Consider the following 144,179-nt stretch of genomic DNA (forward strand, 5'->3'; position numbering starts at 1 on the left):
CACAATCTCACCGGCATTGGTTGCGAGCTATACAAGGTGTCCACGCTAACTTTAGCCAAGGGTTAAATATATAAGGTATTTAGGTAGGCCAGGGAAATTACATACACCTACCAACCGGCTTGCACATCATAGGCAATATTTTGTTTTGCAATTAATTAATCAGCAACTAAGATAATTTTTCTAAATGCGTAAATATTGACTTTAGACAGAAAATATGATTAGCAAAGTTGGAGAGCACTTTCAGAAACCCCCATTCCATTTATTTGCGATAAAGAAAGCCTCACGTGTATCTTTTTTTCCGAGCGCCAAAGAAAGCCAGCGAAATACAAAAAAGTCACATGACTAGCGCATTCGCGCGCCACGATTGTGCTGCTCTCAATCCTGGCTTAAGTGAATGAAATCAGCTGCAGGCGTGGCGCGACGATCCCATTGCTCCGGCAGGCCGATATGTCGACGGTGGTTGCATCGTCACGCTTGCAGCCTGGCTCGCGCGGGCGTCACAACCACCGTCGACATATGGAACGAAACGCCAGCCTTCTTGTTTCGCTGACTGGACATGCAAAACGTAACGCAACAGTACTGCATTTTCGCTCGCTACTCCCTCCAGCAACTGCTGTCATCGACGCGTCACTTGTCATACGGTAACACTAAACACACCACACAAATAATTTAAGAAACAGCGCACCAGAAGGCATACTTTTTGCTTCAACGGCAGTCACAAGAAAATTCTGTGTTGCACGTGTGTCGTCTGCTAGAGGGTCATCTGACAGCGCCGCCATACGGCGGACGCGCGCTCTACGGCGGGCAGAATAACCTCTGACGCTTCAGGCAAGTTCTTCAGGAGGGATTGCTTATTACAGGCGGGCGTCCGCAACACGCGATTCGTCACATTCAGCGCATGCGCGTTTTTTACCCGCAGTGTCTTTGCGTGCGCAAGATCAGCGCGCATTTCCAGTGGAGTGTCTAATGGCGACTTATCCTTCGATGGATCGGTATTCTTCTTGTCCCACAGCAATGTTCGTCGGCACAGCACCTACAGAAAATGTGAGTCTTTCACGTCATTTTCGTCTGTTCGACTGCACTGAGAGTCGCCCTCCAGCAGGGATCATAATAGTTTGGTTTGGTTTATGGGGGTTAACGCCCAAAGCGACTCAGGCCATGAGAGACGCAGTAGTGCAGGGCTCCGGAAATTTCGACCACCTGGGGTTCATTAACTGGCACGGGATCAAAATGATTCATTACAGCGATGTTCCGTTTCATGTGGCTTGCTCATCTGCATTGTTCTTTTTGATGGAGTTTTTATTTTTATTTTTTCAAGTTTTAAAGGTTGCCTTCGTAAGCACCGTTCGTTGTCGGTGGTAACCACGGTGCGAAGGCATCACTTCGAAATCCATGAACATCGGGAAGCAGATCCTGATTACAGCATAGATCGATTAATCTACTGAGTGTATAGAAAGCCTACACTGTCTAGCTGCAAGTATTTTCAATGGAAACCCCGAAATTAATGTTGAGTTCTTCGTCTCAATAGCTGGCGTCCGTGGGCACGTTTTCTTCACAGCGCACAATATGGCGTCTCATTAGAACGGGCATGCGAGACCCCAGTTCTACAATCCATTCGCATCGACAGAAAAAAACAGCCAAGCGGCCTTAATCCAAGGCGTAATAGAGGGACAAGTAGAAGGACAGGGCCAAGTACATAGTAGTTTTGTGGGGAACCAAAAAAAAATCTTTTGTAACATGAATCGCAAGTGTACGACGGCGGCGTCCACTTCCCCGACACGTGGGAATAGCGCAAGGCGGCAGCGGTCAGACGCGAGGCCTAACGGAGCCGAGAGAGTTACACGCTGCGTAGTAGACATGGAAGGTCACCATTCATAAAAAAAAACAGTGACTTTCAATTTTCTTTTTTTCTTCGAGGAAGATTCCAGTTTTCTAGAAATGCCTCAGTACGCGGTTATAACGAAATTGAACATGCAGCCTCCACCGGCGTTCATACTGAAGCCGGGCCGGCCTTGGGTCCCGGTTTCTCTTTAGATGGTACCAAAGGTCGCTGTAAGAAGGGTCGCGACTGCCAGCAGAGCACAAAGGTGCACTCCTGATTTATCCCCTCGATGATTAGGATTATGGTGTCAATTATTATGCACTAAAAGCTACTCAGCCACCTGTAACGACGACGAACGCAACTGGCTAGGACGCCCCAGACGAAGAGCTACATTCTGAAGCAGATATGTTCCCTATCGTCACATGTCATCATCGAGCGCCACCGTTTTCAACGCAGATGGCAAGATCAGGGGGGGGGGGGGGGACAATTTCCGAGTATGTTACAGCGCTCTGCGGGACTTGGTGAACGCGTGCTACTATAGCGCGTCTGAAGAGAGGCCTTGCGACCAGTTCATAATGGGACGGGCGTCTGAGAGAGTCTGTGAAAGACTATTGGTACTGGGATGATCACTGATATTATAGACGGGTGTCCGCATTGCAACGCTGTGTAAACAAATAGTGGCAGACGATAGGGGGTTTGACGCAGTAGTGCAACTTGAGAGGACATATGCCGCACCGTCCGCATCAGAAGTGCGTCTGGCGACGAGGCAACGGACATAGTCAAGCCAAAAGAACAACTGCAACCAAATTAGTATGTGCGGTTTAGATGTTTTCATTCTTGATTCAGTTGAGTGGATTGTTTTGTCTTTTTAGGTGTGCACTTTGTAATTCGCTTATATAGGTTTCATGCGACTAAATGGTATAAATATGGGTGTCTTCGCCTAATAAGCGTTCTTTCGTCTAACACTCGACCAGTCAGCTTTGTCTCCCTCCCTTGTAGGGCTTAGGCCCCCACCACACTTTTTTCTTCGATAAAAGTTATTCGCTCTCTGCGTCTACAAAGAGGAGACAAACGAGGGAGCCGGAGCATGGGTGAGCAAGCGAAAAGATAGTATTGGAACACGGCAGCGTTTCGATGGAGGCCAAACGCTAAGGCGTGTTTGTGCTGTGCAATGTCAGTGCATGTTTGGGATCCCCAGCTGGTCGAAATTACTCCGGAGGCCACCTCTTTCTTCTTTCACTCCCTGCTTTATTCCTTCCCTTACGGCGCGGTTCATGTGTCCGCCGATATATGAGACAGATACTGCGCCATTTCCTTTCCACAAAAAAAAAACAATTTTTCAAAAATCGATTTTCCTTCCTTTCCCTGCGACCCGCCGCGGTGGCTCAGTGGTTGGGGCGCTCGACTACTGATCCGGCGTTCCCGGGTTCGAACCCGACCGCGGCGGCTGCGTTTTTATGGAGGAAAAACGCTAAAGCGCCCGTTTGCTGTGCGATGTCAGTGCACGTTAAAGATCCCCAGGTGGCTGAAATTATTCCGGAGCCCTCCACTACGGCACCTATTCTTCCTTTCTTTCACTCCCTCCTTTATCCCTTCCCTTACGGCGCGGTTCAGGTGTCCAAAGATATATGAGACAGATACTGCGCCATTTCCTTTCCTCCAAAACCTATTATTATTATTATTATTATTATTATTATTATTATTATTATTATTATTATTATTATTATTATTATTATTATCCAAAGCGCGTTAACCACGAAGCTTGCGGCTTGCTGCCCGTTCATTCGGCGCGGAGGCTATGCTGGCGTTCGTGGCATCGGGTTTGTCGAGAACGATGTGCCGACGAACTACGACTACGACTTGAGTCCGGCGCGTTTCGGCAGGGCGCCTGGCAGCGCTTCTACGTGGTTTGCCGCTCCGCGCGTCCGTTTCACGGGGTGGTTAGCAGAGCGATTTGTCTAACGTGCAAGGCGTCGCGCCGAACGGGCGATGGCGTTCCTTGGACTCCCCTGGCAGTGCTGCAACACGCTGTCGCGTTCCACTCTTAAAGGCGAAGCTTAAACGTCCTCCGTTTTTTTTCATCCATTTCTGCCATCACCCGGACGTAGTAAGCTTCCAAAAGCCGCCCGTCCAGCGAATGCCATGACAGCGGTACAAATGCGAACCCGCAGCGGTGGCCCTGTGGTTAGAGCGTTCAGCTACTGATCCGGAGTATCAGGGTTCGAATACGACCGCGGCGACTGCGTTTTTATGGAGGAAAAACGCTAAAGGCGGAGCCCTCCATAACGGCACCACTTTCTTCCTTTCTTCTTTCACTTCCTCCTTTATCCCTTCTCTTACGGCACGGTTCAGGTGTAGGCCGATATGTGAGACAGATACTGCGCGATTTCCTTTCCCCAAAAACCCAATTATTATTATATATTATTATTATTATTATTATTATTATTATTATTATTATTATTATTATTATTATTATTATTATTAATATTATTCTGTTTTTCCCAAGGTAGGGAAAACCGGGAAAAAATCAGGCACTGTCTGGTGCCAATCAATTGAAATCTTAGGAAAATTCATGTGCTGAACAATACAACCCTACTAAATGGTTGCGTCAAAAGTATCACAAATATTCAGAGCTAGGAAAAACGCTAAGGCGCCCGTGTGCTGTGCGATGTCAGTGCACGTTAAAGATCCCCAGGTGGTCGAAGTTATTCCGGAGCCCTCCACTACGGCACCTCTTCCTTCACTCCCTCCTTTATCCCTTCCCTCACGGCGCGTTTCAGGTGTCCAACGATATAGGAGACAGATACTGCGCCATTTCCTTTCCTCAAAACCAATTATTATTATTTATTTCCTTACGCTGCCGTCGCGCGCTATCAGTTGGGGCAGTGGCGTACATTGCGAGGAGGAGTAGTAATAATAATTGTTTTTTGGGGGGAAAGAAAACGGCGCAGTATCTGTCAGTGCACGTTTAAAGATCCCCAGGTGGTCGAAATTATTCCGGAGCCCTCCACTACGGACTTATTTGTTCCTCTCTTCTTTCACTCCCTCCTTTATCCCTTCCCTTACGGCGTGGTTCAGGTGTCCAACGATATACGAGACAGATACTGCGCCATTTCCTTTCCACCAAAAACCAATTATTATTATTTTTTTTATTATCTGTCTCGTATATCGTTGGACACCATAATCGCGCCGCTAGGGAAGAGATCGAGGGAGTGAAAGAAAAGAGAAAGAGAGAGGTGGCGTAGTGGAGGGCTCCGGAATAATTTCGACCACCTGGGGATCTTTAACGTGCACTGACATCGCACAGCACACGGGCGCCTTAGAGGATTTTTCGTTCACGGGGAGGAGGAGGGATTTTAACGCGATAGCGTTAAGGAGCGCGTGTCGCAGAAAAGCCGGTGTCGTTGGCCGTGAGCGAAAAGAATTACTGTGGATTAGCTCAGCTAATCCAGGATATACAAAGCGAAAGATATCGGTGTTCACCATGTTCATTTATTATCGCGCGACCAACGACCGCGCGGCATGTCAGCGTCTTATATACGGGCGACAAGCAGGGAAGTCTGCGAGATTTCGTGCAAGTGCACAAATTACTCTCATGGGAGCATCATGTGCTACGCTGTTTCTTTCGTGAGGATACATGCTGTGCCGCCTGCCTCTTAGTCGCAAAATAAAAAAACAGGTTTTCAACGGGTTCCACATGAATTCAAATTGAATGCAATTGGTTCCTATTGGATAATCAAAATGGACTACAGTAGTCCATTAGTTCCACGTATATGCTTGTTCAGGAAAAAAATCTAACCATTTGGAACCAGTCGCATCGGTCCCAACTGGGAACCTAATAAAGCAGCGTCAGAATGCAGTTCTTGCAGGTACTTGCGCTTCTTTCACGGCACATGCAGTATGCACCGGTGAAAGGTCATACTGAAGATAGAAGCGTCAGACGGAGAAAGGACCATCCAGAAGATGCACAAGTTCCTCAATAATGATTTTCACCTATTGTATATATGTACCCCCCAAAAATTATATATATATATATATATATATATATATATATATATATATATATATTACAGCGACAGCTCTCACTATTCCCCGCGTCTGCGCGTTCGTGGTGCTCTGGTGCTCAAACAGCTTTCTTCAAAAGGGGATCGGTAGCAAAGAAAAAAATACAGGATTGCACTTAAAGGGCCGCAGAAAGGGGTGTTTGAGCTTGGCTTTAAAATGCTTGCACAGCGTAGAGTACAGGCCACCGAGCGTCCATGCCGCGTACGAGACCTCAAAAGCGAGCGGGAAATTTACAATACATTTTTAAAAATGACCGCTTTCGCACCTCGCGGCGACGCGCGGTGCCGGGCTTTCACGCGAAAATCTGGCAGACAACGTCACGTCGTGCAAATGACGTCAGCAGTCGGGGGTTATCATTGGTTCACAGCGCCAAATTCTTGCAGACGTCACGCGCTACCGCGGTCGCGGCCACTCCGCGCGCGCCGCAGCCGGCGGAGGTAGGGGAGGGGCCGCGTGCATGCTTTCACATTCACGGCACGCAAGTAGTCCTAAGTGCCCTCCGTAATTTTTCTTGCACTTTTGGCGCATCTTAAAACATAATTTTCCTATAGTATACTTAATCTCCAGCCGAGTCTGCAGCAAGGATATGGTCCACCTACCAGAATTGTAAGAAAAAAAAACAAGTGCTCTCTGCTGTCCCAACTTTACTGCTTTGCTTTTATGGTCGGTTTATTCGGGCAGAGCCGCATAGTTCTGTGTTAAAGAAAAACACATCGGGCAACATGAGATTGTTTCCTATTTCAAGCAGTAGTATTCTGCATGTTTAATTGCAAATATGCGAAGAAAATTTCCTGTCACCTTTGTATAGAACATGTACTTTTCGATGAAGCACAAAGTGCTTTTCAAGCGGACATGGTGAATTCGAGCAGCACAGTAACGGTCATAACAATACGGAGCATGCTTCGGCAATAAAACTTTGAGGTTCGTAATACATATGCGACTAAATCCAAAGCACATCTCGGGTGTGCATAGGCACTCCGGGCCAGCAGCAGCAGCACATGTTAAGAGCTGGTGCAGTTAAGAGAGCCATGCTCTTTCAGCAGTCCGAACCTTCGGAGATCGGATCTCAAATTAATTGCGTGCATAGCTGGATAACTACACCATATGACATCACAAAAAAGCGCACAAAACATCAGTGAAAATGAAACTTAACCGCCAAAAAATCCAATCCATAGCACACACAATCTACCAGATGTCAATCTGAGGCAATCTTTCCGGCATGCCTCGGGCGGCCATGGTAGATGAAGTGCAGGGCAGCCAGCTTTCGTTCTAGTCGATAGTAAGAAACTATGGCTGGCAGCGAGGGGTAGGCAGTAACGTGCACTGTGTTACGCTTAATTAAACATGACAATTCCATTCATGCCAAGATGTAGCAAAAATAAAGTGTACTAGAAGAGCACAGTTGGCTTACTCCCTAGTCAAGCTTCTGCTAAGCACTATACTAACTATACCCCTGCTAACAATATACTGGGCAAATCGCCGAACGTTTCGAGACGAGGTATGTTACAATCGAGTTTTTCAGTGTAGTGAATTTGCACAACATAATATTGCGACTGTTGCACCAGTAGCCATGAGTTGAAATGGCACAAAGAAAACGAGTTAATTCTTATGCATCGTAACTTGCGGCCTAAGAACACCACCGGTTATGCCATAGGCATGGCTCGCAGCCAACCAAGTTATATCCAGTGGATATTCACCAATCCACAAGATATCAATGTCCACATGATGTTCACAAAAGCACATACTACGTCCATATAGAGGGGAATGGTGCTGTGCGGCCGCATGACGACGTCCGGCGTGCAGGACGGGGGACATGTTGGCCGGGAGGGGAAGGATACGAAGATTGGGAGCGGGGGTGGGAATAGGAGAGGTAAACGGGGAGATTGGAATGGGCGAGATACCCGCTTGAGTCAATAACCACTGACCCTGACGGGTAAGGGAAAGCCGGGCAAGTTGTGAGTCACGATGGAGACTGATAAGAGAACGAAGAGGATGGAAGAGGCCTGTGGCAAAGAGCTTAGTGGTAGAGGTAGTGATAGGGAGGTTGAGGGCTGCCTTGTAGAGGCCCACAAGGGCAGTCTCGAGAGCGTTAAGTTGAGTCTGATTGAAGGAAGCGTAGGGTGCAAAGTACAAGACTTTGTTGAGGGCCAGCGCGTGGGCAACGCGGCACGCGTGAGCCTCGTGGAGACCTGAGCGTCGAGTGACCACGCGCCGCAGGAGGTGAGTTACAGAGTGGCAGGTGGTGACAGCGCGGTGGAGGGCTTGCACATTCTTAGCCGCATGCAAAGGGAAGCCAAGAACTTTGCACTGTGTGACGACAGGAATGGGAGAGCCAGAAAGGTGGAGAGAGACGAAGTGGTTGTGTGAGCGCTGGTAGGAGGAATGGTTGAGAAGGAGAAGCTCGGATTTCTCAGGAGCAGGAGAGAGGCCAGCGGTGGTGAGAAAGGAGTCGATGAGATCTAGGCCACGTTGCAGGGTGTCCTGTACGTGACCGGGAGAGCCAGATGAACACCAGAGAGTGATGTCATCGGCGTAAAATATATGATGCAGGTCGGGAATTTCAGCTAGCTGGGAGGCGAGAGGGGCCATAGCGAGATTGAAAAGGGTAGGAGAGAGAACAGCACCTTGAGGAGTGCCACGGGTGAGGTGGTGTGGGTTAGACAAGTGGGTATCTACTCGAAAGCGAGCCACACGTTTAGAGAGGAATGAGCGGATATAGGAGTACATGCGGGAGCCACAATCCAAAGAGGCGAGTTGAGAAAGGATGTGATCGTGGCAAACACCGTCAAAGGCCTTGCGAACATCGACAGTCACAAGTGCGTAAATTTGAGTGGGTGTAGGGGACAGAAACGTTTGCTGGAGAATCAGAAACATGTCCTGTGCACAGACGCGGCGTCGGAAGCCAATGAGAGAATGGGGGAAGAACTCCCGTGCCTCAAGAAAATCAGAGAGGCGAGTCAGAGCCATTCGCTCAAGGGTCTTACCAACGCACGACGTCAGGGAGATTGGGCGGAGGTTAGAGAGAGAGGGAGGTTTGCCCGGCTTTGGAATCATAGAAATAAGGGAGGATGTCCAGGAGCTCGGCAAGCAGCCGCTCTCCCAGGCCTCATTGTAGGTTTGAAGGAGGAATTCTTTGGCGCAGTCAGGAAGGTTACGAAGTGTGGTGTATGTAATGGCATCCTCACCGGGAGCCGAGCGTGTAGAATTAGCAGCCAGAGCAGATTCGAGCTCCCGGAGAGTGAAGCATTGGTCCATATCGGGGTTAGGTCCACCTGAATACACCGGGTAGGAGGGTGCCAGAGGGGGCGGGAGGTAGAGAGAGGCGAGTTGATCAAAAACTTCGGAGGGAGTCCCCTGAGTGAGGGCTTTAGCTAGAGTGGGAGCAAGGGCAGGCTTACTGCCAAGGAGGGATTTAAAGAGAGACCATGCGGATCGCGAGTGCAATGCAGCATCAAGGCCATCACAAAGAGCACTCCAACGAGAATGCTCGAGGGAGGCGCAGTGGGCGACGATTTCAGCCCGCAGAGCAGTGATCTGGGAGGAAAGTTGGGCATTCCCCTCTCTTTGATACCCAGGGTGTAGCTTACACGGATGCCTCCTTCGTGGCTCCTCGAGGTTCCTGCGGCTACGCCCTGTACCATCCACACCTCCCTTCTCCTGAAACCCACACCAGCGGGCCGTATCTACACCCTCCAGACGCATTGTCCCTCGAGGTCCTCGCCATTGCGCATGCCCTCCAGTCATTTGCCCTCCTTCCCTCTCTCCAAGAGTACACAGTCTATTCAGACTCACAAGCCGCTATACAACACATACAGAAACGCACCCTGACCCCTTCTCTCCAACAGGAGGTCGAGCGAGCGGTCTCCGCACTGCAGCCTTCCATCGTTTTCCTCCGCTGGGTCCCTGGGCATTCAGGGATTGACGGCAATGAGCTGGCCCATCAGCTCGCCCGCGACACACTTTTCCGGGCACCGTTGATCCCCTGGCCCAAGCCCTCGGAGGACGGTGGGAGGCTCACCCTTCGCCGCACCATAAAAGAGGTCTACCTTGAGCTCCGCCTCGACAAACGCCTTTACCCTCCTCCTCATCCATCACTCACGGTGCCGGAGTCTCGCCTTCTTCGGCACATTCAGATGAATGCAGTTATCACCCCGTCCCGCCTCTTCCTCTATCGCTATCGATCGGACCCTTCCTGTCCCAACTGCCCCTGCCTCTATGCGGACCTGGCCCATTGCCTCTTCTATTGCCCGGCTGCTCAGCAGTCGGGTTCCTTCCCCCCACCCTTTCTATCTATCACCACCTGGCTCGACTGGCTTGGCGCTGAAGGGGAAGAAGAACAGCGGCTTCTGGTCGCCCAGGCGGTCGACATGCTCGGCCTATAAATTATGGTCGAATAAAAGTCTTTACTACTACTACGTCCATATATCTTCAGGCTGACCATAGTGGACGTCCATATAGCATTCATATCATGCCTATATATGGGATTCCTAGACATTCAGAGGATGTTCACCAGATATTCAGCCAGTCTATTTTCAGGTGGGGGGTGGGCTGCTGTCCCATTTATTTTATGCACTGTACAGCTCACAACAAACAAATATGATGCAAAATATGACAAAGAGAGACTGAGCAAAAACCAACAATTGCTCATTACCCAGGACAGGAAACTTCCATCTTTTGTACATAATCTGGGAATCACATTTCAAAGAATGCATGCATAGCAAGAAAAGTACACAATTGTCCCTGATAAATGCGATTTCATAAACATGTCACAAAGTATCATTTTCCTGGTATGCACGTTACCTGAAATGTCATTTCCAGCTCGTGCAAGACAGAATGAACATACATGTGTAATGAAGTTGTTAGTTGGCACCCTATATGATCTTGCATCATACTCATTCTGTTCTAGTAAGCCGTACAATGCTTAAAATAAACAAGTATAATCGAACAGCAGCAGTTCTCGTTTATTCAGAATATTCCACCACATGGGATTACATGGGCAAGGAATATGCATAGGCACAGGCTTCAAGTATGGAAGAACATCAAGGAATACAGTCACTTGTGTTTTGCCCACAGCCATATTTATTGCCCAGTAGCCATAATGATCAGCATCTGTTGCCACCTATTCTTTTACTCCAGGTCCTAGGAGGCCTGTGAATATAACAGTACACCGTGTTGAACAGTAGTGATGAAGCAGCAGGCAATATGGACAAAAAAAAAATGGGCGCACAAGAATATGCTAAAGTTAATGTTTTGCCCACATGACTTGGGTATCTTTACTGAAAAGTAACAAGAGCAAAAAGCATGCGATAAAAGCCAAGTACACAATTGTGCATTCACCACCTTACTGAGTTAAGACTGAAGTAGCTGTAATGCAACAGTAGCACAAGTTTATTAGTTTACCCTCTAAGTCAGCTAGAAGCATCAAGGAAAAAAGTGGCACTAGTGAAAAAATAGATATGGCACAAGAGGAAAGAAAACAGAGACCGTTAGTGAAAAACACAAATATTTCGTTAGGTTTGGAGCAGTTCAAATAAAAGGGAATCCTTAGATAAAAGCAGACCAAAATCCCAACAAAGGTGTTAGTGTACAAAGATCAAATGCGACAGTCTGAATGCTCAACATGAAAAAGAAGACCAAGCCACAGCAAACTGAAACACAAGGACAATAACCAAGAATTTCAAGTACATATATGCAACGGCACTTTTGTAGAGATTAAAAGAAGTTAGCATGTGCAGTGCAATAATGAATAATGTCGGTTGGCGACTACAGTCGGATGAAACTCAAGAATGAAGCGGCAAATGCCGCTCAAAGCAGGCCCTCCATACACTGGCATCAACAGGTTCTCATCACATGCTGGTCAATCCACTTGCACCAGCTAGCGTGACATCGCAGATGAAAAGGGATTAACCACTGCGTCATGAAAATCGATCCACGCCATTGGCGCCAGATGTACAGTTCACCTCACCCCTATTTTTCGTTTTTTTTCCTTCTCTCCCTGTACATAACCCATTCCACATTGAGACTATGTTTGCTTTCGCGGGGGGAATAATGCCACGTGTCTAGCACGCCGCGTGGCCTCCACACTTAGTCGAAAACAGCGACAAAGCGGTGGTTGGCTCTCGAAGTGCTCTGGCTCTGTGACCTGGACCCTGGCTCTCTAGTTAAAAGCTCTCAGTCTTAGGTTCTCCCCGATGCCTACCTGCACGGCTCCTCAGGTCGTGACTCATATATCACCAAATTTGGTGAGGTATGTTGACTTCGTGAGGGTGGTTAACTGATGCACACAGATATGAAGTGGCAGGTGTGACAAAAGTGCAAAAAGAGCCAGTTGTGGTCTTATGAAAATGACAAGAGGACACCTTATGGCAAAGAGTAAGGGGGGGATATTAGGGTTTTTTCATGTCCATGGTACTTGCAGTATGCTAAGCAAGCAGGATGACATGCACTGAGCAAGTGTGCACATTCTTGAGGGCATTTATTAGCAGACCAGCCAGAGCCCACATAGAATGAGGATATTGTAGATTAAGTCAGACATAGGTAGGGTACAAATGCTTTTTAGGTTCCATTACAAAAAAATGTGTTCTATATGCATCAGCATGCAGCTATATTTTGATGTTATGTAGTCAATATTAGTTGGACTTATATGAATTTTTTTAAGGTTGTAAAGAAAGAAGTCAAGGCAACTATTCTTAAAATATAATAGAGACAGGGTGAATGGTTATTAGATATGGTCATAAATTTGTAACAAAAATTAAAGATTATAGAGATATCATTACAGAGTGTTACTGAATTCAGTACAAAGTGATGCAATGTCAGAACTATCAGTTATTTTGCAGTAAATGACACAATAAGCAGCAAAAATAGAACTATAAACAAAACTGAATGAACTGCTAATACAGGTCAGAAAGAATAAACATGCTAAGGAACATCCTTGAGGCATGGCCGAAAGTATGGGAACACCATGAGTTGGTTGCATTAGCAGTCACATGACGCGTTGTTAGAAAGGAAATCAGTGATTCTGCAGAAAACCAAGTAGTCAATGTTGAGGTGCCTTAGTTTTATTGTATAAACCTGGAGCTAACCTGGATTGTACAAACATGGAGAAATGCCTTGGAGACATCTAAAAACAAACCTTTTTCCAACCCAGAAGCTATAAATTAAAACATTAGAAATTGTGTCTCATGAAAGTAGCTAAACATAGAGCAGGAACAAAATGACGACGAGACAGGACAAGCGTTTGTCCTGTCTCGCCGTCGTCTTTGTACTCCTGCACTATGGTTCTTTAGTTACAATGTATCAGAACACACCCTAGCCTATTCTCTTCTGATTCACTTCTTTCATGAAAGCATTTGTGGAATCAAAGCTGGGACGAGTGGGAAAACAGGTTTTTCATTGCATTTATTTTTCCCTTAATGGCCTGAAGACATTACATAAGAAGGGAGCAAAATGAACATTTTTTAACAAGAACACATCAAAATAGAGAAAGAATAATTGGATAAAGGAAAACAAAGAAACAATAACAATATGCAGCAGTTAAATGATCTTGTGAGCATTGGCGTAAATCCACGCAAATTTCAGGGAGGTACATGGCTGTCCAGCCTCCCCCCACTCTACCTAACAAGTCCTAGATGTGGTTATAGACAGAGCCGCCGCCGTCAGCAGAAGCCCATCTGACCGGAGCCCTATGCAGAGGTGTTGACGAAAGAAGGCTCCAAAATTTCCCGTAGTGAAAGGCCATCACCGTCCAGCTACAAACCCTGCATAGTGCCCCATGCGCACAGTTAAATGCAGCACAGTGTGCCGTAATGTTTAAAGGTGGATGCTTTCCATTTGAGTAAAATGGTATCCTCGCTTGTGTTCCTGACTTATGGAAAGCTGACTAATGGAAGACGCTTTGCATTTTTGGACAACCTTTGTGTAACCCATGTGGATGCGGTCCTTAGGGTTGCAGATCCCTCTCTTGGGATCTGGAGAGTGTTCGGACTTTGTAAAGCTGCTAGCCGTGCTCGAAGGGGAACTCTCTCCTTATCTGAAAATGTTATGATTCTATATTCTTCACTGCTACATGAAGTCTCCTCACTATGTAAGTAAAGCTAAGTCCATAACAATGCGCTCACAGTGCGTTAGGACGGAGTGCGCTTACGAGGGGAACAGGTAACACTTGCACTATATAGCCGTTGTGTTTAGAAATTTCACTCCTAAAGAGTTGCCTTATGAGCCACTGAAAAGGATGGCATGCAGTGCACTTTTAGTAACACAATATTTTTTGGTTGTGCCCAGCTTGGGTAGGCACTCATCGGTGGTATGAACACGATGTAGCGCTTCTTGCTTTCTGCAACTTTTTCACCTGCTGCACAGATGTCTGTTTACTGCTCGTTAATGTATTTCTCTTTTTTTAAGAGTGAAGTTTCATCATGCAAAAGCAAACGGGCCTGCACGGGCAAGACTGAATGAGCGCAGGGCCGGACAGGTCATTGAGATTGATAGCGGTCCGCGGTCGGGTTCGGAATCGGGACCAAAGTAGTGACGAGTAGGTCCAGGCCTGGTCTAGATACTGGCCCATGCAGACCTCTAGCGCCGAGCATAAAGTTATATTCTGTAGCTTCCCTCGCATCTAAAGCCTGCGTTGTGCTATTTAAGCATTCGAGTTCAACAGGTGTGCTATTTCTACATCATTTAACCAGCATCGCTTTCTCGCGCTACAATCACAGCCTCCATGTTCCTCTATTTTTGGCGCATAGGACGCGTGGGCACGAGATAATGGAAGGAAAATTTGCAATTTTCTAATTGGAAGGGAAGTTTTAAAAAACTGCAAGTGACGGCGATAGACATTGCTTAATTTGTTTTACTTATTTTCTGTTTTAAATAAAGATTGCCAGCCGATATGAAGCAGTTTTATGCATGCCGCCAAGGCAAGAATCGTGTCTATCAGCGCTTGTCTCGCGCACTTTTAAAACACATACCGAGTCCGAACAAAAGAAAGACCCCAAAGAAAGCTTCGAGGGGTTGCGCTGTGCTAACCCTCGAACGCACAGGACTACCCTTTAACATCTCTCAATCACAGACTGACCCCCCCCCCCCCCCCCTTCGAGCTTTATGCCACTGCTTGTGAGGGGTATACAATGCCAAGTGGAATGCACGGGATCGGAACAAAAACAAAATTTATACATGGAACACTCGAGCAATAAAAGAGCAAGACAGTGCAAAATGCATGACATCAAAAAGAAAACTAGTAACAATAAGCTCTGTAAAGTGCCGAGATGAATATGGCGGAAAAGACTGTCCTCATGAAAAATGGTCGTTTAGTTTTTCATGGAATGATTTACGGTCAGTGCATGATGTGATGGTATTTGGTAGGCCATTCCATAGTGCTATCGCGTTCGGAAAAATGATGACTTCAGTGCTAAGGAGTGACAGTTGATGCGTGCAATGCTATGGTCATGGCTTAGGCGGCTAGACGTCCTGTGCGGGGGTTGTAACTTAAGCGAGTTAATGAGGCCAGTGAAACGAGATTGCTTGAATATTTTATGTATTAAGTGAGGAAGAAAGATGTGGCAGTAGTTGGTGATTAGCATGTTGTTAATGAAGAAGTTGAAAATATTTGGTGAAAACTATTTGCTTTCCTTAGTTCATGACTATAAGTACCTGAAAATGAAGTATGAAAAACAGGTTCATACTAGCTGTTTGTCTTGATGCAGCAGAATGCAGCTGGTGAGTGACAAGATGCATGAGACTGTCGCTTCTCGGAACATGTTCTTCAAAGTACCTGTGAAGGAACAGGAGAGAAGAACGGTCACGCCCAGCTGCATTATACGAGGTTTACAACCAGCAACGCATTTTATACACCATGTAAACCCCTGCTGGGGAACAAAAACAGTAGCAAGGATTTTCACAGCACAACTTTAAGTGTACACACTGCAATAAAATAGAAAATTTCAGCAAAAGTTATAAAAACAATAAGCTGAAAGAAAAATATTCAAGGACCAAATATCGTGAAATGTGCAACAACTGAAATAATAGGAAATTACATGAAATGATAATGGACCAAGTTCACAAAGAGCTTTAAAAGCACAAAGATGGAAAAAACAATGCCGGCTCCCAAAAAGGCAAATTTAAACACAAGAGTATGACTAAGGCAGCCCACTTATTGTTTCAGAGAAGGGCAGCAACGAATGGGGAACTGTTAACAAATTTTACACCAACACAAGATCTGCCAAAACTGTCTTCTCGAGCCACCAGAGACTGGAAAATGCCCACCTTTGTAGTAAGGGTCATAGCATGCCAGGCGGCCGGAATGTGCTACGGAATGTATTCCATCAAACTGCAGGCTATTACAACAGTTGTTAGAAAGCACAGCTAACTGGCACCGACACTTGGCCTTACAACTCGGCACTGAAGTCCCATGCGTGCAGGTCGCTATGTAGAGTCCGAGAAGTGGCCATTCCCGCGCCACTACTGTAACGTGTCTACGCTTCGGGGACAAATCGAGCTAACTGAACACCAAAGCCAGTCGTGCTAAACACCATGTAGTCCGTGAACCGATAAACCGGCTGGTGAAATCGCCAGCACCAAAATTGCACAATGCCACAAACGATTACCAACCCCTTGTTTGACAGAATAGTGTCGTAAAAACTCGCCACTACCGCTGTTCTCCACGTAGTCCCCCAGTACTTCGCGCAATGCGGGCTCAGGACTTTATGCAACATGCACAAGCTTGCCGCCACAACGAAGAAAATGCGAACACGCGATACGAAGACGTATACGAAGCGCTGAAGTAGTGAGCCACTGCACCCACGGCCGGTTTCGAGGGGGAGCGCGCTTTTCTTCGGAAGAGCGCGCGCGCGCTGCAGTTGAAAGGAATCACGGAAACAGCGCTGCCGTGGTGGCGATAGCGGCGAGTTGACGATGCCCGGGGCTGTTAGGCTGCCCAATGTGAAGAGAGTTCTAACTATGGTTCTGGTTTTGAAATCGCGGCTTTTGTGGCGGCCGGTCTAACTTGAGGAGTTTCTTCAAAATTAGTACTGTACGTGCATTGCATGCATAAAATAAAATGAAACGTGTAATAGCAGACTGCTTAAAATAATTCGTTCCTGAAACCTTAAGACTGCGAAAGCAGGAATCATTAAAATATGTATGCCTTCAAAATAAAAATTCTGGTTCTAGTACGTCCGCACATTTCTAAAACATCTAATCTGCAGAAAAACACATCCATGTATGAATATCCTTTACATATCATTTGCATATATTATATCCTTTGCACGAAATCAGCTGCTGGCAAGGCCCGACGACTCCATTGCTCCGGCAGGCCATATGTCGACGGTGGTTGCACAGTCACGATTGCAGACTGGACTGCGTGGACGTCACAACCATCGTCGAGATATCGGCCTGCCGGAGCGATGGGGTCGTCGCGCCTTGCCAGCAGCTGATTTCGTTCACTCAAGCCAGAGTTGAGAGCAGCACAATCGTGGCGCGCGAATGCGCTAGTCACGTGATTTTTTTTTATTTCGCGGGCATTCTTTGGAGCTCGGAAAAAAGATACGCGTGAGGCTTTCTTTATCGCAAATAAATGGAATGGGGGTTTCGGAAGGTGCTTTCCAACTTTGCTATTCACTTTTGCTGTCTAAAGTCAATATTTACGCATTTATAAAAATTATCTTAATTGGTAATTAACTAATTGCCTTGCAAAACAAAATATTGCCTACGATGCGCAAGCCGGTTGGTAGGTGTATGTAAGTGGTTTCTCTCGCCTACCTCAAATATCTTTTTTTTAACCCTTGGCTAAAGTTATCCTGGACACCCTGCATATCAAACACCGCACTCTGCGAGACAGGCTATAAAATGCGATCTATGAATGCGGCAACAAGGTTCGCTCAGTGCTACATTGGCCACACTGAGTCGGATTATAACGCAGACCAAACAGAAAGGTCCAATGTCAGTACCTGAAGAAAACGTTGGAGGACTCCTACGCTGCGCATGAGTTGACGCGATAGCGTATACGTACGCCGTTTGGTGCGTCATCTGATGCGATTCTTTAGGTTTTTTTTGCATGATTCTTTCATTAGGACGACGACATACACCGATACTTAGAACAGCAAACATTGGCTTTCCATTCTGAACAGTTTGGCACCTTTTACCGCATGCATTTTTTCAATTGTTAAATTAACTAGTTGATCAATTACACACTAATTTTTGTAATTAACATCATCAAGCATTGTCTTTTCATTATGAGCATTTGACACCTTTGAATCTCTCTTTTTCCATTTTTCATTCCTATAATTAACCAATTAGAATGATATCGTTAACTTGTCATCGCCTACCACACACCAATCAGTCACTGGAACCACAAATTACCGTGGTACGATTTTTTTTACGCAGCCCGCGATTATTTCCGACACGCAGTGCCGACTACTACTACGTACGGCTTTTAGACCGAACGAGCTGTACACGCTATCGCGTAAAAAGGGCACGAAAAAGTGGTGTGCGCCGTGCCGATTTCGAACGGCGGCGGCGTGGCGGCCGTTTCTAGTCGGCGGCGGCGTCGTTGGCGCGGCGCCTGGTAATCATCGGCGGCGTGGAAAGCTAAACCACAAATTTAAAAGGCTATTTTGCTACAGATTTCCTTGCTAAAATGGTTGAAAATTTACGGCTTTTCGTACTAAGGGCTCAGAACACAGAATACAGATGGGTTGAAGGGTGAGAGAAATGCAAAATGCTCTGTAAATCTTTTGTTTTTTAGGCGCCCTATAAAAATATTAGGCACATGTCACAAGCGCGTATGTTGATTGTGTTTATATATTTCTTGCTCCCGAATGTGCAGAAACTTATTGTTTTCTGCGTCGTAGTCGCAGTTAATTGTTTTCTTTTTTGCTATCCTTCGGTTATACAGGTGTTTTTCCATTGAGAAGAGTCAGTGAATTCGTCTAGAAATGTTAAGCCGACACCGACGCACGGGACAGTAGATATGTTAGTCGTACTTCCACTTGTTCTAAATGAGATTGCGTTCTTATTCTTTACATTATTTTTTACGTAAAAAGAAACAGACCTCCTGTAAGACCAACTTTTGCTTGGTTCGGCCCTTTACCTGACAAGCAATCAGTAGATGTTATAACACATACATTTCCGACTGGACAGTTAGTGAAATAACTTGTTCTGAATATTAATCACCATTTTTTAAAGTAACTGTTCTTATAAGGGCCTTTTCCCGGAATCAAAAGAAATAAAATATTTCTGTTTTTGCAGCAGGTGACCATTTTTGTAGCTGAGATATGTTACGATGCGTTGATGCCGTTTTGGGATATATCGCTGAGTCCACCCGCACCCAGAGTGCCCGCGACCCTCAAGTCGTGATTCCGACGTTCCGAAACAGTTGTTCCTTCTTGTTGGTCCATGTTGCGCTTTTGAACAAGTTTCGGAATGCCACGTTGCGTTGTCTGGTGACGATGCGCATGCGTAGACGAGCGGAGAGCAGGGTTGCTTTTGTTTGTTTTGTGTTGATTCATTGCAACACACTTGACATCGTATGATCACTCCTAGACATGATTGCTTAAATCGATGATGTTTACAAGCATGCAATTAACTTCACTGTTCATAACACCTCTGCTTCTTGTTTCTGAATGGCCAACTAGGTTGTACTCCTATACTTTTGTATATTAGTTGCAAGTTTCTGCTCAAAATTAATGTCCTATATTTGTGAAGTACGAGCTCAGGTGGTGCAAATATCAAGGTGTGCGATTGTGTTTGTGTAAATAGTTTGCTGAAGTGTTTTATATTTGAAGCATGCAAGTTGAGAGGTGTGTGTGCTAATGTGCCTAGTAACTGTTCAAAACATGAGCTCAGGTTCTAGTTCCTGAGTAGCCGAATAGGCTGTGTGCTGTTTTGTTGATTTGTTACGTTTCTTTATAAATTAGGGAAATAATATAAATCATGTAAGCCCATGTAGCGCATTTTTCAAGCTGTGCAAATGTGTTTTTGTAAATGTTGAGTATATGATAGGCTGTACTGCTATTTTGTATATTGTTGCAAGTTTCTGCACTGGATAGCTTACTAAAGTGTCTTATATTTGTAAAACATAACTTGAAGGGCATGTGCATTTTGAAGTTATGCTAATATGTTTAGTAACTGTCGACATTATCTGTGCTTCCAGTTCTTGAGCAGATAAATTGGCTGTGTGCTATTTTGTACAATTGTTGCAAGTTTCTGCATAAAATGATTGTCTTCATGTAAATGTGTTTTATTGAGAAAAGAGCTGCATGCCAAGATAACGTGGAGTAATACTGTAGTCTGAAGCTTGCTGTAAGGCTAGTTGATTAAGTTATTGACGAAAATAGTGCTATAGAAACAAATGATGACTATTTGTAATGCGCATGCATGTATATAAATCTTTCTAATTGTCAAAGTAACCACGTGCAGTGGCATCTTCAGGTCATGGCAGCTTGCAGAATCTAAATGATAAGAGCAATGGTGCAGAGCTGATGCATATTACATTTAAGGACTTTGGAGTAAGCGGTCCGAAAAGTATGGAAAAACAATGTGTCGTGCAGTGCAGCCTTGTAAGTATTTCTATTGTACAGCAGAGGAGCAATGCTCGGTTGCTGTATATGTGCAGAGAGGTGCTCGGGGAGAGGCCCCTAGTGGGTCTCGCCCCTTACAATAGAAGGCGGAGTCCCTCATTCCGGGACCCCGTTGGTCCTGACCGCTGTGCAGGTCCGCCGAACCAGGGCCTGTTAGGCCGATGGTTCCTGGCAGCCGAACAGAGCCGCCTCTCAGTCCCCTCGGGTAAGGGGAGGGGTGATGAGGGGGAGAGAAGGATTTTGCCCGCATGCCCAAACCATGTGAAAGGTGTTGGCTACCTCCCCACAGAATGAGCAGCGGCCGTCAAAAGAAGAGTCAAAGTGCTTGAGAACCGCCGGGCACAGCAGGGTGTTTGCAAAGAGCCTAAGGAGAGTTTGTTCGCCAGCTTTACCCAGTCCCTTCATAGGAACTGGGTAGCGCCGGTGTTCGGCACGATAGTGCTCAGTAATCTCTTTAAAAGAAAGGATAGGGCTGTTATCTGGCTTAAGGTCCGCCCAAGAAACGCCTGGTGCCCGGTAAGTGAGTGCGCGGGCTGCCTCATGGGCAGCTTCGTTACCTGGCATGCCTTGGTGGCCGGGGACCCATATGATTGAGAGATGAGTTGGATCACAGACGCGAGTTCTCTGGCGAAGAATTTGGCTAGCAAGTGGAGTGACCCGACCGAACTCAAAGTTGCGACAGACTCCGCGAGAGTCTATGAGGATGAATTTAGAGTCGGGATGTGAGGCTGCGAGGGCGATCGCTACCTCCTCCGCATGAATTGAGTTGGGCGCTCGGAACGAGAGGCCGTCCGCCTGTTTTCCCTCGTGTATGACTGCAGCCGTGTACCATTCCCCCCTGGATTGGTAGGGGCCTCCAATGTCGACGTATAAGACGTGTTTCTTTGAGCCATAGTGGCGGTGCTGGGCATCCGTCCGCGCCTGGCACCGGCCATTATGGTCCTCCTTGTCGGAAGGGGTCGAACGTAGAGGACGCGTCTCCACAGTTCGGGCACTCGAACCCGTTCCATCGTATGGTGGCCATGTCTGATATGTAACCGGTCCAAGAGGCGGCGACCGGACACGGCCTGAGCGAGAGGCGCCTCGCGAAGTTCCCTATAGGTGTTCACCATCGCCAACTGCTCGCGTTGGGGATGACAAGTTGCACGTTGGTGAATACTAAGGAGTCACATTCACTATACGTTCACAGGGGACGCAAACAAGGCCTATAGTAGACTGCGAACCACAGTGGTTGTGCTACAGTGGCTAGAATTCCTATTACAGCCACTGTAGTTGTGTTAGCGCGCGCCATCGCGCCGAGTGAAAACGTCGGCGGCGGAGGCGGCGGCGCGCTGATCAGTTTGCGTCGACGGCGGCGGCACAGCGAGAGCAGTCGGCGGCGCGCCGATGCCTCGGTGTACTCAGTGCACGCGCAGCTAATGTCGATGTTGAGAGCGCGTGCGTGAAAACCAAGAACGTTGGTGAAAACTAGGAGTCACATTCACTCTACGTTCACAGGGGACGCAAACAAGGCCCATAGTCGACTGCGAACCTCAGTGGTTGTGAGACGAGCACATGCGATCATTGCGATGATGCAATACGGAATTAAGATACGAAACGGGAAAACGCACGCGCGCGCGTGGCGCACACGATTCATATCCGCGGCAGTCGAGGCACCACGCAGACCGCGCGTGCGACTACGACACGAGAGCTCCCGCGCTGCAACCTGTTACAACTGGACGCTTACAACATGCCACAGCTATAGATGCTGTTGCCGCCGTTGGAATGATAGACCGCTGTGAGAATGAAGCGGCGAGATTAGAAAACAACAATAGTAAAACGGCGAGGGAGAAGGGTGGGCAAGGAAAAGGGAGAGTGAACTAGCGCCCGCAGCATGGATAAATGCGCAACTAGAGCAACTCTTGCATATTTTTAAAGGCAATTATGACAAGTTTGCAGACGAAATCGAGCGCAAAAAATTCACTTAGCGGAACACCAAAACAACAGCGCTCTAAAAGCGCCGCTGCTTTAAATAACCTGGAGCGTCTGGGCATGCGCAGTAAAATACTCGCAGCCCTCTTCAGTAGGCCTAGCATTTTTTTAACATGGACTCAGAACGAAGCTGTGAGAGATCCTGAAACATTTTATTTATTGCAAAGTTTATTCGTTTAGTGTTGTTGCAAGGTACCTGCAGTCGCGTAGAAGCAAATTTGGGATCCATGGACAGTACGTCCATAATTACTCAAGTTAACAGAGAAGAGGAACAACTAACAAATTTTCCTCCAGATAGAGGTAGGTGCATTGCAATATGGCGCCATCGCGGGCTCGTAGAGAGGGAGGTAGTGTCGCCGCGAAACATCGAACGAGCACAGCGTTCGGACCGCTGCGCCCGGCTGCACACGGGGTCTATGGGCGCGAGCGCATGCGGCCTACGGTACGCGGCCGTGCTTGCGGCGGCGCGTTTCGTTGGGCGGGGTGACTGCCGCCGCCAGCAACTCGGGCCGCTGGGGGGAGCGCTCACGGGGTGGCTGGCGCGTGCCTGCGAAAGGTGGCGCGGTTACGTGCTTCTTGAAGCCGCTCTTGTTAAGAAAAGCGAACAAGCGATGCGTGTCTGGCCGGCCGCTTTGGAGCACCGGGGCGGCCGGCTGCTGTGCTCGCGTAGAGCCATGTGGTCCTAGTGTCGTAATGCGCCCGCTGGCCCAAGGTAAGCGGCGTGCGCTCGTGTCGGCGTCACTCCGAGCAGTGTTGTGTGGGCGCTCAGGGCGGCGCTGAGCTGCACGGCGCGGCCCAGCAAAGGCAGCAAGGGGGGCGGGGTGCCCACCCCGTCGACGGGCGGCTCGACCTACCCCGGCGGCGGCGCCCGGGGCCAGCCGCCCCGCAAGAGCGCGGCCGCCGGCGGTGAGTCCGGGGCCCCAGGCCAGTGGCAGGGGTCCGCGGCTACTGCGCCCTCCTCCCCCCGGGCAGTGCCCTCCAGCAAGAAGCCCCGGCAGCGCGGCTTCCTCAACACGCTGCTGTGCTGCTTCGGGAGCAATAACCAAGGTGCTAGCAATCCCGTGATTGCCGAGGAGAATGGCCAGTACTCGCCCAAGGTGAGCCCCCCCTTGACTGTGCTCCGCTGGGTGAAGGGTTGCGGGTCAAGGCGCGCTCACATTAGCGGGAAAACGCGCAACGCAGGACGTTTTCCGCGTGCCGCGTCCCGCACAAGCCGGTTTTTCTCCCGCGGACAGCCTCCTTTGCCGTCCCGCAGAGCGATGGGTCCGGTACCTATTTTTCCCGTGCCGCTGACGAGCACAGCCAATGGGCGCCGACCGTGAACCGTGACGTCGGTCCCAGTTCAGTGACCCCGTCGGCAGAGGCGGAGGCTGCGCGCGTCTGGCCGGCCGGCCGGCCGGCCGGGCACTCGGCGGCTGCTTTGCCAGCACGGACATGCGACTTGAGACGGTGCAGAAGCGACGGTGCAGAAGCAGCGAACAAGCAAGTATAAGTACGATTACCGTAGCCTACAGCTCATCGTTCGAACCAGCCATCCTCGTGACAAAAAGGGCGACGGGAGGAGAGCTAGCAGACGATCAAGACGACGCCGCGAGAAAAGGGCGCGCTTTGTCACGTGACCATCCCCTTCTCTTTCTGCTCGTTCGGGTCCTCCCTCAGCGCCTCCTCTCTCCACATTCCAAGACAACCGCAGCGAGAAAACGCGCGCAGTGTGAGCGTCATTCCGAGGAGCTGCGAGGCAGCGTCGACGTTGACGCTGTGCCGCTGCGGGAAGCTTCCCGCTATTGTGAGCTCGCCTTTACGCAGGTGCTGCAGTAACGGTGTGCTGCTGCAGGCTGTGCCTATTTACAGCGCCCTTGCCGTTTTGCAGCTGCATGTCACAGTGGCATGAACTGAGGTCTCCCAAAACAATTGTTGGGGCCACGACAATGCTGCAGCTAGTGCTTTGCATCCCTGCCCGTTCTACGAAGACGTTTCTCCCTTCCACAGGCGACAGTGAGGCCTGCGGGGAAAGTGTTATATGGCTGACAGTTCATTCTTTCTGGGATTTGCTCCCCACGGTGGAACCACCTGACAGCTTGCTCACATAGGCATGAGAAGGGTTTGGCTGGCATCTGCGCGTCTGCTTAATATGCATTAAATGTATGCAGTGTTTCACGCAAAGAACTGTTGCTTTTCATTACTGACCAATGGAAAGTGGTCCTCTGTGTGAAACTGCTAATTTGTTTGCTGAGAACCTGGTTTCTGCTGATGCATTTTGCATGTTCACATAGTGTCATGAAAATTGAGCGTGAACACGGCAGCGCGTGCCCGCCAGCCTGGTCTCCTACTTGTGTTGATACGTGGCAGCTGTTTTTCGCAACGTGGTGGAAAGGGTTATGCCACCTTGCCTGCTTCTGGCACGCCGAAGGACACACCTCCCTTTCAACTTTGTTTACAAAAGCGGCCGTGTATTGCCACGAGTATTGTTCGAGACTATTGTGCACGCGCTGCCGTGCACTAATAAATTTCATGACTGTACAATTAATTTCCAGATAAAGTTGGAGGGTAAGATTTAGCTCATTCATTGTGTTGCCTGTTGTCACTCAGCAGCTTGAAATCCCTTTATTTGCTCAACTGTCAACCCTGAGGAGAGGCAGTTGTCTGTGGAGTATGATACCTACCCGAGTTTTTAGGTGACCAGCTTCAAATTGAGAGATGAACTGAGCTGGTTGTGTAGTTTTCTCCAAAAGTTTAGGATATTTGCGTGTAGGGTGATCTGCGTCACTGTTACGTTCCGACATGACTCCTGCTATGAAGTCATCCAAAAGTCAGCTCTGCACCATCTTTTTCCTGGGGTTCGTACAAGGTGGGTGGCGGTATTTGCCACAATGCGCCAAGAAGCTTGTTTGCCTCACAATGTGTGGCACATTCTAGTGCTGCACTGTTTACAGTATTTACACAAACTTTTTTTGGTTAACAGACAACGAGCCACCGCACACTGCAATTGTGACACTTCATGTGCATTGTATGTAACCTTGTGATGATGCAAAGACGTCGTGTGGGCACAATTAGCTAGCATCCTTACAGGCAGGAAAGGAAGGCTGCCAATACAGTTGCAATATCAGAGTTCTGGGGCACAAAGTGCACAGCAGTGCGGGCTAGCTTAGGTACAGGTGCACACAAAAGTTTTCGGAACACGAAAATTACATGAAGGCTTAATTTCTGGCCAGCCCAATCATGCAGCTGCGAACTGATAAACGTGTTCCTACACGACCGGAACAATGCATTTTTCAATGCCTGCCTGTGCCTCTACGTAGCAAGAAAATTCAGCTTTTTCGTGACTTCGGCGCTCCGAAAACTTTTGTAGGCACCTGTATGTGTGGTCAGTAAACTCTTGGAACAAACTGTATATGCACTTGCAGCATACGTCGTTCAATACCTTGCCTAGGTTGCAATGCCTATGCATGGCATTGGTATCCAAACTTAAGTCTTCCAAAGGCATACTCTAATGTTCACTTCATGACCCTGCTGAACAATGTTGTTCCTATTGAAGCTCGCCTGTTCATTTTGCCATGGTGAACCCAAGTATAGGCAAACTGGACGTGTTGTGCAAATGTGAGTTCGTTTGTTAGTTTGTGCTGCAATTGCATTTTTTAGTTGAATTCTTGATTCGCTTGTTAATGTATGGAAGGACTATCAGTGCTTCTTACTCAAAGCTATTTCTGTAGTGGTGAAGCTGCTTTGGAACACATCCTATTGATGCTGGTTCATGTCGGCATAGATTGTGCGGAGGCCATAAGACTTAGGGATTAGAGTGGGGTTAGAGTGGTCATCCAACTTGTGGCTGTGACTATACCTTTACACTTGTTCACTTTCTTTTCCTTGCAACATTTAGTGTTGTGCTGGCACAGGGGAATTTGTCTTGTGCTGTCAGTGAAGCCTTTATACAGTTTTCACTGACTACATAGTGGCTGCCATCTTTTGCTCTTGTGCCAGAAAATGCGTTGAAAGCCTGGTCGTTTTGTTGATCTGCTAATCACTAGCCGGTTCCCGCATACGCTGTGGAACCTAGCCTCATTATCCAAAGATGGCATCCGTGACGTCATGTGAAAACTATCTATAGCACATTGAGGGTTGTGAAATATACTGTGACGAAATGCACCGTGAACTTGCATTTTTATGTGAAGAAGTATGGGCAACAATTTTTTCCTGTGTGCAATGGTGCGATGGGGCTTGGGAATGAAAAAACTCGCAAGATATGGCCTATTATCCTTTAAGTTAATTACTACACTGTTTTTCACTAAGTGTTGGTTTTGGTTCCGGCTAACTAATATTTGGAGAGAATACACAAAACTATCATTAGTCACTAGCAGAACAGCATCTCATTTGCTGCTTCATTGTCTGCTGCAAGCACTTGGGATGCGTGGCTGTTCTGCAATTCATGGTGGATGATGGAGTAGCGAATCCATCTCTGTTCTGTGGGAAACATGACTTGTTGAGGTTCTTTTTATACCCTCTTCTGATGTTGCAGCTCGCGGGAACTGAAAACAAGACCCTGCAAAGGACAGCGCTCTAGTGAACATTTTAAAGCGCAGGGAACATCCTGTGTCCAGTTATGTCATTAAGTTTCATGCACAGTTATCAGCAAAAGCAGAGCCTGAAAACTTGGTATACATACTCTTTTGAGAAGTGGGCATTCAGTAGAAATGTGTGTGCATCGTGGCTTCTAAATTCCATTGACAGAGTTTGGCGTATATAATCTTGACTGGCATTGGGGCTTGAGAGTACAAGCTGCATACCATGCAGCCAGTAGCTTTTGGTATTGTGGTGTTTTGAAAGGAAAAAATTGATATCTTGAAGTGTTCAGATGCTGTTGTTGCTTAAATGTTTGCTTGTATTGTTGGAAACATAGATGATGAATTTAGAAGGAGGTACAGATCGTATGTTTTCTAGTAGCACACTTGTGCTTCTGTTCATATTGGTGTTTTTGTCAGTTTTACATGGCTTTAGTGATGTGATGGTGGTTGGAAAAATTCTTGTCTGACAGGAAGTGGTATTCTGTGTTCTGTTCAGCATAGGTTCCCTGCACTGTTTATCTAACACATAGCAAAAATGTTGCTCCTAGATGCCCATTACAGCTTTTTCACTAGCAGAGTTAATGGAAAGCAGCGTATGGAGGTTGGTCAAATGGAGTGGATGTTGAAAGAACTAAATGTGGCAGTGCGAGGCATGAAGCACCTTCTTCCTTCCATTCAGCCTTTGTACAAGATTGGTTCTCAGGCGTTGCATTGGTTGCCCATTTAGCCACACTGAAGCTTCTTTGCTTTCGCATAGCTATCAATGGTGTTGCTGCATTTTGCCCTGGGTCACAAGTCTATGCAGAAAATTCTCCCTGTGGGCTGCAAAAATTTCGTCTTAACATGTTATTAACTAGAAACTATCTCTGTGGCCATTACCTAGGTGAACATTAACAGGCATGCATCCCCAAATAATTTGTAGTTCCACTCGTTCATTTGTAGATGCTCTGTTTATAACCCGACACTTTGGGACTATCACCTATATTTACCCATTGTTGTAGTGGCATATGACAGGCCAAGGGGCAGCAGGGTGCTCCGAGTGACATGGTAAATCTGGCCATTGACTCTCCTTACCATGATATGATTGTTTTATTATAGGTTTCAGTAGCATTTTTTTCTGTAAAAAGTATTGCATTTAAAATTTAATGCAGTAAGGAAAACAAAGCTAGATAAATGCGCTTTTTAGACATATAAGAAAGAGTAACGAATTGTGCTTTACAACAGGAAATTTTATTTTTCAAAACCAAGTTTTTGGGTAAAGATTGAACAAAACTTGTAAAGACACACTTGTATCTAAAAAAGAAAAAGTGGTGATTTTTTTAGATGTGAAAAATGTTTGGTATTCTATTGGCCACTAACTGTGAAGAAATCACACTTCTATCTTGAATACTATTCTCGCTACAAAACAGTTACTGGAAACCATGTAGTTTGGCACTGGAGAGCCTGTGTTCCAGGCTGATTTCCGTCCTTGCTGGCTGATGTCGGAACTGAATTCTGACGAAAAGTCTGGATCTTCAGACTCTCTGCTGCTCGGGGCGTTGATAAAATCAATTGCTAACAAAGCGGAGTCTGATATTTGTGATATTTTAGAGCGTGTGGAGCGCATGCGGAGGCGGCCAAGCGACTTTTACTCTGCCGTGTCTTCTGAGCGTATTAAAAAAATGCTGCCTTGCGGGAAGAAAAGAATGGCATTGAAAATAGTCTTATTTGTCTAATTACAAGCCAAATGACTCAGCATGCCCGTAAGCAATGCGGAAGGCTCCGAAGTGAAGTGGCAAAGTTGTCAGCGGGGAATGAGCGTGGTACTGCGTCTTCGCAGTTCGTTAAAACAACTGCTGACTCGCGGGAAAAAAAAAAAACATCACATAAACTTCGGTTCTTTTGACTACAGGCTAGATTCGCAGTGTGGCAATAAGGAACACGGAAGGTTCCAAAATCAGAGCGAGAAGTCATCATTAGGAGCTAAGGATGCTTAGTGGGCACGGTAGGGAGAGTTAAGCATTCTGCATGACTGGCAGTGCAGCATCCTCCAACCTGCCTCTCCATTACATTGGCATAGAAAGTATTGCATTGGAGCAACACGTGTGGCAGGCAGTACTCGTTGAAAGGGAGTATTTCCATAGCGTGACCATGAGCTTTTCCAGCATGACTATATGTATGTACACTTTTACTTGTTGGCATGTAATCTGGAAATGTATGCCTGTTATGTTACAGCTGTTGGGATGCGCAAGCAATGCCTGTGCTCTTTGTGATAATCATGACCTGTTCCTCACAAATTTAGAGATGTTTTCGTGCAGTCATGGATACAATTTTGTGGAATGTGGTAGTGCAGAAAAAAATTAAAGCAAGAATTCATTCTCGGCCTCTGCCTTGCATTTTTCGTGATTGTCTGAAATCTAAGCTTGCCCATTGGTTTGTTGATGCTATGGTGCCCTGATGCATATGCGCGTTATGCCAGCTAGGAAATGAAGAAAGCCAACAGTCACCGAAACTGAGGAAAGTGCAAGGGAGTGTTTTTATCCTTTTAATTTGTGTTCATCAATGGTAGATTAAGAGTGTAATTACTTTATCACTTAATTAAAGATAATTTATTAGAAAGCAGCAGAAAAAATAACCACATGGGATCCGAACCGAACCCATCACTTCTGAATTTCAAGTCTGGTGCTCTACCAAATAAGGTATGGCGACAACTGTCCAATCTTCTGCTTTCGGGGGTATCTATGTTGCGCTTAAGCTAACTTTGTGTTCACCGGTGCCGCCCTCGTTCATAGCGGCGAGTGTAGTATGTCCTGCATTATCGCGAGTGTCATGTGTAATGGGACCGAACAGATGGCTGAAGCTGTGCAAGAACCCTCTGATGCTACCTATGACATCAAGACTGCCTGAACCAAGGCCCTCGTTAAGCTGTTAAGAAGACAAGGGTAGGGAATTGAAAGGGCTCATTATGACACACAAATGAAGGGTGCCCAGATTCACCGAAATCAAGGAAGGCATAGGGAAACGCTCGACCGGTTTTTCGGACTCTGTAGGAACCACGAAAACTTCTGAAAAATCGGGCAGTCCGAAAAATCAGATTTAACCAAAAAGAATCACTTTACTATTGCCATTACGCGGGGGGGGGCAGTAGTTTTGTGCACATTTTGAAGACCCTCATGACTAAATCTTTTCGCGCATTGCGTACACAGGCGATAGACGGCGACCGCTTTTACAAGCTTGGAATTTGATGGCTGTACTGCCTTCGGCACGTCGCCAGTGAACACACAGCTTGGGACAAAGTCTGAACGTGAAAGTGAACCCGCTGCTGCAGTCATTGTGCTGTGTCCGCAGTACGAATGGCCCGGAACGAAAAGGCGATGGTGAAACGATAACAGCTGCAGCAAGCGCTCGGTTGGTGTTGGCCTTCGTAATTAGGCATGCCAGCTCAAGCCAAAATCGGTATTGCAACCGGTGGTATGCACTCAGCGGTGGCATGCGTATATTCAGAGGCATCTTGTCTGCCATCAAAACACCAATTGTTGACTGTTATGATATAAAAGTCGAGGCTGCGGTATGCTTTGCTATAGGTACGCTCATTTTCTTCCACGCTCGTCTCTGTGAAGCCGTACGCCTCCCACGCGCATCTTTGCTACCTCTTCCCGCATTCGGGACGAAAAACTTGGCGTAGATGAGTTCTGTGAACTTTGACTACTAATCAAGGTTAGGCGGCAGACGACGTCCAAGAACAGTACGAATTCGAAACCACGCGGAAGCAATGTGCCGACTCACGGAGACCGTCAGCCCCGCCATTTTAGAGGCTCCCTTTTAGTTTAAACTTCGTTTTGTTGGGAACAAGGTTATACTGTACACATTATATGGCAGCTTGGGCTTTGGTGGTGAGTGCGAACGAAGTCCGAAAAATCGAGCATGTGCAGTGTGTCCGAAATTTTAGGTCCTCTTATACATTGGTGCTATGGGCCATGTCGCGGTGCCGCAAAAAAGTCCGAATTATCAAGCATGTCCGAAAAATTTGGTCCGAATTTTCGGCCATTGACCGTACGTCATTTCGCTCCCCAGACAGTTTCATCGGGCGGCGATATTGCTGTAGGTGGCAGCAGCTTTAGCTATTCGCACGAAGATACGGTACCATATTGCTGCCAGGTGTGGAAGTCTTAGTTAAGATAAAATTTCGGAACAGCAGGATCACGGAAGGACATTTCTTTCCGCTTTTCCTCTCTACACTACCAGCTGATATTAGTTCAAGCTAGTGGTGCATGCACGTCCTCTCATGCTTCCACTCTATTAGCAATCTAGCTTGCCTGACTATACGTAAATAAATTGCTTGTAATGAATCCGCTCCCAACAAGTTTTTTGTCCACCACTAAACAGGCGAAATACTTTTGGTTAAAAGGACATATCTATAAGGTTTAACTTTCAGCCGAATGTTGGCGTTGAGGGGGGGGATATAAGATGCAGAGATAAGTGCACACGTTTTTTCATGGCAGTTGCATATTGGTCTGTGCTAGTCTTTGTGGCAAACCTTTGACGAGAATGTTAGCATTTCTTTTCGCATATAAGTCACTGGAGCCCTGTTGTGACATTCTTGTGGTGCCCCTTTGACAGTTACTTCAGTTGCCTCAAAGCACATCGGCTTTGAGCAGTGCATCTTTTGTTTTAAGCCAGTTTAGGTTTAGTTCTAGCTTTTTTTCCATAGGTGAAGTTCTGACCACATGAGTAGCAAGTGACATTGTTTTGTTTGAAAAAATGCTTCCTGATTAACAGTGTGCAGGCATTATCAGCAGTGTGGAAGGTACCAGAACAGAGCACTTCGCATGTGTTAAGTGCAACACATGCAGGATTTCTGGTGGGTGTGGAAGCTTGGTGTGTGCTCTTAGTGGCAGGTATTGCTCCCCAAATGTACATGCAGCTGTAATAAATTGGCGTGTGCTTCAGTGATCAAATTCGTCTTAAAGTTGTGTTAGGAAATGCCACTGGTGTGCTCGCACACAAATAAGAAACTGTTCTTCCTCCCCCTTTCCTCTCCCATGTAACGCGTGAGAAACACTGAAGTGCGCTCTGTATTATTCAGGTCACAACTGTACAGAGTTCATGCATTGTGGATGAGGAGTGGTGCCTTTGTTTTGCATTGGGTGGTGATGCGTGTTGGTGTGCTTTTGGTTTCGAAAAGTGAAGCATACGGGAAGGAAGGCTCATGGGGCACCATGTGCTCTGTATTTGTGTTGTGCACTTAACAGTGTTTCTGATCGTGTGTATCAGGGCTTGGATTGCTGTGCATGAGGCTAGAGGCCTTCAGATAGCGGTGACTTGTCTGGCTGCTGCAGCAGGCGTCCAAGTCTTCACGCCAGTCAGCTCCACCTTGTGGCACATCGACGTCGCCCATCGCCCAGCTGCAGCAAAACCAGGCACCAGCACCCGTGTTGGCTCGAGAGTACGCCGCCCAGGAGTACACCAAGATCAGTAGTAGCAACCTGGTAGCTACCATTGTGCTTGGAAGCCTTCGTTTGAGTCGATAGTCTGCCATTGGTACCGTGTTAAAAGAACCCAGTGTATGCGGCAACATTTTTAAAGGTGTGTCTGCCTGCAACACATTTTAACTAATCTATTGTGTGACGAAGGGAGCATGCATTAGTGGGTTACCTGGCAAGGCTGGTTGTATGAACGCTTGCTTCTGCAGATTCAGTAAAAATATATCTTGAGGCAGGTTTATTGAAGCAAAATGTGGAATGCATTACCTGTCACGAGTATATACAGGCTATATCTGCAGAATGTGTGCACCTGCTGGGTTAGTCCTTTTGCTGCCGGCAGTCTTGTGTGGCAGCGCAGGTAGCTACTGAATGAAATATGCACATAGAAGGCCAGTGTTGCTGGCTCGATTGTTGCCGTTTTACCTTCTTGTGGGCAACTTCCTTCAAGGAAATGCTTTGTGTAGTGTTTCTTTAGCTTTGTTTATTCTGGTCATTTTTTGTGTGCCTTGTGTGTGAACTCAGTGGAATAAGTGGGCTTCATAAGTCATACACAGCTCACATTTGTTGTAATGTGCAGTCTGCATCATCCTTGTGCAGAGCACTCCAGCAGTGTGCATCACAAAGTAAAAACAAATTAGAAAGAAGCCATTTGTTTATAGGCTAACTGCTTACAGCCATCTTGCTTGCAGGTTTGTGTGGCTCTGCTTCCATGCAACCACAGGCTGTAAAATCCAAAAACCACAATGAGCTGTAGGAGTTTGTGCTGGGAAGTGCGGCGCACAGGCACTATACACAAGGGTGATGCAGGCTGTACTGGCTCCAAAACACACACATCGCTTTTATTCTATGTCTCGGATTACTTTCTCACTTGAAGCGCTTTGACTGTGAATGCATCAAGATTTTGCTTGTGTGGTGTTCTTGAAAAGTGCAGTGCCTAAACTTGCTGCTCGTAACCAGTGAAGCAAAATATCTGGATAGCACTTTGATCAATCATGCACTGGTCCTACGGCAGGGATACTTTTGTTTCTTCACTGTACCATGAAGCCCGTGCCTTCTTTAACCTAAAAGATTTTTTTTTGTTTTGCTTTGCTCGCTGAACTTGACCCGTTGCACTTGCATACTGCAGCCTTTGAATATTTGTGGGTGTGCAGTGAAGTAAGCAGATTTAAATCCATTATTTTCGTCCAGTGTTTCCACATTTCGATTAAGCCTATTCATGTGTGAAGGTGTGGCCTGGGTTTGTTGGGCAATGAACACCTAGCCAAATGTTTGAAGAGCTGAGCTAGTATTGGATAGTGGTCACTATCAACAACTTGTACACAGCTTCAAAGTTAGTGTAATGATCGGTTGCACATCCTTTTCTATATTGCTCTTGCTCGTATGTGAAAGAGCTGTCGGGGGGCTGTTGAACCATATTTACTTTTGTTAGGCCAGTGTAGGGGCATTAGTGTTCCCCCCGGATGGAGCAGCCGCTGTCGGTTCAGATTGTCGCCTCCCACCCTCTGTCCACCTTGACACCTGCTGACCGAGGCTTCAGATGGATGGAGGGGCAGAACTTTCCAAAGTGGAGGTTCTTATGCTAACTCATTTAAAGAAATTGCAGTATTCATCTCAGTGCAGCCATATAGCTGAAAGCTGTACAGCTTTCTCAAGTTATATTGAACTTTGCGTGCTAGAGTGAATATAAGCCAGTTGATTTTTTTGTGCGTTGTGGACCGTTACTCCCCTTTGCAATGCCTGATTTCTGGTAGTGTCATTGATTATTAATTGTGAAATGCCACATAAATCTAAACGTCAATGTTATTTAAAGGTCTATTGTTATGAGAGTAAGGAAACAACTGTTATGCCATTTTTATTCAGATGTAGTTGTGTTCTTTTTACAGTGTGGACATTTTTGTTCGTTAATTTGAGAGGCTTCTCTTTTTTGACAGTGTGTTGGAAATTTGAAGCACTGAATATAATGTAAAGGTTGTCAGTTTGTAATTTAGCTTGGCATGCCCAGATTGATCCGAGTGAATGAAATTCATTGTGGCTGTTCATTTAGATAGTGCACACTCTCCAGCTGGAGTCTGTCTGTCTGTAATTTATCCTGGCAATCCCAGATAGATGCTGAGTAGATGGATTTCATTGTGGCTGTTCATTTAGATAGTGTGCACTTGCGAGCTGGATAGTGGCTGGCAGCTCAATCTGACCTTGTGCGAAAGCTGTGTACGGGAAGCCGCCCCGATGGTGCCCTTTCTACCTGGGCCATGCACTGCCATTTTATCTCACTGTGTGTGACGGCTGCACTGTTGAGGCATACTTTTGGCTTCCTTGATTGGGTTTTTGTTTGTACATCATGGTTGACTACAACTTGCTTTATTGTTGCATGCTGTGCGTGTACCACACACCAGTGTTTTGACAAGTAAAGACCAGTAACCAGTCAAATCTACTGAACTGTGCCATGATGGTGTCCCAAATAGTAAAGCTTTGCCTCCATTGTGCACATAGATACACCAGTGCAGCAAGAGGTGCAGCAAAAAAAAGAAGATACTGTACCAAAGTACAGTAAAACCTCGTTGTTCAGACTTAAGGGAATGGAAAAAATGTCCGAAATGTCCCAATGTTGAATTACTGAATGCCCCCCAAAACTGCCAAATGCCATTCGCATGAAAGCGAAATTTATTTGGTGAGAACCAAGGTGATTATTATCACCTTTTAAGATGAAAACTATTTGACAGTGATTTCTCGCAGTTCCGTCAAATGTTTTAGTTCATGCACTCTATCGAGAGTGACGGAAACAGATCAGCTCCACAATAGTAAAGATCTCTGCGCCTTCTCTCAGTGTACAAAACGGTAGCATTGGAACTTCTTCGCATGTGGCGTTGCATGTGAGGGGGCTTTAGCGCACTAACAAACAGCATGTTACGAGTGCAGAGTATTGGTGTGCTGGAAGACGGAAATGCCACGCAGATGAAACTGAGGGAAGCGCGCATTGGTGCTGTCACGGCAAAAAACAAAAAGATCAACAAGGCATCCGTCATACCAGACTGTGTGCGACGTGGCGCTCTCGCAGCCTATAGTCGCCCTTTGCCACGAGCTGGCGGTGAATCTCCAAAAATGAAACTATACTGCCGGACTCTCAGCCTGTTGACGGGAACCTGCTGACCGTCAGCACACCTGCCTTTGCGCGCACGCCAGAAGGGGTGGGTGACAATGTAATATGTAGTTTAGGCACGTGAATGAATATTTGGACGATCGTCTGTCAAGCACGTCATATCTTGACATGACGCCGCTTCGGCAGCAGTCCGAATTAACGAGGTTTTACTGTAGGAAACAGCTTCAGATTGAACAAGGCTGCCTCAGTCACTGTACAGTATATATATATATATATATATATATGTGTGTGTGTGTGTGTGTGTGTGTGTGTGTGTGTGTGTGTGTGTGTGTGTGTGTGTGTGTGTGTGTGTGTGTGTGTGTGTGTGTGTGTGTGTGTGTGTGTGTGTGTGTGTGTGTGTGTGTGTGTGACTGCTGCTTTTCCACAACACCTGGGCGGGGAGTGACAAGCGGGGAGAGTGCATGTGACGTACCTGTAGGCATGGTTGTGTGCTCTACTAAGCTGCTCGGTTTTGGTTTGGCATGTGTACATGGCCAGGACCCATTGCATTGAAGTGCCGACGAGAGTTGCATTTTAAAATATTTACATGAAGCTACAAATCTCAAGTTACAATGAGGTGCCAAACTGTAGGTATTAAAAGTTAATATTTAGATTTTAGTTAACCAACTTGGTAGTTAATATGTTTGAGCTTTTTCTGGTGTCTGCCGTTGGTGGCCGCACTGTGCCAAAGAAAATGTTCTTTTAACTCTGAAAACCTGTTAAATACTATTGTTAATTCTTTGGTGGAACACTCTGTAATATAAAAGCATTGGAAGAACCTTGATGCAATTATTAGTGTCTAGCTCATATAATATATATGTTGTCACATGGATACTCTGATAGCACCAACGTGCATTTCTGACTGTTGCTTCTTTTTTTGTTTATGGAATGCTGCACAGACCTTTCAAGTACTTCCGCATGTAGTCACCATGGCTTGCAGTCCCTGCGAAAGTTCTAGTATAGAGAAATACCTGTGCAAAGCTATTCATATTAGGGGAGGACTGCAATTATGCAATCTTCTGCAAACATGCATTTTTGCGTCCTCATTCTGATTGTCATTTAATTTCATGTAAAACAGGTTCTTGTGCTTATGCACTATTTTATGCAAGCCTTTTGGAGAGAGCGTTTAAAAAATTTTGCTGCACGGAACTTGCTGAAATGCATACCACTGGTTTCTCGACATCAAGAAATGCAGTAAGGGTAACGTTATCTCATTGTGCTTATGTAGTCTTACAGGCCTCAAGAGAAGAATTGTGTAAGGGTTTTAAATAGGAAGTTTGTAAAAGAAAAGTTGAAAATCATAAGCATGATTTCATTTCTGTATGGGATCCGTAGAATTTTGATGAAAGACTGTGTTGCTGCCGCTGCAGGGCAAGTTCTTGTTGCCCCCTGTGCGGTATCAGGACATGCACAAGATCTGCCTCATCATCGACTTAGACGAGACATTGGTCCATAGCTCAATCAAGGTGAGGTCCTCGTGCTTTGTGCTGGCTGTGCCCTGAGTGTGCCCCTTCGCAGCCCATCAGCAATGCCGACTTCGTGGTGCCAGTGGAGACTGGTGGCACAGTACACCAGGTGTATGTCCTGAAGAGGCCTTACGTGGACGAATTTTTGCAGCGAGTCGGCGATGCCTACGAATGTGTCTTATTCACAGCCAGCCTTGCAAAGGTACGGCCTTACACCTATGTTCTAGTTGCTAAATGGAGAAGATATTGCCGAGTCCGTGCAGGCAGTATTGTCTGCATTGACACTTGAAGGTCTTGGTGAATGGGGTAAAGGCTGTGTGCTTTGTTACTTAACTACAAAAGTCTTAGGCATGCAAATTAACTGCACAATTTTAGTGATTTAAACATTGTTGCAGGCGTGTGAATGTGAGGTGCCAATATTGCATGAGGAAGACGTTATTGCAGTTTGACTGCGTCTGGGATATGGCATTGATTCTGGCAAAATGTGCTATCACAGTGATTAGCCCCCTTAGGGCTTAGGGTCCCTTATGACATGGCTTACGGTAAGCTGCCCGCAGTATGTAATGTCCACCGTGATCCAAATGCCTTTACTTAGGTTTTATCTTTGGCAGAAGCAGTGACGCGATGGCTGCGGAAGTCATGGGATCTTTTTGGCTGCATGTGGTTGTCTTTTCCCCTGGTTTGTTAAATTATCTTTCACTTCAAAAAATTATTAGACTAATAACATCCCAATAATTACCAGTACAGTGACAAAACAAGCTTTCTTCAGAGTGTGTGTGTGTGTGTGTGTGTGTGTGTGTGTGTGTGTGTGTGTGTGTGTGTGTGTGTGTGTGTGTGTGTGCGCGCGTGTGTGTGTGTGTGTGTGTGTTTGTGTGTGCGCGTGTGCGTGTGCGTGCGCGTGTGTGTGTGTGTGTGTGTGCGTGTGCGTGTGTGTGTGTGTGTGCACACACGCGCATAGTATTTTCTGGCCTCTAAGTCGCGCATAAGTGACACCATTGTGTAAGCTCTGAGTATTTGTTTGTTGGAGAAGGTGTTGAAATACACGCGTGTTGGCAGCTGCCATATACAGACTGTCCTCGAGCTCTGAGAAGTGTGCCTTCTTCCTGCAGCCTGTCTTTTTTTGTTGTCTTCATCGACTCGAGCGTTCTTACCGCGCACGAGTCCCAGACAAATTTTTTTCTCACATTGAGCTGTCTCCTTGCTATTCTGTTCCCGTTCTCTAGTGCATATTCACCGGTACGCATTTTGAATTTTGCGTTGTAGCTTCTTCCCCTTGCAGGCGGCGTCATGTTGAGCAAAAACAATGCACGATGTGTGTGAAGTGATACAAATGCAATGCTGAAATCAAAACTTTCAAGAATATGAGCGGACTAGATGCAGTGGTGGTGTGCGCTTTTTGCCTTTGCCACATTCAGTCTGGTTGTTTGCAAGATTGTTTTTCTACCTGTAGGATTGAATTTCGAATGCACAGTTTTAGCATAGCACAATCTGTGCAGGTGCGACCGGGCTGTGCAGAAACGGATCACGATGCGCTAAAACACTCTGATAACTTATTATTTTTCTCTATTACACATCTTTTTTCTTCACTAACATAGTTACTGGGAATGACAAAAGGTGGTCCACGGTGGTGCGTCATTTTTTGTCATATATATCTTGCACCGCCAAAAAATCCAGAAAAAGAAAAGTGGCTTATACACCCAGACAGTGGCATGTATCTATGCGACTCCAAAGTGACCTTGGTCAATCGCAGCATGTCATGTGACATCGCAGTGAGAGTGTGAGCCATTAGCTCGAACTACTAAGTCTGGTAGTGTCATGATGAATAAACAGCGCAAAAGGAACACGAGGGACGGAAAGGAAACGACGCAGACAAGCGCTTATTGCCATGTTTTATAAAAAGCCGCATTTTGCTTCTAAAAGTGCACGAAAGCAGGCTATTGTTCAAAAATGCCAGGTGCTGTAGGTAGCGAGCTGTTTTTAATCTTTGTCTAATGCTGGTGCAGACCAGTGGCAGCACCAACCAATGCTTTCTAGATTTCAGTGGCATCCAAAAAAGCCTGCTTCAGCATGTTGTGTACTGTCTTCCTACCCTTTCTTCCAGCCTTCGTGGCTGCTCTGCACATGCTCTCTCTCTGCACATGCTCTGCACATGCACTATGTGGGGAGAGTGCCCCTTAAGTAGCAATGAACAACGGAAAATTAGTGATTAGAGGTTCGTTCTCTTGTCCTTTGCTAGTCAATGCTTCATAGAGGAGCATTTGCCAGCCATGCCAGAAGCGCATGGTGTGATATAAGGCACTGCTTCCCATTAGTGGTGCCATATTGTGCGGAGTAAACAAACAAAGACGTTCAAAGGGTTCCCATTGTGAAGCGAATGATGTGGCTGGCATTGGAATAGAGGTCTTATGCCAACATTCAGATTACATGGGCTTTGCAGGGGTCTTGAGCGGTGTCAGTTTTGCTTTTATGTGTAGTGAAAGATTAATCCAACCTAAATAGAGACTTGCTCAGGTTGGAAAATCGTGCACAGCCAGGTGACCTATCATAATTGCCTTCCCTAGGTGGCGTATCATAGCTATAGCATTCTGCTGCTCAGCATAAGCTTGCAGGTTTGCAGTCTGAGCTTGTCAACTCTGTTTTGTTGCCATTGCCAGTACTATGGTTTGAACTGGGTTGTTGCCAATAGATAGTGTGAATTTCAGCAAACAGGAATGCAATGCAAACAGGAGCCTGCTTGCATTCATTCTGCTTTCCCTTGTGATGCGGTGGCTGAGTGGCTCGGTGACTCGGCTGCTGAGCCGGAAGGCCTGGGTTCAATCCTGGCTGCAGCAGGCACTATTCAATGGAGACGAAAAGCAAAAAGGCGCCTGTGTGCTGTGCAATGTCAGCATGCGTTGAAGAATTCCAGGTGGTCTTAATTAGTCTGGCGTCCTCTACTGCGGTGTCCCTCATAGCTCATGTGTCGCTTCGGGGTGTTAACTTTTTCGCCACCGCGGAAATATGGACGATTTGGAGTGTACTGAAAGAAAATTTTTTTTTCACAAGAAGTGACAAACCCAGCGCATATTGAAACACATGAAATTGTAGCTTATTAGTTATTCTGAATAAAACAAAACAGCAGAGTCGTGCGTGCAAAAGTATGTGAATATTTATTAGTCAAATGTGGCAAAAAAGTATACAGAAAAAACAAAAAATTACCGGCTGCACTAAGCACGAACTTCATTAGAGGAAAACTGGAATATACAAACTGGTTCACCTGTTTATAGCTGTCTTTCCTCCAAGTTTCAGCTCTGAGGAAAAATTATTGCACTTTCCACAGCTGGTCAAGTCAGCGGTCGTGACTGTGGTGCCACTGTGAAAAGCAATACCGTGAATATGTGAATCAGAGGTAGACTTGAGAGGTGCTGCACATAACGTTTCATCTTTGTTCATGTTTTGTTCTTAATAGTAGAGCTTGCAGTTCCTTTATTTTTCCACTTTTTTTGGTTGGTGACGAATGGATTCTATGGGAGGATTGGGGGCGTGGACTATTTATACTTCATCCATACTCTAAGATTTGTTGAATGAGCTGCTTCCTGAAAGCCAGCTGACCAAATTTGGCGTTTTAGGCAAGCTCTGGAACATCGGGATGGATGAACTTTCATTGGTGTCGTTCAAAAGCCAGGACACTTTCCAGGTCTTGCCAATAGATGCAGCCGCCACTGAATCCTCAGTGTCTGTTACGTGCAGAAAAATAACCAAAGCGAAAAACTGATTTTGGAGGAAAAACGCTAAGGCGCCCGTGTGCTGTGCGATGTCAGTGCACGTTAAAGATCCCCAGGTGGTCGAAATTATTCCGGAGCCCTCCGCTACGGCACCTCTCCTTCCTTTCTTCTTTCACTCCCTCCTTTATCCCTTCCCTTACGGCGCGGTCCAGGTGTCCAACGATATATGAGACAGATACTGCGCCATTTCCTTTCCCCCAAAAACCAATTATTATTATTATTATTATTATTATTATTATTAAATGTTATTTGATGGCTGAAGACCAGAATAGATGATTTCTGTATTCCAATAGAGATATAGTCGCGGCAGGTCAACAATTCCCATGTGTGTGATGATTCCAATGAACTTTGCCAACGGATTCACCTCTTTCCATGAGCCGTCACGCCTAGCGTATGTTCGCCTGTCCAAAAACTTCATCCAAGCATACTTATTAGTGTTTTCGTACAGAGTCTTCACCTCCTCCGTGAAGAACATCAAGAAGAAGCCGAGAGGTCGAGCGAATCTCCGAACGCCGCTCCACAGCGATGCGCCGACATAAACACCTGGCCGTCATTTTGCTTGAAAAATGGGACGCGACCTTGAGCATTTGGCAAACTGTCTTGGCCGTATGTTGTGAAGGCCCGGAAACACCAAAAAATAAACCACTCTCATCAGTTACAAACTGCACGCACTGCAGAAAACAGAGCGAACGAAAACAAAACTTGCATGCGAATACACGCTGAAGTTCCAGGCCCCTGAGACGAAGTCTCGCTGTCGGAATCGGAATCGAACATTTGTACATCGTTGTCTGACTTATCACCGCTGCTTTCATCATAAAAACCGGAACCAACAGCAGCCGAAGCGCTCGGTGTCTGATTTCGTTTTCGAGGAGCTGGAGGCGACGCGGACGCCATGTTCGCCGGCTGACGCTGCTGCGGCCGTTCAAAGTTTCTTTTTTCATGGTGCCCCCTCATGTTCCAAACGAAAAACAAAAGCTGCAATTATGAACTTGGTTTCATAGAAACAACCTAGATGGCACAACGTGCCTGCAAGCGGCGAAATGAATTTTTGGAGGCTTTTTTAAATTGTCGATCAAATGTGCTGGTCGCCTATGGCGCGGTAGAGAAAGAGTTAAACTCCACAATTCTGCCCACGAAGACAAACCAAAGGCTATGTGAAATCCCGCACATTGCAAGTCAGAATGCATTCGTGATGGCTGTAGTGTGATTTTTCCTTCTCTCTCTCTGTGTGTGTGTGTGTGTGTGTGTGTGTGTGTGTGGGGGGGGGGGGGGGTGCGTGTGCGTGTGCGTGTGCGTGTGTGTGTGTGTGCGTGTGTGTGCGCGCGTGTGTGCGCGCGTGTGTGTGTGTGTGTGTGTGTGTTGTACTGCACTGTAAGTCCTGAGCCCAGAGCAGCATTCTGAGCTGTGAAGTAGTGTAGCTGCATAGTTTGTCGTGGTGTGGTTATGCTGAATTTGAAGGGGACCGCAGAATAGTTTCATATGTCAATAATCCTATATACAAAAATATGTTGATGTAGCATAAAGAAACCTTAGCAGATTTAATTTCATGCGATCATTACAGGCGATATTGTGAAGTGTAGCAGCCAGACAGACAAAAACTGCACAGACATGTTGAGCACCATGACTGACATCCATGTGAACTGAATGCATGTGTATGTAAAAAAAAGCATGCTGCATCTAAATCAGTTTTGCGTGTCCCATTGTTTCCTCTATTTATTTAGTGCTTGTTTCTTCTTTTTATTTAGGGCTTATTCTGGAAGTGGCCACTAAGTGGACATATCCACTTTGGTCTACGCGTGTTGATTGGAACATGAAACACAGAGGTGATGGCGAGTGAGTCACAGAGATGGGCATCCTCACGAGGGCGAACCCTCATGAGGATTTCACTCGGTGAGGTGAGAGTGAGGGAGGAAGGACGGATGAAAATTCTTGTGGACAAGGGTGAGGAAGGAAAGACATGGTGAGGCTAGGGAAGGCAAAATTCACTATTTGAGGGCGAGGGTGGTGTCCCGAACCGTACTCCGGGCTAACGCTGTTGTCTGTGCTGCCCATTATGAATCCTCATTTAAAAGCGCGACTTCTTAGGGTGAAGATTCCTGGGGAGGGCGTAATTTCTGCACTCTGGAGGTACACCTGGCGAGCATTAATTGCAGGTGCAGCACACCTTCTCCGTCGGCACGATGTACTACACCGCCGAAAAAAGTGCTCTTCTAACTCAAACACCCTATATTTAAAAACTGTGTAAAGTATTCGAAGAAACACCTTGTATAGTGTGCCAGCAAGGGGCCACTGGCCGGGCCGTGCGATTGGCCGCCAGTCCAGCGGGAACCATAGTACCGCAGTCAACATTTTCATTATCAGCCCAGTGTCTGTCGGATGATCAGAGTGTAGAGTAAAACACGTAGAAATTATACCTAGTAAGGCTGTTGAATTTCCGAGTTCTTGGTCTTCTTTGCCGGAATGAAGTCTTTAAAGATTTCACAGAATTGGCTGCAGCGCAATAAATGCTTTTACGAAATTCCACTGTAAAATCAATCCCTGTTGGCAGCTTTGGTGTGCCGTTTTTCATTCACGCTTTGAGTAGTTCAGTAGAGTCATGTCATTTTTCTTTTTTCTATTTTCTCTGGAATTGCGGTGTAGGAAAGCGGTGCTGCAGTGTGGTAGGTAAAGGCGACCACTGTAGTCTTACCATGAAAACAAAGCAGGAGCTTAATCACCTTGGTCTGAATCATCGCTCGCTTGGTCTTGCATTGTACGGCGTGCTAAAAAAGAAAAGTCGTACTGGTTTTTAAATAACAGGATCATCTCTTGGTTTATTTTCTGTTTTTGGTGAGACGTGTGACCACAAAATCGTGCGCCTGATTATATGAACCAAATTTCTAGCAAGCATGGTAGGGAATTGACACTAACCGTTTGGGTAACACGTAGACGTGCAAGCAAAAAAATCACGGGTGGTTTAGCTTGTGGGTTAACCATGAATTATTGTGTGCTAGCACCCTTAGTCCTGCTCTGCATGGTTTATCTTGACTTTCTATGTTGTTGCTTGGCCTGAAGATGCTTACTGTAGTTGATATATCATAAGATGTAAATTTGCGTGTTATTACATCATTTTAGACTTGCACTGCGGTGGAACTGGTCATTCTCTATATTCATAGATACCTGGAAGTTCCGATTCCGCTCCTGGAGCAGAGGTGCAGTGGTTAAGCTACATGACACTGCCCTGTGAAGGCAGGTGCTGCCATCAGTGGGGCTTGTGAGACCTGTGTTGTTCCTGAGTAACCTCTCTCGACTAATCATTTAATTGAACTGCCAGGGTAGGCAGTTTAGTTCCAACCCGTGGGCAGCTTGTGATGACGTCACAATGTCACGTGACCAAAGTGGCCCACGGGCTAGAAGCAGGCTTCAGACAGACAGACAATCACTTTTCGGCGTATTGGAAGTCCTAGAGCACTAAAATGGCAACCACAGGAGTCATTCACTCCAGACTCGGGGAGTTAGTGATTGCTATTATTCAGCCCAAATGCTGCATTTTAGCGAGCCGTTTGATTTTCAAATAGCATCAATAATGTTTTATTTTAAGCGACCGCATTAGAGCCTCACTGCAGCGCAAAGCCGGCACCGCTCCGGGGGAAGAGACTAAAAAAATAAAAAAAATTAAAGCTGCGGGATCGGGATTCGAAGCAGCGACGGCACTAAAAAATCAGTTCTGCTGGCCGCTGCTTCAGACCTGCTTCAGGTAAAAAGGAAATAAGGCACGACCAGTCATATTGAAACTGCTCAACTTCCGTGAAAAAATGTCAATATCACTATCGAGCCAATAATACAAAAACACCAAAATCAGCTCAAAATCTAAGCACCAAAAAGGCTGAAAACCATTAGCTGAGGATTTTTATAAACGAGTTAAGGAAATGCGGAAATAACTGTGGAAAAGCTCTGAACAAGAGAGGGAAGAGGGCTCCAAGCTTTAAAGCTAATCTCTGATAAGTTAAGCGTTGATAGAAAGAAATCAAACTGGCTCCGTACTAAGAGATCTCAGACCCTGACAATACTAAATGCTAATTGCAGAAGTGTCCTAAACAAGTCAACTGAGTTAGAGGCTCTTTTGCTTTTGTATGACACTGAAATAGCGGTTTTGACAAACTTAGCTTAACAATACAGTGTTTGACAGTGAGTTCGTTACCACTGGCTGCAGTTTGTACCGGAAGGATTGTGATGGTAGAAGTGGTGTTAGCATTCGGTTTAAATCATCCCTGCGACTTTTACCGATGCCTGATGTACCCAATGTAGAGTGCATTTTTTGCACAACGTACTGTGGAAACGTTAGATATATTATTGGAGCAATGTACAGACCCCTCAGCTCTACCGTTTCCGTATTAGACGAACTGAAACAATATTTGTGCACAAATGTTAAAACCCGATAATCGTATTATGCTGTCAGGATATTTTAATTTGCCTGAAGTAGACAAATTTTCCAATTAAAAACCATGACCCCCAAGGTGAAGCTATGTTGGATATTGGTTTTTTCCTTCTACTTATTGCAAATTGTAAAAAAATACGATATTTCAGGGCAATTCTCAATCAATGCTCGACCTCCTTTTTTTCTAGCGGATCATTGCTGTCAAAACAAGTTGCCAGATAGCAGATGGAATATCGGACCACAAAGCTGTACTGCTCACTACTGGAGATGCTGCTTTAGATAAGAAACCTAAATATTCACCCTATCGAGTCTTTTCTTGAGCTTATCTCGAGATACATTATAAGTATCTTGGACTCTTGATCACTAATGACCTGTCCGACTGCTCGCACAAGAAACCGTAATTCTGCCGATACTTGACTATGCATGCTTTATTTGGGATCCTTTCACTAGAACTTACTCTAATAAGATAGAAATGGATTTGAACGTACGTCAGTGACAGAACCCGTTACTAAAGCGGGCTTGCCAACATTAACGCAAATAAACCGGGTGCCATGACTAAAATTCCTCTTTCAACCTATTAGCGGCCACTATAAGACAGGTCTCACGAAAGTAATTTCTTTTTCATCTGGTTATGCCACTGAGCAACGGCATAGCTGCACAGTAACGCCATTTACTACGCGTAATAACCGTTTAAAGTATTCTTTCCACGAACAGTAATTGAATGGAATGTCCTAACCAATGACCAAGTTTCAAACTCATGTATGCTGACATTTCTTTCCAGTATTTTTTAAAATGGGTTGTCTATGCTTATTTTCCAAATCTTTCAAGCTAGTTATTCCACTTTGTTCTTGTGTTCATTGCCTGCATTATTACGTTGTTTACTTATCTGTATCCCACCCTGCTAAACTCCCCAGTGGGGATTGCAGTAGATGGAATATATATATATATATATATATATATATATATATATATATATATATATATATATATATATATATATATATATATATATATATATATATATAACAATGTAATGTTAGAAGTGCAGTGCACATGTATGCATGCAGTACGTGCCAGAAGTAAAGGCAGAGTGATATTTTAGGCTCAACTGTTTCGGTTTTGTCTCGCGTATTAGCTCAAACAGCTCAGACACACGCACATGCACACACGCAACAGTATAGGCATCTAGCCTCTCGTCCAATTGTGCCTTCAGGGCTTGTCTTGTATGTATATTACTCAGTAATATCTCTAAGTTGCAGACTAGAAAATAGAACTTGAATTTTAAAATGACTGTTAGTGAGGGTGAGGGAGGGCCGACGATGTGAGGGTGACGGAGGGCTGGATAACTTTTCAAAATGAGGGCGAGGGTGAGGGACAGCTATGAATTCAAAAGTGAGGGTGAGGGAGGAAAAGTAGATATGAAGGCATTTGCCCACCTCTACATGTGACACATTATGACCAGTCTTTCCTGTTGCATCATCTCAGCTGAAGCTGCACTTGCCATTAGATCAATGATTGTAGTTAAAAGTGAATATTAAAAAAAAGTTGCTATAGGTGCAGCAACTGCTTATGATTTATATTAAAGCATTTAAAAGCTGGAACAGGCGGCTATGCTTGATTTAAATTATGTGGGAGCCTCTACGCGATTGATACGTTCTGATGTTTCCTTTTAAAGCCACACCTATTCTTTAGATATGTATGCTTAGTGGACACTTCCAGAATGCAGCTCCTGATGTCAGGCATGCTTTATTAGTGGTTTCTTTCCAAAATAGTGGCAAAATTATATTTTTATAGCTTAAGATTGTAGGCTGTGTCTCTTGGGAAATCTTTTCTTTCCAAAGTTTATTTTCAATTTCCTGTCTCTTGCATCACACATGAACACAGAGCAATCTGCAGAGCAGCTGCTCTTCCTTCAACTACTACAGTCGAGTCTACTTATAACAATATTTAAGTGCCACGAAATTTCCATTGTTATAACCAATAATTGTTTTAAATGGGTTGCACGAACAAAAGCATAACTGCAAACAGGGATCACGGATAGCAATTGACATGCGAGCTCCGCCGAGGCATCGTTTTGATGGCCTCGAAAGGGGCCTTGTAAAAAATACGAGAAGGTTGGCGCGGCCACCTCTCAGCTTGAGAAATCTCGAAGAAACGCTGGGGTGAAATCGCCACGAGCATCTTGCCATGTACTTATCACTGGCTTGCACTAGAAAACCGCATGTACGTAAGCCTTGCTTACCTCACGCGAAGCTTGCAGACATCCTTCTCCATGGCGCTCTCTTTGAAGCGTTGTATCCAGCCGCCACCTGGCTGGAGGTCCACATTGTTAATCAGCAGGGCAAACTGCTTTGCCTTTGTGGCCAGAATCGGCCCGGTGATAGGCAAGTTCTGGGCACAGGCACCAAGAGACCACTCGTAGAGGGCATCCTCCACCGTCTTATAGGCACCTTGTTGAACACGTTTGCGCCCATCGTCAGCCAGCACTTTAACTTCTCAGCGGAGCGGATTACCGTGGGCTGTGATAGTACGTAGTTCTTAACCAAGTCACACACTTTCTTAGTCTTTGTAGCCATTCACGGTACTGCACTTAGTCTCCAAATCGATAGTTGTGCGCTTTCTTTTCACCATAGCATCGTCCGATAATCAGCGGGTGGATCAGCCATCTTCCGTTTCTGTGGCTATTCAAACGAGAGGGAGAAACCACGTGGCCAGGAACGACGAATCAACTAACACTAACTACCAAATCCGTTGGAAAAACTGCGCAGAATGAGGGGTGAGTGAGCAGATCAGCGCTGTTGGCACTTTGGCGAGGTCCATTTGTGTTTCGGAGGCTGGCTCGGCGTAGAGCTATGGGCGCAGCCTATTTGTGTCCGGAGGGGCAGAAGGGCAACGGGAGTGAGGTGCGCGAGGCTGATGATGCGGAGAAAGCAGGAAAACAGGTTCTACTGTGTGAGTGCACGGGGAGGGTGCAGTGGCTGGAATTTTTTTTCTTTTCAAGGATTTCGCATTTCATTACCTTTTGGCACGAGCACTCAGGAGCCAAAGTTCATCGTTATAACCGATAATGCGGCATGGGGGCATTGTAGTAAGCGGGTTATTTTACCATAGAAAACATAAAAATTGGACGGGGCAGCAGCTTTTCATTGTTGTAACCGATATATTGTTAAAACTGGGGTCGTTATAAGTGGGTTCGACTGTACATGAGCATAAATTTCAACTTCCGATACGTGTTTGTGAGTGAAGCTTGTATGTTGCATCTTACTGAGAATCACCGCAATCGCTGTCTGAAATGTCTTTCTTTATCTGTGATCTATTTTCTTTGTCTCATGGGTTCATTTAGAGGTGAGTAATGCACAGTGCTTACAAGTAACATAGAAGACTAAAAATTTGTAGCTTTGCGTTGGAGTCCGATGCAATAAATCGTAGGCAGCATACCTTCCTAGTAGTTGAGCAGCTATAAGTGCCCAATGCTGCTCCTGAGGAACGCCCCGCCCCTTCTTGCTCTTTGGTAACACATTTACAGTGCATTGCTAGGCTATTTATATGCCATTCGCAGGTTCTCTTTTCTGATGTGATTGAAATAAGATGTTTGGAGCCGTGCAGTGACCGGCTTTCATGCTAGCTTGATATCGCTCGCTATGTGCGACGGTTGCTCAACTGACCTCATTCAGCGCATCTTTTGAAGACTGAGGCTGAATTCAGTCTGTGTCTTAGTTGTAGAGTTTAAGTGGCCTTGCCTTACAGTAGATGGCAACAGGTTGGTCAACACAGTTGTAGTGTGCGAGAAAAAAGTGCCTATTTCAGCTGTTGCTTCTGAGTAGCACTGGGCATTATTGGGTTAAGGACTGCATTGAGCAGTTGAAATTGAAACCATGTAAAACTGAAGAACAGAAGGTGAGTAGCGCAAGTTGCAGAACGACCTCAAATCTTGGGTGGTACATGTAATGTGGAAAACAGAGAGGTGATGCCCTGGAAAGTAACTTTGCTAGGAGCTAAGAGGTGGCGGCACTGAAGCTCCCCTTGTGACTAATTCGGGCACCCATCATTGGTCTCCCCACTCCGCGGCACGCGGCAAGCCGCTGAAAATGGCTCCTCGCCCCAATCCTTTGCGCGCCGGGTTTTGCGGCAAGCAGCTTTCCGCCGCCGGCGTGCTGCGCGTGTTTTGCTTGTCAATGTGTCCGTACCTTAAAGGGAACCACAATGGTGCAGCAGAGAGACTTGGGGAGGTGCAATTAGGAAAGTTTTGAGGGAGGGTGGTCATGCAGAAAATTGGAGGTTATTGGGATAGGCCTTTGTCCTGTAGGGAGCGTAACCCGACTGGTGCTGCTTCTTATGTGTGCTTACAGTATGCCGATCCTGTGGCGGACCAACTGGACAAGTGGGGTGTCTTCCGGGCGCGGTTATTCCGGGAGTCATGCGTCTTCCACCGGGGAAACTACGTCAAGGTACAAACCTGTTGGAAATTTTGTGCTTTCTCTACCGTGACTCTCATCGGACAGTGGCTATCCTCTAATGTGGTTTAGTTGGGCATGGGAAGGCGAAATTGGTGGTGGATACTTAGCTTTCTGTATAACCAAGCAATGAATATGGATGTACTATCAGCAAGAAATGAAATTCGAACAATACAGTTCAGCTACAGACAGCAAAATAAGAAGCTCTTAGCTAGGGGAAGTTTACTACTAGCGGAGGGTAATTTCACTTCGAAGGTTCGAAGACTCTAGCGGAGGGTAATCTCACTTCAAAGGTGCAAAGACTCTTTAACAGAAGTGTTAATCAACCTCGCTTGTATTTGCTCTCCAGGAGCTAATATTTCGGTGTTTTTGTGTTGACGCTTGTTTTATTTTTGTGTTTCATTCATTGCTGATAGTACAAAGAGGGTGGCTTCACCTCCACCACTTAAAGATATGGTAGCACATGGCTCATGGGTGTCGCTTGTTAACGTGCCAATCTCTCATTTACTTGCTACCATTTCAGAGATGGGTCACTGAAGCAGTCCTCGGGAGGAGAATTATCTGTTTGTTGCCATGAATGTCAGCGCTAGCAGCAGCTGTGTAAGGATTCAGAGTAGCTCAGTCTTGTTATGGAATGAAATCTTCGTGGTGAGCGGATTCTGACGAGCGAGCTTGTGGTGCCAGGAAGATGAGACAGCAGTGCCAGATTCGACAAGTGCATGCCTGGGGATCTGAAGCTGCTGGATGCAAGAGACTGGCGGACCATGATGATGCCACTTAGACATCTGAGCATAAAGTCAGCGTCAGCCGAATTGTCCTTGCATGTTCAGTCTGTGATGAACACTCTAGATGCCCCAAATTTTATTGGTAGCTACAGTGCAATCCACTTATAATGAAATTGAAAAAAAAAGAAAAAACAAAAAAACAATCACATCTGGATTCGATTATATCTGGACCGGTGTAAAAAAAAGCAAAAAGAACACACCCATATATTCCCCCATGAATGCAAGTGTTACCCAATGCATGTAGCCACCACAAGTGGCGCTTCTGTCAAGGATGCACAGTGTCTTTGCACCCTGCCAAGCGATCCACCCCTGCCTGAGCACCCTTCAATAGATAAACTCCCTGATGTAATTGGCCCACAGCACCTTGCGCGCTGCCAAACCTGTGCTGCGGACAGCGCAAAAAGGAGGAACTGCAGGTGGAACTTCAAGTCAAGGAAAGCGCAGTCTTGCTTATACTAAAGATTTTTGGTCTGGGGCACTGTTGGGAAAAAAAAGTGCAGTCTCCGAGAGGCTCTGAACAACAGGTTGTTTTCATCTGAAACAGTGGTTGGTCTTTGGTTTTCCTATCCTCCCCTCAGTCTCACTTTCTTATCCCTTCTCTTAACTTTCCTGTCTCGTGCCCACTTCTTGGCTTTCCTTTCTTTTCCTGGCGGCTAGGGTTAACCCTGTGTGGCTAACTATCGTGTTTTACGCCTTATTTGGTTATGCGCTCAAACCTGCATACATTGAAGGGGAGCAGAAAGTTGGGCTAGTTGGTTGAAATGCATACTGAAGAAGTTGGCGCGGAAAAACGAGGACAAGCGAGACAAACAAAGACGAGCGCTGCATACATTGAACTTGCAAAAATATGCATGCGAGTTCGATATAACATATAATTTGATATGAAAGTGGCAGTAAGTTTAACATCGTACAAGCATAGTGAGATGAAAAAAATAAATTTCTTTGATAGCCACTTGTTATGCGCAGATTGTTGAGCAAAATAGCCATGAATTTCTTTTTTCTTCATGTTTATTGCCTCGGAGAGAACACATTTTTAAATGTTTATCAGTGGACTCCGAACAGCTGAGACCGCAGTTTTCTATCGACGCACATTAACGACGAACCATGCTGAGCGCACGGAGCACGTCGAAGCACGGGGGCATACGTTCTTTTAAGTCCTCATCACAATTCGCTTCAGTGGTGTTTTTGTTATCCGCGACGTCTGCAATGATGTCGTTGTCCGGAAGCTGTCCCGCGGTCTCTGTGTCGTCGTCCGTAGAGACGATGTCGCCTGCGGCTGCCCGTCGCAAATAACACCAGCAACAGCTGGTTCCACAAATCGAGACTTGCGACACCTTCATCAAGTTCACCCGACAAAGAATTTGCTTCGTCTTCTCCGGGAGAGCAGAGACCAAAATGCTGGAAGCAGATCTGTATAGTTTCCTTTACATCATTCCACGGCCCACTTAGAACAGATAGGGTGCCTAAGACTTCGATTTTTGGGTCTCTTCTTGTCCTCTGGTTCTGCAGGGGCCGTTCAATCAGATGTTTCCTAAAACCAATCTTCATCACGTGGATTATCTCCTGGTCCAAGGGTTGAAGCACCGATGTTGCGTTCGGTGGCAGGACGCGAAGTGCAATGTTGCTTAGCGCTGCAGCGGTGGAAACAGATTCATAGCGACCTTGGCCTCTCAAGTCGTCGTTCCAAGGTCTTAGCCATTTGGCGAAAAAGTTCGCGGGTTATCCACGCTCTTTGATTGGACCTGTGGGTTGCCAGCACCGGAAGCACATTCTTCAAGCATCGTAGAGACTAGAGACGTGTTTTTTCCGATCACAAGTGGTCAAAACTTCGTTGACCCATCCATGTTGGTGGCGAACAACTTTGGATTTCTTCTCACCTTGTTCAACTCGCTTGATTATTTCTAGTTTCATGGAAAACGGGAAGTTCTGCTGTTTCGTGGCTGCCATCGCGCATGCACACAGACAACAAAAAACGTGAGAAATTCCCACTGGCACACAATGCACCGAACGTGTGAACTGCATCACAACGCGGGTACAACTGACTCAACGTGCTGAAGACACTTATTCTAGGGCTGTATTCAGAGTTTGTGTCAGAATAAAAAGCGCCACAATCTGTCACAGTGGCCGCACCTGATTGGTCAAAACGCCAGAAGCGGATGTCTGTTCAGATGTCTGTTCATTTGAGATTGTGAGCAGCGGCAGGATGTCACTGCATTGTGATTGCAGCAGGGAAACTTCCAACGGCTCTTTTGCTCTTTGCCAACAAATGGAACGAGACCAATGCGAGAGAAGAAACATGCAGCCACAAGTTGAGTTGCCCATCGGATTCCACTGTAAAGGGGTAATATAGAAAGTTCTTTATTTGCCCAGTGGACTTCAACAAATAGAAACAATTGCTCAGATACCTTTTTCTGCACCGTAAAGGCCGGAGGTGTACTTAAAGAAGAAAATATTGTACACAACTAAGCATGGCTTTTCAGGGAAAGAAGGCGGCCGCTACAGCCGTCGATCGGCAATGGTGAATACAAGATAGCTAGCTTGTTCGTACAACACTGCGTTTTACATTTATCTTGAGGGTAAAAGGGAACAGAGAGGAAAATTTGTGGCATGCACTCACTCTCTGCAGAATGCGCGCTCCGTGCCGTGTTGAACCAAGATGCCGTGACGAATTGCCACCTGCAACATCGCTGAACATGAGTTGCTGCAGACGGTAATTTACGCTTTTCATTCCTTTATGCAGGCACTCCAAGAACCGCGAGATGCCGCTGATAGGTTTTTAATTTTTCTGCTGCCTATATATAAAAGGGATGAGCTAAAAAAAATCTTGCTGTGTTTCTCTTCATAGATGCGTTGGGAGACTTCGCAGACGAAGTTTTCATATGTTCGCCACGGTACGAAGTGCAGGCATGCCCAGACTGACTCCTGATAACTAACTTGCAAGCTAACTCGTGAGCTCAATGCAGAGCCACACCACCGCGGCTGCCGAAAAACCACCTCTGGCATGTAAAATGCGTCGGTGTAGCAGCACGTCGCTGGCGACTGATCATCCGCGCACATGAGTGGTTTCACGCTGCAGACATTACACATGAGCATGATGCAGGTTGCTTAAACAGCTAATAGAGAGTTCTAGAATAGGAAATGCACATTTGCGTGCAGTAAACGCAAGTATTTTGCCGGTCAATATGATTTATGTTACATCATCCAATATACGCAGGCGAGATAACTCCAGTGATAGTGGTGCCATCCGGTTTGAATGAAGAGAACAATTTCTACAACAAACCGGTGCTCGTTAGGCCAAGAAGGTACCGAATCGTCCAGCAAAATTAAAAAAACAGGCCAAATTTATCGGCCATCCAATTTGTTTAGGCAAAGTAAGATGAAGCGAAAATTCCGTACCCAGTTTATAGCCAGTTCACGGGCCGAAAAACGCAGTAACTCCGAAGAGTTCACTCCGAAGCGAGAGGCTCCACTTCAGAGCGCACCGCCATGTTGTCTGTCTTCGAGCATCTGCTGCTGGAAGAGCATACGCTATGTGTCTGACGTCACCGTCAGACCTCTTCGACCCTTTTCGCTGCATCCGAACCACCACATCCGCTTCCGGCATTTCAACCAATCGTGTAGCCGCTACGGCAGATTATGACTCTTTTTATTATGACACAAACTCTGAATATGGACCCTGGTTGGCTGGGTACGCGCCCAGTGCCTACATCACGGAAAATCCACGTCATCATTGGTCTGCGCGTGCTACGTAGCACCAATAGCACCCACAAGTCCATGCAGGAAAGCTAACCTTCGGAGATGTGCTGAGGGAGAGCCAGCTTCTTGAGTCGCCCGGTATTGCCCGAAGTTCGATCTATCGGATGTGACTGCTAATTTTTGGACGATATAGCCATACATTTTGCTATTTGCCTCAAAACACGACAAATCTACACTTTCAGTGTAAACGGGCAAAAATAGTTCACATGATAAACAAATGAGAAAGATTTCTCATTGGATAAATGCTGCCTTTCCATTCGTCTTCCTCTCTCTCTCTCCTAGTGGCTGCTGTTGGAACCGTAGGTGGGCCACTCGCTGCGGCTTCCCGCTTCCACTGCAAGTTTGACAAAGATGCGCATGCGTCATTTGCTGCCCGTGGGCATACTGTACAGTTAATTTTGCAGCGAAAGCATGCGCAAGGGAATCGCGCTGCATGAGAGTGGACATGTTGCTGATGTTACATCGCAGAGGGATGGTAATGTTTGCCACGGGCGAGCATCGCTGGCCCTTGATAGATGAGCAGCTGATCATAGTATGTCGTCTCTGCTGACAGGCATTTATCCAATGAGAAATCTTTCTCGTTTGTCACGTGAACTATTTTCACCTGTTTACACTGAAAGTGTAGATTTCTCGTGTTTTGAGGCTGTGTCAATGGACTTCTGATTGACACAGGTGCGAGGTTGTGTAAAGGCAGTGATAGTAAAGCTGGGAAGAACTAATGCACTTAATAATTCGCAAGTAAAATTGATCGCCGTTTTTTAGGTGGTAACTACGTATTTGTTGCTGAACTGAGATGAAACAAGCCTCGCTTTCACGTGCGTCACGGTGTTAATCACTTGAAGGAATGCTGACATATTACATTTTAGAGCTATGTAGCTTGTTATACTGCAATTAACGTGCAAAAGCTAAATATTCAAATACTTTACAAGAGAGTAATTTTATTGCGGCTGGTGAATTGTGCGGTCAGCCTGATAAGGCACAGAAATCGACCTTCTGACGAAAGAATTCTTTTCATTTGGTTTGCCGTATGCATATTTGAAGTTTTGCTCGTTACAAGTGCGGAGTGAATGCATGCTCTTTTCGGGGCAAGCCATTGAGATTGTACCAGAAAGGCATATCGCTGAAACGGTGTCCCTACTGACCAGGGCAAACCGTTTTTTCTTAAGTTTGCATTTGAAGGGAGGGTACATTCGCTTCGCATGGCAAGGGGGCTTTCTAGGTGCAGTATCTGTTGTACAGACAAGGTGGTCCAGTTAAGTCCGGTCTATTCCATCTCATGCACAAACATAATAAATAGAGGCCAGCAACATTCCAAGCAGTAACAATGCAAACGAAGGTCTGTAAAGTTAGTGAAATTGAGCATGACACGTAAAACACTTGCAGGGCAGCATGACTAGTATGTGTGTTAGCTACAGGCACCGTAGCTCTGAAGTTCAAGCTTCTTGGACTGCCATGAAGTCGTATTACAAAGTGCTCGCAAGCAATGGAATTTCTCGAGAAAGAGTACAGCGCTCACAAATGCAAGTGCAATAATACAGCCGCTTGAGATCGAGTGGCCGTGGTAATAAACAGTGCAGTCGGCCTGACAGATTATCATCATTTATATAGTGGAGAGCGTCCATCGATAATTTTAAAGTGACAGGCTGAATTTAAGGGTTAAGTATGGAGCGACAGTCAGTGTCACGATAAACGTGGGTACACGGTCTTGTGTGGTGCTTTCTTTTAAGCAGTCACCTGCTTCTCAATATAGCCAAATCATTGTTAGAAGCATACAGAAAACAGTGAGCCACTCACAACTTGGCTCCGCGTCCCCCATCTCAGCTTCTCACTTCAACTTTTTTTTTCTTTAAAAGCACACATTGAAAGGAGGCCGATGTGTCGCATTTGCAAACAGTGCGCCTGTTTTGCATTTTGCGAGCCTTAATGAGGACACTTCGTGTGAAAACGATCACTGAATGGTGATTGGGGGACAGCAGTACAAAAACAAAAATTTGTGCCGGCTTCAGTATGCACGCTAGAGTGTTTATTTCTGTTTTTCTTGTTAAACAGCCGCGATCTGCTGCTGTTGAGGGAAGGTGTGGAGAAGTCACAAGAGCGTGTTCCTGGGCAGTTTATCAGCTTTTGAGCAACCAGCTGTGCAGAAGTACATTCCTTTATCTCACCGAAAAACAGTGCGCTTACACGGGACAGCGAAAGACACACACACACATCGGTGAGATCATGCACCAACTGGCCCGGCAACTATTCTTAATGCATTCCTTTATGTCACTGAAGGTGTATATGAAAATAGATTTGCGGCTAATCAATACTGCAGATGATGTAAGCTATGAAAACTCAAGCACATCGTAAACGGATGGGGAAAGCTGCACATGCGGCCTGGCCCACCCATGCTTAGCAGGCTTCCTGACAGGTAGCACAGCCATCGTAACGTGCACGGCGTATACATTCATGTTGTAGCTTTACGGTGCTTAGAAATTGATATTAACAATAATTCAGCTGTGGCGGACAAATTTTGATGGAGGAGAAATTTAGAGGCCCATGTACTGTGATATCAGTGAACATTTCTCAGTTGTCATTAGTGCTCAGGTCCAGTAAGCTTTGGGCACTTGTTCATTGCTACCGTATTTACTCAAATGTAACGCGAGTTTTTTTCCACGATTTTTTCCTCTTAAAGTCCACCCTCACGTTATGATCAAATACCGCACTTTGATTGGCCTAAAGCAGAGCTGCGGTGCAGCTATTTCAAAGCAATCAGCTTGGTTTCAGTTTCCGCAGTTTTGCGATCTTATGCTGGCAACATGGGTACCATGGAAGCCAAATCCTCATTCATGCAAAGTCAAAGCATTGTTGTTCCGTCATTTTTTGTGTTTGTTGCGGCCTCGCACTGAATGCGTCATCGCGTCGTGTTGTGGCAACGTTCGTTTTAACAGAAAATTGATCCTGTTAGCTGAAGAGGTTGGGAATGCTGCGGCAGCTCGAAGACTTGTCCTCAACGAGTCAACCATCCGCGGATGGCGGCTGCAGTGGGAGGGGCTTTTTAAATGTGAGCCCGACCACAAAGGATTTAGTGTGCCTCGCCACAGCCATCACATCGAGCTGGAGAAAAAGTGGTGGACTTTATTATCGAGTAGCGCAACCATCTCATGGGGGTCAGTGTCGAGCTGATCCATTGAAAAGTTAGAGACGCTGATCGGGAGATGGGAAGTGCAGAGCATCTCATGGGTGGGCCAAAACGTTCATGAAGAGGAATGGGTTCTTTCTGCGGCGAACAACATCGATACGACAGAAGTTACCGGGAGACTTCGATAGCGAAAAGGAGGACTCCGAAAGTGGGGACATGTTTGCCACGATGTCTATTAAAGGTACTTTGTTTTGCATCCTTAAGCTTCGCGTTACATTCGTGGTTTTATTTTTTCCCGCTGGGTAGCTTGTAAAGGCACCCCTCGCATTACATTCGTAGTCGCGTTACATTCGAGTAAATACGGTATATTCAAGATCGCTGCCATTGTTTGCGCCGAAGAAATGAACTACGCGCTGGGTCTTAAGTTCAGTGTTTTGAGACTGGTGATGCAGGTGTGGCGGCTGCAGCAACGTAAAATTTTCAGCTGTTCCACGCGATTTCGTGGTGCAGCTGTTTGCGATGCACGGGATTTCGCGAGACGACAACGGGCTGTGGTTGTTAGTGAAGTACTTGTTTTGGCTGGACGCCGGCGTTAGGATGACGTGCTGTGGAACCGCAGCAGTGACGACGACGGCTGTACTAGTGGGGAAAATGGTGCAAATGTAGATGAGTAGTCCAGTGACTAATACATTTTCGTTGTGGAATGTGCCCACAGGCACGCCGTGCTTTTTTCTTTTCTGACATGCGAAAGGAAGCGTGGGTCGACTTGCGACTTTGCCGCTAAGGGCCTTGGAGGTGAAGGCGCCCGTCCGGGACCTTTGGAGCCCAAAGATGCAGCCTTCAAGAACCTGCGATCAGCATGCCAAAAAGTAAAAGCGATGAAAAAAAAAATAGATGCAGCCAACAATGTTTGAAAACATCTCTAAAAATACGAATGTTGTTTCTGGCTTTGCTTTTTCTATGGGTGTTTATATTTTATGCACAGATGTCAAGACAGTAAAAGTGTTGCATCAACATCGACTGCCCTGGGGGACAAGGCAATACACAAAACCTGCTGTTGCTGATGGGCGTAGCTGTTGCAGTTCTTTTAAGGAAACAATTAGAATAAACAATTGCCTGAGCTCAACGAGTGAATATAATTCCCCACTTTAATTTTAAAACTCGTGTTAGCCGCCTCAAGCAGAGCAGCGGGTGCTAAGCCTCATTGGCTGTCCCACCTTCGGGCTGCACAATGTTGCTGTGTCCCTGCTCCTTTGAGCTTTCGCTCCTTTGGTTTAAAGAGGTGCCTTTGCTGGAAAGGCCTTTAAGAAACGCCATGTGACAGGGGTATTACAATTGTGTAAATACGGCAACTCCTTCCCACCAAGCGAACATATTAAACTTCGCGCTTGCCACATGGTGGCCTTGGTTGCCTATGTGCCATAAAACCCCAAAAAACACACACATAGTGGTTGACTGCCGCTGTGTTCTTCAGTGCCAATGGCAAAAAATATAGTAGTAAACCTCCATGATCATTTTTTTCTTGGGGAACCTTAGTATGAGCCTCTCCCAACTTGTAACACTGCAAAACAGTTGGTTGCGGAAAGCATTGTGAACCAGGAGTTGCATGTGCTGAGATGGCCCTAATTGTGACAGAGGTGGAAGTGAAATTTGCTACATGTGTGAGAAAGCTGCAGAGGCCAAAATTGGCGAGGCCGAAAAGGCTGCAGTTGGTAACACTGGGCCATGTCCTTGGCGTCCTGTATTACTCCGCTGGCCAAACGCAATAGTAAACGAAATCAGCTTTTTAACGTTTGACTATATTAAACAAATCAGGCATCAAAATTCTAGAGCTTATAATTTTTGCCTTGTAATTAGGTTCTTGTTTAGGTAACAGGAAAAGTTTTAACAAGACTACTTTTTGTCATGGAGGAATTCTGTGCGGCGGTCCTGAATGTGGGCACATCTTCACTGCAGACATAAAGGGGCTCTGAAAGGGGCGGAATGCCAGGGATGTTAATTACGCTGCTCCACGAATATTGTCCGGCAAGTATTTGTTTAATGCGCTTTGTAGAAACTGAGTTATCTTTAGTCAAAATTTGAATTTCAGCATGTTCGCGCCTTTCCCTCTCCTCTCGTCACTTTTTTCACACTGGAAGGTCGGCGCTCCTCCACCGGGCCCACTTCTGGCAGCGGAGCTTCCCGACCCGCCGGAGCTACGCGGCTTATTGGCCGCGTCCTTGGTAGCTGCCTGACGTCTCAAAGAATCTAGTGATGAGTTGCGGGTTGCACGCTTCATGCGTGATACGTGCCACGCCCTAAACCTAACCAATAGGCATCTCTCACCTTGTCTACGTAGATGCGAGTGACGGAGGAGGGTGCGAGCATGTAAAAGTCGCCGGGAAGGGCTCGCCAAGTTTCGCACGTGATTGTGTGTCTTCTGCTGCGAGTAGAAATGTACTGCTTGGCTCAGGTGTTCATGACAACACAATGCAGTGAATGAGTGAGTTCATGTGCTCTCCTCAGAAGGTGTTTCAGAGCCCCTTTAAAGCGGCTCAGAAACACCTTTCAACGAGATCACATCAACTCGCTCAATCACTGCATTATGGTGTCACCAACACCTCAGCCAAATAGTACATTTTTACATGCAGCAGAGAACCCATGATCACACGCCTAAGTTGGCGAGCCCTTTTCAGCGACTTTTTCATGCTCGCACCCTCCCCCATTGCACGCTCCTGTGTATACAAGTTCAGAGATGGCTATTGGTTAGGCTCTTTCAGACGATAGGCAGCTACCATGGCCACGGCCAGTAAGCCGCGTAGCTCCTGCGGGGCAGGAAGGTCTGCTCCAGCGTTGAAGCCGGGTTACGAGTGCTGACATTTCAGCTTGCAAAAACTGACTAGAGGCGAGGGAAAGGGTGTGAAGACGCTGAAATTCATATTCTGACTTCAGATAAGTCAGCTTCTACAAAGCACATTAAAAAAATTCTTGCTTGAGGATATTCATTAAGTGGCACCCTTTAACAGGAACACCGCGCCTTTATTGAGAGCCCCTTTCAGAGCCCCTTAACCCTTTGATGCCGTACATGTATGGGGGCGGTTTTCCGTCCCGCAAGGTCTTAGCCGTACGGGAACAGTTTCAACCCTCCGTTTGAAACTTTGCACCATAATTACGTATGCCACCGGGAGGTGCTGCCACCTCCTAGGACTTAAAAGAAGAGTGAAATTTGATTGTGCTACCTTCTTGCGGAGATAAACAGAACCGATTTCTAGCTGCAGCATGTCGCGCGGGCTGCGGCAACCCCCTTTCGTTGTTTGGGTTTCACTGCTTGATCGCAGTGGAGGCACGCAATACTTCATCACGCAGGTGATTTTTCGCCATCTGTTTTCACCTTCGACGGCTCACAATCACGGCAGGTTGTGGCCTCTTTGCTCCTGCCAGAAGCATCCGAATTGGATTGTTTAAAACTTTTTTAATGAAAGAAAAATTTGTGTTGCTCATCGTCATAACAAGTACGGTAGTTAAAAAAACAGGCGCATGTCACTCCGGCGCATTGTGGCTAAAAGCCTGGGCAGCCGTGGACCTCCCGGAGCTTTACTGCTTCTACGTAATAGTGCTGCTTATGGGCCTGGTGTGGACGGACACCCTGTGAGACTATTGGTCGATGGACCCGATGCTGCTGACCCAGTTTTTTTCTGTAAACCGCTTTGTTCTGCTGTACGTCGAGCACTTCAGTTCGATAACAGAGCAATCCGATCGCCTAAGGGCCATCAGAGTTGTCATGGAGGCCATTCAGGAAAAATTTTTGACTTTTCCTTCCATCCCAAAATTTATGCATAGATGAGTGGCTGATGCCTCGGAGAATCCGCCTTTCATTCCGGCAGTACATACCATCCAAAAGACACCGGTTCGGAGTGAAGATGTTCATGATGGTGTGACCTGAAAACTGCATATGTACTAAGGTTTCTAGTTTATACAGGAACAACAGTTAGCCTGGCCAAAAGAAAGCTTGGTTATGCGAGCTCTGTTGTTGCTGACCTTCTACCAGACTTCCTTGGAAAAGGACACTATCTGTTTGTGGACAATTGGTACACGAGCCCAGTGCTGTTTGAATTTCTGCAGAGAAACAGAACAAATGCATGCGGAACTGTGCGAATCAACAGAAAGGGCCTGCCCTCTTTCAAAAAAACGAAGGAGGGTGAAACAGAAAGCTTCCACACAAACACTCTGTCTGCTTGTCTTGAAATGGTTTAACAAGCACGAGGTCACTCTTTTGACATCAGTGCATGGACTCTAGATGCAAGAATCCGATAAGGTGGACAGAGCGACCAGAGAAAAAGAAAAAAAAAAGGCCTGCATGTGTACTTGAATATACGAAGAAAATGGCACTCATCGACAAAGTAGACATGCATCTTAGTTTCAGTGAAAGCACCAGGAAAACTGAAGTGGAACAAGTTCTTTTTTCACCTGCTCAACATGACGTTTTTTCTCTGTCGCGTGAGAACTGGCACCCCGATGAAGCTTGATGCGTTTAGAAAGAGTGGACCCAAATATTGGAACAGTACCAGACCCAGATCCAACGAACAAGGCGCAGGAAACGTACTGCAAACAACCCGCTACGACTGTCGGCGCGCCACTTCCCAGAGTGGGTGCCTCAGACCTCTGCCTAAGGCAGCCACACGCAGCGAAGATGCCATGTGTGCCAACACAACTCGTCGCCCCAAGAGGAAAACAGACATGCGTTTTATGTGTGCAGACTGCGATAATGCACTATGCGTAGGCCAGTGTTTCAAGGAATACCACACTATGAAATACTATTGAACAGTTTGAAGTTCTGAGTGATGCTGACACCAAAATACTATTCCTGATTTTTTTTACAATTTCTTCATGGCTTTACGCATTTTGTGCATTCAAAATCTGCAATAAAGTAATTTATTTGACCATCTGGGAAAGCTTTTTAAAATTTGACCCTCAAAGGGATAAAGTTGTATACGACTGTGGACATGACATCAAGGGAGAGGTGCAAAGCGAAAGATGTCTATTGCATACATTCAACAAAACTTCGCTTCTTGCAATCATCTTGAGGTTCATTACACGTGAGGTTTTTTTATTTCTGGTGATAATTTACCGTTTTTCAATATTTCTCTGGAGTGATAGTAGTAGTAGACCTTTATTCGGCCATAATTTACAGGCCGAGCATGTCGACTGTCTGGGCGACCGGACGTCACAGTTCTTCCCCTTCAGTGCCAAGCCAGTCGAGCCAGGTGGTGATGGATAGAGAGAGGAGGGGATAGGAACCCGACTGCTGAGCAGCCGGGGCAGTTAGGACAGGAAGCGTCAGATTGGTAGCGATAGAGAAAGAGGCGAGAGGAGGTGATGACAGCATTCATTTGGATTCGCCGAAGAAGGCGAGCCTCCGGCACAGTGCGTGATGGATGAGAGGGAGGGTAGAAGAGCTTGTCGAGGCAGAGCTTGAGATAGACCTCCTTTATGGTGCGGCACAGGGTGAGTCTTCCAAGGGCTTGGGCTAGGGGATCAACGGCTCCCGGTAAAGAGTGTCGTGGGTGAGCTGATGGGCCAGCTTATTGCCGTCAATCCCCGAGTTCCCAGGGACCCAGCGGAGGAAAACGATGGAAGGCTGTGTGTGTGTGAAGGGGGCAGGGTTCGGTTCTGTATGTGGCGGATAGCTGTATAACAACCTGAATACAGTGTGTACTCAGGGAGAGAGGGAAGGAGGGCAAATGACTGGAGAGCATGCGCAATGGCAAGGACCTCTAGGGACAATGCGTCCAGAGGGCGCAGGTACGGTCGCTGGTGTGGGTTTCAGGTGCAGGGAGGTGGGGATGGTATAGGGCGTAGCCACAGGAACCTCGAGGATCCACGAAAGAGGCATCCCTGTAGGCCACACCCTGAGTATCGAAGACGGGGGAATGGTGCTGCGCGGTCGCGTGACGACAGCCGGCATGCAGGGCGGGGGACATGTTGGTCGGGAGGGGAAGGATATGAAGATTGGGAGCCGGGGTGGGAATAGGAGAGGTTAAGGTGGAGATGGGAATGGGACAGATATCCCCCTGAGCCAATAAGTACTGACCCTGGCGGGTAAGGGAAAGCCGGGCAAGCTGCGAGTCATGGTGGAGAGTGAGAGAGAACGGAGAGGATGGAAGAGGCCTGTGGCAAAGAGCTTAGCGGTTGAGGTATTGATAGGGAGGTTGAGAGCTGCCTTGTAAAGGTCCACAAGGGCAGTCTCGAACGCTAAGTTGAGTCTGAGTGCAGGAAATATAGGGTATAAAGTACAAGACTTCGTTGAGGGTGAGCACATGGGCAACGCGGCATGCATGGCTCTCGTGGAGACCTGAGCGCCGACTGACCACGCGCCGCAGGAGGTGAGTAAGAGTGGCAGGTGGTGACAGCGTGGTGGAGGGCTTGCATGCTCCTTGCTTCATGCAAAGGGAAGCCACGAACTTTGCACTGGGTGGTGACAGGAATGGGACAGCCAGAAAGTTGGAGAGAGACGAAATGGTTGTGCGAGCGCTGGTATGAGGAGTGGTTGAGAAGGAGAAGCTCAGATTTCTCCTCAGCAGGACAGAGACCGGCGGTGGTGAGAAAAGAGTTAGTTAGATCAAGGCCACGTTGCAGGGTGTCCTGTACGTGACCGGGAGAGCCAGACAAACACCAGAGAATGATGTCGTCGGCGTAAAAGATGGCTGGCTGGATGGATGGATGGCAAAAGATGGGCTGGCTGGGAGGTGAGAGAGGCCATAGCTAGATTGAAAAGGGAAGGAGAGAGAACAGCACCTTGAGGAGTGCCGCGGGTGAGGCGGTGAGGATCGGACAGATGGGTGTCTACGCGAAAGCGAGCCACTGTGTTAGAGAGAAATGAGCGGATGTAAGAGTACATGCGGGAGGCACAGGCCAGGGAGACGAGTTGAGAAAGGATGTGGTCATGGCACATACCGCCGAAGGCCTTGCGGACATCGACGGTCGCAAGTGCATGAATTTGGGTTGGGGTAGCTGAGAGAAAGGTGTGCTGGAGAATCAGGAACATGTTCTGTGCACAGACGCGACGTTGGAAGCCAATAAGAAAATGGGGGAAGAACTCCCTCTCTTCGAGAAAATTAGAGAGACGAGTCAGGGCCATTCGCTCAAGGGTCTTACCAACGCACGATGTCAGGGAGATTGGGCGGAGGTTAGAGAGAGAGGGAGGTTTGCCCAGCTTTGCAATCCTAGAAATGAGAGAGGAGGTCCAGGAGCTCTGCAGGCAGCTGCTGTCCCAGCCATCATTATACGTCTCAAGGAGGAATTCTTTGGTGCGGTCAGGAAGGTCACGAAGTGTGGTGTATGTGATGGCGTCCTCACCGGGAGCCGAGTGAGTAGCATTGGCAGCCAGAGCCGCTTTGAGCTCCCGGAAAGTGAAGGGTGGCCCAGATAGGGGTTAGGTCTGTCCAAGTATGCCTGGTAGGAAGGAGCAAGAGGGGGCGGGAGGTACAAAGAGGCGAGCAGATCAAAAACATCGGAGGGGGTTCCTTAGTGCCAAGGAGGGATTTAAAGAGGGACCATGTGGATCGCGAGCGCAGTGCAGATTCAAGACCCTCATAAAGCGCACTCCAACGAGAGTGTTCAAGGGAGGCGCAGTGGGCGGCGATCTCGGCTCGCAGAGCTGTGATCCGAGAGGAAAGTTGGGTATTTTTGGGTTGGGAACAGAAGGAGCGTTGAAGACGTTTATGGCGACGCCATAAACTGAGAAGGTGATGGTCCGGGTTTGGGATTGGGTGACGTTAGTGAACGCGATAGCTACTGGACGTCAGCGCTGCGGAGATGTGCGACGTCCAGTCATCGTAAGATTGGAAGGAGTCGGAAGCGAGATTAGTGCTAAAGGCGTTCCAGTCAATGTGAGTGACCGGATGACATCGAGGGTTGTGGGAAAAAGAGGTGGTAATATGGATGAGAAAGTGGTCACTGAGAAGAGTTACGGCTGTGACCTGCCAGTGAAAGGAAAGTGAGCCCCGAGAGAAGGTGAGGTCGGGTGTCGTGGGGCGCTGCGAGACAGTGACCGCTCGTGTAGGGGAGTCAGGAGCATTAAGAAGGGTGAGGTGGCGTTCCCGGGCCAGACAGTGGAGGAGGCGGCCGGGTTTGAGGGTTTGGGGGTAGCCCCAGAATGTGTGAGTGCCATTAAAGTCACCACCAAGGAGAAGTTGGGAGGTAGAAGGGAGAGAGTGAAGGAACTCTAATTTCATTGATGATAAGGAGTATAACATTGTATGGGGCGATGATTTTAACATTGATATGTTGTGTAATAATACTATTCAGAACAATTTTGAAATTCTTCTTTCTTCAAATGGCTGCTCAAACATAATAAAAGAACCCACTCGCTTTACTTCCAACACGGCAACGTTGCTTGATCTTTTTATTACTAATTTTGATATAGCCCTTATTAAGAGTGGTGTAATCTGGTGTGGCATTAGTGACCACATGAGAATTTATATGTGTAAAGAAAAACATCGTACAAAGAGGCTGTCTGATCAGCCTTATTACCGCCAAATAATCTCTGAGCATAGACTGAACACATTCCGCAGAAAAGTAGAAAATGAGACATGGCATGAAATTTGTTCAATAATGTGTCCTAATAACGCATACCACATTTTTTTACGCAAGTTTATCGCTCTGTATCAAAATAATTTCCCCCTTACGAAGGTAACAAAACGAAGAAGAATTAGGAAGCCATGGATTTCATCGTCTTTGTTGCATCGCATCGAGGTAAAAAACAAACTTTACTGGAAATTTATCAAAACGAGAGAGCCTGATGACTGGACACAGTACAAAGCTTATCGCAAACAATTAAACCGTGATATTAGAACCGCTAAGGACTGTTACTACAGTGACATCTTTGAGAGTAATGGTGATCGTACGGATCTATTGTGGAAACAGCTTTCCAACATCATTAACCCTTCAAGTATTACCAAAGCTCCTGATATTTTAACAGTTAATGGTGTTGAGATGAGTAGGTTTGACTTGGCTAATGTGTTTAATGATTCCTTCTTTGAAAACTTGCGGTCCCAACATAACCCGGAAGCGATCGAATTTCTAGAGACTGACAACTCGCAGAGTGTTTTTCTTGCTGCAGTTGACAACGAAGAAGTTCAGTCAATCTTCAGGGAACTACACAATAGCCCACCGCATGATGCGGACGGACTTCAATTTTCTCCTGTTAAGTATGTTATAGACGTTATTTCACCCTCACTGATTCATATCTTTAATCTATGTCTTAGCACTGGTGCGTTTCCCACGGAGATGCAAGTTGCTAGAGTACTGCCTGTATTTAAAAAAGGTGATCGTAATAATATCGCCAACTATAGACCAATATCCCTTCTACCAGTGTTTTCGAAAAGTCTTGAAAAAGTGGTCGCTAATCGCCTGCACCAATTTTTGGATCGCCACACTATTATTACCCGATCTGAACACGGTTTTCAGAAAGTATTTTATACTGAAACTGCATTGGTGGCCCAAAAAGAATTTATCTTAGAAAACTTTGAAGAAAAAAAGATTACACTTGGGGTTTTCATAGACTTTAAAAAAGCCTTCGACAGCATTAGTCATGACACTCTTCTTGCGAAAATTCAGAGATATGGTATCAGGGGCCATGTGCTAGAGCAAATTCGTTCTTATCTTTCGCACAGAAATCAATATGTCGACATCAGTGGATGCTCCTCGCGCATGACTCAAATCAAAACTGGCGTCCCGCAAGGGAGTATCTTAGGTCCACTTCTGTTTAATTTATACATCAATGATATTACCACTATTAATACGAATGCATACTTTATAATATACGCGGACGACACAGGCATATTCTTCAGTGATTACAACCCCGATGATCTCATATCCTTGCAAATAGGACGCTTTCAGCGCTTGTCCACTGGGTAAACTGTAATGCTCTACAGATAAATGTTTCGAAAACGAAAGCAATGTTCTTTCGTACGAAAGGAAAAATATTAAGTTTCTCCTGACACCTCTGCGGTGTCTCGAGTAGTATAGAAATTGTTAACACCTTTAAAACATTAGGAATCTGGTTTACGGAAAAACTGCTTTGGGATACACATATTGATCATATATGCCTTAAGGTTGCTCGTGTAGTTGGCGTACTGTCACGTTATCGCCATTTTTTCTCTACCTCAATTAAACTGCTTCTGTTTAAAACCATCTTCATGTTACATTTGCATTACTGCAACCTAGTTTGGAGAGCTGCTACAAAGACCACTCTTCAAAATATTTACCTCCTTCAAAAGAAGGCCTTAAGAATTATTTTTAACCAACCTTACTATTATCCTTCCTCAGCCCTTTTTCACAATAGTAACGTGCCGAGAATATTTAGTCTCTATGATATACGTCTGTCCTTGCGCTACAAACAGGAAACACGGGACAAAATTTCAACAATATCTCAAATTGCTAACCTTGAGCTCCTTGTGCCTACATACCCGCTACGCCGTCTGCGGCACTACACCCTTAACACACCACGAACTAACTATGGGATATAGATGCTTAGATATTATCTTCCCGCACTACTCAATCGTCTCTTTGATGCAGGCATTGACAATAATAAATGCAGCAATGCTGACCTCCGGGCGTTCTTTCACGAATAATTCTCTTTTGTTATGGTTTGTGGTTCTTACGTATACGGTAGAAATATGCAGGCTCGTTGAATGCTTATCGTAACCCGTCAGCACGCCAATATCATGCGGTCTTCATTCATGTATGTTGAAAATTGTTCTTTTATGCGTTGTCAATGTGTTCACGGCTGTGAAATTAAGTGCTATAATCTCTGCGCATATAGAATGTTTAAATAATTCTTTCAGTGCATGCTTTGAATTTTATATATTGCTTGTTCTTTATGTTATATTGCGCGCTTAGTTTGTGTTCCCGCTGTTCATTCACAGATTGTGAATCATGCCTTAGGTTGATGTATGCCTTTCTTGCTTGCACGTGACCAATGGCGCCACTGTTGCTGGATGTTGTGGACCTCGGGAGCTTGTCAAGCTACGGCTTTTTTCCCGGGGCCCACTGCTCTCTGTAGCAAGAAATAAATAAACTGAACTGAACTGAACTGAACTTGCCCAGGGCGCAGAATAAAAGAGGTAGTGACAGGGTGGTTGTAGAAAGACAAAAGGACGAGTGAGGTGCGGGAAGAAGGGTGGTAGCTGGATTATATTTTCTTTTCTGATGTGACAACTGCCGTGTGGTGCAAAAGTACTTGAGCTTTACCCATAGTTAAGCTAATACAGGGATTGGCAGAGGGCATTTTGAGCACTGCCCATAGGCGAAGAGGCTTCTATCAATGAACAGTAGTTTAAAAGAAAACAAATTATCCAATAACTGACATAAAAAATATCTAAGTAAATATGTAAGTGTTGGTATATACCCCGTGTTTCAGGAAAGCTTGCCACTAATTTTTAAAACAGGCTTTTTGAGGTAAAAGAATGGCTTTTTGGGTAAAGTAATACCAGTTTTGACGGGAATCAGAGAGCACATGAATCATGGTCAAATCGCGAATAGTGGCCAAAATTTTTTTTGATAACTTTTTTTAATCTGGTGATGGCTCAGTAGTTATGGCACTCGGCTGCTGACCCGAAAGACTCGGTTTTAGACAGTTCAGACATTTGTGTGCGAACTGCATTATAAAAAATGAAAACCAAAAAAAGTTGCGGTGTAAAATAATAAAAATTGAAGATTGTCTTCTTGCATAGCATGTATTCAAAATTGGAGTGAATGTTGAACCAGTCTTCTTATACATCTTGTCAAGCCTGCAGGCTTTCTACAAGGTGTAAAAGAGAAAGTCTGTAAGAAAAAAAAGTTCTTCAGATATAATGTTGAAATTTTGTTCGTTTAAGTTTGAAAGTTATGCTAACATGCAAAAAAATTTTAACTAAAATTAATCAAAAAATAAAAAGTTGGTGTTGAAAGTTATATCCCCTTTTAAGTAGTAAGCTTGTAAAGTAAAATGTAGTCGTTAACAGTACAACTATACAGATAGGCACTTAGTTGCAATCAGATTTGTTGCCGACCATTAGTGATACTAGCCATGCCTGTTTTTAGACTTCCAAAAAAAGCCTAGTCTCTGTGGCTCAGAAAAAATTTTGGCGGTTCCTTACACAATTTGAAAACCAAATTGCATCACTCCGTGGTGCACTTTCCCTGTGAACTTCTCTGCCTCGCGTATGCTGCGGTGCTCCTCGCTGTTCCAGCCACCATTGTTGCTGCCGCTGTCATATGTTGCCAGGACACGCTGAGGAATACTTGTGTTGTTTGCGGATGAAATGTGTGTGGTGAAGAAGTGTTTGCCGTGTTGATTTTGGTCCATTCTCTCCGAATGTATGTTGTAACAGAATCTACTGGAAATGAAGTGTAGTCAGTGACAGAGCTAGGAGGAGCTGCCATCTTCACAGATCAGTATGTTATGGCCGATTATCCGTTAAAACTTGATCCTCTGTAGCGAGGTTGCAGAAAAATTATTGAAGGTGGGAATTACACGGCATTTAATTTGATATTCGCTTACATGGCTTTGCTTATGTGGTTGAACTGCTGCCTTTTGCTGCTGCTTGTATTCCACATTCAATCACTGTTAATCGGCCACAGTGCTGTGTAGATGCAGGGTAAACATTGCTGCAAGGTTTACCAGGAACCTACAGCGGAAGAGTTGTGTAGCCTTGCTTTGTGAAGTTGTGAGGAAGCTAGCCACTGTAATGCCATGGCTTTTAGCTCTGTTGCAGTCTTGTTGTGTTAAGTGCACTCCTATTGTATTGCTGCAGGAAAAGAATGTGTAAGTAGCCTTAATGCTTGTAAAATTGTTATTTAGGCATTTACAGATGTTCTGCAGAGCAGCTTCAGTTCTTTTTGTTTGCTGGTGTCCCCCTGTGAATGAACTGATTCCTCATGTGCAGGACCTGGGCCGGCTGGGCCGGGACCTGCACCGGGTGGTGATCATCGACAACTCTCCTGCCTCTTACATGTTCCACCCAGGCAATGCAGTGAGTGGCTTCTCTTGTACAAATGCCATCTTTGGCAAGAATTAGGTATTGGTGATGGCTATGCCTCACATTGTTTGCAAGCATTGCACAGAGGTTGGAAAGATGAGAACATGCTAGCATCGCTGGGTCATAGCACTGTGTGCATTTGTTTAGGTTCATGCTTTGGTTTCAGATATGTGCAGGCGACTTTGTGCCAACACAAATTGCTTAGTGGCTTTGGCATATAGCGCAACGGGTGCACTGAAATAGGTGCACATACAAGTGGCTAATTTTGTTTTCTGGATGCATTTACTTCTCTTCATATCTTCTGAACATGTTTGTAACCACCTTGCATACCTGTTCATACACAGGGATGCAAGGCAGAGAGCTAGGGGAGTTGGTACTGATTCGCACTTTAACGAACAGCACAAAAAGGCATAGAACCAAAAGGCACACGACGAGTGACGAGTGCTGACTTGCAGCTAGTGTACTGTATTAACTCGGTTCTAACATGCCATTGATTGTTATGAGCGCCTATTTTTGACGATTGCAATGTGCGTCAGATTTTCATGCTTAAAGAAATGAATCTTCTTACTTTGATTCTCACTTTGAACAACCTTTACTCAATAGCAACCAACCACTGTAATGTCACGAAGAAGTAAACCGGGCTGCCACCTCGCTCGCTTTTCCCCATCTGGCTGGCAAAAACGTCATCACTTATCGTCGCTGTCAATGCCTCCTTGTTGCTCTCAATGGCCCTAAGCATTTCATCCTTGGTGCTGTCCATGACATTTGAACTTTCGCACATCTTGAAGGCCTTTTTGACCATGCCAGATGTGATAGTGCATTTACCCATCCCGCCAAGTCTCATGCAACGCGGCATTCTTCATCTTGTTGGTTGGTGTGAAATGTGTGGCAGCCATCTACAAACCACTCTGTGTAGAGTGTCCAAAACCTCTCCTTCACCGGCTTGTTGAGGCTGATATGCAGCTGCTGCAGCTGTAGTGTCATGTCAGAGTATGGCATCAAGGTCAGTGTTGCATACGTTGAGCGCTCGTCCAGTTCAGGATGAGGTACGTGTCTATCCACCCTTTCTGATTGGTGGGCACAATATCATCGCTTGGGTACACTGTGCCTTTAGGGAGCATCTTGCGTTTGGAAACTAGGAATGGAGGCATGCAGCAAAGCATTACGGTGACACTCATCTTCTCTTCACCAACAGATGAAACGTGCACTTGTTTTGTCCACTTGGTCTCCACAGTTGGGGTGGCTGGCATGTCGAAGTAGAGTGGTGCTTGGTTAGCATTTTCAATTTGCATGAGCTGGTAGCTGTGCTTATGATGCAGACTCGGGACATAACACTGAAAAGCTTTCATATTCTGTTGGCAATTTGTAGCATATTCCCGTTTTCCTTTTGAGTGGAAATCCACACCTTTTCATAAAGTTTATAATCCAGCACCTTCTGACTTGGAACTCCATCCGCATTAGTCATTTCTGCTGCACCAGCTGCGTAGCCCTAACGTTTAATATTTCTGTAGTCACAGACCTGTGGTCTGCTCGCTGTTTCATGAAGTCGGCAAACTCTTCTATTTCTGGGAAGAGGCCCTTCTTTGGCCCGCCGAAACCCTTCAGAGTCGACTTGTTGGCGAAAATCCTGTCTCTGTTTCTGCCAGCCACGAACACAAGTTCCAGGAACACCAAGTGCACGTGAGGTGGCCAAATCTGCCTTTTTTGAAAGATGTGGTGCTCTCTGGGGAGTGGCAAAAATACATCTGCTACTGGTTGAAAACAGACACATGTGGGAGACGCAAGTGCGATCAGATTCCACAAAGGGGCATTGTAGTCGGATGTTCTCGGTGCAGAGGCATGCGCCGGTGGTGATAAGTCACGCCAAGTTGGCTGTGTCTGTAGAAACCCATGCGCAGGACGTCCGACACGCCATCTGTCGTTGCTGACCTGAAAGATGCGTGGATTCCGGCCATGGCAGTCTCATTTCGATTGAGGCAAAATTCTAGAGGACCGTGTGCTGTGCGATGTCAGTGCACGTTAAAGAACCCCAGGTGGTCGAAACTTCCAGAGTACCCCACTGCGGCATCCCTCATAATACGAGTCGCTTTGGGACGTTAAACCCCATAAACCATAAACCAAGTGAAGCAAAAAATAGGGGTGTGCTAATTTTGACATCCTCAAATATGAATCAGACACAAGTATGAAGAAAAAATGCCTTCGAATATTGAATATCTGTTCTGTATGAATAAAATTTCAGGAAAAAGTAAATGGGCAAATGTTGTCCTTCACTTTTTACATAGTGTATTGCCTTTGCAATTGAAATGAACACAACTAAACTGGCTCAGCACCATATTTAAAAAAAAAACAATTGACCACAGAAAACATGACCTCATTTGTACGGACTTCAAAGGACTGCAACAAATACCCGAATTATCCAAAGGTCAAGTTATTAATGCCCCTCCGGCCCCCTGAAGAAACTGAAAATGCCGAAAATGCAGTGATGCCTTGTGTGAGAGGGCTGGATTGCACAAAACGGCAAAACCTCTGTGACGAGTGTGCAGGTTTGGTGTGCTGGAAGAAAACCTCTGACCTAATTAGGGGAACGCACATTGGCATCACAATGGCGGGACTCCTTCAAAAAAATTAGCCGTCGATTACGCTTCTTGGTAATGCGATTTTTAAGTGTGGCTGCTGCGACACTCGAACCATAGGCGACTGCACATGGAACACATAGTGCCGAATGGAGGCTGCTCTGGGTTTCGATTTGAACACCGTGCATAGCGTTCTGCTGCCGATGAACCTCTTCTGGGCGAATGGCCAGCACGTTCACAGCATGTGCTATTCTTGTGCCATCTCTAGCTAGCGACACATACCTTACCTACGATGCGATAGGTGAGGCTACTCGGGTGTTGCGGGTTGCCGTTGTCCAACCTGCCTTCATGCTATCGCTGCACCCTCCTCCTTCGCTTTCCTTTTAGCGCTGTTTTTGCTGTCTGGCCCATGATAGTCTTGGTTGCTTATGTTCCATTAAACCCAACACAACGCAATTGTTTTTGCTGTCGCCATCTCTATCTTCCACTGCACTCGCTCGGTTATGCGGCTCAACCCAGGATCGGGTGCATAAGAGCTGCGCTCTAGAAGAAAATAAATGACCACTGATACGCCAGTTGGCATTTTAAAGCAGCACACAGCTAGATTGGACGGCTAGCGAATGCACGACCGATAGCCAATGTTTCTCTAGGCGAAACTATGTGGCCAGTTGATTTTTTGGCGTAGCGACATGTGCCCTCCTATTGTTGTCATGCCTGCCGTTGTGTGCACGTCACAGGTGCACACATTTTTCAGTGCACCTTGCAGGAGGCGGTCTTTCGTGACATCTCTACTCTGGTTCCCGTAGGGAGCCCAGTGCGAAATTCTTCTAGTGGGCTATTCTGCATATCGTAGTTGCCTAAAACGAGGTGGTGGAGCTCACGCTACAAGAGTTGTGTAGGCAAGAGGATGAGTACGATGGGTGTGAGCATTAAGCATGTAGCACATTATGGAAGGGCCCAAGAAAACCACGCACTGCTTTCGCATTGTGATTGTGTGATGCCGGTGGTCGGCCATCCTCCTCGTCGTGTGTGACATGTGGAAAAGCCCACTTGCAGAATTTCACACAAGTTCCAAGCCTAGAAGCATCCCAATGTGATCAGTCCACACAATAAACAACAACAAAGAAATTGGAGCAGATGCCTCTGTACTGTTTTCCTGAACTCGAATTTGGGATAATTTGCCCCAATATTGTGGTTATGCCACAGACAGATTTATCAAAGTTGACGCGGTAATCGATTGCTACTGAATATTCAGAAATTCTCAAGTGTCAATTTCTCTAACCGAATACTAACCAAATGAGAAACATACGATATTTACACAATTTTGAGTTGACCTTTTATTTTTTTTATTTTGAAAATTTGAAATGGAGGCGTCAACATACAATCGAAGCCAAAGCATAGTACCATAAATAAAGGTGAGACAGACGATGTCAGGGATGCTACAGCGTGGTTCACTTTTATGTTTGCTCTACGGCTCTGTCCAGTAGCATTCAGCTGTTCTGCGTGCTTGTTCAGAAGGATTTTTTTTATTTTAAGTGCGCACTCTGCGTTTATGGGAGTGTCAACAACAGTTGATGGAAGGGCCACCGTTACAATCACGGCGGCGCCGCCACTCGGTACAGCAGTGCTTCCGGGGAGTGTCTGTAGCTGATGGAAGAGCCTTTGCGCTTACGCATGGTTTCTCTTTGGCTCTGTTTGATGCATTTGACTTGATTGCTGGCCAAGTTTTTCCAGTTTATAATGTAGTGCTTCGTCAGTCGTCATTTGTGCTCTGAGGCTGGTAAGTGCTCAGTGCTCGTTCACGGCTACATTCAAGATGGCTGTCATTTATGCCAAAGAAACGAACAGTTGTGCGCCGGGCCGCAATTCCAAGTTTCAGAAGGGATGATGCAGGTGTGGTGGCTGTGGTTGTTTGTATGCTGTGGTAGTTACTCTAGATACATTGTCATGACTGATATAAGTACAAAAAACTGTAAATTTATTTTCTGCAGCTTATCATAGCTTGAATATGGATAAAATAGCATTTTATGAATATTTCACGGGCACCTAATTTCACGAATCAAATGTGGCAGGTCCCTTAGTGCTCGTTAAGTTTCCCACTGTCTTGCGCTACGCGCGTGGAACAGCTATTGCAAATTTGAAGTTGCAAAGGTGAACTTGAGGAAGCGTGATGAAGGCCATTCACGCATCATGGAAGAGCACCAGGACGCTGCATAGAAGGGGTACTGCGTGGTAGATACCTGGAAATAAATATTTTTCAGTCAGCTTGAATTCTGCCTACAGTCGAATCCGGATATATCAAACCAACATATTTCGAATTATTGTCTGTATCGAACACAAAGATTATCCTCTTGAAAATACTATGTAAAAGTGTAGGACAGTTGCGTAGTATATCGAACTCCAGTTTCGCCGGCCGTTCGATATTTCGAACGCCGCGCCGGGCCCCTGCAAGGTGCGCTCTCCCCAAAGACACTCGCATCTCCGGTTGCTCAATGCGCGGCACGGAGGACGAGCGGAGACGTTTGCAAGCCATTATTCCTCGGGAAAGAGAGAAAACTGGTCATAAGTGATGGCAGTGCCTCCTCACTGGTGAGGGAAACGAGAACTGGAAAGAGCCAGATGGTGGTTGCGCCCGCGGTGCCCTATGACTGGCACAACTAGCACCAACGGCTTATTTCCGCTGAGTTTTCTTCCTCTCTCTCCTTCATTTCCCTTTGTGCCTTTGTCATTCCTTCGTTGACTCTGCTGACTCCCCGACTCGACCGACGTCAGTGGACTCCATCGGCCAGTGCGAGGCTGTCGCATTTTTCTTGTGCATGTCTGTTTCAACGCTCCGATTGTAGCGTGCGTGACTGCTGTCATCTAATGAGCTATGGCACCCACGGACGTAAAAAAGAGAAAGAATCTGGAGTTTGCAAGAAAGCTTGAGGTGATCTGGCACGTCAAGAATGGTGAAAAGAAGTCCTCCGCGGCACACGCAATAGGCATTCCGCGGAGCACTCTAAGTAGGCTGTTAAAAAACAAGCAGGACATCACGCTTAAAGCAGGTGAGCAAAGTCGCTCGGGAGCACGTCGTGTGCACCCTGCTGCTTTTGACAATGTTCAGAAGGCGCTGTATGCGTGGTTTCTCGGAAGTCCAAGCGAAAAATATCCCTGTGGATGGCCCCATGTGAATGGAGAATGCCAATTGGTTTGCCACGGCTCTTGGTGAAGAAAACTTTTACAGTAGCACTGGGTGGCTGCAATGGTTTAAAAACCGCCACAGCATTGGGCGAAAAGCAATTTCAGGCGAAAGTGGGGCTGTCAGTAGCCAGGAGATTCAGCAGTGGGTTTCAGAGAAGTAGCCGAAAATCGCTGCAAAGTTTTCGCCTGCTGCAGTCTTCAGTGCAGACTAGACTGGTCTCTTTTGGCAAATGCTGCCGATTAAGATGCTCTATCTCCGTGGGAGCTCATGAGTAACAAAAGTAAAAACAGCGCTAATTTTTACACAAACCACACAGAAAGACCAGACAGGACGGGTGCTGACTCAAACTATGTTTGTTGAAAGCCACATGTTGCATATATATAGCCCGAAGAATGTGAACGCATGCACACTTCTTACATGGTAAAAAAGGAAAAGAAAATAAATAACAAAAAAGCACTCAAACCAAACCTACTCATTATTGCATATTGTTTAGCAATCTATGCTCACTTTCTCGTAGGGAGATAGAAGTGGTGCTGACGCACATGCCACCTCTCTCTATGATAAAAAAGGCTTCTGCCAGTTCCCGAGCTAATCTATCTTTGCTTCTAGCTAGAATTTTAATCTCGCCAAGTAATGCCGCTGCAACGGCGGATTCCTCCAACGGCGGAGTTGGAGGAATCTCCGCTGGGATCACCTATTAGCAATAAGCTTCTATTGGTCAATCCACACTGTTTCTTCAGCTAAATGCTAGGATAAAAAGCAGGCACTTAATGGGACATTTATTTAGAGGCAGTAGCCATTAACGAGCTTTGCAAAGGTTGTATATAGGTACCAATGTCAGCAGCTTTGTCGCATTGCGCGTTCTTGTGTTTCTCATTAAATGTTTCTTTATACATTACATAAATAAATTTACCTATGTTCTAAATCTTTACCTTCCTTAGTTTTGTATGGACAGTTTTATGGAGCGCACCTTTAATCCGAAATGAAACACACTCGATTTGCTTCAGAGCTTCGTATGTACAGTTATATTTGGGACACATGTATTTATTATAGTTCAGTAAACTGCTGGGTTAGTTGGTTCATTATGCACAGATGGTGGAACCAGTGAAACTGACGCAGGACAAAGGAGGCACACGGCGGTGTTATGTGTGTGCCTCCTTGTTCTTGTCTTGCATCAGTTTCACTCGTTCCACCATCTGTGTATTTATTATAGTTTTGCTCTCAAGACAAATATATACATTTCCGCTGTCCACGTAATTACAACATAGCTAGCAGATGTTTTCATTTGTAGATTTAGAACTTCGACTGAGGTCGGCGCAGCTCTTCTCAATGGTCTCAAGTAGCTCTGCCACCAATTTCTTGCTGTTTTCCTATAGATGGAGTGGAGGAATTGATTTCCATTTTCGTTACCGGCGCCTTTACAAAGTAAACTGTCATAATAAAGTCAGCTTTTACTGCAACTGGATATTTGATGCATGAAGCTTGGTCTTCAATGTGTGCAGTAAATGAGGCGTTCAATTGCTTACATAATATGCTAGAATGTGGACTTCTTGCTGGCTACATATTCCGGTAAGTCTTAGGTTTAAAAATTTATCCGCTTCCTGCTTTTTACGGAATACTTCGGCAGACTCTTCAAGTGCTTTCTTCAAATCAGCAGACTCGAGAGGCGCTCACTTTGAGTCGGGGACATCCCTTGAGGTGCATGGCTGAGAAAGACCAGACGGGCATCCTGGAAACTTTGTTGGGATTGCGCCTGTGCGAAAGTGGTGCAGTGGTGGTGCTCTCTGTAAGCTCGGCGATGTAGGAGGCCGCTCGCACGATGTCGATCTCAATAAAGTGAAGTTAAACCTAGAGGGATGTTCAATTTCGTTTAAACAGCAGCTGTAACTTGGCAAGGGAGCTATCTCTTGAAATGTTACATTCACCGCTTAAAATTGTAACAAGGTTCCTGGTTTAAAGACACTCTTATAAAATGCAGCGCTAAGTCTACCCTATCTTTCAGAAGTGACTTTATTTGAAGACACTGGGCGGTGGCACAACGAAATTCGCTCGTGGTATTGCCCTAATCCAGGCCTTCTATTCTTCATCCCGGGGAAACTTGAAAACATGATTTTTGAGCTGCGATTTTTAATTAGTCCGACAAATGGTCACGCAGCAATTGTTATGCATATAGGCCTAGACTCTGCATTGTATTCCTTGCCTCATTTACAATGCAGGGAACTTCTGTGCAGGCCTCTTTTTGACTGACAGCTCGGGGGAGGGGGGGGGACAGCCAGAAGCCCTTAACTCCTCTAGAGGGTGTTGGTCCAGCCACCCCCATTTTGAGGGTAGTTTGTTTTCTTATCCAGCTTATACGGTATTGTATAGCCACTGCTGGGAGGAGGAGAGGTGCCTCCAGACCTGTTTCCATTCACTGCAAAAGTTGACTTTCTTCCCCCCCCCCCCAATCTTGAAGGCAGTAGGTTTGGTATTGTATAGCCAGTGTTGCAAATGTTACAGAAAAAAAGGAATGCATTACTAACCTCTGTTGCGTACAAAAAAAAGGTAATGCGTTATCGTTACCGAAAAAAAGTAGCGCACCTTACTGTGCAGTTACCTCATAGCCATTCATTTTAATTAGTCCTCGAATTAAGAACATGAGATAACAATTTTATAAAGCTCACATTTCACATGAAACTTGTGCCCCAAACAAAATTTTACGCGAAATCCTGATTTAACGAGAATACTTTGCACAAATGTGCCGGAGCTAAGCAATGTTATAGTGGCCTAAAGTTGCCGGTAGAGTTAGATGCGATGGCTTCTGACTCTGTGGCACATGGTGAAGCCATTTTCTGAATTTGATATTAAACAGAAAATGACATTTCATCATGAATTCTAACTTCATGAAGAAAACATCGCTGAACTCAATAAATTTAAGGTAATTATGAAAAATGTGATGTTCCAAAGTGCTGTACATTCTTCCACTCTTTAGAGAGTTGTGTGTTTGAGTGGTTTGGGAAGGGGAGGTAGGTGAAGGCGAGTGTGTGAATGCGTGTTTGTGCACGTATTCCGTGTTTTATGGCTTTTTTGTCTTTTTCTTTTAGTTGGGTGCGTTGTCAAGGGCAGGTGTTTTCTTGCATGCCTGCGAGCTGCAACAAGGGTCGTCGAGAGCACCTGTTCATTTTGTTTACTTACATCATCACTTTAGTTGCTCTGCGCTTTTTTTTTCTAAATAAGGGGGCGGAGTAGGTCACAACTTGAACGAAAAGTAACTAGTAAAAATGTTAATGTAAGGACGTTACCTGTTACAGTTCCGAAAATGGTAACGAGTACGTTACTAAGTTACCAAAAAAGTAACCCATTACCGGTAGCGCCATTACTTGCAACGCGTTACTGCCAACACTGTGTATAGCACAGCAAAAAGGAGGAGTAGCCTTCCAAACCTGTTCCCATTCACCAGAAAGTCCACTGGATTTCTCCATCTACCCCTCTCTTGTGGTGTCTATTGCTCCAGGGCAGGTGAAATCCTTGGCAGGCCATGCTTCTGCCCCCCCCCCCCCCCCAATCTGGAGGGCACTCTGTATTGTATAGCACTCCAAGGAGGAGGAGGAGGGGCGAAGTCAACTTCCTTTCTGGATTTCTGCATCTACTCCTTCCTTGTGGCCTGTTGCTCCAGGAGGGGGTTTTCCTGCAAGGAGCCAACTAATGCTCTCCCATTAAAAAAAAGACACCATAAGAACCCACAAGGGTGCTCAGTGTAAAGCTTTGTAGGGGGCTAGTTGGTCGTGCATACTGAGACTGGGGAGCGCTACAATCAAGACAAGGGGACAACACCACTTAAGAACACCACGAGACACGAGCGCAAAAACGCTCGTGTCTCGTGGTGTTCCTATGTGGTGTTGTTCTCTGGTCTTGAATCTAGCGCTCCCCATTCTCAGTGTGCTCAATGTAGCCTTTGGTCTTGCAGGAATGCGCCACGAAACCATTACACCGCACCTTGATACCGCAGACTAAAGGCAGATTCACTGGACCGTGCACACCAGGACCGATTTCGTGCAGTTAGTTATGGTTTCCGTAGTAAAGCGGGGAGGGAGCTCAGCAAATTGATTTAAACCTGTCGCACGACCTCTGCGACTCCAGTGTGAACCCACCTTAAATCTGGTTTCTTTTTTTAACCTCGTCTCCTCGCCTTAGGAAAGGAAAAAAATCTGAAATAAAAGATGGTGTTATAGAAGCAAACTAGATGGTGCAGCTTGTCAAGGAGCGCAGTCTTGAATTTTGGGGGGCAGGTTCAAACTGTGGGCTATATATGGCCCATTGCCTATGGTGCGGTAAAGAAAGAGTTAAACTGAGTAGGACGCACGAAAACACTTGCAGCCACTATCGGCTGCGATGCGCGGGGGTTGGGGGGGAGGGGGGATGCCAATTCCCCGCATTGACGGAGCAGCTGCGCAAGGCCTCTGGTGCTTGGGCTCCGTCAAAGGTTGAAGCTTTGCACATATTTCGGGTTTTCCAGCTTTGCTAGTGATCACTAAGTAGCGCTTTCGCACTAAAAACATGGCGAGGCGCTCGCCGCGCCTTGCCTGCTGCCCGGGTCAGCCAGTTCTCGGGAATTGACCACGTGCGCCATCTGATGAGTTTGTGCACACACCTCGTGAGGGGCCGCCACTTTTTCCACTACCCAACACTTCTTGTTAACTGTACCGTCTGTATGTCATCGTGGGCCGCGAGCGCGCCAGTGTTTCTCGACTGCCACACGGTTCAGGAGAACCTTTAAAAATTCAATTAGGAATTACTCGCTGCATCAAATGAGATCATATTTTGCTCCAGTTGTTCCGAGATGCATAGTGAACAAAATGAATAAACAGCTTCTACGGTCTAAAAATGATGTCATGACCTCTTCAAGGTTCAGTTGCTTTTTGCTGGATTCTGCTTATATTGCATGCATATAAAGTCGATCCCAGGTATATCGAACTCAAAGGGGACGGCAATATGTATGCTTATATATAACCTAGAATCAAGAATACTGTGCACCCACGCTAGTGACACCTTTCTTACAGTGATGTGCCGCCCACCGGTGTGCTGACAGTGCACTGCTCGCTAGGAGTCTCTAGGCCTAGCCTGCTTTGCATCAAATCCACAGGGGACAGTGCTTTCAAACTAGCCACTGCCAATCATAAGACGTCGAATCATGATACCAGCGTGCTATAAATAGAACAATCTTCAATTAAAATTAAGGTGCACTTTAAGTCCTTTGGCAGCCTAGTGAACGAAGAAATCCAGGTGAGGGGCGCTGCTAGGCTTCGGCCATTTAGGTTGGCTTCATCGCACGACAAGCTATGCACCGAAGGCTGCCTTTCCCGCTTGGAGAAGGCTACCCTCACGCATAACTAGCCGCTGACAATCATATGAGGTCGAATAGTGATACCAGCGTGCTATAAATAGAACAATCTCCAATTAAAATTAAGGTGCAGTTTAAGTCCTTTGGCAGCCTAGTGAACGAAGAAATCCAGGTGAGGGGCGCTGCTAGGCTTCGGCCATTTAGATTGGCTTCATCGCACGACAAGCTATGCACCGAATGCTGCCTTTCCCGCATGGAGAGAAGGCTACCCTCACGCATAACTAGCCGCTGCCAATCATATGAGGTCGAATAGTAATACCAGCGTGCTATAAATAGAACAATCTCCAATTAAAATTAAGGTGCAGTTTAAGTCCTTTGGCAGCCTAGTGAACGAAGAAATCCAGGTGAGGGGCGCTGCTAGGCTTCGGCCATTTAGATTGGCTTCATCGCACGACAAGCTATGCACCGAATGCTGCCTTTCCCGCATGGAGAGAAGGCTACCCTCACGCATAACTAGCCGCTGCCAATCATATGAGGTCGAATAGTAATACCAGCGTGCTATAAATAGAACAATCTCCAATTAAAATTAAGGTGCAGTTTAAGTCCTTTGGCAGCCTAGTGAACAAAGAAATCAGGTGAGGGGCGCTGCTAGGCTTCGGCCATTTAGATTGGCTTCATCGCACGACAGCTATGCACCGATTGCTGCCTTTCCCGCATGGAGAGAAGGCTACCCTCACGAATAACTAGCCACTGCCAATCATAAGAGGTCGAATAGTGATACCAGCGTGCCATAAATAGAACAATCAACGATTAAAATTAAGGTGGAGTTTAAGTCCTTTGGCAGCCTAGCGAACGAAGAAATCCAGGTGAGGGGCGCCGCTAGGCTTCGGTCATTTAGTTTGGCTTCATCGCACGACAAGCTAAGCACCGAATGCTGCCTTTCCCGCATGGAAAGAAGACTACCCTCATGCATACCCCATGTTCACCTCGTCATGCGGGTTCACAGTGCCAGCGCTTCCTGTAACTCTCCAAGCCAACACATCCGACCGTCTCCACGGTCAAGTGATCACCTTTTACGTGAAGCGCCACTTGCAGGGCCGTGGCACACCTTCAGCATGTAGAATATTCTTGTGAACGAACAAATACGAACTTTAGTGCTATATATTTGCACAAAATGTTCAATGGGACCGGCTGTAATACCCCGCTCAGCATCAACCGACACCATTAGTTAGCATCCTACAATATGCAAAAGAATTGTGGATGTGCAGTGATTTAAGTGTGGCTGCATGGGTGCCATGCTGCGATTGTCTGCTGCTTGCATAAACACTTCAAACAAAATGCTTATTTGCGCCCATTTTCCATTTTTCCTTTAAAATAGGGCTTCAGAAAGGGTGTGCGAAAATTTCGCCGAGATTTCGCCAGCATGTCCTAAAAAAACCCTACAAAGAACATAATTGCATATTGCTGCCTATACGTCGACCCCCCCCCCCCCCCCCCCCTCTACCTCGCGGACCAAAAAAATTTGACTCCAAATGTAAGTCTACATAACCCCCTCTCTGCCACCTTGCCCTACATTTTGTAGTTTCCCACGGGATGGCATGACTGTGCGTGAGCAGCTCAGAGCAACAAACGCACAACTTTAAAATTGCAAAGCCAGCAGGCAGAGGCAAATGGCGATAAAAGGCGATAAAATGGCACCCTCGCGTGCGGCCCGGGCCGCCTGACGAGCGGTAAACTGAAGAGTAAACGATTCAATAGTTTAAGGTTCCCTAGCGGGCTGGAGGCTACCGGAAGTTTTCTCTCACAGCTGTTCATTGGGAAAGCGACTGCCAGGGCTAGTGAGTGGAGTAAACGGCGCACAATTTGATTTTTTTTTTGCCGGAACCAGTTTACAAACTAATTAACAATCAAAACAAAGCACTTTTATTCCGAAGGTATGACTTCGCTTTGGCCTGGCTTTGGCAGTGGCATCTTCCCTCAAGTGGAGTGGTGGCGTCCCCTCGCCTCTCATTTTTGTAGCCGCACACGAAAACACGGCCGCGCCGGTCTTCCCAAGACTACCAAGCGTGCAACCGCGTGCATGCTGGTGGTCTGGCATAGCAGCGAGTGTAAAATATGCGATTAAATGTTTTTCATAGACCCGGGTAATAAATTGGGGATGTGCAAATTATGCGTGTAAATATGATAGGCATTCCTTATTTCACATTTCACAAAGTCTGTTGGTGCATGCAACGGTGTAAGCAGTTGGGTGAGCTCAAGCTAACCAGGAAATTGTTGATGGAGTTGTCAAAGACTACAGGCAAGTGGCTTTGAACAGAGGAGAATTATTGAAGCTTAAGTTATTAGGTAAGTGGTCTTGTTTCGTGCTTGGTATTGGTACAGGCTGGAATCGTTTGCGCCAGTCGACGTCACACTTCCCTCTGGCCATCAAACTCTCACACAATCAGCTGAAAAAGCAACTTTTTGGGCAACCCATCGCTCACATAATACCGCTCCAATGGGCCTTTAAAGTATTAAGGCCATCTTGACTGAAATTTTACTTAGGCTGCAGTGGCTGTTATTAACTGCACAACATGTAAACGAAGCAGTCATGGCAAAGTGATATGGCTATAAACTGTTTAAAATGCACTATGGCAAGCACTGCACTTGGCCTCATTGTGAACCGCAACGGAGATGCAACATCACGTCTTGAATCACCTTTGCTAGCTGCAATCCCTCTTGCAAGTGGACAGAGTCTGCAAGCAATGAGTCTGGAGTATGCAGGTTCGAACCCGACTGTGGCGGCTGTGTTTCCATCGAGGCGAAACTCAAAAGGCACCCGTGTGCCGTGCAATGTCAGTGCACATTAAATATCCTCAGGTGGTAAAAATTATTCCGGAGCCCTCCACCACGGCACCTCTTTTCACTCCCACGTTTTTCCCTTTTCTTAGGAAGTGGTTAAGGTGTCCACCGAGAAGTGAGAATTGCTGCGCCATTTCCATTCCTAACAAAAAAAAACACCAAAGCAGACCAGGGAAGGCTGTTGGTGCACACTAGCATTTCGTGTTTTTTGCTGGTTTTGTGGCGTTTTTGATGACTTCTTGCGGCTCTTGGCAGGTGCCTGTGGGGTCCTGGTTCGACGACATGTCGGACACAGAGCTGCGGGACCTGATGCCGTTCTTCGACAAACTGAGCCGTGTCGAAGATGTGTACACGGTGCTGCGAAACTCCAACAATGCTGCAGGCGGTGGCGGCGGCGGCGGCGGCTCACCAGCCTTCCCGGCACCGCTGCTCATGAACGGTGCAGCGCTGCATGCTGTGGTGGCTCCTAGCATTTCGCCAGACAAAGGACCCCATGGCGGGGCAGTGGCCCGCCATTAAACATGCACGCGTGATGCTCCCTGTCTTGTGCAGCAGTGGAATAGCCCCCCCTCCTCCGCCGGCAGTACAAAGCGCTTACGGGTCCCGTGCTAGTCGAAAGACTCTTGCCGCCCGGGAGCTTTCGGGCAGCCTACTTAAAGTGGGAGGGGGGGAGGCCGGCTGCTCCTTTGTGCCTTGTTTCTTCCCCGGTGCGGCACCGGGGAGTTTGTATAATAACAGTGTTCCATAATCTCATCTGTATCATAGATTAAAGAGGACTATTTCAGCTTGCACACCTGCCCTTGTCTGCTTCACTGCCACATGACTCTGCATTGTCTGCCTGCTCGTGGCCGATTTTCAGCACACAGCAAAAGCATCTAGCGTTTCGGTCAGACAATGCACGCGCCACGTTGTGCCTCGATGGTTGGCCACGAACGCATCAGCCAGGAATGCTCCTACCATTTTAAATCTCTTTCGTGGCTGAGTATTTGTGGTGGCCCTGCACAATTTTGTCTACTGTGGTCATATCGGTTAAAGTATACCGAAACAAACCTTGGAGTCGGCCCGCGTAGGTGCATTCTTGCCCGTGCGCGCTCTCGGCTCTTTTTTTTTTGCACATTCGGTTGTGCGCTCGTGCTTCTGTGGAGATGGAACATGAACAGCAATAAAATTCAGGCCGTGTGTAGACATGCAGAGCAGCGTTCGAGAAATTTCCTGAATGTTTCTGAAACATCAAGCTGTCGGGCACTCTTGTGAAAACGGAATGCCTTCGGATATAATTACCTCTGCTGTGACTGATTTAAAACATGTCAAATTTTCATGCAGAATTTTTACTGCCAAAGCTAAAGGCACAAATAAGTTGTTGTTGAGGTGATACGAAAACATTGCTGTTGTAATTACTGCGCTGATTATCATACGACTTTTATGAGCCTATCGCAGGGCTGTGTTGCTCTGTGAACTCTTGCACAAGCACTAAGCAGGCTGTGTCACATTTGGGCAAAATTACTTTGCCTGCTTTGCTGTCCAGGGCTACTGCATACCATTCGTTTTGCAAGCTGTCGTGTTGTGCTTGCCAGGAATTCAGTTGTGGCCCTTCGATAGCCCTCTCTGATGTCATTTCGTATAGGGAGCTTGTAAGAACGCCGGCAATGCTGTGCCTCCTGGGTAGTCCGCCTGCCTGCCGTCGTAGACGGCAGTCGATGCAGCTACCTCACGTGTGACACAGCAAAGTTTACATGTTCGCGTAGTGTGTACAAACGGAGCTGGCGTGATGCTGTACTGTTGTGTAGTGGGCTGTAACAGCCGAACCCAAAGCAAAGCGCAGAAACTAAAAGACATGCAGGACAGGCTGGCTGTGAGCTCATCAGGATACTTCGAATGTATTTGACCGGTCTTGCTTATGCTTGTACATTTTCCAGGTCAACTATCAAAAATTATTGATGATAGCAAACCGACTGGGCCCCCTGGGTTATGCCTTCAAGTTCCAAATCAGCCGCGCTATCAAAGCCGCAAAGCACGAGTCCATCACCCATTCAGTTCTACTCTCAAAAAAGCTTTACTGAATGTCAGCGCCGTTGACGTGCTGGCACAAACTTCTAAATCCATATTGCAGTCTGCGTATAGTGTGAGTGGGCCCTCGCCGTACCTGTTTTCACTTTGCTCACAGCGTGCCTTATCTTTCGGTCACAGTGTCGATGCGTAGGTACCTGAGGACACTGCCGACGTCTTTCGCATATGTAGGGGTGGCGCACAAGCAACTGTCGGAAACTACACGGCACTTGGAAGCCTGGCTGCGCTGCGTTGACTGCTGTCTGACTATCTGTGGGAATAATCGTGCCAACATTGGCTGGGAGGGAAGAGGGGAGGGGGCTTTTTTCAAGAGGCATTCGCAGCCATGTTCTTCTTGGGTTAACTGGAATCATTAAAAGACAATACTGCCCGGAGGCAGTAGTTTCAAGAGTGTCATTTTTTCTATATAAATCATTTTTCACCCTGAACCAAAGTTATTCCATTAGCTTATATTAGGTTTTCTTTTATTTAAGCGGCATAATGAAGGCATTTGTGTTTAGGGTTTTTGACTGTTATACCTGGTGGTGAAACTTCCTATGCCTCCCAGCGGCTATGATTTACAGACTCTAGCACCAATTCTTCCTTCAGTTACGTTCATAGCGGTTGGCGGCCGGATAACTACGGGGGGTGTTCGCACCTGCTGCAAGCGCGTACTGGTTCGAAATCTGGCCTGCTAGGGGAGGTGGGCGGATGTATCGCTGTCCGCCTGCTCTGCACGCAGCCGCGCGCCACGGTTTACTTCGTTTTTCATACACCAATTCTTTACTGTTGCATAATAAAATTGATTGCGCTGCTAGTCGACAGTGGTAACCACACGCTGGGCCAAGGTGCAGAGAACAGAGAACATATTTTACGTGGTTTTAGTAATGTTCCACTGACGATCAGTAGTCTTCTTTGTTGGTCCGATCGCGGATGAGAGCGGCTTCCAATAGGAGTTTGACAAGACGATGCAGGTGTTCAACAACAGTGGTATATTTTCTTGTTACATTTCCGAGTGACAAAAATATACATGAGGTGCGGTTCGCCGCAGCGTCACGGCACACTTATGGCTCGCAAGCCGTTATGAATGGGCCAGCGGCACACGACTGCCCGGAAATGCGAGGAACCCTCGGGTGACCGCTCGAGCTCAACCATCTGAACTTGCGACCGCGCACAGTCTCTGCTCCGTTCATACTCGCACTCGCCGCTGAACATTATTCCCGTGTGCAGCCTGCCCACGCTTTCTTTTTAATGCGAAAGCATTAGATGGCTATGTCCCGAGTTTCGTGTCAGCTAAACTTTCTCCACACGATTACGCAGTTCTGAGAAGATAAATGTGCAAAAGTTTGGTAGTGTTGCTGTGTGTGATGAGTCATATTGCTGTGGAAAAATTTGGTAGATGTGGTGTAATTAGTTCAATTAAACGCGAAAATTACACTTCGACGTCACAATAGCCATGGACGTCGACATAGCTTATCTGCATGTTTGTGTCCTATAAAGGTGTATGTGGAGAAATTGGATTGGGTTAGATAGTGTGTGATGAGCTCTTGTTGTGGGAAAAATTTGGTTGATGAATTTTAATTAATGCGAAGATTACACTTGGACATCACAATAGCCCCGCGTATGTGTCCCGTGTTTCCTGTCAGCAAAACTTTCTCCGCACGATTACTTCGTTCTGTGACATAAATGTGCAAAAATTTGATTGTTAGATAGTCGGGATGAGATCTTGCTGCGTGAAACATTTAGTTGATGAATTGTAATTAGTTGATTGCACTTCGACGGCACAACAGTCACGGACATCGACATAGCACCTAGATGTCAAGAGCCATGGACATAGCACCTGGACATGGAAAGTAAAAGTAAAAATAAATAGTAAAAATGTAAAAAGTACTGGGGTCGTGGAAAGAACCCGCGTGCGGGTTTACCCTCGTCGCTGTGGATCGACAAAGTTTGACTTTTTTGACTAGTTACGTGCACTGCAGGTGTTGCTGTGCCTACATGCTTTCGAAAGCGCTTGTATTTTCCCACGGTGAAGACAAATTTTGTCGAGCCACAGAGGCGAGGGTAATCGCGTTTTCAAAATTCTAAAAACTGATATGGCTATTACTAATAACCGACTACAAGTATCTGTGTGTAACCTGCAGCCTAACTGTATAGTGTATTATCAGGAATTAGTTAAGCGGCTAGCTAGTTAAGATTGACATTTTTGCTGATGTCCGGCAACGCAGGTATTATTGTGCCGCAGAAGCTGCCTTCATACCTGAAGAAGCCTATTTTAAAGAAATTTTGTTCACCTTCGCTGAAACACCTGGCAGCGACGTGAAGGTGGAAGTGGGTGATGCAGGAGCGAGAGAAATCACTTGGCTACAAATCCCTCAGTGTTCATCTCCTGCGTGTGTTATTTCCCGCTTTATTTCGGTGTTTCTGTTTACTTCTATCTTCCCCAGCCTTCGTTTTATTTTTGTCCATGAAAAAATTCATCGGAAAAACTCGGTGCACCCCAATGGACAACTTGCAAAATTGCAGGAAATTGATTGTCAGAAATTAATTCTCTTACCAAAAACCCTCGTTCACAGACCGAGTTTTCACTTCCTGCTCTCTTAACAGAAAGAGCGCAAAGGCAGATGAGTAAGTCGCCCCCCACCCCATTGTACTCTTTTTCGAAAAGGTGAGGGGGGCTTGAACGGAAATATCTTCAACGGAAGTCCGTCTGGTTGGGTTTGTGAGATAGTTGAGAGAAAACTGACGCCAACCATGTTTTTAACTTTACCCAAAGTTTCAGGATCAACTCGGTCCCTTCTTCAGGGGTGACTAAAGTGTCAGCAGCAGCAACGGGTTGCTGCCTTCGCTGTCCCTTTGTTAGCACGTGGCGCTGTCCACTAACGTACGCGGAGGGGAGCGTTCCTGGAGTCCTATTCATCGCTGCCTTTTTTTTGAGCCGGATGTGCCATGACTCCACATGTCGCCTCATGAACAGGTTTGGATCCACGGCCAAAACGCTCACCTCCTCGAAGGCTATCCGGTGGTCGACGCATTCGCAGTGTTTGGCGAGGGTGTTGGATTCTGAATTCATTAGCCGGATGTCATTTTTGTGTTGCCTTATTCTTTGGTGAAGGTTTTTTGTTTTGCCGATGTATGAAGAGGGGCACTCTGAGCATGAGATTTTGTAGACGGCACCCGGTTGTTTTTCTTTGGGTTCGCAGTCTTTCGGTCGTGGTAAGAAGCGGCTTATTGTCGAAACAGGTTTGTGAGCAACGCAGATTCCACGTTTTCCGAGAATGCGTGCGAGTGCCTCGCTTGTTCCCCTCACGTATGGAAGCACAACGCGCGCGTTTCGTTGTTTCATTGTTGGCTGGTCCCCCTATCCTCCGAGCTTGACGGAGACCAACGCGTTGAATAAAGCCACGTGTGTAGCCATTCTTCTGTAGGTCGATGAGAACGGTGGCTTCTGCTTTTTTCTCCGCTTACCTTCGGTAGAGCAGATTGACTTTGCTGTTCTCAGGAGACAGGAGACGACGGATCCCTTGTGGCTTGTAGGGTGGTTGGAATTAAAATTTAGGTAACGGCCATATGGGTTGGCTTCCTATAGACACCGAACTTTAGATCTGCCCCTTTCCTTCTTATCAAGGCGTCCAGGAATGGCAATGTGTTGTTCACTTCTCGTTCCATTGCGAACTGAATAGAAAGCTCGACTGAGTTGAGGTGTGCGAGGAAATGTTCGACCTGTTGTGTCTTTAGAATGCAGAAACAGTCGTCGATGTAACAAATGAAAACTTTGGGTTTCTCTTTGAACGACATCAGTGCTTCCTCTTCGATGGCCTCCATCGTTAGGTTGGCAGCAGTCACTGAGATCGCGGCGCCATGGCAGTGCCGCTGGTCTGCTTATAAAATTCTCCTTTGAATGAAAAAGCTGTGTTGCTTAGGCAAAAGTCTAAAAGCCGGCAGAGTTCTGGGTTCAGGCTCGTCCTGGTACCCAGGTCAGCGTCCGATTCGAGGGCTTGCTTCGCTGCGGAAACGGCAAAGGGCACAGGAACGCTGGTAAAGAGCGAGACCACGTCGAATGAAACCATGCACTCGTCCGCTTCCAGTTGTACGTGGGAAAGACGTTCGATGAAGTGGCTGGAGTTGCGCATGTGCGTTGATGAGTTGCCTGTCAGGGGCGATAGGACTTTGTGGAGGTAGGCCGAGAGTGCCTTAAGCAGTGAGGTGGCGAAGTCGACGATGGCGCGCAGCGGAACGCCAGGTTTATGAATTTTTGGCAGTCCGTAAAAAGCCGGGCTGAGCCGTTCCAGCAGATCAAGCGTAAGTAGAGGTGTTATGACTCCTAGTGAATGCTAAAAGTTTGTTCATTGTGGTCTGAATTAAGTTGCGAGGTTGGATCATTAATTTCTCGTAAGCTGCGCCGTCAAGGAGTGTTTTGACTTTTTCTTCGTAATCCTGTTGGTTGAGCACCACCGTAGCACACCCTTTGTCTGCCAGGAGGATGACGATGTTTTGGTCGTTGCGAAGACTGAGAACTGACATTTCTCCTCTCGAGAGGTTCTGCGGCTGGCGGCCGGGAATCTTGAACAGAACCCCGTTAGCTGTTAGCCGAACGTTTTCGCGGGCGGAAGATTCAACATGCATGATACCGCCCTCCACAGCTGCCACTAGTTGTGCGAGGGGTGGCTTCGCTGACGTGGTGTTGAACCCGTGGCCTTTCGCCAAGGCAGAAGTTTCGTTTGCAGACAGCGATCTCGATGATAGGTTGGTGACAAAGTTGGAGTTGTCTCAGGTGGTCTACTTGCCTTGTCTTTCTCCTTTTGCAGCTTGCAGAGTTTTGCTGCATGAGATGAGTTCTGTTTTTCTGCTGTGTGGAGGAAACACTTTCGGCGAATGCCTTCAGTGGGTCGAAGACATCCGCGAGTCAATGTTCAAGTTGTCGGCGCAAGAAGAACAGGTCCAGCTCCCTCCGCCTCGGGATGTCATAGCACTCGTGCATCCTTGCTTGCACCAGGCGTCGTTCAGCCTGGGATACAATCTTCTTGCCTTCCGGAGTGTGGACTAGGCACTTGAGTCGAAGGCTTTGTAGAACTAGTTGCATATCTCGGCAGGTCTTGGTAAAATCCAGGTGGGTCTTGTACGTGGCCACAGCGCGGGAGCAGGTGACAAAGCGTTTGGCCAATTAACTGTGCATGGTGTCTGTTGGCCGAAGTCAAGGCGCGCATAATGATTTGAATGAAAACATCTTCGACTGAAGTCCGTCTGGTTGGGTTTTTGAGATAGTTGAGAGAAAGGGGGCTGTTCCCAAATCTGCGAGAACCTGAAGCTCCAATATGGTCACCGCCAGCTTCAGAGACAGTGCAAAGGGAAGTCGTTGAAAGGCTGCAATGATACATTCCCTTGACTAGTACCTGTCTCGGCCTGCTCCTCGGGTTCGCACCTCTGCTTTATTGTGTCCTTTCAGCAGCTTCCCTCATGCAGATAAAGGGTCCTCTCCCCCTTCTTTTTCGAAGAAGAATGCGGGATTGCCGTCTGCGAACGAGGGTTTTTGGTTGGAAATTTGTAGAGGGCGCTTGACGTTCTGCAAGTTGTCAATTCTAGGCCGATCCCCCTGTGTGGGATCGGCCACACACACACTATTGTGCGTTTTTATCATGAAGAGTAAAAAATTTCCAGCCTCAACCGCTGGCTCATTTACGGTGAAACTGCACACAGAGCTTGCGTATTACGGTAACTTTTGTATCGTAGCAAGTTTGACAACGGTACTTGCTTAGTTGAGCCGCGCATGATGCGAAAGCGCAATTGTCTACGCAGAGATAGGCGAACCAAAACCCGCAAACGGCGTTTTTTTCGCTGAAGGGCGGCAGTGGCGCCGTTTGTTTTAGGCAGTGGAAAGCACTAATCCCTACTAGGGGGCTGGATGCCGCATAGGGCGCCCGAAAGTGAAGCCACCAGAAGTTGGGTGGCATGTCCCGGAAGTCAGCCTTTGTCAATGCACGAAATCGGACCTCAGCATGGTTTTTCAGTTTTGGTTTTCGTTTTCCACTTAGCATTTTCTCTTTTCGACGTTCTCAACTTTTTTCATGACGATGCCTACCTGTTGCGCTGTCAACTGCATGAGGAGAGCAGAAAAGTCCTCGTGAAAGACGTTTTAAAAATAAGGGTCCATTGCATCGCTACGGGACAACACTGGCAGACGACAGAACGTCACTGCACACAGTACATACGGAGCCTCGTCTGCTCAGCTCTGTGTCGTCCCGTTCGCTAGCGTCGCCAACGCTGCCCTTTGTTGTGATGCGCGTTGTCGCGCTCTAAACCCAAGTTATACCATCAATGGGGGATAAATTTAAGAAAGAATAGTGGAAACCTTCATTAGGCAGCCGAGTTTGCAGCGACCATTTTGCCGGATTGTGTTTAGACCGGAGCGAGGGCAAGGCCACAATCTGGTGAGGTGCCGTCGGTGTTCTGCTGGTTAACATTAGCGCCTCCAAAAGGTATATGGTAGTGCTTTTTCGACGGAGTGTATCAAGTACTGTTTCGTACTGTAGCAAAATATGCCTGAATGGGCTCTTATTATTTATGCTTGGCGCAGTTGACTTCTAACAGCGCTTGTCACATGCGCTGCTGCATTAGTCTTTCTCGTCAGTCGTTTCTCTCGTGCTGTGTAGATGGAACACGGCTGTGCTATAGAGTTAGATTAAAAGCACGTCTGGAAGGTAAGTCACACACTAAAGCGATAAACATAACCTGCCACCGATGAGAAGATACATTGTCTGCCACCAACCCAAAACTTCGAGTGTCAGGATTTCCACGCCATTGCCTTTTCTTTGCTACACGAAAATTTGGTTTTAAGATGACCTAGACTCATCGTCATTCCACTACTTCTCCTAATTACTCTTGGAAGACAAGAACCAGATCAGAAAATAGTGTTTAACGCACGTACTCCTTTACCGCGGCATGGTGGGACATGAATGCCTGTTCACTTCGGTTCCTCTGAAATTACAGTGTTCCCCGAACAATGCTCTCATTTATTACGTTGAGCTTGCTTTTTCCTGTGATATTACAGTAGACGTTACACGAAAACAACGCGAAAAACTTAGAACTGGAGGGCGAAAAACTCGACTTTTTACATTGGAATACACAGCAGACACCGAACTTCCGGGACATGTCATCCAACTTCTGGTGGCTTCACTTGCGCCCACTTCGGAAAGCGGGAATGCGGCATCCAGCCACCTAGTAGAGATCAGTGGTGGAAAGCGTCACAAGGCGCCGAGCTGAGCGTTGCAAACAACATTCTTTGAAAGGTAAAGCCGCGATAAATCAGTTGTTCTGATATTTTTTCGCGCTCAATTAGCCGAAAATGTTGTAAGCGCATGAGAGAGGGCGCTGCGATCGCCACGCGCAGCGGACGTGCGGTGCATGGGCTCCGTGAAAAGGCAATTCCTCAACCGGACAGTTCACCTGGCCACCAAATAATTTTGGCGGAATCGAAACCACAAGACAAGAGGGTCACCAGGAAACCTTTTTCAACCCGGTAAGCCAATTTTTGACTTTTCTGCCGGTCTGCGAAATCGGGCCGAGTGACCGGGGGAGCTAGGCCTACAGACAAGGCCTAGCAGCCCCGCGTCCGCAGGGGCGACCGGCCATGCGGACACCCCAGGTGGCTGGGGTGAAGATGCGAACGCAAAATCAAACCACGGCAGGAAACCCGATATCCGATCCAGCCCAAGATCGAGAGGAAGAATCAGAAATTGAGGTCACCAACGATGCGGAATTAGAGGATGCGCAACGCACGGAGGCGGAATGCACAGGCCCCCACAAAACCATGGAGGTACAGCAAGGAACCGATATCAGCGGATCCTACGACAGCATGAAAGACAAGCATTGGAAGGTAGTCCAATCCAAACGATTCATGAAGCAGGCTAGGCGAGAAGCCAAGGAAGCTGCCATTTCGAAAACAAGGGAGCCTCTACAAGGGAAGAACAATGGCAAGATGGCGCCAGCAAACGCAGCTGCCGGTGACGTCAGACGCGACGCAGCAACGCCTGCGGTGCAACAAGAACATCTGGCGAAAGAGCAACGACGACCTACGCAAGCGCTGCCACCACTCCCGCGGGAGCAAGTCAAAATCATAATTAGACCACGTGGTGGACTCAAGGTGGGAGATAAATACCCATATCAAGTCGCACAGGCCATTTACGAGGCAAGCGGCGGGAAGATCAGTAGAGGAAACTTTCTAACCAGGCTGAGACCGGGATCCAATATCATTATAGCCAGCGCAGCGGAAGAAGAAACAGCAGACAACATTAGGAAAATCAATCAGCTGACCTTCGAGGACAGAAGCTACGACGTCCAAACATACGTAGCAATGCCGGAGGAAGTCAAAAGAGCAGTAACTCACGGCATACCATTAGGCCTTACGCCGAAAGAACTGTAAGAAAACCTCCTAGTCCAGACCAAGGGGGTGAAAATCTTGGCCGCAAGAGTTCTGGGAAGAAGCCGAACAGCTCTCATCACCTTCGACGGACCCTTTATACCATACTTGGTGATACTCGACACAGTGGAGCATAAGACATATCCGTATAGACCAACCAGGCAGTGTTGTTTCGTCTGCGGCCAGCAGGGGCATCGCTCCGACGTCTGCCCCACGCCGGAAGAAAGAACCTGCAGGCAATGTGGAACCAAGAACCCGGCAACGAAACACGAATGCCAGATCAAGTGCATGATGTGCGGGGAAGCCCACATCACAGGCAGCAGCGACTGCAAGAAACGACTGAAAACTAAAGAGGAGCTGAGAGGACGGCAACACATCAGCAACGGAAGAACCATGGGACAGTCGAGAAGGAGCAGGCGCCGCAACCGAAGACCAAAATGGTTCAGCTCGGAAAGAGAAGACCACAACAGCAGCAACTTCGATGAAAAATCCAGAAGCAGAAGCAGAAGCAAGGGCCCCCAGGAAGGAACCAAAGGCAAACCCAGAGGAGAGAAGAGGGACGACTCGTATCCACCTCTAGGGAAACAACAGGAAAAACAAGACGCAGCACCGCAGCAAAAGAAAACCAACGAAACCAAGGTGAGCTGGGAAGCGGGTCCTCCCAAATCACTGTCTCCGCAGGAAAGAAAAGACAGGGAACTGGAAATGATTAACAAACAGCTACTAGGAGAAATAGAAGAGCTCAGAAGGGAGGTGAGGAGGTTAAAAGAAAGCAGCCCCCAAAAATCACCCCCAACCCCAGAATATAGGCTCCAGCAACCTAGAGAACCGAATTTAACAGAACAGCTAAAACCACTAATTCAGGCTATGCAGCAATTTAAGCAGATACAAGAACAGCAGAGTAAACAGATAGAACAACAGAGTAAACAAATAGAGCAACTAATGCTAAAACAGGCAGCCCACGATCAGGACATACAGTACATCCGAAGCTACATAAAAACTCAGAAACACAAAAGATAACGAGTGAAGCCCGAGACAGGCTATACAACGAAAGAAGATTCAACACCGAAAACTCAAGCAGCACCTCTAACGAACTATCATGGCTGGACAAAACCAATTAAACGTTTGGCAGTGGAACTGCAGAGGATTTAAGAGGAAACAAGGACTCCTACAGCAATTCATTTACACACAAGGAACGCCACCGGGCTTCCTCCTACTGCAGGAATCAAAAGGAGCCACACCACTATCACTAAAGGATTTCACATGCCAAGAAAATGGCAGGATAGCAACCCTCATCAACAAAAGGCTAAATACGATAGATCATGGAGAGATTCCGGACACCAAAATCGAACACACAATAACAGAAGTCATACCGAAACGTAAGCTGAAAGCAAAAAGCATCTTCATTGTCAACCTATACAGCCCCCAAGACAGAAGGACGGAGATTTCAACAAACTCTTTAAACAAACAAGCAAGAAAGCTAAGGACAACATCCTCGTTATAGCCGGAGATTTCAATGCGAGAGATCCAAAATGGGGGTACCATAATGGGGAAAAGAAGGGCGCAAGAGTAAACGAAGCGGCGGAACTCACAGGATGCACCCTCCTCACAGATGAAAATCAACCCACCCGCATTGGCAATAGCGTCAGCGTATATACATGCCCAGACCTAACCTTCGTAGAAGGAGCACAGGCAGAGTGGACAAACCTATTAGAGAACCTAGGAAGCGACCACTACATAATCAGAACCACGATAGAGACCAAATGCGTCAAAAGAAAAATAGGTGCGGCCAAAATTACGGATTGGGATAACTTCCGCAGGAAATGTAAACAGATAAAAGGGGAGATCTCCTCAATCGAGGTGTGGACCCAGCAGCTAAGTCAAGCACAAGAGCTGTATGCAAAGGAAATAGATAGAACTGAGACTACACCAGAGATAGACTCGAGACTAATCAGGATGTGGGAGGCAAGACGAGGCCTCGTGAAAAGATGGAAAAAGCAAAAGTGGAACAGAAAGTTAAAGAAAAGAATCGCCGAAATTACGGCAACGGCGGAGGACTACGCGATGCAGTTAGCAAGGCAAAACTGGGAACAGTTCAGCAACTCACTTAACGGCACGCTGAGCACGACTAAAACATGGAGGATTTTAAAGAGTTTAATGGATCCTACCAAAACAAAGACGGAATGCAACAAGGCCATCCACCGCCTTGTCCACCAGCATGAAGGAACCGATGAGGAGCTACTTAAAGCAGTCAGCATCAAATGCTACGGCCAGGACAAACCCACGGCCTATCAAGAAAACTACAAAGGCAGAGAAAACCCGGAGCTAGACAAACCGATCTCCAGAGATGAGGTCTACGCTGCAATTAGGTCCACCAAAAGAAACACAGCAGCTGGAGAAGACAAAATTAGGAATTCCCTAATTCGCAACCTGGGTGACGAGGCAGTGGAACAGCTCACTACCTACCTAAACAATGGGAGGCAGCACTGGTGCCCAAGGAATGGAAGCACTCTATGGTTGTAATGATCCCCAAACCCGGAAAGAAACTACACATAAAAAACCTGAGGCCCATTTCACTCACATCTTGCCTCGGCAAGCTCTATGAAAGAATTGTAACCAAAAGAATTGAAAACTACCTAGAGGACAATGAGTTGTATCCCCATAGCATGTTTGGGTTCAGGGCAAACCTGTCAACGCAAGACATCCTGCTACAACTCAAACATGAGGTAATTGCCAATTCCCCGCAGCAAGGAGAAAACAGAATTATGGCAATTGACATCAAAGGGGCCTTCGACAACGTTAGCCACGCGGCTATAATGGAAGGCATCAACAATACCAACTGCGGAAGGAGAATCCACGACTATGTAAGATCTTTCCTGACAGAAAGAACGGCCACAGTAGGATTATGAGATATAAGAAGCGGGTACCATAGACACACCAAATAAAGGCACACCGCAGGGATCGGTTATATCGCCAATCCTTTTTAACCTAAGCATGATCGGTCTGGCAAGGAAACTTGCAAACATCCCGGGCATTGGACACGCCATATATGCGGACGATATAACTATATGTTCGAACCAGGGATCACTGGGGCAGAAGGAACAGCAACTGCAAGAGGCAGCAACCTGCATCGAGCAATACACCAAAACGAGGGGTTTAACCTGCTCAACCGAAAAATCGGAAATCCTTAGGATAGGAAAGAAACCAACGGATGCAAGACTAGAAATAAAGCTCGAGGACAACACCATCCCGGAAAAGGAGACTATTTGAATTTTAGGCATGTGGCTACAGAGCAACGGCAAATGCAACCACACGATAAACCTCCTTAAAAAATCAACGGAACAAGTTTGCCGCATGATAACCAGAGTATCATCCAGAAGATACGGCATGAAGGAGTGAACAGCCTAGTCATCAGCAGAATAATCTACTCACTACCATACCTCAACATGCTCAAAAGCGAGGAAAATCAGACGGAGGTTATAATCAAAGCAGCCTACAAAACAGCTCTGAACTTACTGATATGCTTGGGGTATCGGCACCGAGGTCTTCACCGCATGACGATGAACTCTGCAGACGACGGAGGGAAGCCTTAAGGAGGGTTGGTAAACTTGAAGGTTTATTTACATATTTACAAGAGAAGCCGGGAGACCAAAAGTCCGAGATAAAGTGCTACATATTTACAACAGAAGCAGAGAGACCCAAAAGTCAGATATGGAGTACTCTGAAACCAGCCAAATCGCGGCTTAAATACAGTGGATATTCCCTAGGCACCTAGCTAGGGAAACCGGTGGCTGATCAAGCGTCCAATGGGCAGACACACTCTTCATAGTCTCTTTCCTAACCGCGTGACCGCTCCGCCCCCACAAACACGTGCACAGGCGATAAGTAATCCTGGCGCCTTGAGGTCCTGGAATTGTTTCCGACCGGTTGAGCAGGTTCATAAGGTCGTTGGCTTAGCAGGCGGTGACCCCCTCCGTGGGAAAGAGGCGTCCCGGAATGTGTTTTCCGACGGATTGATCATGTGCACAAGGTCGTTGGCTTAGCAGACGGTGATGCCCTCTGTGGGAAAGAGGCGTCCTGACGGCTCCGGGCATTCCAGAGGGTAAGATGAATCAGCCGTGTCCGCCCCCGCTTTGTCTGGCCGCACGTGCAAGCGAACGAGGCGGGTTCGGCGCCTTTGTTCGCGACTTTCTACCGGTCCACGTGAGGGCGCAGTTTGGGAGCAATGCCGCATTCCATACTCCGGAAGAAGGGATGAGAGGCCTTTCGTCACAGCTCACCGTCGCCAGGAGCCGTTCCTAATCCTCTTCTCAGGACGACAGCACCTTTGGGTCAAGCATAGTTCGATGGCGCCTGCCGGGCTCGTCTGTTCCCGCTGTCGGGGCCTCCGATCACAACATTACCAAGGAACACGTCAAACGACAAGCTGGCAGAACTGGGGCTGCACAACACTTTTGATGAGCTTAGTAAGGCACAATTGATGTCGCAAATACAAAGGCTAAGGAACTCGACATCAGGAAGGGCCCTCTTAAGAAGGCTGAACTATAAAGAAGCCTTGGACATCGAGGACAGGTCGGAAAACAGCCCAGATGAAATACGTCGAACCTTCCATGTTAGTCCCATACCCAGGAATATGGATCCAAACCTCCACGCAGCAAGAAGACAGGCAAGGGCTAAATATGTAGAAACGAAGATAGCCACACAAGATCGAGTAGTGTACACTGACGCCACACTGTATCCTTGGAATCGCAGCCAAAGCATCAAGAAAACAGTTTCGGTTGTAACAACGAAGGAAGGTGACCTCATCAGCGGTGCATCCACGAGAGATGGAACGATAGCTGAGGCAGAGGAGCTAGCCGTAGCCCTAGCGGCAGCCGAGGGCTATCGCACCAACAAATCTCTCACAATCAATAAGAAAGCACAAAAGATACTCTTTGAAACGAAGCGAACAAATGAAAATATCCAGCATAGGATCTACTGGGTACCAGGACACGCCGGAATCAAAGGCAATCTGAAGGCAGACAAGCTAGCTCGCGAGCTCACTACCCGAGCTGGTGCGTCAAATGCCTCGAACGGCCCGTGGATGACGGTGGAGCTCACGTACGAGCTATCCTCGACCTCATTAAAGACAGAAGGCGCAAATACCCCCAGCCACACCCTCAGCTAACACAATACGAGGCGACATGCTGGAGAAGACTCCAAACAGGGACCTTCTACAAACTTCATGTCCTACATAAGATGTATCCAGAGCAGTATAGGGATACATGTCCGTGGTGCGGGGCAACCCCCACGTTATATCATATCACATGGGAATGTACACACAATGTAGCGTTCCGAAATAATAAAGACCCAAATGCGGAGCAGTGGGAGGACCGGCTAACCAGCAGCCAGCTTAATGCCCAAAGAGACCTAGTGAGCCACGCATGCCGGATGGCCAGGGACAGTGGTGCCTTGGACTAGGGGCGCCAACCACGCTCAGCCTGGAAGACATCGGCAGTCTCCGGGCCCGCAACCAAACCTCTCAATTGGAACAATAAAGTTTACTCTCTCTCTCAACCATGTCCCGCTCTCCTTCTTTCTTAAGAGGCATTAACAGACTTCGGGCAATGGGAATCCACACAAAAATGCCAAAACGACTATGCCGGTAATGTCAAAAGTTTAATTTGACGGGCCCAGAGCCCATATATTCCCTATCCCATTCACGGGGTATAGTGATAGTGTGACAGTACAGTCGTGACTGCACTGTTTTCTTTACACAAACATTAAGTTATGACAGTGGTGACTCTAGAAGCTCCTTACTATTACAGCCATTAGTGTAGATGATGGGCGCTTAACTTAGGTCAGTCATCATTATCATCAGCAGCAGTAGTATAACTGTGTCAGCACAGGACAAAGGCTTTTTGCGCATCTCCCCAATTAACCCTGTCTTTTGCAGCTGCGATCACCTTATCTCTGCAAACTCCCTAATTTCATCCGCCCACATTAGTCTCTGCCTCCCACTGCTACACTTGCCTTCTCTTAGAATTCACTCTGTTACCTTAAGTGACCATCGGTTATCGTGCATTCGCATTACGTGCCGTGCCAATGGACTGCAATGCTATAGCTATTCTTGATTTCGATGAAAAAACATTAACCTGAGTTTGTTCCTTGACCCATGAAATAATAATAATTGATTCCAGTCAGCCTCAAAATAAGCCGCACAACAGCTTGCTCACACACCACCTTGCCTGTCACAGTTCGACCTGTCCGACACCACCCCGTGGGACCGGGCAGTCGAGTTCGGTGAAGGACCCTTCGAGTGCGTTGCCGACGTTCTGGGCAGAAGCCGCGTGATGCGCCTGACGCTCAGTGGACTCCGCCACTGGGCGTCTCTCTGCAACCTGATCCTGCGCACGCGCAAAAATGCGCAGGTTTTTTACGTGCCGGTGCGCGAGTTGCAGGCGCGCGAGTTGAAGGCAGTGGCCAGGCCCGGCGTGCAGGACTTCGGCGTCGTGTACGCCTTGCTCAGCGTCTGGTCCGAGACCTTCCAGGTAGGGATTTAACTCGCTGCATAAATTTCTTGTAAGCTCTACCCCAAGAACAAACGTCAAAAGTGTGCGGATTAGAAATGTTCCAGGACGTCGGCGTGAAACCTTCGATTTTCTTGAACATTTTTTGTTCTTGTCACTTTCAAACTTCTCGCTTTCTGAAGAATAAGTTAAAAGACATACATGACAGACAGTAGAAGACAACTTTTGCATGTCTATATCCGTCGGACTTGGATCAAGTACATCACATAATTTCCATGTACAGGACCTCCAGGAGGTTCATGTCAAGTGCGTTCTAAATGTAGCTGCCGCATTAGCTGAGTGGTCATGGTGCTCCGCTACTGACCAGGAGAACCCGGGTTCCAATTCCGGTCGCGGCTGCCACGCTTTAGTGGGGGCGAAACGCAAAAGCGCCCGTGCGGTGTGCACTGTCGTTGGTCGTTAAAGATCCCCAGGTGGTCGGAATTAATCAAAAATTCTGACCATAAATTCTGGAGTCACCTACTCCAACGTCCCTGATAGGATAAGTCACTTCGGGACGTTCCCCTCATACCACATTATACAATTTGAAATGCAGAATCAATAAGGATTATGACGAGCGAATGCATATTACTTCCAAAGTAAGGGTTACACTGATGTATTGGATCTACGCTGTTAACGAATAAAGACGATCTTCGTTCGGAGAATTGCTGCGTTGGCGGTTCTGGCATATCGCGCTGTGCCATGACCTGGCGTAAATATAAAACTGCGTCACTATTCTTTGCACACATTTTTGCGGACCTTCGGTGTCATTTTGGTTTTCAATAGAGAGCTTCCCGAAGAGAAGTAGTATTAAGCGGGCGTACGACTCGAACGGCGCTTGAAAGCTGCACTGTCGAACGCGGACGAGCAACATGAGGATTACTGCCTTTGCAGATCACCGATGAGCTCGCGATGGATGCTCAGAGCTGCCGGGAAACGCTCCTTGAGTTGGTTGCGTGCGCCGAGGAGTGTCCCCGTGCCATGGAAGAAGCCCTCTTCGAGATCTATTTCTCGCTTAGCCAGAGAAAGGTGAGAGCCCGGTTGGCAGGCTGGCTTTAACAACAAAAGCTTAAGGGCCCTCTTAACGTCCGTAGCCCGCTCGCCTCGCACCTGGCCAATACTGTGCCACCTATACAGGGATGGAAGGAAAAGCACGATTGCCCAGTGGCCTTAGTAGAGGGCGCTGTTGTAATACGCTCGGTATTTAGTTTTCTACATGTCAGGCTCCGCCGAACGCCAACTAACGGGCATTCAGTAAGATTTGTTTTATGAACTATGTTAAGTAAGGTTATATTGCAGAATTCTGTACTCAAGGCAGCAGCAGAACAGCAGTTTTCTTAGAGCGAAAGCTCGACTCTTCCCACTGCAACTCCCAAGGGCAAGTTAGTGCGCGTTTCACATTGAGCCGGCGCAACGAAGGCGTAGCAAGGAACGTCATAATACCTAGCTCGCCGTGGAGAGTCGCCGCAGCTGGGCTCGCTCCGGGCCTCGTTGCTGCTCTGCCACGTGTCTAGCAAAAGGTTGCAAAAGCAGTTGCTTCGCTGGCGCTTGGTCTCTGTCTCGCCATGGTTAAGACGCGCACCAGGCTGACTCCGGGGCCAAACCATATGTACCTATGCTTAACAGAGCTTTGGCTCGTATTACTAGGTTCAACAAGCGCTAAACCTCTGCTAGTTATTTTTTAGCTGAACAGTGTAACTACAGATGTGTTTTATGTAGCAGAGCATGTTCAGTTCGTGCCCATCACAACACTATGCGGATGTGTGCAGTAGTAGAACCTAGTTTTTTCTTAGATAGTAATGGTAAAATGAGGCTAGTGGGAACGTGAGGAACGCAGTGTAACGAATTAAGAAAACAGAGTGAAAGAAGTTACATTCAAGTTTGCAGTATTCTCTTTCTTGGGAACGCGCAACCGACCAGAAGCGATGGACCATGTTGTTTACTAGGAAGCGCAAAAAAATGGACGTGGGACGGAGTAGGCGACACAGAAACACGTTCACGAGCGCTTGTGTCCCCTACTTCGTCCCTCGTCCGTATTTTGCACTTCCTAGTAAACAGAATTCATAACCAACTAGCCCGGCAGGTTGTTCCCCTGAACTACACCACCAGTTTCACCAAGATGAACACCTGAGAGGCACCTGCTTCTTTCGCGACGAAGTTGTCACAAGTATAGCGCGCTGTTGGCGTAAGCATTCCGCCTCATTCCTTCACGACGGCTTGCAGACTGTATAAGGCAGTGGTAGCGGAAGTGGGAACTACCAGAGACTGCATCGAAAAGTGACATGCTGCTTTCTTAGCGAAGTTTCACTTTAATCTTCCAAAGGTGTTGTATCTGCATTATTGTCGGCACATTGCTTGGCGTCACCAAGCTTGCTCACGACATTTTCCGTTACAAAATTCAAAGTCCGGTTTCCTGTGTCTTCCCAGCGCATCGCAAAAAAAAATGTGGATAACTTTTTCTTTCATGCAATGTGAGCCACCGATGTCGGAAATTTTTTATTGTGCGCCTGATCGTCGGATAAATAGCTGAGAAATGTGTACATGCTGATATTAAAATAGCTGCTCTTTGAACGGTTGCGAACAAATGAGGGGATAGGTCGTGCTATCTCTTTAACCCTGCTAGCATACGGTGCATACCGACGTTCAGTAAGCGTTTATTCAAAAGATCTAAGCGTAACACCACGCGGGCGCATGGGAGATCTCTGACGTTGGTGCAGAGCTGCATGACATGGTGTAGACTGCGCTGCTGTAAGGTGGCTGACAAGTGCGCAATATTACAGAACTGAACGAGGACTCAGTTTGATACACAAAGAACTCAGTATTAAGACATGTGGTCGGTTAAGGACTGCATGCAGAAATGCAGTATGCTAATTCTGTGATAATACGGGCACACAGGTAAGTGAACGGTGTGTAGATTAGCGATTTTGAGGAGCCAGATCTCAAGGTGTCATTTTAAGCAAAAAGTGAGGGGAAAAAATTCATTTTACACGTAAGAAGTGCCGGTGAGCCCTGAACATAATCGTGTTTAAAAGAAATTTCATTTCTTCTCGGACTACAGTTCCTTTCAATGCTTACTGTACATCAACGCTATTGCCTCTTTTTCCTACCAATCATTGTGCAACGCTTCTATATATCCAGCATATCAAGAACAGTGTCACTGTGGCGCGGGACCGCGCAGGTGTTCTGGTTCCGCAGTGCCCTGGAGCACCTGTACTTCCGGTGTCGGGCGCACCGGCAGCGCATCGACGTTTTCACAGGCTCGGTGATCGCCCAGGAGCTACCGTCTCATATGGTCAAGGTGCGCAAGGTGATCTTGACGCCCACTCGGCTCGTCTACATGCCCCCTCAACTTGTGTGCAAGAGCCGCCTGCTTCAGCACTGCGACCCAGATTACGCCCTGCGCATCGTCGTGCGGGACGACGACTGCAAGCGCATCTCATTTTCGCTGGGTGCCTGCAAGGATAACTTTCTCAGCGCGGTATGCTGTTCGGAGGTTCATGATCGCCAAGGAAACAAGTAGCCGTAGCGTGCTTAATTTTTGGAAAAATGCAGTAGCTGAAGTCTCAAGGGGAAAAAAATGGCTGGCGGTTTAGCATTGCGAAGCACAAAAGACTGGGCGAAAGGACGGTTTTTTTTCACATGGACACCACCGCCACGTACCTCAGAGCGCTTTTGAGGTGTCCCCTTACTCGGGGATCCAGTTATGTTCCTTCCTTTCTTCAAAGTCGACAGTCTAAACATTCCACAGGTTTTGAGAGAAGGAAAGGCATGTAACTGCCTCAAATTGTAAGTGCACAGCGCCACCTATTCACAGTGCCACTGACATGTCCACTCACATATTGAGCCGGTAATACACTTCCTACTGAAAGGCTTCACACGCACAGACACTGCTGATACCCGAGGAGTGCGGCTAATTGCCTTCGCACTGAAGGGCACAGGGAATCAGAATTTCATGCAACAAATCTACGTTAGCAGTAGTGCTACATTTCAGTCACACATTGATGTGCTTTTATTTGCCTATTTTATTTGATTTCGCCGTCGCTTTTGTCGCCGCCGCAGCTGTATTGATTCATGTAGCTGAAGTGCAGAGGAGGGCACATAACTGCATGAATATATTTGACAGGAACACTGAGGAAAGTGATGCATGGGGTGTGCTGTTTGCAATGACAATGTAAAGCGTCCATTTAGGTCCTCTCTTCAACGTTGGGCTTGTTTTCTACAGGTGATCAAGCCTCCACTGTCGTCCGGTCTGAAGATTGGTGGCCGCCGGTTCATGTTCCTGGGTAGCTCGACGAGCCAGTTACGCAACCACGGCGTCTGGTTGTACACGCACGACAATCAGGGCCACACCGCGGAGCAGATACGCGATGGAATCGGCGACCTCTCTACCATCCTCAGTGTGCCCAAGTTCATGGCACGGCTCGGACAGGTCAGAGGTCAGTCACGTTCTTGTTGAGAGAGGTGACGAGAAAAGCAACTAAATCGCATAAAACTGTGTTAGGGAATCTCTTCTTCGCTTTTAGTAAGGGAAGTTTTGTTTGCGAGAAGGCTGAGCCAAGAGGCTCTGCCATTCACCATCATTCAGCACACTTTCGAGGCCAGGTGCATTGCGTTAATCCATATATGTTTGGATGGCACTGCAGCAATGTGAGCCCTTCATTGATCAGTGGTTCGCAAGGATCAGGCGCCATGGGCAGTGACTCATAGCTGCCTGTGAAATTATCCACATCATCATAAGTTAAGCCTTGCGCGTTTTTGAATCGATTGCGGGGGTGTCAAAATACTCCAGAGGGGAATGGAAAGTAAGACTAGCATTCATAAATATTTACGACACTGCGCAGACTATGCCCTGAGATCTAGCCATGCAAATCAGCCTACTTTTTGAGTAAATCAGCCTCTGTTTGGAGTACCAGTTCCTATTATGAAGGTATTATTTGTTTCCATTACACACTTTCTACTTCTGAGAATCCACTCTTTAATGTTCTCTATACTTGCGCAATGGTTTCACAAGTTTCGCAACTCCCAGCTGCACAAACATGAATTCTGTATCACCAATCTTATAGCCAGCCAGCTATGACGAAGTGGCCCACTCGGGAGACCTCTTTTCCTGTGTGCAGGCCTTTTCGCAGTCGTTGGGTCTGTTAACGGTCCCGAGCCAAAACACGTCTGTGGAACCGGACATCCGGCACGTAGCCCCTGGCCGCAGCAGCGATAGTTCCCATCGCGAGTACATCTTCAGCGACGGCATAGGGCGAATATCGCACGGCCTGCTACGCAAGGTATGTATATTATCGTCCTTATCTACAACCAGTCTAAACCTATTCTAAACTTTGCTAATGTGTCGCTGATGTCACCAAGGCAAGCGTGGCTGTGCCGGCGGTGATTTTGCCTGCGCCCCAAGTTACTCCCGCGCCTGTAGCAACGAAATTCGTCGGTGCCAAGACGCTCCCGCGCTATTACTATGCCTCGATATGAATCGACTAGAGAAATTGGTATCGTGCCAAGGCGTGGTGAATTTGAATCGGCTAGAGAAATTGGAAGCGTGCCAAGTAGCGGCAGGCCGTTCTGAAACATTCATTGTTTTCACACCCCTCCCAACGCTCATACATTCACGTTAGACACCCGGTAACAGTCCTGTGTGAGAGACAGAGATAGGGAGAGAGCAAAAACATTTATTCCCACTAATAAAAGCCGCACTTCAAAGTAGTCATCCTCCGCAGCGTGTCTGTCCGTCGGCCGGGATCCCGAAGGTCACGGAAGCAGACAGAGCTTGACCGATGGTTTCACTTTGCACTTAACTGGGGGGGGGGGGGGCACAGTCCTGCAAGTTTTTTTTGTTAACAGCAGAAGCCTTTTTTTAATGCCGTGCACCTCCCACAGCCATCTTATCCGATCTAACTTCCTGACAGGAATACTCTGCCCAGAACTTTGCCGACCATGATAATGCTTCGCTTCTTTTGAACAGGAGAGGCGATCGTACGTCTATTGTGAGCAGTGGATGTGCTATCATTGTCCAAGAGCTTCCCAATTCCAATGTCTACTCATGCATCATGCATGGGACAGGTTTCTGCTCCTTGAACTGCAGAAACCTGTGATGCATAGGACGGTATATTTGCAGCGATAGCTGCATACAAGACTTCCTCTGCGGCAGGCATTGTCGCCGTCGGTGGTGACTACTATGTCCTAACTAAAACTCGCCTTCTTGCCGTTTAGAAAGTCTAGAGATGGTGCTCTCGGCAGTGCGTCTTTTGTGGTTATGATGATCCAGCGGATCTGACCATTGAGACCCTAATAAAGTGAAACACGAGCACCAGGCCAGGAGAAAGCGTGTAAAGGTACGGAACTGGGAATCGTGTAGTCCCGCAGATCACGCATATGACAAGGTCCTGGCGGTTTATCCTAGTTTTGTTTTCGTATAATGTACGGAGTGACCTAAGTACATAGTCGTTCATAGAAGCCTTAATTGTCTGCCCTTCCGCAAGTCCACCACGCCTTGGAGCTGGAGGAGGGCGAGGAGCCGTGCGCCGTACAAATCCGCTACGGCGGCTGCAAGGGAATGCTGTTGCTGGACCCGACGCTGAGCGGCTGCCGCATCGTCTTCCGCGAGAGCATGCGCAAGTTCCACTCGGACCACTCCGACCTATACGTGCTGAAGACGAGCAAGCTGCGTGCGTTGTCTTCATGCGCTATGACCGCGACCATCGACAGAAAGCGCTTAGAGAAGCAGTTGGACCCGGAGACACATAATTCTCCCGCACTCTCTCCCGCAGTCCACTATAGTCGGATGCAACTGAAGAGCGAATCAACTTTTCCCTTTCAGTCAAAAGACTCGCTTCCAGCCAATGGCGACGGCCGGCTCTCACGACCCTGCTAGCTAGACAACTCAAGGAGCGGCGCGACAATGCAGGGAGGGGACTGTCCCCGACCAAAGAGGGAGTGGACAATCGCTTTTCATCTGGCACTTCCCGCATGTTACGCTAGCAGGGTCATGAAAATCTGCTGACGCCATTGGCTGGAAGGGGGTCCTTTTACGGGTGAGAGCCGCTTTGTTCTTCAGTTGTGTCCGACTGCAGTTACGCTGTGTCCTAGTTGGCTTGCGCTGGGCTCTTTACGAGCATCGTAGCGAATTTTCAGCTATCGATAGTTCGGGTTGCTGTTCCACGCTTACAATGAATTGTCGTGCAGAGCATCCCACAATTTCTGTTGAAGTGTAGTGCCGTTTTTTTCACGCGGCCACGAACAGTCATTGCGAAAAGTTTACGGGAAGCAGGATTGTAGACAAAATTTTCCTCTGGGTCAGATAAACCTGATAACTGAAAGGCCAGAATACGGGAGGGGTATTCGTTCTCTACCCACTGGAATGAGTACCAAATTAATGGATAGCGACGAAAGACTGTGCTTACTTGCGCGAAAATTTCAATGTACTTTTCCCTCTCAGTGGTGCACTTACACATCTGACTTAAAGCTTGCAATTTTGGCAGTCGTGCACTGTTCTGTACTTCGCTGCTCGCTACCACAAGCAGACAGAAGGCATAGTCATCGAGCCACAGTATGTTACAAAGCGTGAAGGGGCACGCCTTCCTTCTGCGGTGGACGTCGCTGATTCTGTAGTGAGGATAATCCGTGGCATGCATTGCAAATTGTAGGAATAGATTACAGCAACAGAGTTGCATTTTGAGCGTGCTGCCGCGACAGTGTATTTACGCCCGTGATGATTTACCGTGCTCCTCGCAGGCGTTTTTACCTGAACCGACCCATGATCACCATCTTAGAGCAGAGCGGCATAAAGGCCGAGGTGTTCCTGATGATGCAGAACAAAATCCTCGATTCCTTCATCGACAGCATTGTGAGAAATTTTTTCATGTTCGCAGCTTTTTTGCCATGTGTGGTGTCAGTGTTTGCACTGTTCTACTCATAACTGAAGCTCATGTACGACAGCCGATCCCATATTAGACGACTAACTGAACCCTATGTACGACAGCTGATTCTATTTTAGTCGAATTACTGAAACCCGTGTTCGACATCCGATCCCATTTTAGTCGCATTTAAGGATGGATTCAGGGTTTCGGCGACGGGGTCGACGACCTCTGAAGTGGGACGGAGCTTGTAAACTGACAACGAAACTGGGCCCCTTACTAATTGTGCAGGTTCTCTGTGCCTACTGCGCCTAGCGTCTCCCGTACAAGGAGCTGGCCGGTGTGGGCATTGACCTGACAGTCGAGCCCTTCTTTCGGGCTCTGGTTCGCGCCGTCAACAAGAAGGTCCTGAGTGAATGAAACTCACGAGCTTAACCACTTTTGTTCATTTCGTAGTCTGAGAAGAAGTGTAGAGAGGCAGCACCCTGGCCCCGACTTCGTCCTTTTGTTGATTAGTTGCGCTAATTTCCGAGATCTTTCAAAGTTATCTCAAATTTCCAATTTCTTCACCAGACGCTCCTTGACAGTTTTGTGCGACGTTTAGCGCGATCATAAGATTCTTACCATGTGTTTAATGTTACAGACAATAGATTAAAAGCTATAGGTGACACCATCGAGAACCTGTCGCTTGCATTAGGCAGGCCTATTGTGGTAATCGTTACAGTCATTGCCCTTAGCGTCTACAATAACCACACATTTCTAGAATGTGGTATCTGGTCTGAAATGCCTTCAATCAGTGTCACAGTGAACAACGGATAATTTTGACCCGTGTACAAGCCTTGTAATAGCCGACGAATGCATATATCGCACCTAAAGGACCGGCTTAACTTTCAGCGAATTGACGACAAAGATTATGGCCAAGTAAAAGATGGCCCATAAAGATAAATGTTTCCTGAGGCAAAAAAACTTCAGCTAATAAGGCATCGAATGGCCCTCAGGGAGTTGTCGAAACTTCTCTACAACAGCATGTGTGAACGACGAACCATTGTCTCTTCACGCCGGATAAAATATGCGCCTTTGCAGAGGAACTGAGGACCAAGGCTCGTATTCTGGATCCTCCGAACTATGGGCGCACCATGTTCGGCGTGCTGGACGAGACCGGAACGCTCGAGTATGGACAGGTGTTTGTCCAGTACTCGAACGACATGCTACGGTACAAGGTCAACGACCCTGCGACCATCCTCGAAGGTATCCCAGCAACCTATTTTCGTGCTATAGCAAACATAACACAGCATGGTCTTGGTGCGTTTAGGCAGCAGCTTTCGTATTTTATTCGAAAGGATTCATTAATGTGAACGTAGTTAGAAATGATAGGGGAATAAAGTGCCCGAGTACATGCTTTGAAGGCGTATGGAAATGTGCTGCGTATTCGAGGGCTGTTGTTGCAGAAATATAGATTCTTGTAGTCGGATCTAAAAGTAGAATTCTCCGGCGGTATAACAAGTTATTGCACTCTGTATAGATGGACGCACACCTAGATTTCTCGTGTGCTGATTCTGACCGAAATTATCTCGTTTCGGCCTCGCCTGCGAGCTCCTTCTCTGGTCACAGCATTCTCATGTCTGAAGCCGAAGCTAGGACTTACTAATGCTCAGTTGTCCAAGAAATGTCCCGGATATATCTTGGGAGATATCCGTGGTTTGCACGGATTGATGCTTTTATGTTGACAGCACCGGATAGACAATAAAGAATATACAGTGGTGAGGTACCCGGGCGTTGTGCGCTGCTAATCGCGGTAATCTTGAGAAACCGGCATCTGGAGCCGAAACAGTATATCACTCTCGCCGCCAGCTTAATCGCCTCTCTCTCTCCCTCATGAGACGTGGTAAGACCGCGCATGTGAAAGCCTGGTGCCTCGCCTTCGTACGTAGCTTCACTTCATAGCCACAAAAAGCTGTCCGCGAGTATATCCATTTTATTCATGGGCTTGGAATAAAAGGACTATTATTATTTTCGTTACATCGCATAGAGGAGCCGAAAGGTTGACGCTTGAGATACGTTTTTTTTTCACCTGAATTTGCAGCGGCACTTTGCGTTAAAGTCACTGAGTATTCCATGCATGGTGGGATGCACAGGCGACGTGATCGTGACCAAGATCCCGTGCATGCACCCGGGGGACATCCGCAAGCTGGAGGCAGTGAATTTCCCGCAGCTGCATCACGTGCGCGACTGCACTGTCTTCCCTCAAAAGGGGGAGCGGCCACACCCCGACGAGATGGCCGGTACGCACCCTTCCTGGCGCGCTCCCTGTTGACACTGAGCTATGCGGAGACGGATGTAACCGTCGCTCTCTGTGCTTGTGACGGATAGCGTGCCTTAGTTCACATGCACGTTAGGTCAGGGCTCTACCAAGGCCAGGACCCTGCGGGCTTTGACTGATATATGCTGTGAGCACAGTCACAGCGTGAGAAAAAACGTACTGTGAGGTTCCAAGACCTGGGGCATAAAATCTTTCGCAGTTTCTCATTTCGGAGTCACAGCGATTCCTCTACTGACTGATCTCTATTTAATTGGGTCATTTAGCAAGGCCCTTCTCCATCACTGCTTTGAGAGACGGCCGGTCGCAGCTTGTTGCCAATGGTACCCCGTAATGTAGTCTCCACCTGTGCTTAGGTTCTGACCTGGATGGCGATGAGTACTCAGTGCTGTGGTACGAGGACCTCATCTTCAATAACAACTGCAATCCCATGCACTACAGCGGCCCGTCCAAGGAACGAAAGGCGTCCATTGGAGTGAGCAATATCGCTTATTTTGTGGTCTCTTAGCCTGCTTAGTCTTAGTCGGGGGGTTGGGTGGGGGAAGGGCTTCATAATTCTGGATAAACTATTTTAGGTGCCAGTAGTCCAGTTGTACCGACTGCAGTATTGTCTATAATGAAATATATTCTAAATTTTACAGCTATATCAACGGTCAGCGGTAGAATACGACAAAATCTGGATTGTCGCTGTATTTTAAACATTGATCACAAATGGGTTGCAATGTAGTCTTAATCAGCTACAGGGGGCCTTTTGGTTAGAAAAGAGGCAGTAGTCGAGTTATGGTTCCGTTGTCCAATAGGCTGTAACAGCGGTAAACCTATTGTCTAGGTTCGCAATTTTGATTTCCGTGTAGAAAGCAGAAATAAAAGGACATTATGAAAAAACCTGGCGCTATCAAACGACGACACAGAGGGGACACAGCGCTGTGTCCCCTCTGTGTCGTCGTTTGATAGCGCCAGGTTTTTTCATAATGAATGTGTACCAACTAGCTCAACTTTCTGCCCTGTTGCAAATAAAAGGACGCCTGGGAGCTCAGTTTTCACTCGCGAGGGGCAACACTCTTTGCTCAATGGGGATATTACCTTGCAAACCTTGCGTCTTTTTGACCATTTTAGGTTGAGAGCGGTGGCTTGACCATCGGACTGTGTCCGTACTTGAATAAGACGAGCTGTCGGGCTAATTGTATCTTGTTGGTTTACCAATATGAGTGCCTTGTTGAGTATTGAGGTTTAATAATATATGTGTCCTGGATGTTGACCAATGTGACCGTGCGTAGCTAAGTCAACACAACCAAACCGATCCAAGCAGATGATTATTTGCTAAGGAAACCATGCGAAACTTTCTCATAAACAAACTTGTCTAATTTTTTATGAGATGTCAGTTATGACATCAAGAGAGTGTGCAGCATGGCTTACTTTAAATAATGGTGCCATTGTGTGAGAATGCGAGCACATGTAACGCATTTCCGTGCCTGTACTACTATATACGTAGTTGACTGGGAAGGGACGGCTGCTAAAAGTCTAAATTTCTCGCCGGCTCAAGAGTAAATTCAGCAGCACAGGCCTAGAAGTGACTCGCTCGCGCTCGTTCCCTTAAGAGTGCCACCAGATATTTTGCACACGTGTAAAGACTCTGACCTTCAGTTTTTAGACGAATGTAAATGGACGGGGCATGAAATCTGTTATCGTCCGTCTCATGAGAGAACTTGCCATTCGTGTACGGTGGCCACAGGTCCAGGACATGGTGGACTTCTTTTGCCAGTACATCAAGGGTTTAGGAGAGCGAGTTGACGGGCTAGTTGGTATTGCATGGTGTAGGAACAGCGCTAAGAACAGGACAGAAGTCAAACATGGAAGCACAGGGACGGGCGCTGACTATCAATTGAATCTTTATTTCGGAGCACAAACATATATAAGGTGGCAGCAAGGGGGTACAATCAGGTATGCGAGGTCACATGGAAACAGTGAATAGTCACGTCAAATAATGAATTTAGACATCTGAGGCTGAGAAGGACGGAAGGGAAGAGGCGATATAACAGAAAAAAAACGATAAAAACTGCACGGTGTAGAGGGCCGTCACGCGAACTAAGAAAAACCAGATGAAGGATTAAACAGGATGCGAAAGAATGGCGAAAAAATGGGTTTATAAAAGTTTAAAACTCGTGGAAACGATAGTGAAAGAATAAAACCTATAAAAACAATAAAAATTGCTGTGTGCGGCTAAAAACATGTAAAGAGGGCGTTCAAAATTTCTCAAGTTTAACAGGGGCCAAAAATTAAAAAGACTAAAAAGTTTTTTGAAGGCGTTTTTCGTTGAATGCCTCCATACTCCAAGAGCATCGAAATATCCCTTCAGAATCTGGTAATGGGAATGGATATCCCTGGACGAGGCGAAAAAAGCTATGTGATCTGCATACACAAAAACTGTTATATCAGGACGAATGGGGATGCCACTGAGCAAAATATTAAAAAGCAGCGGGGATAGCACCGATCCTTGAGGCACACTTGTTCATTGATAATATGTATTAGAACATAGGGGTAGTGCAATAAAAGTATCTGTCCTTGAGAAATTCACATATCCACACATAAATGTGGGTTGCAGGATGTTACTGAGCAAGTCTGTTAAGCAAAAGAGTATGTTCTGCACTATCATAGACCTTTGCTACATCAAGAGTGACCAAGAGAACGAAGCAGCGCAAAAACATGCAATCACACAAGAAGGACAATACACAACCCGAGCACTGTGTCCTTCTTGTGTGATTGCATGTTTTTGCGCTACTCTGTTCCCTTGGTTAAAAAATGCACCAACTAGCCCAAAAAGTTTTACTCAAGAGTGACCAAAGCTGAAACTTCCCTTCTGCGTAGCGAAAGCCGAATTCTGCTTTCTAGATCCACATGCGCGGACCATGTAGAGCATCCGCGGCGAAAGTCAATCTGGGCTGAGCTGAGACCATTGACGTCATGAACTTATGTGAAGCGACTGTGCACTGTTCTATTAATATGACTATATTTTAGGTCAGCTCAAGTGGCCAAATATTACCTAAGATGTATCCTTTTCCTGCATGTTTCATCAATAAAATAATTTTAGCTGTCTTCCAAGTGCTTGGAATCCATGCATTTTCCAACGAAGCATTGACCATATCTAAGAGGTCGCTTGTAAAATCTTCGGCTAAAATTTTAGTCGTACAAACATTGACATCATCTGGTCCTGGAGCAGCAGGATGCAACATTGCCAGGGCTGAGAGGAGCTCTGATGCAGCAACCTCGGTATAATCCGAAGAGGGTGAGATTTTGCACAAAGGGACGTTTCTCTGCATCTGGAAGCGTAACGCCAATCCCTGAAAACTACACTCCAGGGTTTCCTAAGTTCTTTGTGGAGATAACACTGTGGAACTAGTTAGGAGAGAGACTGCAGAAATCTTCTTATGTGCCATGAATCTATACAGGGCCTTCCGATTGCGAGGATTTGAAAGATATATGCTTAAATGTTAGTTGTACTCCTCCTTGGCTTTTGCAGTTGTTCTTTTGAAAGATGCAGAAAAGAATTTGTAATTTAACCGGTTAGCTGGACTCTGGTTGCAGTGTAGCCTCTTCCAGGTCGCTTTTCTACGACGATAGGCCTTCTCACACTCTTCTGTCTACCAAGGAGATGGCTGTTTTTAGAGACTGCTGCAGGTACAGCGAATATTGAAGGGTGTACTGCATTTTGCAAAAATGAAACCATCTGCTGAGCTGTTGTTTCCTCGGCTTGTACTAACTATAGATGCAAATGAGGCGGACATCTAATTTTTATAAATATGGTGGTTGTCAAATTTATGGGTTACACAACAAGCTTTGAGCGGAGATCACTGGATAGTGATTGTTACAGGAAGGTGATCACTAGATGTACCCGAATCGTCTGTCGACCAGTCAGTCACCTCTAGCCTACCTGCTGATAATGATAAGTCAATGGCTGAGGGAGCAACCCCTCGCATAAAGGTTATTTCTCTAGAATTGCAGCAGCGTACAGCATTTCCAGACAGCCACGGCCAGAGAAGCTTGCCACAGTAATCAGTACAACTTCCCCAGTCACTATGGTGAGAATTAAAATCTCCTGCGATGACTGCACTGCTTGTGCCAGTAACCAAGCTGTCTAAAGACTCTGTCCTGTGTGCACCTAAAGGAAAATAGATGTTAGCAATTGCAATATCGGCACAATGTGGTATTGAAATTTTGATCTCTAGAAGCTCACAGTCAGGGAGAAGAATTTTCTTATAGATGCCTGATGACATAAATGTTTACATAGCATGGTTACTAATCTGTCTCCCCTGCAAACATTTCGATCTGACCTAAAAACTCGAAAGTTGCTCATTGAAATTGATTTACATGGTGATACCAAGATTCTTGTAAAAAGCACAATATCAGGTTTCGATTGTGAATAAGTATTTCTAGATCTGGAAGAGAAGACAATACGGATCGACAATTCCAGTGTAATACTTTGGTACCTGCCATGATTACTGACCATTTGAAGAGGCAGGAACTGCCTCTTTAAGGATATCAACATGGGGAAGAAGTTTGGGTGGCCCCTTTTCAGGTTTCATCTGTGGAGATCTAGAATTAGGTGGTGACGGGTAAGCACGGCGCTTGTGCGTAGGACACGACATTTCGACATCTGTGTGCAGATGTCAGTCCGAGATGCAATGCTAGGAACAGAGATGTTAGGTGGGATCTGAGTAGCATCAGGAGGTGATGTTGAGCGGCCAGCACTAGCTGCACAAGCTGAAACAGATGCAGACGCTGCTGGCAGGACTGATGTTTATGGTTACACAGATTGAACTGCAACAAACTGAGCCAACGCCTCAGAAAAAGTGTTTAGCATTCGCTCAACCGCATTATTAAGGGCTTTTTCCACTGCGGTCACAGTTGAGGCAGTCAAGTTGGACTCAATGTCCCCAACAGAAGCGCGCACGACTAGCGTATGAGTCTTTTGTCCTGTTAAGAGCAGCGTAAGCATCGGCTCTTGAGCACCGCTTCTCTTTGATAATGTTCAAAAAGCTATGCTCTTCTTTACGTTTTGCGCAGTCTGGAATCATCAGCTAAATGAATGTTGCTGCAGAGACAGCAATGAGGCTGCTCTGAGGTGCAGTTATCACCAGAATGACCTTCTCCACATAAACGGCAGGGGGTCTCCGACTTGCATGCTTTTCCGCTATGCCCGAACCGACAGCAGTTGGTGCATTGAAGAAAGCGGGGTTCTAGAGGGTCCACAAGGTAAACAATCGGCCAGAGTTTTAGTTCAGTAGGGCATCTAGAGCCAGCAAAAGTTATTATTACAGACTCAGCAGCAACACGCAAGCCATTTACCTCTCTACTACAGCGGTAGACTGAAAGGACCTCAAGTTCTTCATACTGAAATTCTTCTAGAATTTCTTGCGGGGATGGTGCTGGGTCAACACCACGTACAATAGCCTTGACACATGCAAGCTGTTCGGGAATGAATGCTTTCGCCGGCAATGAGCTGAAAAGTTTGCGCTGAAGTCAGTCAGCAACACAAGCGATGCCTGAGGACTTGCAAACAATGCCTCAGCACCCAAATGGACGCATTTCAGAGATCTTCAGATAATGGGCTGTCAATGATCTTAGCTCCTGTTGACTTAGTTTGGGGGGTTTTCATTTTGTTTGCACCCTCATCGATTGGGACGCGAGCCACGGGAATTGCGTCAATGCCATTTTTTCGAAGGACTCAAGCGGCACGCTTTGGGCTGGCAAGCTGGCAAACCAAGCTGCCAACCCTTCTGGGGAGGTCAACGACATCTCTCAGCAAAATGCACCGTCAGGTTCACATGAACTGCACTTTAACCAACGCCTTGGCCAAACCCCCCCAATGTAGTACGGCCTCTGCAATGATGAACAAGCCGGAACCACCAGGAGAGCCAGAGAACAGCAGCTGCCAGCAAAACACATCAGCCTAGCAAACTTCTTCTTCCTCCCCGTTTCCAGTCACAAATCACAGTTCAGTGACAGTGCTTCATCCTTTTCCGTTGCTCCAGGTATGCTAAGAAGATTCGGGCACTACTGAAGTCGTACCGCATCGAAAGTGAAACCGAGGCTTTCTTCGGGGCTGTGTCCAATCTCAGCAAATATATGAAGGAGAACGACCCTACAGACATGGCCATGGTGCTCGAGAGCCAGGTCGAGCATGTGGTGCGCTGAACGCGCGAGGAGTTTTTCTCTGAGCAGCTCGACGAGGCTCACCAGAATTTGAAGGCCTCCGCCTGGTACCAGGTGAGGCGTACAGCGCTTTCAATCTGGTATTGAGCTGTGCTATCGTCAGTGCACATTGAGGGAATCTGGGCGTTCGAACATACGAGCCGAAAACAGATATCGCTCATGAACGCAACGATAAAGGCTGCCGCTTTATTATCTTGATAACAGTGTCGTAGTCGTGTCGCTTTCTTTGTCCTTCACTTTCTTATTTAGCCATATGTAGAACTTAATGGCCGAAATAGCATCTCGGGGAGGAATACCAGCATCCGCATATTTAACGCGGATGGTGAAGCACGTGGCTTGGAGGACTGACCCCAGTGCCACGGAGCGTTGGCTGTTATGTCTGAGACCATGTTGCAGGGTGTGTTAGCGGTGGCTGACGATAACGGGTGGCCATAGGATGGCCTGCTGTCGCTATCGTCATTAACAGTGCTGTTGTCCCTCGAAGCGACATGCTCGGTAAATCGTATTAATCTGGCGGGCAGCGTCACAATGCAAGATAGGAGGCGATAGATCTGTATTACAAATTAACTTTCATTTGCGGTTGAGTGTGCGTGTCTGCGTGTGCAAATGGAGCCGCTGTCACATCACGCCTTTAAAGGTGAAGGTTCAGTGTCTCCGCAAAAATTTCAGCATCTTCTGAAGACATTTCACTGCGATGTATGTTTTGCCAAAGGTCCATTGTCTCGCTTCGGCGTGGTTCGTGCGACGCGACTGCACACTTAACACCTTACGGCGACTAGTTTAAGGCTAACACCTTGTGGAAGACAAATTGTAAAAAGTATTATGCGGGGTCGGGGAGCAGGTGACGTACGAGCTTCAGTCCTCAGAAGGTGGCATCCAGAGCTTCCCCTGGGTGGTGTCCGATGTGGTCATGGGCATCGTGGTGAACACGTCCTCTTGCCTCCCCGTGCCGGCATCGCGCAACAGCTTCAGCCAACGACTCGGGGCGCTGCTGCTTGGCGTGCCACACCCTGGTGGCGGCGACCAGGGCGGCGCACAGCACGGCGACACGCAGGTGCTGACCAACCTGCTCAGGCTCATGTACGACTGGATCGACTCCAGTCGCGAGTTCCTCTTCGTCAAGGACGCAGAGGAGTTGGGCCTCTACAAGAATATCATGCGCGAGGCCTGTGTCAAAGTGCGTGGCGCCAGCAAAAGAGCTGCTTTGGGTGGATTTGCTGGGCTACGAGACCACAGAGTAGACCTACAAGCTAGAGGGCTGGGCTCCTTTATGAGCTTCGTGCATAAGGCTCTTCTCTGCATTGCCGTTTGCTGGCTAGGGTTCGCCATCCAATGGCCATGAGAAGCGGTATAGAGGCAGCAATGTGGTTCGCCTGCTCGAACAAAACTCAGTCTGTTTTTTAAACAGACACGTATCATACAGCTACATGTGGCAGCTTTGAAAGGAGGCGCCATGCGGTGTTTTATGGGAAGCTTGTGAAGTGTTGGCGTTTTGTCTCGTGTTCTGACATCAAAGCTGCGTCGACGGTCTACCAGCATGATGATCACATTGTACATCGGCATAAGCACCAATTTGTGTTGATTGTGTGGTATGAATATAAAGTTTTAACATAGCACCTACGTACTGCGCATATACCTGATAAGCTATGCTTGGCTAGCGTAAAGTAGACACAACTGCATTAGACAACCGGCTGGTACGATCACGACTTGGATAGTATGTCTCTGCTGTCATAACTGAGTAATAACAAACAGTCATGCTACACTGACGATTTCTCCTGCCTTATGTTCGGCTTTTTTCAAACAAACGGGAAATGCGCACGATCGGGCGCTTAACAAGGATTGAGGTTTATTTTGTGAAAGTCCCGAGATCTTAAGTAGGTTGAGAGGGTATTTACAAGCTCCTCCAAGACATTTCGCACGCTCCCAGTGTGAAGTGAAGGCGACTCTATGTGGTAACACAGTAAACGAATGTCATCGCTCTACCCAGAAAAACGTATTCATAGATAAATGCACTTAAGGATTGTGTGCCATCCTCAGCGTGGGGGAGTTATCGGCAGAGGCTCACTATTCACCTCCCATTGCAGGTGTCCCGCTCCCTCTCGAGGGACATGCCGCCGCACAAGCTGGTGATCCTGTGCCTGCGCTTTGCGTGCGCATGGTGCCTCAAGATCTTCCAGGGCGGAAGCGACGGGGAGGTCATCTCCAAGGAGTGCCGGCGCCGTTACCGGCTGGGACACCTGGCCCTGATCACGCTCAACCGGTTTTCCATGTCCGGCAACCTGACCTACCTGAAAAGGGCACCCGAGGGGTGTGCCTCCACAGAGCTGATCAAGTATATTTCACACCTTTATTCTAAACCGGAGTGACGTCGCTTGAAGAACTGAATGAATCCATCGACGTCAAGGGGCATTTGCCCCTAACGCTGTGACGTTGCCGAACTCGCCTGTAAAACCTGTAAACAACCAGTGTTTGGGTTCAGTGCTGCTTTTGTTGCGATCTAGCGCTTTGCGTTTAACCAGCTAAATGTAGTAAAACATTTGTATTGGTTAGATGTCATTTCCGCACTATTCGTTTTGCTCGGCGTAAAACAAAGGCATGTACGCTTCAGCGCCGAACCGTCCGTTGCCTGCCGCTTGCCTGCTTGCACCCGAAATTGCATGACACAATGTTTTCGCTCTTGAATCTGCACCAAACGTGCTTTCGCCGCTTCTGTTCATTAGAGAATATTTGCCTTTATGAGGCGCTTGTCAGCGATTCGCGGCCGGCACAAATCAAGGCACAGAGCACGAGCACAAACGAGGGCACATACGCTGTTGCAATTACTGTGCATCTGGGTCGTCTAGGAACCAATACGAATTAATTTACTCACGATTTTTCAGTTTTTGACACGTATGCGGCGTTGGGTAGCGTGCGCTTACTGTTAGCCTGATGCTTCGTCCAACGAGGCCGCATTAAATCAGTAAATGAGATTAACACAATATGTCAGGTGCAGATTGAGGCGCTCATTAGAGTAACTGGATTGATATATTTGGACTTTTTTGTTTTCTTGCCTGCTTTGTTCATTGTTTTCATTCTCGAGCCGGAAATGTGGGGCTAATTCCAATAAAAGCTTCATGTGCAGGCTCATTTCGAAGACAAGAGCTTCGAACTAAACCGCGCTGACGGATGGATGTCACGGATCTCTCCGGAGAACACTCGGATGAAAGAATGGACTATTCGACGAGTGTACCCACACAATCGCACATTTAATATACCGTACGCGGCACACACACTAGAACACAAAACTAACAAAACTAACACAAAACACAAAGACCATAAATACACACGACCCGGGCACACTGCTACCAGCGTCTACTACCAGTGTTCTACTACTAGCGGTCGGCGTTCGTGCTCACGGTTGGTTCGGTGCGGCTGCGGCATTGTATGGATCCACTAGCCGGCGTCGAGGTGGCGCTCGGCGTGCTTGGACTGGCGTTGCTGGCAGCATTGCTGGCTGCGTCGTATAAGCTCCCAGTCCAAGCGCCCTTGGAGGAGATGCCGATGTTGTTGGCGTTGGGGCCACCACCCGTCTGGGTAGCAACAGCGCTGGAGACACCCATGGCCGTAGCAGGTGGTAGCGTCCTCCGTTGACTCCCCGGAACGGGCTCCGGCACGGCAGGAGGGGGAACAGCAGAGAAGCGGAGACTCTGGCAGGTCAGGGACACATCGGCTGGAAGAGAGCGACGCCGGCTACTGCTCCGGTGAGCTCGCGTTCTTCGACTCCGCATCGTGAACTTCCTGCCGTGCCTGAGCCCGTTCCGGGGAGTCAACGGAGGACGCTACCACCTGCTACGGCCAGGGGTGTCTCCAGCGCTGTTGACACCCATCCGGGTGGTGCCCCAACCCCAACAACACCGGCATCACCTCCACGGGCGCTTGGACCAGGAGCTTGCACGACGCAGCCAGCGACCCCGCCAGCAACGCCAGCCCAAGCACGCCGAACGCCGAACGCCGCCTCGACGCCGGCTACGGGAGCCATACAACGCCGCAGCCGCACCGAACAAACCATGAGCACGAACGCCAACCACGAATAGTAGAACTCTAGTAGTAGACGCTGGTAGCAGTGTGCCCGGGTCGTCTGTATTTATAGCCTTTGTGTGTTGTGTTAGTTTTGTTAGTTTTGTGTTCTAGTGTGTGTGTCACGTAGGGTGTATTAAATGTGCGTTTTTGTGGGTACACCCGTCGCCTAGTCCATTCTTTCAGTCCGAGTGTTCTCTGGGGAGATCCGTGACAGTGTCATTAGACCGCCTTTGTTCCCTCACCTACTCAAGACTCTGCTAGCTTCCGGTCTCAACCCTTTTCGTTAGCCTCCATGCATGCTTCTGCCCCATGGGTGAGTACCGGTGGGATGCAGCTGTTGTGTTTATTTTTCTCTTGAGGGATATAGGCGAGCTGCTCTACACGATCTGATCGTACGTGCCATATGCGTTCCGCCCCATTCTTACTCTTCTCATGATGCGGATCAGCGGTGACTGCTTGCCTTATACGTAGACGTCAGGGCAGGTAGTTACCGCTACGCTGGGTGCCAGACTTGAAAGAATCAAACTTTCCCTTGAAACGCCTCCTTTCCGAAGAGAAGCTTTTTGAGCACCATCAACTTTGTTGCACATTCACGAAAAGAACCAGTAGTCATTGCATTACACAAAAAAATGAGGATGGAACTCTACGGCATCAACTGCGGGGACAGTACTAATTACCCTATGCTGGACGTGATTAAAGCTGCAGCTGTTTTTTACAGGGTTTCATTGGCGCGTAAGCAACTGAGGTTGTCATACGACAACTGCACGTTTACTGTACGTCTTGTTTTCCGTTGAAAATTCATGTTTTAGCGTCACTATAACGCCTTCAAAATGTTGAGTCCGTGCTGTAGCTTGAAGGAAAATAGCTCAATCTTCTTCCGTGAAAGTACCACCAGCAAACCGACGGCACTCGAACATCGCCACTGCTGACGGTTGTGTGTAAGTGGCATACTCTAGGTATTGAGTGCAGTTCTAAGTTTAGTAAGAAGGTTACCAGCTTTTATTCTATCACTTAGTAAAAAAGCTGCCTATCAAAGAACACAAGAGAAAACTGCCGGCTGTGAAAACATATTTCTGTAGAATTTCTGTGCATGACATTAGAGAATATTTTCTGTAGTATTGTGTTGTTCCTTAGAGTAGCAACAGAACCACTACAAAATCTACAATACTAGTGAAAGTCAGTCACTGCGAGAAAAGATTTTTTTTTTCGAATTTCGGGCACGATTCTATAGTTTTTTTTCGACTGGGTTTGCAGTCGAAGAGGCCTGTTTTAATGAAAGCCCCTCGTATCCGAAATGCATGACCTTCTGGGCAAACGAATAGACGGCATCCGTCTACCGGAGTTATAAACAGTATAAATAAACGAAGCGTCAACTTTTCCTGTTAAAAACGTGTGCGTAACTTCCGCTGAAAAACTTTAATCCAAATGTTGCAGAACTGATAGATGCAAGAATGTGCACAATAATATGCGCACGTGTTTGTAGTGACGATCAATGTTCTGGTCCCTTTGAGCCGATGTACACACATGTTTAGAACGTTTGAGGAGCCTGCTCTTCAGTGCTTGAGCGATATCTGCAGTTTGCCTCTGGGTTCGGGATTAGCCTGTCTGAGCGTGCTGCCATAGACACCTAATTTAATGCGTGTTTTCTGCGTTCACATAGTGCGTTGGATATTATAACACAAAGATCACCGCGGGGTGTTCACCTAAGACCGCAAAATATATATTTTTATCGCGCAAATATTGCTTTCTGCATAAGAGGGTTAAAGAACAGAAGGGGCAGTTCAGAAGCAGGATCTGTCATGTCCAGGAGGACCCGACCTCAGGCGTCAGAGCAGCATAAACCCGGATACTCCTCAACGCCACGTCCTCACGGCGAGCTGAACCGCCGGGAAGATTGAATCCACGCAGTCGAATTCAAGCACGCGTGGAGCGGCAGAGAAATTCCTTTTTAGACAGTACGGCAATTTACAGTTCAATTTCTTCTCTCATGCTTTTCGGTTTTGGTTTCTTCAGCCGAACGATGGCTGTGACGTGTGGTTCAATTCTGCGTCGGTGATGCGCGGAGGGGCTGCAATATTAATGCTGATCCGTTGTTTTCAGGCCCTAAAACATTTAAAACAGAACTCTTCAAGATCTATACAACAAACGCCGAATTAGCAGTTATATTGCTGTTTTTCCGTGCCGCACGTGACGTGGGGTTCTACTGCGCGTCGCAGCCGTCGTTCGGTTGATGAAACCGAACCATTGTGAAGAAAATTTCAATTAAAATTTGTTTAGTGGTCGTGGGCGAACACTACGGGGTGCTCTGTGGATAAAAATCTCTAGGGCATCTTTGGAAAGAAGAAAACACTCAAGCGAAAATGCGTTGTTTATAAAGTCATTTAACGCATCGGATTTCAGAGGCCGCCTTTCGCTTTGCGCATTGTTCGCTGCCGGCATAGCGTTGCCGGCATATCCAGGCATAACTAGAGGGAGAGCTGGCGGCGCTACAAGTCAGCCTATGTGCATAGGCGCAGGAATGCCGGGAAGATGACGTTTCTTACTTGCCTTGGCTGGTCTTCGGCATAAAAAGTGGATTTAGCCGTAACAATACGACTCTTCTCAAAGTAGTCCTCGAAGAAATGCTGTAAAAGCTTCCTTATTACCCTAACACACAACTTTCACTTGCGTTAAATCTATTCAAGAAGCGAAAAACGCAGTATTGAATGAATTTAATTTGTGTAAAGAGGTGAGAATCGCGTTTCAACTACTAATTTTGAGGTAGAATTCATGCTTTCGGCCTGACACTGGCCGAGCCAAGAAGGAGGCCTCGTCTTCCCGGCGTTCCCGTGGTGGAATAAGTGCTCTTTAAGAAACACGCATGGGTGGTGGCGCCAGCTTTCCCTCTAGGTAGTATTTAGAAACTACGGCTGCCGGGGCCTCAGTTTCTAACAGCCGAAAAAGCACTGCGTTATGTACGATGCGCGCAGCCACTCACAAATAGTGCGTCCGGCAGCGAAATAGGCGCGCAGCAACAGCCGGCCCCGGAAGGCGACAAAAGGTAACGAACCACACTCCTTCTCGAACCGGGAGGCCAACGGCGGATGTCGCTCGAACTCTCTAGAGAGGTTCGTCGACAAGCGTGCCATCACAATGATGCATCAAACTCGTCCGACGCGGCAGCTCCACTGTGCCAGCAAAGTTAATGTGCACGTACCCGAAGCAGCGAGGAGAGCGGCTGCGCAGTGGGTGGTGACGGAGTCGGCGAGGTTGGCATGGCGGGAAACACGCTCTCGAATATAATATGGCGGCTCTGGAAGTGGCAGCCACGGCGCGAGGCGTGTCCCGGAGCGCCTCGAACAGCGTGTCCCGCACGCGGGCCAGCGCCTCGTGAACGCTGCGCCTCCTGTCGGCGGGCGAGATCCGCGAGGTGTCAGCGCCGTTGAACACTTGGTGTGCTGGGTACCACTCTTCCCTGCGTGGTACAGTGCCAAAGATCTCTTATGCGATGATGCAGACCCCATTAATTTGAGTGCAGCGATTGATGCATGCTTATACCCTGGCGTCGTGCAACCTTAACATGCCGTCGTTCTACCGCAGAAGGAGGAAACAGGTGAAAAGAGAAGAGTGCAGAAACTGTGCCATTAAAAGAAAAAGAAACAAAACACTATTATGACCACATGATTAGATTAAAGCTATGCACATTAACAGATATAATTAAGCGGACATGTGAAAGGAACAGTGACAAAAGAGCCAGGGTCGGCTTTATGCGGAAAAATCTATTCAAGGAGGTTCGAGTGGACGGTTTCATTTGTACAATGAATTACATTTTATCACGAAAAATAGTACTTCAATAAATTTCTCATGCAAAATTTCTCGCTGATGGTGGGAATACCAAACTGGAGAGGCCGCACTGATTTGGCATAACGTGAAGTACATAAGCGCTCTTCCGATACCGCGGTGTGATGGCGAACTTGCGTTTTCGGCTACAGCGGTAGCTGTGGACAGTTTGGGCGAGATGCAATAGCTGTATCTTGCCGTTACTCACCTATGGGGCGGAGACGTGGAAGCTGGCGAGAAAGACTTCAGCTTAAGTTAAGGACAACGCAGCAAGCCATGGAAAGAACAATGATAGGTGTAACGTTAAAAGAACGGAAGCGGGCAGAGTGGGCGAGGGAACAAAGGCAGGTTCATGACATTCCAGTCGAAATGAAGAGGAAGAAATGGGATTGGGCAGGGAATGTACTGCGAAGGCAAGATAAACGGAGTGGATTCCAAGAGAAGGCAAGCGTAGCAGGGGGCGGCAGAAGGTTAGGTGGGCAGATGAGATTAGTGAGTTTGCAGGCATAGGGTGGGCGCAGCTGGCAGAGGACAGGGTTAATTGGAGAGACATGGGAGAGGCCTTTGCCCCTTAGTGGGTGTAGTCACGCTGCTGATGATCATGGTGGTTATGCACTGAGTGACACTTTAGCACTCAGTTATCGTAACGTCATGACAACACATATACGCCACGAAATCCGTGTTCAGTTACCGGTACGTGCGGCTTCAACTCAGTTTTTTGCTTATCGACGTTCCATATTGTAAGTGCAGGGCATGACCGTTCAGTTCAACTGGCGCCTCTGTGGGAGCTTTTGTCATGTCCAGTCCAGCGCATGGCCGGAAATCTTAAACAGTTAGACTGTTCTCTTTTTTCGCTTTTCGTGCAGTCCATTCTGCGTCAGTTCCAGTCAGTGCACTGTGCTGTACGTCACGTATGTAGCCACCAAATGCGCACGAACCGGCTAAGAAACAATTCCAGAAGCCACAGCTTCAGCCAGCCAATCAGAGTCTAACCATTAAAGCATCCCGCACTGTCTGACGTGATTGCTCGAATGACGTCATATGCAGGCATATACAATGACGTTTTAAAAATTCGGCACGGAATCAGCGGGTGCCAGTTGTAGCCGCCACTTCTGTACACCAGTTTTAAGCCAGGAGTAAGTTACACAGGCTTCAAAAGCGAACCATTTACTCAATTTCCGAATGCAGAATAAAGACCAGAGCATGGTTTCGATGTAATTAAAAACGGTACCGCGTGAAGGAAGCCAGCGGTCGCCAAACTAGGAGATTGTGGGTTCAGATTCAACCGGCAGCATGTTTATTCTTCTGCTTTCGAACCAATTATCTTTCAGCGATAAAATGTGTACACTATTATTCCCTTACTGATCAGCGCCGCTATTAAAAAAATTATGTACATTCCCCTATGCTTCTTGGTGCTGTAGACTGTTGGCTTCCTTCATATGTGTCATAACAATCCCCTCATTTCCATTCTTTTGTCTACTCAGCAGTACCGTGAATTACATGCAGTATGCAGTTAAGGGTGCCAGCGTACAATTCCCGCTGTGTAACTGTGAGCATGGCTACGGCGGAAAGAACGAGCGCGGAAACAACGTCAAGTAACTACAATGTGCAGAGGTGCTTTCGGCATTTTCCTTTACCTTAGAGCAGCGCGTATTCAAAGCGATCCCTGACTGCACAATTCTGTTTTCGCAATTAATATGAATGCACAGTTCGAAGTCGCTCAAGTTTTAAAAACGCATTCAAAAGCAATAACAGTTAACACTGGTTTTGAATAAAATAAAATTTTAAGCCTTGCTATTGGAATGCCTGGCATGCTTTTCAAAAATTAAGCCTTTGGAAACTTACTTGCTGCCGTCCTCTATGCTGACGTTTCCTTCATCTTCGAAAGCTTGAACTGCGGACAATGAATGAGTAATCGGTCACTCAATTCACTCAAATTTCCGCATGGGTCGAGCTCCAAAAGCACATCTTAAAACGACGGATGAGGACCCGTGTACAGGTAAAATGTTAGTAGTTGTCACCTTGCACCGTTACAATAGTAGTCGCTTTTTCGCCCCGTGGTATGGCCGGAAGGAAAGTTAAAAGTTGTTTATCGCTTCACAAAAATAGTAGCAGGGATGAGCAGCATATATACAATAAAATACACTGCACTTCATTGCTCCTCTCCAAACGAAAGAACAGGTTCCTCACGTTGCTCGCAGCATCGTTCCAATTTGCAGCGGGCAACGTAACCACTAAACCATTATAATTAGAGGGTTGGGTTATGGGAGCTTAACGTCCCAAAGCGACTCAGGTTATGAGGGACGCGGCAGTGAAGGGCTGCTGAAAATTTCGACCACCGGGGGTTCTTTAACGTGCACTGTCATCGCACAGTTCACGGGCCTCTAGAATTTTTCCTCCATCGAAATTCGACCGCCGCGGCCGCGATCGCACCCGCGACTTTCGGGCCAGCAGCCAAGCGCCATAACCACTAAGCCACCGCGGCGGGTTGTTATAATTAGAATCGATGCTTTTAATTATATTAGGCTATCGAAAAGATAAGTCGGGGCGAGCATTAAGCGGCACCAGAAGAGGCAATGTTAGTATAGTCGGATACAATTTAAGTGTGCAGTGAAGCTCCGCCCATATTCACGACAGCCTCACAGATTTCCTCCACGACAAAAAAGTATAGCCCGTTGTTAAAACATTTCTTGTTGCCTAAACAAAAAACTAATCGCAAGAAAAAAATTATGGGAGCTATAATTTTGATACATCGCTTGTTTAATATAGTCAAACGTTAAAAAGTTGATTTCGTTTACTGTTACGATGGGCCAGCGGAGTAATACAGTACGCCGCGGACCGTGGCCCAGTTTTAGCAACTGCTGTTTTTTTAAGTTGTATCCTACTATAGATGAGCACGATTTTGAGGCCTGCTAGCGGCGTTATTCGGTCTCGCTCACTACATGCGGAATGCGAAACTTGTAACAGAGTTGAATGAAGCAGGGTCCTCTCGGTCCAAAAATGCGGCTTGCACCTGATTGGTACATCATTCTTTGTAAGGCCTTAAGGTGCGTAGAGGCACGGCTTATGGTGTTGAACGTCATAAAACTACGGGTGGGGAACGGAAGAAACCGTAGTGAAAGGTTCCAGAATGTATTTTTCCCCATTTGAAGCACTTTATCTCTGCGTTGTCAGCTTGGCTCCAAAAAAAAAGCTATTTTCTACTTGCGTAATGCCAGTTCAAGGGGTGTAAGTGCATACAAAGGTGCCAGTTCTTAGGAAGGTTTACATCAGAAAAAGACGAGCACCTTGCCGCACTGTATTTACCAACAATATCAAGTATGCACAGCCGCAATCTGCAATTCGCAGCGTCTGCGTTACTATGCACCACAAAAGCAAAAACTAGCAAAAACGATGCCACAAAACCTGGTGATACTGCAATTACACATTGGAGCGAAAACTTCGTTGATGACGCATGAGACAACGTGTGTCGTAACAGAAAAATTGACTGCCTAGGAATCGTACCAGTATAATGGGCACCCCAGAGCAATAGACCACAGCTGCTCGCGATGAGCTCGACACACACGGTCGCTCTCAATCTGCTGCTGGCCGCTGGCCACGTTGAAGCCGCTGATAGCGCCCGAGGGGGTTGGTAGCCACGTAAACGGACAACGATTGCAAAAAAAAAGAACAGCGGCGTGTCTTCGGTGATACAGGCATTCCGAGCGCCTACCACACTATATAGATGCTCTCCCTCTAAGTCGTCGTTGCACTCTGAACATAAAATACTCAAAAGTGCAACGTAACAAAGCACTTAAACATCACTGAAGCTGACTAACCGTTTTCCTTCCTCTTCTCGAATCATTCTCCTGCATGCTTTGGTTGTAGTTATACTAGCATAGGCATTGATACTAGCATATAAGGCATTGATATACATGGATCCCCATCCGGTATTCTCCTGCCGGCGCTGAATAATTTATAATCGTATTTCTTTGTCGTGCTGTTTCGGTTTCAGCGGCCGAATGAGGACTGTGGCGTCAAAGAGTGGTTTTGTCACGTGAGACATAAAAAAACTACAATATAATCGCTCCTTCCACATTAGTTGTCATTCCGGCTCTTGAGGAAGGCTGCCTGTAAACACTGAATAGAATTAAAACGATGAAGCAGTGATTATAAAACCACTCATTCACGTCGCAGCCATCATTCGGCTGTTGAAACCGAAACCGAAACAGCATGACTGGTTAAATGTGATTATGAAATATTTAATGGTCGTGGGTGGGTACCACATGGTGATTCATGTGTAGTAATGTCTTTCGCGTAATTGTAGAGAAGAAAACGTGTCACCAAAATTAGGTGCCTATACTCCAACACATGTCAGCGTTACGGCTATCCATGCACACCGATACACCAATATAGACTGTCGCTGTTGGCAACATAAATTTAATGTGCGCACACGACCTCACAAGCAAGGCCATGTCTATTACCATGAAGCTTATCCTGCTACTCACCAGAAATGTCTGCGCTGTTCGGAACCCCTTGGAGGCGGGGAGTGACGGGAGTTCCGTTTGGAGCGCTGGCTGCAAGCTCGTGTGAACATGTCTGGGAAAACATCCTTTCGTTCGACGTATGGAGGATGTCGACGCTGATCCCAACTCCTCGCGGTGTGCTCCTCTGCTGCTCGTCTGTGCGCGCCATGTCAGTCTGCGCAGAGACGGAAAGGCACATGAGGCGCAAAAACCTACTAAGAAAAAACTTCATGGGGCGATCAGACATCTTATGCAAGAATTTTGCGAAAGCAGTTGCAATTACCCTCCATGATTACTTTCCGATTCTCTGACTCTTCGCACACGTGTCATGTGACCTTCTCTGCCCCGCCCGCGACACCCACACGGGAGAGAGGAGGTCCCATACAGGTACGCCTGGAGTGACGTGCGCTGGGGGCGGGGGGGGGGGTGGGGGGCTGCTTTTGCGCTTGCCAGACAAGTGCGTTTGAAAAGCACGCATCTTTCGGGGGCCAAATGAGCCATAGCGGCGAGGGTAATAGCGGTATAGAAATTGTAAAAACTGATATGGCCAGTACGACCAGTCTGCTAAAAGTTTAAAAGTTACAAAGTTGACCATCAAGAATAAGTTAAAAGCTTGATAGTAACAATCCTTGCCTCTTTTCTGATGTCCGCAAAAAGAGATATTACTATGCCGCGAAACTCAGGTTTATAACTCGGAAAGATTATTTGTTTGAAAAATTGGCTGGGGACCTTCATAAACACGACTGCGAACCCAGTAAAAAATTTAGTTGCATAGGTGAAACGTGTGCAACAGTTTTAAAAATGAATTGAATTTCGAAATGACAAGTTATGGATATCGCAGTGGCACGCTTTAAATACCTGCGTCGCTTTGTCGGTAGTGGTCGGCCGAGAGCATGGAAACAGCACAGTGACGTGCACGTGTAGGTCATCGTACTTGTGGCAGCCGCAGCTAGTGGCGGACACTACTGGCAGGGGCTGCTTTTTCAGCGGCTTTCCGGAAGCCGCGGAACAGGAATCCTCCACGGCCTGGGTGCCCTCTCCCATTGCCGATTCCCTTTTGTTGGCCGCAAACGTGGTCAACAACTGCTGCCTCAGCTCATCCCTCAGCTGGTTGGGGCCGGCAGCGGCTTTCGGAGTCCGGCTCATTGCACGGTGGCTACCAGGGGGGTCCTCAAGTACCTGCGAGTGGTTCTCGGCGGCGATGGTGAATCTGCTAGGTACTAGCTTGCCCCGAGGACCAGGCGTTCTCTTTGGCTTGACAACTGCAGCGTCCGGTAAAAAGAAGCTATTAGTTCTGACCCAAAAACCTTTGCAAATAACCACATCGTCTCCCAACCACCGCAGGGGTAGAGAGCCAGGGCGTCATCCCCAGTTAATCAAATACCTAAAATGATTAGCGTCCATGCCGACTAGAGCAATCAGTCACGGGGGAAACCTATTCGGTGACGCGTTCTAGAGCTCACAAAATGATTGCCCTATATTAAACAATCACTAACATCGATTACACTGAACTGAATCTAGAGTAGAACCAAGCGCAAAAAATTCCAGGCTACCACCGGAGATGCTGAGAGTTACCGCACGAGTTAGTCACTTGACTGGCATATGAGGCCGTAAAGCATCTGCCTTAGCAGATTTGGGATGTAACGTGGCATAACTGGGGTATATAACGTGTGTGGTCGTGGCTATAAATCACGCTGTTGTGCGATTGAGTGACAAGCCACAGCAGATCCAGGGGTATTACACAGGGGCTGCCAAAGCCCAGCATCAGTGGCTTTGGGGGAGGCTTAAAGGTTAATATATCCTGTCGGGCAGTGTGGGTAATAGGTCTGTGCGCTTGGCGAGGCGGAACGTCATGAAATTGACCAATGGCTCTAACACAATAGGCGTTGTAGGAGTGGCGCGACCAGCAACGCTCGTTCTGAACAGTCATGTTTCATTTGGGGATTTTTGCGCAAGGTCAGCAAATGTAAGAACTTAAATCGTCTCAATTTTTGAAACTGACGGTGTTTTAAAGCTGGTGCAGCGAATAAAGTCCCCAAACGGAAATTTTTGCTCCAAAAGAGGGAATTTTCGCTTACGCCAATGAACATCAGGTTCTGAAACCAAATGTCCAGCTTTGCGCTGGCAGAGATAATTTGCTCTGGCAAAGACAAACTCAGTTTGAACCGCATTGCTGCTGCGATCGAGAAGCCACACTGAATTCTGAGGTAAGCCTGAACCAGAGTGGTGGCATAACGCTGGTGCAAAAAGATGATTTCCAGTTGAGCACGCGTTCCATTGACAAGCTATGAGGCTCAAGCAGACTCGGCAGCTTCGAACCACCTCCGCTTGCTAATTAGAGCTGACGCGAACTTGCACCCTCATTCGAAGCCAGTGCCGAGTAAACCGTTCCTTTATCGGGCGTTACGAGAGCAAGCTCCCCTCAACTGCACTTCGTCGCGCTGAACAGACGGATAGCCCTGTCCTGCCTACTTCGCCTAGAGAGCATCGCCCGCGGTGAGTGCGTAGCCTCAACCTCCACAAACAGTCAAAGTAGTTCGCCCTCCGAATAGGCAGCGAAGCACTGCGAAAGACAAAGAAAGGAAACGACGGGCTCACCTACTTGCGTCGAGTCACAGCCACGAAAGAACAAAGCCGATCGGTCGCACTGCGCTGGCACACTGCTGCGCGTGGGAAGCGCTGGTGCTCTCGCGATGCTCGCGCGCTGCTCGCGCTCCTCGAGCAGGGCATAGAACGAATAATTGGTCGTCGAAGACGAAAACGTTCTGAGAGAGTTTGCGACCGTTGATGATGATGATTACCTAACGCCAAGGTGTCATCTTTACTAGCTTTTTTTAATTATTTGAGGAAGCCTGCAGCATGCTTATGCGGGAGGGAAAAAACAACGACTTCACATTTAGAGCTCTGTCAAGTCACAGGTCAGTGAACCCGAGTCTGTTTTAACAATGAACCCTTAACAAAACAAGAAAGACTTATTAAACAAACTGAACTAAAGGTGACATTCACTTCATTTTGTCAGATGTATTATCATCATTTTGAGACACATTGTAAGCCGTCCACAACAGCTGATCTGCTATCTGAAGGTAGTTCATCTGGAGGAAACGCCGCCATTCATAACTTCTGTTTCACTCTTCACAAACCCGCTTGGCGGGTCAAGAATAAGTGGTTCACTGTCATCGTCATTACCACATTTTATTTGAATTTCACCTCAGTCCACACGAGACAAGAAATGGCTGGCGGTTTAGCATTACTAGGCACAATATATTGTGCATTAGCACGGCTCTTTGCAGGGGGCACCACCGTCACTACTTCTAAGCTCGATTGTGGTGTCCACTGACCCAAGGAGCCAATTGTGAGCCTTGATCTCCTCAAAATCAACGGAGTCTAAGCCTTCCGTAGGTTTTGCGAAAAGAAGAGATGCATAACTGCCTCAATGTGCAGGCGGACGGCACCGACTACTCAAATCGCGACTGAGGTGTCCACTGACCCCGTGAGCCAGTCACACCTGGAGTTCCCGGGTTCGAACCCGACGGCTGCGTTTCGATGTAGGCGAGGCGCAGGGGCGCCTGTGAGCTGTGCGATGTCAGTGCGCGTTAGGGATCACCAGGTGGCCGAAAGTTTTCCGGAGCCCTCCACTACTGCACCTCTTCCTTCCTTTCGGCGCGCTTCGGGTGTCGCCAATAAGTGAGAGGGGTACTGTGCCGTTTGCTTTCCGCAAAAACGAATTTTCTAAATTTCCAGAATCTTGCGGAATTTGTGGCACAAGTGATTCCTACGACGGTGAACAAATCTCGTATTGCTTTAAAATCTGCTCGCCTATTCAGAGGTGGTATTAAGGTTTTCATCTCCTCAGCAGCACAGTGTTGAGGAAGTTTGAGGCGCCATATTTGAAGAAGTACGAGGACACTTTCGGCGGCTTTGCTGTAATACCAGCAAACTTGGGTCGTTTCGGTACATAACGTGGTTGTCGCTATATGTTCATTATTAGATAATAATTGGTTTTTTGTGGGAAAGGAAATGGCGCAGTATCTGTCTCATATATCGTTGGACACCTGAACCACACCGTAATGGAAGGGAGAAGGAGGGAGTGAAAGAAGAAAGGAAGAAAGAGGTGCCGTAGTGGAGGTCTCCGGAATAATTTCGACCACCTGGGGATCTTTAACGTGCACTGACATCGCACAGCACACGGGCGCCTTAGCATTTTTCCTCCATAAAAACGCAGCCGCCGTGGTCGGGTTCGAACCCGGGAACTCCGGACCATTATTAGATGCCACAGCAGTTCGTGGGTGCGTCGAATATGTGAATTGTAAGGTCTGATGATACTGATCCGGAGTTCCCGGGTTCGAACCCGACTGCGGCGGCTGCGTTTTTATGGAGGAAAAACGCTAAGGCGCCCGTGTGCTGTGCGATGTCAGTGCACGTTAAAGATCCCCAGGTGGTCGAAATTATTCCGGAGCCCTCCTCTACGGGACCTCATTCTTCCTTTCCTCTTTCACTCCCTCCTTTATCCCTTCCCTTACGGCGCGGTTCAGGTGTCCAACGATATATGAGACAGATACTGCGCCATTTCCTTTCCCCCAAAAACCAATTATTATTATTATTAAGGTCTGTTGATATCGGCACATATAACATTGCGAAATTAGCAGACTATTTGCATGGTTGAGTGCGGAATATCGTGTAGGAGCACTCGAGTTCGCTGGTGCTGGAAAATTTGTTGTCGGGGAAAGCGAATTGCGCAGTGCATGTTTTACATATCGGCGGACGCGTGAATCGCTCCGTAAGGGGAGAAACAGAGAAAACTTTATTGTCAGTAAGAAGATGGTGCTCTTGGGTTTCTTCAGCCGATTTAGGTGGCCGGCAGTTTGTCTGTCGGCGACTTGCTACGCTCTTGTCTTGGCCCGATACTGAACGTCTGGGTCCGGGCTGGCGAGAATAGCTTCCAAATTAACCCAAAGATCATCCAGTATCAAAGGTCAATGAAATCATCCAGTATCAAAGGTCAATGGTCAACTCAAGGTCGGAGGTCAAAGATCAACTAAAGTTCATGCGTCAGTGTCAGGGGTCATGGGTTCCACACCATAACTGTACCACATATGGTCTTACACGGCCAACGTGTTTGGGCTGAAGGTCGTTAAAGGTCATTCTGCGGCCTACGCGACTACTTTACCTAACGAAGAGAAGCTTTTCACCTCAACATTTTCGGCCACCTGGGTATATTTATCGTGCGCTGGCATCGCACAGCGCACGGGCGCCTTCGCGTTTCGCCTCCGTCGGAACGCCGCCGCTGCAGTCGCGTTCGAAACCCGGGATCTCCTGATCAGAAGCCGAGCGCTCTAACTACTGAGCCACCACGGCGGGTACGTCGCCTGTGCATACGCGTTTCTGCTGGGATCTGAGTGTGCACAGAGCTGTTTTCTGCAACCCTGCGCGGTGTGTGTGTGCAATAAGAACTGGTGTGTGCGGAACGTACTGCTGCTGCTGTTGCTGATAGGAAGAAAAGGAAAGTGCACGGGCCTGCCTCCTGGCTCAAGCCGAGCCACGCTTGCTGCTGCGTGCTGAAAGTAGGAGAGGTATAAGATAGGAGAGGAAGAAAAAACAGAAAGAAAATGTGCGCTCTAATATGCCCCGGGCCGTTCCCGGAGGCAGTGCAATACCGGGCAAACCAGCGCAAGAGTGCTTCATGCCGAGCATACCGCCATATTCCAAAAGTAAATTTAATATCTTGGGTCCAGGGACCCGCAGTAAATATTAAATCAGGTATCAGGTATGGTGGTGACAGATTAAATCTAGTGATAGCATCATTGGCTCAACTAATTGGGGGGGGGGGCATGATTGCCTACTTGGTTATGAAAAAAAATTTTGAGCAACCGCTCATCGTACAGCGTTCCGGGTGTTGTGACAGCACTTCTCTTTCTGTATAGATTAAATGTTTTAGTCAAGTTTGAGGCTATATCTTGCGACAGGGGTTCGGACCAATGACATATGCACCTTCATTTGCATGCATTAAGGCGCGCTTGAGGTGCCCAGCGAGATGTGAGAGCTACTGCGACCTTTCCTTTCTTAAAACGATGCGCTCGGCTACTGATTCGGCGTACCCGGGTTCGAACCCTGCTGCGCCGGCCACATTTTGAAGGACGCGAGGCGCAGAGGTGGCTGCGTGCTCAGCGATGTCGGTGCACTTTAGGGATCCCCAGGAGGTTGCAATTATTCCGGAGCCCTTCACTACTCCATCTCTTATGTAGCGGGAGCTACACTATGCTACCGGTCGAACATTTCGCGGTACACGCGAAAGGCAAGTTGTGCGCATGCGCCGACCATGGTACATGGGGAGGAGGCCAGTTGTACGCATGCGCCGTTACCATGGCAACCGGGGAGGAGGAGTGGGTGCGCCGCGCGCTTCGTCGCCGCCGTCGCCGCTTTTTCTTCCGGAGTCCCTCTTTTATCCCTTCCCTTATGGCGCGGCTCAGGTGTCCGCCGATATGTGAGACATATACTGCGCCAATTTAGATTCTTCGGCGGGCGCTCGAAGCGAGCGCACGTGTTTTCTAGCTCTCTGCTCCTTCGGACGCTGGGCCTAAGGCTTCGCGGCGTTGCGGGGTCTCCCCATGGAGGCCACAGACACCGTGAACGAGCGAAGGCCTGTGTTCGGCGGTGATAATGAGCAACGCAGGGCAGGCCGCTCACGCTCACGATCGCGGAGACGAACGCCATCCAGAACAAGGTCGTCCAGCACCATTCGGCGAATGCAGGCCGAGATCGCTGATCTGCGGGACACGGTGAGGAGCCTGACGGCGGCGCTCATCACCACCTCGGCGAACCTCGAGTCCGTCATCGGGACCTAGGACGTGTCGCCGGCGGACCCACGCGTTCTAGCCTTGAGGGACGCCATGGCGCTCGCTCACCAGACGCAGAACTCCATGGCGGCTCCCTCCCGCCTCTGGCCACTCCTGCGCTTCCTGCCGCCATTGCTACACCTGGGGAACCGGCTGTGATGCCCTCTCCCCCTGAAGCTGCTGCTGCGGGCTCACCGCGGACACCTGCAGCCGAGGAGAGCATGTGCACCCCGATGGACGAGTCTGCTCTCCGGAAACGGCGACGCTCAACGGGGTCCGAGGAGGAGAGGGACACGGAAACCAAAAGGGACATCGCGGTGGCCAAGCGGGAAGCTCGAAGGTCCCCCACCGTCACTGTTCCCTCTCCCTCCACACTCGAAGGAGCAGGGCCTTCCCAGCACGAGCCCCATGGAGCCCACCTCCAGCCTGCTGCTGATGCTGCTGCTGTTGCTGCTGGGCCGATGGCATCCGGAAGAAAACCGCGTGCGTCCTCACCAAATCCCGCCACACGAGACCAGGCTGAGGCTGGGGCTTCGTCTGCTGGCAGCGAGTGCGCCCAACTCCGCGGCGCGCCGCAACAATGCGCCGCAGACAGCGGCGACGCTGATGCTGGGGCCAGCCTGGTGCCGTGGCGCATTATCACTACCAAGGCGCAGTGGCGTCGGACAGCTGCCCTGGAATGAGCCGAGGCTGCCGTGGAGGTCCCGTCCAGCCTGTTGGGGACGGTGCTGTGTCGGCCGGCGAACCGGGGCACCGCCTTCACCAGGGAACCGGGCTGGGAGTTGGCCGAGGAGATCGGATCCCGCCCTGGCGTCCTCGCCCTCCGGGTAAACATGCGGTGGAATGTGGTGGCAGTGGACGCGGGGAGCAGCGATGCTCTCCAGGCCCTGCTAGCCACAGCCGTCATCTGCGGCGTGCCGGTCTGCGCCAAGGAGCCTCCTCCTCGGAATCAAAGCTACGGCCTGGTCTTCGGTGTGGACGGGCGCAGGACGGCGGAGGAGCTGCTAGCGGCGACGGAGTCAACGGTACCGATGGTGTCGGCGTCTCTGTCGAGCAGCACACTCGCTCTCCGTTTTGCGGCGCCGACACCCCCGGCATTCATCACCATATTCAAGCGCAGGCTCGCGGTAGCCCCTGCCGTCCCCGGCCGCTCCAGTTTGCCAAGTGCGCCAGCCTGGTGCATGCCACTGAGGTGTGTCGTGCTCCTGCCCGATGCACGCGCTGCGGCGGGCCGCGCGAGCCTGGTACCTGCGCGAGCAAGCCCCGCTGCATTAACTGCGGGGGGCGGCACGAGGCCATTGACCCAGCATGCCCGCACAGGCAGCGAGAGCGTCACGTGGCCACTTTAATGGCCACATCCATGGCACCGATGTCCAGGCGGGTTGTCCAAGCCGTCGTCCAGGCTGAGACAGCGGCCCCAGTCCAGCAAAATCAGCAGACGCCGCGGGCGCTTTCTTATGCGCAGGCCATCAGGGGAACACCCCAGCAGCAGCAGCCACCGAAGCAACGGCAGCGCCGGCAGCGGCAGTGGCGATCCGGTTGCCCGGCGTCCCGTACAGCGTGGCCCGAGCCTACGGCCGCTTCTCATGGCCAGCCCCCTGACGCACGGGACGTGGAGATCCCCAGGTGGTCGAAATTATTCCGGAGCCCTCCACTACGGCACCTCTCTCTTCCTTTCTTCTTTCAATCCCTCCTTTAACCCTTCCCTTACGGCGCGGTTCAGGTGTCCAAAGATATATGAGACAAATACTGCGCCATTTCCTTTCCCCAAAAAACCAATTATTATTATTAAGAGAGGCGTATCACTCCGTGCTGTTCTGTGGCCGTGTGCTCCAGCCAGATACACCCGTGTTGCCAGATAAAATCACGGCAGTTTTGTTCGTTTCGCCTCTGAGGCAGGAGATGTGTGGTGGTAATTTATATTTAGTGCGTCCCCGCTTTTTGCTGTCAACTGTGCAATTGTTGAAAATTTCTGTCTAGCTAAGCTAGTCTACCTCAGCTTTATTGGGTCAGTAGCGCCTTCTGTCGTGGTGCGAAAGTGCCGATGTTTCGGTGATAGAAGTCATCAAGATTGTTCCAGCTGTTTGTCCGGTATAGGAACGGATTTCGCGCGCGTCGGTGTGACATACGCGCGATATCCGGCCGCATTTTTTTTTGTGTGTGTGTGATGTGATTTCTGCGTGAGAGCGAGTGTGAGAGGTATGCACCTCCCACACTCGTCCATTGTAGTGTGCGTCGTGGTGCGCGAAGTCGTTTGTCGGACTGTCCGACGGGAAGGCAGCGTATAGCTGCGGCTGACGAGTCTGGCGATTACCAGGATGGTCGTTCTTGTTGCAGCGTCGGGCCCCTCGAACGCATCGCGTCCCGCAGAAATGAAATGTGTGCAATTAGCCTAAATTTCCCCTCGAATGTGCGTCTTTAACGCTCCGTGCGCTTATGCCGACCTTGGCGGAAATATTTCGGACGTGGTGAGGGGAATGCCGGCGGTTTCGCAGGAGGGGATCGTAAGGAAAATTCGTTGGGAGCGCTGCCGCGTTGCCGCGGCCGTCGAGTGTCGGCGGTTTTCCCCACGTTTTCCCTTCCTGACTTGGCTGTGGCGATCACGCGCAGCAGTGCTCGCGGAGGGCGGTTTTCTTTCTTCCCCTGAGTTGCCGTCGCAGCGGCCGGTGCTGGGTGAGGCCCTTCGTGCACATGTATGGTAACTTTAATTACCATACAAGTGCGGACACTTTTGCGGAGAGCCTTTGTCTACAACTTCATCAAGTCCACGCCAACTTACTCATGAGCCAAGAAAGGCTTTCGCCTTAAAAGGCAACGAAGAGCACAGCACTAAAAGTGAGTGCCAGTCCGGTTCGAACCCGGCCTGGGCATACACTTTTTTTAGTGAACAATCATTCTAAATGTTAATGAGTAACTCTTCCTTTCTAACGAGCGATTAGAAAGGGAGAGAAAATTTCGAAGGAATAAAGAAATTAAAAGGTAATGAAAAACAATTCTTTCGCATTCAAAGCACGTAAGTAGCCTGAAGTGCCCTCCGTAATTTTTTTTCTTACCCAGAGGGACCCCAGGGGTATACAGCGCGTCATTGAGAAATTACAGCGTCGCATTCTCTCTCTAGACGTCGCCTGGCCTACACGCTAGAGGAGGACTGAGTAAGTGGTGGTAGTGGTGGTAGTGGTTTTATTAAAAATAATAGTAAAAAGGAAGGAAAAGATTTTTGCTAGCCCCGGCATCTGCCATCGATACTGAAGCACCTGAGCTGGGGCAGCGGAAATAAAGGATAGCAGGCAGAATGGAGAAATGAAATGAAAGAGGTGAGGGGACAGGAAGAGAGGATAGGGGGAGAAGTAATATGTACAAACTATTTACACAATAAGAAATGTGTCCAGGTTGTCCGCGTGATTAGTTCATTTTAGAGGAATTAAATCACACACGCGCACAGCACTGTGTTGGTTACAACTGGAGTGGGGCGTCCAGTTATTAATCGTTCAAGGTAGAACTCGCGGAGCGTTCGGTCACTGCGTGTAACTACCTGACGGAGAACAGACGGGACGTCAAGCCCGTGTGTTCGAGGAATGCACAGAGGTCGCTCACGAGTGCGCGCACTGCCCTGCGGCCACAATAGCGCCTTGATGGAGTCTGGTATTATGCCCTGCGCCCTATAGGCCGCGAGCACGTCGCGACGAGCATCGGCGAACGTAAGTCGGTTTGGTTTCATCCGGCTGTGTTCTGGCGCTCCATCATATTCTCACGAGGAGGCGAAACTGAATGGATGCTCCTGACGCGACTGAGGAAGACTGATGCTGTGGGTTGTCACACCTGGAAGGGATGAATGGACCGGGTGTGGGGGGGAGGTGCGCATGTCTCGCTGCTCTTCACCCATAGTTTCGTAATTTAATTACTCTCGCAGCCCTGCAGCATATGTGTGCGGAAATTTCTTTTTATCATTCTCATTCTAACCCGGCAACAACGCGATGGAAAACGCGTGAACAGTTTGCATTGGAAAAGAAGCATAAACAGGGTGGGGGTGATCGAAAGGCGCCGGCGTTTTATCGGACCGACGCGGGGCGCACATGCATTCGCACTTCCGGTTCCGCTGCGCCTTCCGAAAGGGGCGAGCTCCCATCGGAAGAGAAGGGAATGGAAAAGTTTTTAGGCCGGCCGTCTTAGGGTGCACGGAGAGTTGTGTTTGCTCGCTGTCTTCTCCGCGGTTCGTTTCATCCGCGCGGGACACCGTGTTATGTGCGGGGGTCGTCTCGGCGTCACGCCGCTTTTTCTTTCCGGCCCCGCCGTATTTACAGAGTTGTTTGTTTTGCTCCTTTTGGGCGCTGCCGGGGGCTCGCCTTCTATTCCGGGCGTCTGTGCGAGAGCGGGACCCATCTCCGCGGTCGCCCGTGCGCGCACATTTGTTGCTCCGACGGAGGCCGACGAAGCGCAGAGCCCCCTTCCCGGCGCTGTCTTTCCCCTCACGTTGATCCGGAAATGCGTACGCCGTCAGCCGCGCGCTGCCTGATGGAGTCATCACCCGCCGCGGCCGCTGAGTGGCTACGGCGTTCGGCTGCTGAGCCCAAGGTCGCGGCATCGAATCCCGGCGGCCGCATTTCGTTTGAGGCGGGGTGGAAAATGCGCCCGTTTGCTGTGCGATGTCAGGTGGTCGAAAGTAATCTCCACTGCGGCCTCTTAGCGCATAACATGCGCAGAGCTTTCTGGGGTGCGGTGCTAATGGCATTCGATGGTAAAGTAGTTTGACGCAAAGTGGCATAAAGAAATGAGAAATTTTGACTATAATTTTTTAGTCATGTTGTACCAATTGTTTGAAGACTGACATTCATTGTTTATTTCTCTTTTCACTTTTCTAAATTTTCCTCTCATTGCAACAGTATGCGTGATCATTGTTTTGCATGCTGGCGGTAAATGGCTGCAAGTTCTCCACCAGCTTTAAAAAGTCAGGACTGGCTGTAACCGCCGAATTCACAAACACGCCTCGACAAGAACTTCAGCTGCAAGCGTCCCTGGATGCCTATCCCGCGTTTCAGAAACCATCCTCTACTCGAATCGCTTCTTGTGTGGAGTAAAAATTCGAGGTTTCCGTCGAGACACGTCTCGAGAAGGAACGACATCGCTTTGGAGGAGCCCTGGCCTATCGCGGGGCCCCTCCTTTTTCAGAATGGCGCAAAGGGAAGTTGGCGTCGGTGATATTGTCAATAAAGAATGGTGCTAGGGCGCCATGCTCATTGCTAAAGATATCCTTGTCATAAAAACACCAAGCATTTTAGGTTCCTGTGAGAGCCTGCTGTTAGTGGGCCGGATACCACGGATAATGATAAATATTCAAACAAAAAGATTGGCGCGAACGTATGGAGACAGTGAGCGAGGCCGATGGCAGTTCGCCAACAGAAGCCGCCGCGGTGGCTCAGTGGTTACGGCGTTCGGCTGCTGTCGCCGAAAGACGCGGGTTCGATCCCGGCCGCGGCGGTCGAATTTCGATGGAGGCGAAATTCTAGAGGCCCGTGTACTGTGCGATGTCAGTGCACGGTAAACAATCCCAGGTGGTCGAAATTTCCGGAGGCCTTCACTACGGCGTCTCTCATAGCTTGAGTCGCTTTGGGACATTAAACCCTCCTAAACTAAACTGTAATTACACTTCCCCAACAGAGGCGGGAGACATTTGGGACGCCCGCAGCTCTGCAACCTCTGTGAGGCAGGGGCGCTTGCTTGCGCGGGCACGTTATTTGAAGCTACACTCTTCCTCATGTTGGAACCCGCCGCGGTGGCTCAGGGGTTAGAGCGCTCGGCTACTTATCCGGAATTCCCGGGTTCGAACCCGACCGCGGCGGCTCCGTTTTTATGGAGGCAAAACGCTAAGGCGCCCGTGTGCTGTGCGATGTCAGTGCACGTTAAAGATCCCCAGGTGGTCGGCATTTCCGGAGCCCTTCGCTACGGCGTCTCTCATAGCCTGAGTCGCTTTGGAACGTTAAACTCCCATAAACGAAACCAAACCATCTTTCCACAGCGAACGACCTGTATAGCTTCAGGTGGCCGAGTCAGAGCAGTTCAGTCATGCAAGCCTCAAGAGCCGCGCTGTGCTTGCAGTCGCGTGCATCATCGCTCGTACATCATCCGCCGCGCCTCGTTAGCGCCCCCTTTTTTGCTGGTCGCGATAGTGCGCGCTATCATCGCCAGTTGCGCGCGGAAGCGGGACGGCGGCCGACTGTGGTGCGTCGTCGTCCCGCCCGAGCGTGGCTGTTCGGAAGTTGGCTGCGCGGTCGGAGAAGCGCCAGGCCCTGCATCGGATGCCCTCGTGTGTCGCTCCCAGTCTATCGCGCTTTCCAAGGTTTCGGCGATAGCGCTTGGCACGGGTGCCACAATTTAGTTTGTGGTTCCGTCCTTCCGTAGTGTTTAGTTGCTGTTACTACTTTCGTAAATGCATTGTCTCGACCACAGGCGGGCATTTGACCTCAAAAATCTGGACCTCACCTCAACCTCAAAAGGAATTGGCCTACCTTACTCAACCGCATGAGGTCTCCTTAGGCACCCTCACCTCACTTTTCCTGAGGCCACCGCTGACCTCACTCAACCTCACCTCAACCTCAAATTGTGAGGCTGAGGTCGGCTGCTCGGCCTCAGAGAACAGAAACGAAAACAATACACAGAGCGATTTAGAAGTTTTTCAGTTAAAAACAATTCAGAGTATTCTGTGAGACAGGAAACCCAAATTATGGTATTGTTTAATAAGGTGTGTACAGACACTATGGATGTGCACGTGATAGGAGAAGCTTATAATCTGGGATGAACCCTCAAGTATATGGCCTGCGGGCAGGGGTGTCCCATAGCGGTTACCACCAGTACGTCGGTGAGTACTTTTATGTGTCAGCCGCCGCGGTGGCTGAGTGGTTACAGCGCTCGGCTACTGGCCCGAAAGACGCGGGTTCGATGCCGGCCGCGGCGGTCGAATTTCGATGGAGGCGAAATTCTAGAGGCCCGTGTGCTGTGCGATGTGAGTGCACATTAAAGAACACCAGGTGGTCGACATTTCCGGAGCCCTTCACTACGGCGTCCCTCATAGCCTGAGTCGCTTTGGGACGTTAAACCACCATAAACCATAAAAACTTTGTGTCAATATTTGAGAGCCTGCTTCGTGTATACTTGTTCGTATTGGAAGCCTCTCGCTCATTCACGCACGAACCGGCAATTGACAAACACAGTCCTTCTACACCATCTACCAGAAATTGGGAGGAAGGGGGAGGTATTCACGATACCGTTTTCAGGCTTGAGAAAAGTTACCGAATATAAAGAAACTGGT

The 144,179-nt window shown here is 47.6% G+C and overlaps 2 protein-coding genes across 3 annotated transcripts; one reads left to right on the forward strand and one right to left on the reverse strand.

Annotated features, from left to right (window-relative positions):
* The first annotated feature begins 22,598 nt into the window (after positions 1 to 22,598).
* LOC144132839 (carboxy-terminal domain RNA polymerase II polypeptide A small phosphatase 1-like) lies at positions 22,599 to 84,813 on the forward strand. Of its 2 annotated transcripts, XM_077665537.1 has the most exons (8): positions 22,599 to 22,728; positions 23,401 to 23,525; positions 32,309 to 32,455; positions 36,935 to 37,051; positions 37,104 to 37,253; positions 49,582 to 49,680; positions 70,257 to 70,343; positions 84,523 to 84,813. In XM_077665537.1, exons 1-8 carry the CDS (start codon positions 22,656 to 22,658, stop codon positions 84,784 to 84,786), a joined length of 1,062 nt encoding a protein of 353 aa, XP_077521663.1. In that variant the 5' UTR covers positions 22,599 to 22,655; the 3' UTR covers positions 84,787 to 84,813. The 2 variants fall into 2 exon arrangements, with proteins under 2 accessions (XP_077521663.1, XP_077521652.1); XM_077665526.1 differs by lacking the exon at positions 32,309 to 32,455 and having other exon boundaries at positions 36,956 to 37,051.
* Positions 84,814 to 120,012: 35,199 nt separating this feature from the next.
* Positions 120,013 to 130,935, reverse strand: LOC144095992 (uncharacterized). Its single transcript, XM_077629372.1, has 5 exons — positions 130,902 to 130,935; positions 130,026 to 130,218; positions 127,384 to 127,432; positions 124,916 to 125,173; positions 120,013 to 120,112 (listed from the first exon to the last, which is right to left on the reverse strand). Exons 2-5 carry the CDS (start codon positions 130,210 to 130,212, stop codon positions 120,013 to 120,015), a joined length of 594 nt encoding a protein of 197 aa, XP_077485498.1. The 5' UTR covers positions 130,213 to 130,218; positions 130,902 to 130,935.
* Positions 130,936 to 144,179: the final 13,244 nt, after the last annotated feature.

This window comes from Amblyomma americanum, chromosome 1, assembly GCF_052857255.1.
Source record: "Amblyomma americanum isolate KBUSLIRL-KWMA chromosome 1, ASM5285725v1, whole genome shotgun sequence".
NCBI classification, from domain to species: Eukaryota; Metazoa; Arthropoda; class Arachnida; order Ixodida; family Ixodidae; genus Amblyomma; species Amblyomma americanum.

Excerpts from the sequence above, each read along its gene's own strand:
- LOC144095992 (XM_077629372.1), bottom strand. The coding sequence starts at position 130,212 with ATGGCGCGCACAGACGAGCAGCAGAGGAGCACACCGCGAGGAGTTGGG. Across the intron at positions 127,433-130,025 it reads GAACAGCGCAGACATTTCTG|TTCAAGCTTTCGAAGATGAA; the intron begins GTGAGTAGCAGG and ends CATTGTCCGCAG. Across the intron at positions 120,113-124,915 it reads CGCTCTCCTCGCTGCTTCGG|GTTTTACAGGCGAGTTCGGC; the intron begins GTACGTGCACAT and ends GGTTGTTTACAG.
- LOC144132839 (XM_077665537.1), top strand. The coding sequence starts at position 22,656 with ATGGACAGTACGTCCATAATTACTCAAGTTAACAGAGAAGAGGAACAA. Across the intron at positions 37,052-37,103 it reads TGGTCCATAGCTCAATCAAG|CCCATCAGCAATGCCGACTT; the intron begins GTGAGGTCCTCG and ends GCCCCTTCGCAG. Across the intron at positions 70,344-84,522 it reads TGTTCCACCCAGGCAATGCA|GTGCCTGTGGGGTCCTGGTT; the intron begins GTGAGTGGCTTC and ends GGCTCTTGGCAG.